General features: G+C 44.9%; 1 protein-coding gene across 8 annotated transcripts; it reads right to left on the bottom strand.

The window, feature by feature from the left end:
* Window positions 1–10261: 10261 nt before the first annotated feature.
* On the bottom strand, window positions 10262–115613 carry l(3)76BDm (trafficking protein particle complex subunit 8 homolog l(3)76BDm). Of its 8 annotated transcripts, none has more exons than XM_084588626.1 (27): window positions 115046–115613; window positions 112934–113140; window positions 110137–110226; window positions 109610–109775; window positions 105431–105581; window positions 100771–100849; window positions 99749–99882; window positions 99001–99159; window positions 98132–98238; window positions 95127–95277; window positions 84680–84783; window positions 77475–77751; window positions 74758–74943; window positions 68344–68569; window positions 61373–61506; window positions 58105–58179; window positions 56178–56420; window positions 51108–51478; window positions 48102–48246; window positions 47898–47994; window positions 38104–38172; window positions 37953–38005; window positions 37122–37283; window positions 33832–33933; window positions 27366–27493; window positions 16926–17006; window positions 10262–12139 (listed from the first exon to the last, which is right to left on the bottom strand). In XM_084588626.1, the coding sequence occupies exons 1-27, from the start codon at window positions 115200–115202 to the stop codon at window positions 11872–11874; spliced, it is 4122 nt and encodes a 1373-aa protein (XP_084444752.1). In that variant the 5' UTR covers window positions 115203–115613; the 3' UTR covers window positions 10262–11871. The 8 variants fall into 8 exon arrangements, with proteins under 8 accessions (XP_084444752.1, XP_084444756.1, XP_084444757.1 ...); XM_084588630.1 differs by having other exon boundaries at window positions 99749–99849; XM_084588631.1 differs by having other exon boundaries at window positions 99749–99846.
* Between the last annotated feature and the right edge of the window lie 3276 nt (window positions 115614–118889).

The raw sequence follows: 118889 nt of genomic DNA, 5'->3' as shown, positions 1-118889 counted from the left end.
GTGGTGCAAAATGTGGTGCAAATGGTGCAAAAGCTCGGCAGCGCAACAGTGACGAAAACCAGGAGCATGAGAAGGAAGGGCGTCCAGGACGGGACGCCCGGTCCTGGTTGCGTGGTCGTCGCGTTTCTTTTGTCGCTCTACTTTGTGAGTGTGTCTTAACCCTGACCGAAAAGCGTTAACGGCTTCATGGAACACACTTTGTGTTCTGGGATAGAAAAACTTCAGTTCCCACCCCCAATTTTGGCGCTTGTCTTTCTTTTTATTGTTTCTTTCTTACGCTTTTACCGGCCTCTCTTCTGTTCTGCGACCACATGTTGCTGTTTTCCCGACTGCGGCCTCTAGTTGTGGCGCTGCCGCTGCACCCAGAAATCTCCCGGTTCCCTCCTTTTGGGGTCTTTTTTAGTTAGCTGACCCTCGGTTTGCTGTGTACGATCCCTGTCATCCACCCTCCTTTTCTCCTCCTCCTCCCTTCCTTCCCGCTCATGCGCCCCCCCCCCCCCCCCCCTTCCCTCCTAAAACGACGACACGCCCGCTTTGGTTCTTTCCAACTCCACAGGGCTCGTTCAGGCATCCGACCGTATCGGCTGTCGCATAGGTTCCCGGCCTGCGCACCCTTCTTTAACTTGCGTTCGGACTCTTTTGCTTTTTTCAAACGATGTCCATATTAACGAGACACAAATACATGGGCCGAATAGGCTGTGCGCATTCATCCCATCTCCATTGTTCAGAAAGCGAGTTTCTATATTAATGAGACATAAATACATTGAAACATCTTCGCCCCTAGAAAAACTGTCCATAATTCGGGTCCTCCATATTACCGGATGTCATATTAACGGGGCACAAATTTTCCGTAAAAGCCACTCATGAAACGACTTGTGAAGACTAAGTCCCCAACAAAACAAACAAAAGAGGAAAAGACAGCAAAACACCAATTAATCATAAAACTCGGCCAACGCCGCATAAACCTTCAGAAAATTTCGAAGAGGAATGCTGTTTATCTTGTGAGGTCCCAACCGGCCAATCCTGGGCGTTAGTTTATAATTCTGCGATCCCGTGGCGTATTGCAAGATTTGGCGAAATTGCTTCTTCGAACACCACGCTTACATTAAAAAATTACAAGGGTCGGAACTGCTAGGAAAAAGGGTAAACGTGAACCACTTTGCTGTCGCGAACATCGGCTCGCCCGTCAAATTTCGCCGGAGAAAAATGTCGTACTCCCACCCGCCTAAAAAAAAAAAAAAAAAAAAAAAAAAAAAAAAAAAAAAAAAAACACGCACACAGACACACACGATATAAATACTTGTACGTCCGAACCGAATACTGGATGCCATTTCGCCAACAATTCTGAGACGAGCTTCTTTGTGGTATTCACTTGTTTTCCTTTGAAGAATGAACTAATAAATTGCACGGTGGTGTCTCCGAAGCTGCTTCGCCGCATGCACCGTAGGTGAATCTAGAGAAACCGTTTCCCCGTTACTGTCGTATAGTTACAGCACATAAACGTAAAATAAAGGCAAGAACAACAGAAAGGAGGCGAGCAAGCAGCCCGGAGGGACCGCGCCCCCCGCTGTGCACGCGCTCCTCCCTTCGCCGTCCGTCTGTAGCAGACATGGCAATAATTGAATTACAGTAATGAAATTACTGTAATTGAATTACTTTTCTCGGTAATTTGTAATTTAATGAATTTCTTTCCCGGGTTTGTAATTTAGTAATGTAATTAATTTTTGTCAGTAATTTCGCAGCAGAAGTAATTAATTCCTTTCGAAATCACTTTTACTAAAGTGCGCCACTACTCCTTCAATAGTCAACGAAGTAGAGTGCCGCGAATGCAAGAACGACGTGCGGCAAGCGAAGCCAGCGTAACGGATCGGCAAAGGGGGACAGATTAAGCATAACAGTGCGTCTGAGACCTCGTGTGTAGCAGGGGCAACCATTCTCCAAGTAGCAGGATACAAGGCGTCAAGGGAATCCCGAAGGGAGAAATGGTGCAAAAAGGCTGGAGCTGAAAACTAGTTGCGAGCGCAGTGCAGCGGCACTCCCTGCTGCGTCGGCTAGTGCGCAGTGGTGCCTGGTTACACTCAACACCACGGTGCAAGGGAGGATTGGGGCTGGGGGAGATAGGCGGAAGGGTCCATGACGTGAGGCACCGTGGCTTGAGCATTACTGAGCAGTGAGCACAAATGTGCCGACGTCGATTCTTGGGACTGCGGAAGCAATAAATAACCTAGCTTCTTCGGGCCCTTCAAATGGCAGAGACAGCTCCGTGCCAGCAAGACGCTGGGTTCGCCGGTCATTTCACGACTGTTCGACCACATGTTTTTTTTTTCTTTTTTTTTCTTTGTAATGGCCCGTGCTGTAGGAGAGAGGGAAGGAATAGCTCTCTGGGACAGAATTTGGCGGGAAGACGTAAGAATGTGTGTCCTTCGCGTCCGAAGAACAAGCTTTTGTTTTGTTTATTAGTTTTGATTAGTTTTTGCATGGATGCAAACTAGAAAGTAATTTAAAAATAATTTAATTTCTCAGTAGAAGTAATCTTAATGTAATTTCATTACTTTTTAGGAGCAGTAATGAGTAATGTAATTTAATTACTTTTCTTAGATTTTCAGCGAAGTAATTAGTAATGTAATTTAATTCCTTTTCAAAAGTAATTTTGCCATGCATGGTCTGTAGGCATCTGGTTTTGCTCATGCGGTGAATGCCCAACTGTCACCAATACACACCAAACGGCAATGGCGTATGTGTGCCAGCTCCGCTTTCAGAGACTAGATCGCGCTTTCCAATACTTGCAAAAGAAAAAGAAAAAAAAAAAACTAAATGACCGCGCGGGTAAGTGGAAAGGAGGGTTGGGCTATGGGCCTCTGAAAAAGAGCCTAATGTGAGGGAAGAAGCCTGTTCTCTTTTCGGCAGTGTACGAACTTAATTGACATACAAGAAAATATATATAAATAAATACCATGTTGACGAAAGTAATAACAAATATCGCACACTAAAAACAGAAGAGAACTGCGCTTCCCAGAGCTTATAGAAGGTTTGAGACATCGACTTAATACGGCATTCCTCAGTGCTAGCATGTAATTGGCTTCACATCACGTACAATAAAATTGATTTTTAAAGAAAAAAACAAATACCTGAAAAAAATATTCCGACATCTGGCCACAAAAATTTTCATCCGATTGATTTGTCCGTCTCGATCAGACGGGAGCACAAAACAGACACGTTCAGTTCGCCACACCAGTTCGTCCGTCTAGACACCAAAATGTCCAGCCGGAAACCATCTCAATACTTTCTAGCTCATAAAAACATGTAGGAGAACGCTGTTCTCTTTTTTTTTTTTTTTCTGCGCCTGAATAAGAGATTTCAAGAAAACCCTGATATTATTAAGTTAAGAATCCCTTACTCTCCTCCTTCCTCCTGCATTGCTTGATTTCAATAGAATTTGAGAGAGAAATAAAGGGCCTTAGCGGAGCGAAATAACTTTTTTTTTTTTCATTGCGCTTGACTGCATACAAGCCCCATATACTTTTTTGTCTGTTCTATCTCGGCAAATGGTTAACATGCGCATGCATTTTCCTGTATAGCAGTTGTGTCTTATAAGATGTGCCGTCCATTTCATCCCATTGCAGTTGTTCGGGGCCACCTGTGAATCTGTATAACAAACAAGCAGCACAAGACCAAAGAGAGTTTGTTCTGGAAAATACAAAATATAAATTTACAGGACCGAAATATAGAACGATGACGTACAATTCGAAAGGGAGGACTTCAATAAAATGCCCAGATGGTATTGTGCCGGTTTTTCTGGTTTGTTCATGTTTTTTTTAATCTGTCAGTATCACGTCCCCTAACAATTTCGCTGCACCATTTTCTGTTAAGTTTCCGTGTAATGTACAGCAGGGTCCTTTATCGAATGTAAGGCAGCAGCCGTTATAGCGCCTGGAAACGGGCATGCACAAGACACAGTTCTGCTCCGCGCCGTCTGCGCAAAGACAATTTGCTTCGCTTTTTAGTTTGCTGCTTTCTTTGCGGCCTCCGACAAAAGCACCGCAGGTTAACGTGAGTTATGTGCTTTGCGCGCTCCTGGGTGTTTGAGCCTGCCGCAAGCATCGGCACAAACAAGTCAGAGGAAACGGGGGTGGCTGGCGGGGGGCATGAGGAGTTCGTGAAGTAAAAAAAAGAAAAATATTTCCTTCCAAGTAGACCACAGGGAAGCGGTCTCGGGCTGCGGACATTACGGTGGAATGCCAAAAGCTGGGCAGGGGCTGCCGCATCCGGTCGTCCGATTGGGGGGTAACCAAACACCGATAGTTGGCGGGCACACCGCGGCAGTACGCTCGAGCTCCGCGTCAAAAGGGGCGCTCTTCGAAGAAAGCCGCGGCAACAGCAAAAAGCGTGGACCTCACAATTTTGACCTCACACAATGACGACCTCACTCAACCTCAAACTCACGCGTGAGGTTGAGGTCCAATTTCGTGACCTCACTCAAAAAATTTCGAGCTGTCACCGACCTCACCTCAACCTCACCTCACTCCGTGAGGTTGAGGTCATTTTGAGGTTGAGGTCGACCTCATGAGGTCGAAACCTCATGAGGTTGCCCACCTCTGATGACCAATATTTTCTTTTTCTTTTGCTTTGACTAGACTAAAGAAACGTGACCCACAATGCTTTCAACTCTTTAGTGGAAAAATGTGGAAGAAGTACAGGCCTTATGTCGATAACTGCGACAAGATGCGCACGTACAAAATACTGCTATGTCAACTCAAGACCAAACAGCATTGTTTTCTTTGAACACACTAGACCTCTCGGGTCTAGTGTGTTCAAAGAAAGGTAATCCCTGAATTCGCACTACGCAAATGAGGTTGGTCATTAATTTTGCCACCTTTTGAAGTGGCCAAATTTAAGGGGTTTCTGGGGCTACATTCTGAGGGAGGCCCACCGAAATTTGGACGTAACCAGTATATATTCAAATTAGGTAGGACATCAATTTTCGCCAGATTAGGATGAGGTCTAATTTCGAGGGTCTAAAGAGACAAAATTTTGATGTGCGGATATATATACACTATGTGGACAAGTTCTGCGAAAGAGTCCTCTACACTCTCCTGCGACATAAACCTATTAATAATTTAACAATCTCCTTCATTGCACGCGTTAGCGCTGAAAAGCGAGACCTTTAGTTCAGACATTAAAGCGGCTATTGTATGCGCATTGTATGCATCAGCTTTGGCTATTATATAGCACGTTGAGCAGAACCATGAAGTCAAAACAATAACGCGCATAACGGCGCAAAATGATCAGTGAATTAAGTGAGATTATCAGCTTTATGATGCGCTTGCAAGCAGTTTCATGTCGCTTGGAACAAATGCACAGTACGTCGCAGAAGCAGCAGAGGTGACTAGTCTTCGTCGGGGTGAAGTGCTTGCGGCCGATGTTGTTGAACCACTTTTTTATTCGAATGGTGGCCTTCTTTCCGCTCGGAATTGCGAAAAAAATGAAGCCTTTTTCACGACAGCTTGTGCAAATAAATATGCCGCAGCTCGGTATAGCGCTGCATTAAAACAGCGCGAATAGCGCGAAGTGCAAGCGCGGAATGCTAGGGAGCTCGCTCCTACAAAACAGCGGCTGCCTAAAAAATGGCGCCTGCTAAAAATGAAAACACAAAAAGAGCGAACTTTTCACGCGCTTTTCCCGGCGACGGCCCGCGGAGCCAATCACCGTTGAGAAGAGCGCCGATGGGAGAGTTGAGAGAGGAGGATCTGCGAGGGGGCGCGGAGCGGCGGCAAAGTTCACAGAAAGTCGCTACTTTCGTTTTATCAAGGGACTTTACGCCGTCCAAGCATGTAGTGCCATCTGGCACTGTCAAGGCAATCTGGGTGGTGGCAAAACTTTACATCTCCAACAGATGCAGGATAGCATCAACCTATCCGTCTGGGCATGCAAAGCTGTGGCCACTGCTATCGGCTCCGATAGCCTAGATGCATAATGCTAAGTACATACACGGGGACAACAAAGTGAAAAAAAAAAAGATTTTGAAAAATAAAAGACGCAGAAAATGCAGAAAGGAGAGGCGCAGTACATCTCACTTACGGTTGCCTGATTCGCATCGTGAGGGAAACAATAACAGTGAGTGAAAGAAGGAAGAGGCGTCGCAGAGAGCTTTGGAATATTTAACTGCCTGGAGTTCTTAAACACACCCTTAAACTGCACACTGCATGGGTGTTTTCTGCGTTTTTCCAATGAGGTGCAGCCTTTGCGTCCAGGATTCCATCCCGCGACCTAAGCAGTCAAACACTCTAAAGCACTTTCGTCAGTAGATATCAAGCTGAACTCTGCCCCCTTAGGGAAAAGTGGAGGACGGAGTGAAAAAGGGGAGGGCTCGCAAGTAACTCTACCACAAGTAACTGAACCAACAACATAACAGTGTATGGGCAAACTATGCAATTCTCTTCAGTCGAAACGTGGGTGCCGCGGTCGGGATTTAATCCTGCATCCTCAGCAGCTGACCGCTCGAAAGAACAGAGTCATCAGCGCACACCTGAACAGCGGTGCTGGGAAAGGTGGAGAAGTGAAAGAAAAAGTAGCAGAGGATTGCCGAATAACTTCGACCATCTGGGGTTCTTTAACGTGCACCGACGATAAAGCTCGCATGGGCGAGCTATGCAATTCTCTTCTATCAAAACGAGGGCGCCACTTCCGAGATTTGATTCAGCATCCTCAGCAGCCGAAAGCTCGGAGCAACTGAGTCACTTGCGAATACCTAACATTGCTACGTTACTGAAGGGTGGAGGAGGAAGTGAAACAAGAGAAGCTTTAGTGTATGGCTGTCGAGTAACTTGGCAACAAGGGATTCTTTAACATGCACCGACGACACAGCACAGTGCATAGGCGAGCTATGCTTTTCACTTCTATCGAAACGCATTCGCCGTGGCCGGGATTTGACCCCGCGTCATAAGCAGCCGACCGCGCGAAAGCACCGAGCCATCAGTGAGCACTTGAACAGCTCTGCATTATGGGAAGCTGCCGAAGAGAGAGAAACCGCAGTGGAAGGCTGCCAAATAATTTTGACCTTATGGGGCTCTTTAACGTGCACCAATAAAATTGCACAGTATATGCTGGCATGCTATATTTCTTTTCCCCTTAAAAGGCCGCCGTGACGTTCGCCAGACCACTAATTCCAGCCAGCCGCTATAGTTCTTTACACCTTCCCGATGCCCCAAAGCCTAATCATAACAGCGAAATCATAGCGCGTAATATTTTAATCCGCTTCAATAATCAGCATTTTGGCACCGATGTGAGCGGCACACGATGGCGAGGTTGGTTAACAGATATGATGTGTCCTTCTCTAGGGCACTGCTTCGCTGATTGGTTGGGCATGCACTTTAGATTTTCCATTCGAATGTTCTTCAAGTTACTATGCAGAAAACAAATAAATGGTGTTTTAATTCCACGTGTGTTCGTGCAGTGCTTGTAAAGATGGGGACTGTAAACTCAGATAAATGCGGTGTTGTCAACAAGCGCGATGGAGCGTCTGCTTGCTGTGATAATGGTGGCTTTGCCCTTCATAGCGGGTCACCGCTGCCTTCTGGTGCGGCGGAGCCAAATATTAAAAAAAAAAAATAACAGAGAAAGAGAAAAAGTCCGCCAATACGCTGTCCAGGCTCTACGGTACCACAAGCACAAAGGTCACTCCAACAGGCTCCTCAAATCCCAAGGCAGCTGACAGCGCTCGGATTTCGGAGGTCAGCAAAATCATTGGACAAGGCAAAATCACGAGGTTGAGTGTTTCTGCCGATGCCCCACAGATGGCGCTAGTTGTGTCAAAATCACTCTTGAAGCACATTCGCTTCTGGGTAGGATTCACCTTAGCTTGTGTATGCCATTCTCCAGTCTTTGCCTTTCGCACAATTAGCGCTCGAGTGATCCGTGACAGCAGCAGTGATTGACGCCGGCGGAACACCAAAACGGCGACGCAGATTTGCTGACTGTCGGGTCCACCTCGTCGACACCCCCCCAATTGGGTTGGAAAACATTATCAGTATTGAATCGTGAACAATATGTGGGCACTACACTTAGATGGCAAAGATGGTTTGGAGCAGCATTTGGTGGGCTAGGCTAACTTTGAGCAGACCAAGGGAGCAGGCAAAGAAGCCAGTCTTCAGAGCTGTGCTTCGCAGCGTCGTTACCATGATAACGACGTTGCCAAAAAGTGCGGCTGCAGGTTGGTTGGACAGGCAGCCATGGTGGATAGCTTCCGATACGTCAGCAGAAAGCTGCGTTTCTGACAGGTTCCGCCCAAGTCGAGTGCTGGGCGAGCGAAATGGCAGAGGGGCTCCCTCTTGCACCAGCTCAGACGCGCTGCTTTTCTCCTCTTGTATTTAGAGTTTTATAAACCAAATAATTCTCGTTTCCGAGCGCAGATTTTTGTAATTCTTTTTTTACTGACATCAGTACGGTGCAAAGAACCTAGAGGTTGGCTGGAATTAACGGCCTTACGCACGTCACTGTGCCCCTTTAAATGAAGCATTGTGGCCGGGATTTGATCCGGCGTCTTTGGAATCAAGCAGCCTTTGGCGGGGCACGTGCCAGGGCCCTAGGTGTGGGCTCAGGAAACAGCACAAAAACTGCACCGATGCCAAAATGCAGACTATTAAAGTTGCACGAAATTGTGAGAGACGCCAAGACCCCAAAGTGCAGGCTAAGGTGGCTGCAGACGCCCGACGTCACTGACAGAAATATGACGGCAGTGCTATGTAAGCTTTCTCAAGTTGCAACGCAAACGCAAATGCAAAAGCACCACAGCTGGCAATGAGCATCCACATTACCATCGGCATAACCGACTGGTTAAAGAGCGTGCGAATATTAATTTTCAAGACAGGCTCAAATACAAATTGAATATTTGACTCAACTTGTGGCGTGTGGTCAGCATATCTGCTCTACACAGAGTAGATGAGAGGGGGTGTGAGCTAAAAGCCATGGCCCCGGAGACCTTGCGTGACAGTATGACTAGTTAGGCCTGGCTGAGCCCTGCTACACTGGCCAATCTTGGAGGCCATGAGTGAGCAATAGGAATGCTGCCACACAAGTGGACAGCATCATGCCAATGAACCTTCCTCTTTGCACAGACTGTTCACAGCTGCATGCTGTGCAGTGTTTGATTGGGCCATTTGTTAACTATAAGCAAAGAAAACTATGCTGCTCTTCAATTACGCAAAAATATAGATCACTTTAAAGACATTCAAATAGTTTGGAATTTAGAACGTGCACTAATCCTAGCTATTCATCAGTCATTTTTCTTTTTTTAAGCACTGGTGGGGCTTTTCTGAGAAACTCTGTAACAAGCAGCAGATGTAGAATCAGGCCAACATGAAACACAGACATGCATATGCACTATTTTCCAATGAGGCAATGAGATAATCCTTCACATCTGGTTTATGAATATACACCTGAGTAGAGACTTTACCCATAAACATCAATCTAGGTAGTTGTACGCAGTAGCTGCAAGTACCTTCTTAGCCTACAGTAACAAGGCTGCATGGATGGTTTGCCTCTATTACACATAGTGGAGCCCTTAAGGCTTCCCTAAAGGTCAAAAGGTTATGAAAGGCAAGGACAAGGGTTATTCTTACATTAGAGAGATTTAGATTTTGTTTATGATTAGACTTATGACGTTTAACCTAATAAAGCAATTTGGGCTATGAAGGACAATATAGTAGAGGGCTCCAGATAATTCTGAACCCCTAGGGTCCTTTAAATGCATCTACACTGCACAATACAGAGCACCTGCATCTCCATCAAAACGAGGCCACCACAGCTAAGATTACACCAAAGTCCACCGGCTCTGTGGCTGAGCACAGTAACACAGAGCCACCGCAATGACACTACACAGGTTTATAGGTTCAGCGGAGTCACAAGTGGTTCATAATAGAACTTAGAAGCAAACCATACAGCCTAGTTACTTTTGCCAAAGACAGTACATAAATAAAACATTCCATTATTTTCACAGGCGCTACCTGTGCTTCATTCTAGCCTGACCGTACACCAAAGATTATAGTATATTAATGGCTTTTAAATTCTGGTAATGATGTCATCTTTCTTGCAGCTGCAGGTTATGCCTCTGGACATGGCAAGCTTTTAGGCTCATGCCAAATAATTTAATGGCACCAATGAACACACTGCATTCACTTGATCCAACTGCACTTTGCGCTTGACTATGAAAAACCATGCACGCCAAAACGACACCAGATACAAGGATCAGTGAAAGGGCCGCCACTCAAACAGCATTTAAACTTTATTCATGTAAAACAGACCTTCATTAGGCATTGCCAGTAAGAATCGGGCCTCCACATTCACTCTCAAACAACATGAAGTGTGGATTGCAACGTGTTACTTTATGCTATTTACGCATTCTGTGTTGCACACATGCATTCACTCATTCATTGCACACCACACAGATGTATTCGCCGAGCAGTTGTTCGAGAAACATTACATATACGGTACTGAACTAAACAAGGAAATGAACTACAAAACTTCTTAGATAGGAGTACCACGTTTTTTTTTTTTGTTTTTTTTTGTTTTTCAGATTTTTTTTTCAGGCAGCTTATAAACAACTGTGCACAATGCTTTTTTAGCAAGGGTAAAAGAAATGGTTAGAATCAGGATATTATTACAAGCCTGTCCCAAACGAATCCTAAAAGCTATGAAATTAATCATTTTAATAACTATGGATGGGTGCAGTGCACAAGCAGTAAAAATTATTAGGCCACCATTAAAAGCAGGTTTCAGGAAGCCTTGTAGGGGCACTGGATCATGGAACCTACTATAAGAACTTATGTGGTTACTTTTATGGCACTCGAAGTAGTGATTTTTTCTATGCAGAATAATTATCTATATATATACTTTCCCTGCTTCCAAACATGGAGTGACATACTTCAGGGCACTTTTATTAAAAAGCATATGACACCTGTACCAATTCCGACAAAAGCTATTATTTAATATTCCACTTGATCACAGCCCCCCAACATTTACACAAAACTTCATGACACCTATCAAGTTCTATGTTCCATTTAAATTGCATTTGTCATCCTTGACTCGTCCACACTGTTGCAACATCACATGCACATCTTTCAAGTAAGCATCTTCTCTGAAGACACATCGAAATCTCCAAAACAAAATCAGAGTATGGAAACACACAAAGCCAGGAATAAACGCACAGAGATTTTGCACTTTACCGCCTTTAAAAAGACATCTCCAATATATTTACTTGAGTGTGCGATGCAACTTGCGGAGCTCAGAGTGCCAAGCCTAAGCTGGCATGAGGACACACATGCTCTCTGTATTTCACATGTACTATAGCTTGACCATGTCCGACACCTCTTTAACCACGGCAAATACACCAACCACCCCACTGTTGTGAAACAGAGGGCACCAAGAGTTTCATGGCTTGAGAAATAAGGCTTCAACACACATGCACCTGATGAAGCCTCGCACACTGGCTTGACTTTAGGAGGCATGAAGTTTGCCTTTGCTTGCTGCTGGTCATAGAGTGGCCAGGGACAAACAAGTGCAATTCACTGGCTTGCTCTTCTCAGGGCTGAAAACCTACACCAAGGCACTGGCCCATGACACATCAATATAATTTCTCTGGAAGCAGTCTTGAATAAGCTTCCACATCGTCTCGGATAACGAAGCACGTGAACCTGAGCGACACAGCAGGCACTTGATGCCATTGCATGAGCCCATTTCAATTAGCTAGCCACTAAACGCTTCGAGGGCAAAGCATTTCAGAACACCATGCAGCAAGAATGCCTTTAGCATTCGAACCAAGGTCCACCTATAACTTCTGCCAATACAGTGAATGGCTTGTGGTGCAAAAACTAAAGCCTAGAGAGTCTGTGGCTGTAAAACCACCATAAGACTAGGACACAGCAGTTCATGTGAAAGACGTCCATCATCCGTGAGAACGCTCACTTGCAAGGCAGCCATGTTGTATGTGCCAGCTTTTGAGAAAGCCGCAGAAAGAGCTACTGTTGCTGTTGTATGCGACTTGATTGGTAAGTGACGCCTCACGGCTGTGGTCCAGCTGAAACCACCCACATCAGTGGCAAGCAAGTCGGGAGTAGTTGAAGGGCTTGTTGGAGCAGTAGATGCCCTACCAGAAAAAGACACACACAAAAAATTGCACAACTAAGCATGCAGCTAGAAGGATTTAACCTCTTTGAATTCACATCACAAATATGAAAGAACAACATTTTTTTAAGATAATTCCTTTAAAGCATGCAGATTATAAATACCAAAAAAATATCTGGAGATAAGCAGATTGTGATACAGTCGAACCCGGATATATCGAACTCGAAGGGGATCGCGAAATACAGTCGAGTCCACTTATAACGATACCGGTTTTAACAATATATCGGTTACAACAATGAAAAAGTGCTGTACCGTCCACTTTTGTATGTTTTCTATGGTAAAATAACCTGCTTACTACAATGCCCCCTTAACACATTATTGGTTATAACAATGAAGTCTTGCTCCTGAGTTCTCGTGCCAAAAGGTAGTTGAATGTGAAATCCTTGAAAAGAAAAAAAAAAGAAAAATTCCAGCTGCTGCACCCTCCTCGCCGCGCGCTCATACAATAGAACCTGTTTTCTGGCCTTCTCCGCATTGTAAGCCCGCGCGCCTTTCTTCCGCTGCCCTTCCACCCCTTGGAACACAAATGGACTGCACCCATAGCGCTGCACTGCGCCACCCTCCGAAACACATATGGACTTCGCCAACGCGCCGACAGTGCTGATCCGCTGATCTGCTCACTCACCCGCTCGCCCCTCATTTTGCGCAGTTCTGCAAACGGATTTGGTTGTTTGTGCAAGTTGATTGTGTCGAAGTTGTTCCTGGCCACGCGGTATCTTCGTCTCGTTTGAATCGCTGCCGAAACGTGATGGCTGATCCATCCGCTGATTATCGGACAACGTTGCCGGTGAAAAGAAAGCACACAGCACGGCTATCGATTTGGAGACGACAAGTGCAGTATCGCGAAGGAGTACGCACTGTCGCAACCGATGGTGTCGACGATCATCCGCTCCTCTGAAAAGTCCTCGCTTGACAGTAGGCGCAAACGCGTTCAACAAAGAGCCTGACAACGACAGTGACGACGAAGACAGTGACGACGACGACAGCGACGATGACGACAGCGACGATGACGACAGCGACGACGACGACGACAGCGACGACGACGACAGCGACGACGACGACAGTGAGGGCGACGACAGCGACAATGGCGCGGTAGGGCAGGCTGCCTTAACGTTGTTCTCGTAAGAGGCCCTGCAGTTGATGCAGTCCCTCTGGAGCTTTGTTTTCGCGAGGGACCTTCCGCTGCACTACGTGGTGTACCTAGATGCCATGGAGAAGGACGTCGACACGCTTCGCGTGAGGCAAGCAAGGTTAACGAACATGGGGTTTTCTCGTGCAAGCCAGTGAGATGTACATGTGAGATGCCTGCGGCGATTTCACCCCAGGGGCCTGCGTGCTCCAATCTCCTCTGCTTTTAAATAAAAGTTTCGTATTTCTCTCTCTCTCTCTTCACCCCAGCGTTACTTCGAAATTTCTCAAGCTGAGGGGCAGCCGCGATAACCTTCTCGTATTTTTTACAAGACTCCTTTCGGGGCCACCAAAACGATGTCTCGGCGGAGCTCGCATGTCACTTGCCATCCGTGACCCCTCTCTGCAATTGTTATGCTTTTTTCGTGCAAACCGTTTATAACGATTATCGGTTATAACAATAGAAATTTTGTGGCACTTGAATATTGTTATAAGTGGACTCGACTGTAGTTCGATATATCGATAATTCAATATACTAAAAGCGGCTTATGACGGCACTTACGATGCGAAAAAAACGATACCGTATTTGTCGCGTAATCAAATCACTCGTATAATGAACCCACCCTCCACTTTTGCACCCGAGAATTTGGAAAAAAAAAAGCGCTCAGGCCAGCTCACTCATATGCAAGCGATTGAGCGATCTCAGCGACGAGTGGCAGTGACAGAGCGAAAAATTTTCAACTTGGTGGAACTGCGTTCCTCTCGCCGCTCAAGCCACCGCGGCAGCTCAAAACAAGGTTTCTGTGTTGCTGCGGCAGAAATCGCGAGCGTTTTTGCTTGCATGTCCATGATGCACGCCTCTCCGTTTCGGTTGTCTCATCCACAGCTCATTTCTTGGCAGTGTGCCAAGATACTGCGCAGCGATAACGTCACGGCGTGTTTATCTTTTGATAGCTCCTGCGGTGGCGGGGAGCGAACTTGGCAGAGTGCCCGTGATGGCTTGATTGCACCAGCCTGGCTCTATTTATCATGCCGCACTTGGGGCGGGCGTAGTCCACTGCCATAAAATCACTGGAAAGCGTAATACAGTAAAAGCTCGTTAATTCGAACCGCAAGGGGACGCCATCTCAGTTCGAATTAAACGAAGTTCGAACTAACGAAAGCAATGAAGAAAAACAGGACACCGCGACCAGGAAGCAGCAGGGCATGGCGCCAGTTCAATTTAATGTTTGAAAAAATCCGTAATTGTGGTCTGCATTTTTTCTTTGAAGGCAACAGCAAGCACTTTTTGCTCTAAAGAGCGAATGTTGCGGAAGGCTTCCTCTTCGCTTTCTTGAAAACTGAAGAACAGGCGGGTGGCATTAAGTCCGGCCATGACTTCCGCAGCGGAGGGCCGCACCGGTGCCTCGTCGTCTTCCTCGTCGTCGTCACTGGCAGCGACAGGCTCTATGTTTTTAACTTGGGAAATGATGTCCTCGTCTGTGGTCACACCACAGACAACTGCGCTCGCATCCATGTCTACGTAGTCGGCAAAGGAAACGTCTTTCAGAACGTCCGACATGGGAGCGGTGACGCTAGTGACGCAGTCTCCGTGCGCAGGTGGCTCGTCCACGTGCTCGCCTTGCGTGGTGAAGCCACAGTGGCGATAGCAATTGGCTATTGTAGCCCCTTTCACTTGTCCCCAAGCACGCACAAGCATATGCAGTGCACTCAAGAGCGTCACTTCGTAATTCTGGCATAGAATAATTCTTTCTAGTATGTGGCGCCGATAAAATGTCTTCAAATTTTTTATAATGCCCTGGTCCATGGGCTGCAGCACTGCCGTTGTGTTGACTGGAAGAAAGGCCAACTCAACGGCATTCGTTTAAACTTCAATCTTGTGCGCAGAGCAGTTATCGACAAGAAGAAGGATTTTGCGGCCACAGCGCTCGAACTTCTAGTCTACCTTCATGAGCCACTGCTTAAACAACTCTCCAGTCATCCAAGCCTTCCTGTTTGCCGCGTAGTCTGTTGGGAGAGACCTGATGTTCTTGAAGCAGCGAGGATTGCTCGACTTTCCTACCACGAACAGCGGTAGCTTTTCACTTCCGGTCATATTTGCCGCAACCATCACCGTTACCCGCTCTTTGCTTCGTTTACCCCCCGTACACTTGTCATCTTTGTACGTGATCGTTTTGGCGGGCAGTAACTTGAAAAATAAGCTTGTCTCGTCAGCATTAAAAATGTCCTGCGGAGAGTACTTCCGTAGGTAGCCTTGTAGGACCTCGGAGCGCCAACTTTCACATGTTTCCAAGTTAACAGCCTTCATCTCCCCTGACACCGCACGAAACACAAGGTCGTACCTTTCACGGAAGCGGTGCAGCCACCCATCTGAAGCTGCGAAGTCGTCGTAGCCCAGCCGCAGGGCGAAGTCTGCTGCCTTCGCCAATATGCCGGGGCCACTCAGCGGTATGTCCTGAGCACGTATCTCCTTAATCCAGAGGAGAAGCGCTTTTTCGAGGTCGGGGTACTTTGCCAGCCGCATCCTCTTCGTTTCGCTGGCAACTTCTGCCTCTAAGGCGTCTTCAATCGCCCTCTTATTTTTTATGTAAGTGGACAGCGTGCTCTTCGGCATTCCATGCTTCTTGGCGATTTCTTGTTTCGACAAGACTCCGGCGTCCACTTCCCGTAAGATGTCGCATTTATCCTTCAGTGTTTTGCCGCGGTATTTACCGCGGGCGCACGCCATTCTGAAACCGCACGTCAGCACAGTGAAGCACACCACCGAGGCCTAACTTTTCAAGCGATCCGCACAACAAAGGTCGTAAGCGCGCCGAAAACCAGAAAACTCGAGGTTGTCGAAAGCGGCCGAGACCACCGCGAGTTCAGGACAAAGACGTTGACGAAGGCTCCTCCTATTCGTTCAATTCTCGAGTGCTAGCGGAGCTGCGAAGTACTGGATTCGCTGTATTTTTGTGCTGGTTGCGCCATCCATCGGTTAACAACTGCAGCTATAAGACAAGATTCTTAGGCCTCTGAGGTCGGCGGCTCAAAACCGGAAACCGCAGTTCTCGGAGGTAGAGAGAGGGCGTAACTGTTGCCACAGCTGCCACCCCTTGCCCTCCAGCCTCTGCGCCGGGTGCTGGCACCAGTTTTACCCGCTTTTACCTTCTCTCCCCATTTTGGAGGCAACTCAGCCGCTGCAGCCTCGCGACAAGGCTTGCTCTGGCCATGTGCCAGGCGGCACGCCGCCCAGGCGCGGCGGCGCGTAGTTCGAATTAACCGTGGCAGAACCAACTCATGTTCGAATTAACGGGCTTTTTTATACATGGACTTCTATGGAGCTAGGCCGGACCAAGTAGTACGGTTCGAATTATCCCGAAATTCGAATTACTGAAGTTCGAATTAACGAGCTTTTACTGTAGCTGCAAATGCCGATATAATCAAAATTCTATATACCCGGGTTCGACTGTAAACCAAATTATGCAAAGTTAGGAAAGTAAAAACTTTGAGCATCCAAAAAACTAGTCACTGACTACAGTCATTTGGTAAGCTATAAAAGTGCACTTGTATGATGTAGCTAATTCTTCACCCATGACACAAAAATGCAATTAGCAAAGAAGCAATGTACTATTTCCTACCTGTTGCCTGGCTCCACAGTGACAGTGACTGGCCTAAAGCTGGGGTTGTGCACTAAAAGGCTCACCGGTATTACCAAAAGCCTGCAGCAAAGAAAGAGCGCACTTACTAAATAAACTGTAAACAAGCCCCTACAAACACATTTACAGACATTGTGCTGATGAAACTAAAAGTCCAATTATATAACTTTACAACAACGCCATAATGAGGTTGACCATCAACATCCTTGAAAAAAAAATTGTTAACAAATCTATACAGTAAGCTCGAGCATGCCTTGGAGTCAATCTTCCCAACAGCTAAAGAGCCAGACATTTTTTTTTTTTTTCTAGGGTGTGCAAATATTCAAAGCTGTAAATAAGCGGACTCCCTTTAAGATGAACATTAAAGGACCATGAAGATGTATTCGTCTAATCAGAAGTTAATCATGACAGAAGTGCCTCAAATTAAGACACATAAAAATGCTGAGTGTGCCCAGATATACGTTACATGAAAACAATTAATGAAGTGGCCCTTCAGCAAGCCGATAATTGCAAACAGAGCGTTTATATAAAACTGTACATGAAGCAGAGTGAGGACATAAAACAAGCTCACATTGCCAAACTTGAAAATGGCATCTGTCTAGCTTTCATTTCATCTCTTCTTTCCGCAGCAACATATCTGCGTTCCTTTTTATGGTTTTTGCTTTCCCTCCTGCTGTAAACACATTAAAGGTGCTCAGTTTGGTAGCTGTGTACATCTCCCTCGTGCCATTCACAGCACAGCTGTCTATTCTACCCGCTGGTGCACCCCGCTCCTTTCTGCCTGCCACCATATGCATGCAGAGAAGATGTCAACTGAACTATACACTGAACAGTGCCAACTGAATACTGAACACTAGAGCAGGAGCACTTCGTGGCTAAGTGAAGCCTAAATGTCAGCTGGATTCAGTGTGTGGCATGTGATATGCTCGCAATTTTGAGGTCTGACTTGTCTTTATTTCCTCAACAGTACCTCACGAATGCCCCTGTGTGCCTTTAGAAGAGTCTCCATTGTTCAAGGTTGCTGCAAATGTTCCTCTTGACCGAAGTATAAGCGAAACAATTCACCTTCTGTGTTGATTTTTTTTTCAACGGATCCTAAGCGCGCGCTGACCAGACGGTCTCACATGGTTAACATTATCCAAGAATTAGTCTCAACGAGAATCTACTGTAGTGTGTGAACAGTAATCACTATTTAACTCGCCCCACACTTTCATTATTCAAGCTAGTCGAACCTTTTAAACCTAACGAATTTCTTTGCAACTCACAGCAAAGCACAGTGAGAAGCGGCAGTATCCTGCACTTGTTACGTGAGGTAACTCGCTCTTCCTCGATAGAATCGCCTGGTAGCAAGCACGACAAATCTCTGCCAGTGGTAACGAAACCTGGTATAAAATAAATGTGCTGATGGCAAACTGAATGCATGTGAGACTATTCTGTGCCTTCTGTGCAACAAAAGCAACCGTGCAACCTCAGTGATTCACACACTCACACTAGTCAGTCACACCAGTAAACCAATGAGTGTGCTTTTTGGCCACACCCTGTTTCGACTTTAATGTATGAGATTTGCCACATCTCAGCATTGGCCACATCATCCATCACTCAAACCGCAAAAGCTAAGTCACGGCCGGTTTAGAGGGAGAGCACGTTTCTCTCTCCCTAAAAATAACAGTCGTAAAGTTAACTAAGGGAAAACGCAGTCATAAAACAGTCGAAAATGTTCAAAAGTCGATTTTGAGACAAACTCACTTTCGGAGCGTTTATCCTTTCGAGCACTTGCACTCAAATTATTAACGCTGATTTTGGTCAGGAAATGCGATAAAAGCGGCTTTAAAAACGTCAAAGCATCCACGAAATGCCTCCCGAAAAGAGAAATTTGTTCGAAATTCCTGCACGTACCGCGGGCGTTGCAGCCGGCCGATCGCCGCCATCTGGGGCTTGGTTTAAAGCCATTTTCTTTGTGCGCAATTTATGCTATCTCAAAATGGCTTCACTCAAGCGGACTGACTGCATGCGCTGGTTTTCCGAAGGTCGTTTATGGTCTGATTAGCTATCACGGGCGCCATTCCGCGTCTCCCATTGGCTGCCGTAATCGGCGCGTCATTTTTTTTTTCTTGCTGTATTGCTTTCACCGCCGTAGCTGCCGCTTCATGCGCGTCTCCGTATGAGCTCTCGTGTTTCTCGATGCGCCGCTTTCTGCAGAGTTTTTCCTTGCGATCGAGGTGCCGGAAAACAGTAGATTAGTAGTAGACTAGTAGCGAAAACGATTCATATTGGAATTAACAAGATGTGTTTTATAGATGCATCAATGGAGCCTGGACAGACCAAGTCACACAGTTTGAATTATTCAGAAATTTGAACTAATGACATTTGAATCAACGAGTTTTCAGCAGCCACGGTACAGTTACAATTAGCGAGAATTCCTAACAAGCAAGCATTCATAATAAGAAACAATTCATTACAAATCCGGCTGTTAAAACTGGGCTCAGCTTGTACTACCCGTGTTATAAGCCATTGCGGGGAGCAATCTCCCAACGTCCCCTTTAAAGTCGGCTTTCCCCGTGGTAGTTACTCTAGCTATCGCAAAATGACGTCAGCATTGGTGGTTACCATCAACTATCGAGAAATGGCACCAGCGTCGCGGTAGCTTGGGAGTCACGGAGCCTTCCCCCCTGCGCACGCGGGAAAGCCGGTTCTCTTTGGCATCAGGAACTGGACGCAAGCGGACGTCTCCTCACGACACTCCGCTGTCGCAAGCGAGGTGAAGCCTTGCGAAACTTTTGCTGCTTGCCCGTCTTGTCCGGCCTCGGAGTTTATCCCCTGCCCTAGCGCGGGCAAACATACGCCTGTAACCTTGCTGGTGAGTCAGACGACCTGTATTAAGTAGTGTGTTTTATTGCTAGCTGGCATTGTTATTGCAGCAATAAATGCCTGTTTGTTGTCAGCACGTGTTGTTCCTTTGTTCCCAAGAGCACGGCCCACAGTGGTCGGAGTGCGCTCGGTAGAGCACGCGATCACTGGGTGGGGTCGGCGGTTGGGACTGTCAGCCGTGGCTAAGCGGGGAAAATGTATTTATCCCCCTATTAAAACCCCACATCTGGCGCCTGAACGTGGGGCGAAGTAGGCAATTGAGCAGGTAACTTTGTTCGAACGGACGGCTATCGACGTTCCAACAAAGTATGGCATCGGGTAGGCCTGACTTGCAGGCTTTGTTCACGCCATCACAGCTAGTGGCACATGGTCAGAGCTCTCTTCTTGACGCGCTGTTGCAGCCTTCATTAGGGTTTGAGGATGTAGAGCTAGGGCGTCCCACGCGAAATAGCCGAGCGATATTTCCTGGCGCGTTGAGAGAAGATAGGCTTGGCACGGAGGGTTCCACATCGGGCACCTCGCCACTTCGCAGCTTGGACAATGAGGCACTGCAGCCTAATTGTTCGACACCGGCAGCGACTGCGTGCAATTCCGTGGGCGTCAGTCTATCGCCAACTGAGATGCTCTTGCCTCGCCTGCACCCAGAGACCCTGGACGGATAACCTTGACCCTCCCTACCAGTGGACGACTACGACCCGGTGAGCCCCCCGAACTCCTATGTTATCGGATAGAACTTTCTTCCGCAGTGTGTGTTGTTGCTTTGCATTAGGGTTAATAAATTGTTACCTAGCGTGCGTAGTTGTGACCCCATATCTGGCGCCCAACGTGGGGCCGCTCTTGGAACACTGGACGACTGTTTGTTTCATGGCAAGGGACGTTCTCTGTCCGGACATGACAAGTGCTAGGCCTAGAGTGAATGTTGATCGCTAGGCTCTGCGGCATGCTTTCTTGAGTGCGAGGTGAATTCCGCTGCAGCATGTTCGAACTTTTCGACATGCTCAGTGCATTTTTTTTTGTGCCCTTCGGAGAAGTTTCTTCAGTTTGAAAACATCGAGGGAGCACGAGGCCTAGCACCCGCATAGTCGCCAAGCCTGTAGCGAGTGAGTACGGAAGCCGCGTGGGTGGTCCGAGTTTTCTGTACATAATTTCTCATCTGTCTCTTTTGCAACTCCGAGAGTCGCGGGCTCAGGGAGCCGAGTGGCCTGGGGCAACGGGTGCCATGATGAACTTGCTGGTATTGCAGCTCGGCACCGGGCGCTCCGACACCGTCCCTGACGTTGGGCGCCGATTGCAAATCCGCTTCGTGCAGTGAGTGAAGTAGGATCAACCCACTGTGCTGATGTCTCCTTGTGGCTGTGTGCGCGTAGCCCTTTTCTGGGTTTTTTTTTTTTTTTTGAAGACTGTCATAGTGGTCGTTAGGCCTAAGGCTTCCGTAGCTGCCTGCACCGCACCAGAAGAAAGGACCGCCAGAACCGTGGTGTTGTAAAACGGCAGTATATTGTTGCCCACTTGTGTTTTTTTTTGTTTTTTTTTTTTGGTATCCTCGCACCAACTGAGCAGTCTCGTTCAACTCAAGAAAGGGCTTTGTTCACTTGAACTTTGCATTTTACAGATGCATGACACATTTTGTTAGCGAGCTTTGTACGGAGCCACGAGGCCCGTGTGGACGCCGGTGCTCCCTCCCATGACTTTCTTTAAAGGCACGTGGAGAGCGTTCTGGTTATGCAGGTTCACCGGAGTCACCCAGGCTTACTGGCCTCTGCACATCGTCTTGCAGCCGCCTGCTGCGACGGAGCTGCCTGTATCCTGGTCGGCACATCCACCCTGGGCAGCCGTGGCGAGACCAGTCAGCAATCACATCTGGCTGCGGCTATCCTGGCCTGCAGCTTTCAGCCAGACTCGCGGGCCCTGTGGACACGTGGTCCACTTCCCGCGATCCCTGGTGTTGCGCCGTACCAGCACCTGACTCGGTACTCTCTCTGGCGCCGCCTCTGCAGATACTGCGGCCGGGTCCTGCTGCGTATCGAGCTACAGACACTGCAGCCCACGTGACATGCCAGCCATCCTGCGGAGACCTTCATGCTACCGTCGGCGCACCACGGAAGTCTGCGAGGACGTCATTGGTGCTACCTCTGCTGAATGCTCCTGCCTCAAGTGCAAGTATATGAAGGCATCTCCATAGCATGTACTTATGGGCGCGTGGGTCAATTTAAGGTTGGGGGAATGTGGGGAACGATCTCCCAACATCCCCTTGAAAGTCGGCTTTCCCCGCGGTAGTTACTCTAGCCATCGCAGAATGACGTCAGCATTGGTGGTTACCATTAACTATCGAGAGATGGCGCCAGCGTCGCTGTAGTTGGGGAGTCACAGAGCCTTCCCCCCTGCGCATGCGGGAAAGCCGGTTCTCTTTGGCATCGGGAACTGGACGCGAGCGGACGTCTCCTCGCGACATCCCGCTGTCGCCGGCGAGGTGAAGCCTCGCGGAACTTTTTCTGCTTGCCCGTCTTGTCCGGCCTCGGAGTTTATCCCCTGCCCTAGCGCGGGCAAACATTCGCCTGTAGCCTTGCTGGTGAGTCAGACGACCTGTATTCATTAGTGTTTTATTGCTAGCTGGCGTTGTTATTGCAGCAATAAATGCCTGTTTGTTGTCAGCACGTGTTGTTCCTTTGTTCTTAAAGGGCCACTGTCCAGGGAAGGCCCTTTTAAGAAAAAGAGCCCAGTGTTTCGATCAGGTACCGGAGATAGTCTGTGCAAAATTCTACAGCGACACGCGTGCCGCAAAGCATCGAAAATACAATTCAAAGCTCCCTCATGCTCTCCTTTGAGAAGCCAGCTTCACCGCTCCCTGCGCTGGCCCGACGGGCCCCGATAATGACGTACGTATCGGGAACGACGTCCATTGGTCCGTCTAGCTGACTGAAGGGAGAAGGATGGGTGTCTACCGCTCGCAGCGCGCTTTTCCCTCGCCACGGCCAGACTGAATCCAGCGGCGCGCGCTTCCTCGACCGTTTTTTTTTTTTCGCGCTCGCGGAGAGCCACGCCCCACCTCCCGCCAAACGCGGAGGAGGAAGGGGAATTTGTATTGCGGAGGCTAGACGACCTCGGGCAGGAGAGTGAAAAACCTTTGCGAGGGAACGGAAGGAGAGAGGCAGGATAGAATCGGGTGATTGCGGTGGCTGTAACTGCGTTATTAGTTACTCTTTTCAAAAACATTTTGCGGCCTTGCGTTCCAGGGGCGAAGTCTCACAGTCACCGGGGAAGAAAATATTTTCGACCGGAGGGTGGACAGTGGGCCTTTAAGGGGGGACGAGGGTCTTAAAACTAACTTTCTTAGTTATGGCTAGAATCTCATGAAACTTTGCACACAGATGTGGTTTCTCTGCTGATTTCAAAAATGTAATCATAATTGAGCTGATGGTCTTAGATCAAAAGTTATCTAACAAAGTCCAGAGCATAATTAGTGAATTCCTTACGCAACTTTAATGAACTTTCTCATTGCATTTCGTTGCTTTTAATTACATAGATTGATAGCCAAAGTCTTCCCATACCCGATGACATTCTTCATTTTCCTCAAAAAGGCACATCATCCTCACATATTATGCTAAGAGTAAAAGGCTGCATTATTTGACACGAACTCATCAAGCTAATCTCAAATTGACATTTATCCATTGCCTAAACTAAAAAATTAAAAACGTCATCAGGTACTTCATTTCTCCCTGAAGAAAATGGTACCAAAGTTATTTGTGTGAACTAAAAAGAAGTTATCAAAACCCTGTGTGAGACTGTAGAGATCGACAAAAAATATGAAACTGAGAAAACGGCATTTGAAGTTTGACCACATATTATAACTTGAACATTCAGTAGCCTCACTGTGTTATTTCTCACCAAAAATGTCATGCTCTTCCCATTTCCAAAACTGTCTTTGGATTTTGAATGTGTCAACTAAAACTGAAGCTATCACCCTTACCCATGGCCAAGGTAGTGTATGCCATTAGGAAATCAGCAAAATTTTTTGACATGCGATATTATTTTAATGGCAATTTGCAAAAATCTCGATAGAGTGATGTAAGTGTTGGATCACCCCCAGATCTTTTCAATATGACTGCAGTGATGCTAAATTTGTCATTGTCACTTGGTGACAATGTAGAGAAAAAGCACAGTATGGCTGGGTGCAGTCTCCAGAAACAGCACCGAGAAAAACGTATTTGCATTTTGAGACAGCCTTTAACTTTTGCTACACTGCAGCTATGGTAATATAAATGGAATTGTTGTGAGGCTTTGTCCTTTATGAGAAAGGCTATATATACTGAACATATAACGGTACTCTCCCCAAATACTGATAAAAGCTTCCCACAAAGTCTAAATATACCGCCACTAGAACCAGCGTGAAAAGCTTCATTTACCACTTCATATGCCTGTGGCAGTGCCCTTCAAGGCAAACAAATACTCAAAATTCCGATAAAACGGTCTTGCAATATTAATAAACTTGCACAAAGTTTAAGGCTAAAACACAGCGGCATACTAGAATGACCTAAGAAATTGGCTAATGTTCCAGAACGAAACTTTGCTACTTTGTTGTACAGCGCAAGCAGGGCCGCACGTGGAGTCCCTTGCTGGAGCTAAAGCTCGAACTTTCACACCCCTTGAGTGCAGCGACGCGATTACTTAGGCAATCTGCAAAAAAAAAAAAAAAAAAAAAAAAAAAAAACGAAACCGTTTGCGGCATTCGCGGGTGAGGAACGCGGGCAACGGTGCAATGTCAGGCTCGCCTGTCGTCTGAAGCGACGCGATAAAAAAGCAACAAAGTGGTAGCGTCGGTGGGGACCACGAGTATCAGCTGAACAGTGCAATCTATCGATGCTATCTTGGATGCCTCTGAACCGCTCGCAAACGATTATATGCCGCCGGACGTGCTGCAGCTAGGTCGAGAACACGCCGCGCGACCCTGGCAGCGCACCCGCCGTACTCGTTCTTCGATGCGCACTCGCTAGGCGCTTTCGTTTTCAATACACTCCTGATAGGGGACCGCAGCTTCGCAGGGGGGCGCTGCAAGCGCCGGTGAAAAGCGCCGGTGAAAAGCGCCCTCTTCGGCGGCGTCCCGATAATTGATCGGGAAGGCCGGTTCCCCCTCCCATTGAACAGCTGAGCGAGTGGCTCTTGAAAGTGGTCAGTTCTGCACGTGCTGGGCTTCTACAGATCTGTTTGTGCAGTCGCGTGCTTTCTCCTTGATGCTTGAACGCTTACGCATGCGCATTCTTCAGAGAATTAGGAAAATCTTTCAGCGCAAACGTGAAAAAAAAACTTATGGATAATGTCCCCTCCGTGAGGCAAATTGACGAAAACGGCAATATGTTAACGGCGCTTTTAGAGCCGCAAGTAATTAAATGGCAAAACAGTTTACAACGTGGAAAGTAAATCTCTTTTTACATAGTCATCTTCACAATGCAAAATTTATTCGATGGCTCAGTGTGGTGCACGAAACTTCGCTGACTTAATAGATTGGATTTTGGTATTTTTTTTTTTGTGCTAATAATATTAAAATTACCATTATTTTAACTCAAATTAAGAGTCCTGAAGGCGATATACGAGGCTGAAGAGAAAGACAAGACCATTCACCGAATATGCCTACCAACTGCTCGCTTATGGTTAAAAGAAAAATGTCGTAAGCTTGATTAATAAGTACCATAGAGAAAAGCGGTTGCTTATTTATTTCATGCTATCACAGCGCACGCGTACCCTCAAGACAACCTATCTGCAGAGCCATCGATCATAAGCGAATGCTCACTGATGTGGATGACAAACGTTTTGACTCCAAAATTCTTTTTTCGAAACTGCACTCGGCCGCATGAACATTCGTAAGTAAATAACAATAATGGAGAAATACTTAACTAAATGCTACGATTCCACGCAAAAGTGTGGTAAATAAATGTTTCTGCAATAAATAATGTCATACTTTTTCAATTGGATAGAAGTCTGGTCTAGTTGGAGGCCGTTCATGGCCAAAGAAGTTTCACCGCGAATATTTTTTTTTACAATTCATGGCTATGCTCTCCAAAGCAGCAGTTTACAAGCAATGGCAAATGCACTTGCACGGCTAGCATTTGTGGCACTGCAAGCATGGTGCTGTTGTGTGCTTTTAATAAAAAGAACCAAGAGGGGCCATTCCGCACCCCTGGACACAATAACCTTTTTTTTCCCTCTCTGAACGCTGTGGAATGCCAGCCAGACTCGCAGCGACCAGCAACATCTCTTTTGTGCACCTACGAGTGAGACGGCGCGTGCATACAATGAAAGAGAGGGTGCCAACGCCGCGAGCAGCGTGCATACCAGTCGGGACGTGGATGGTTCAATGTGCTCCCCTGGCGACGTCCCCGACCAGTCGTTCAGGAATGAACGCCAGAGGAGGAGGCGGCGCTGGTGTAGTGGGAGCAAACTTCAGGTGCGCTCCCCTATACGGCTACGTCCACCAAACTATGTCTAAAGACCAGCACCGGCTGCGGGAACAACTGATACGATCGTGAAAGCGCATCATAAACGAGCGAAGCAGCAGCCACGACAACGAACGTAAAAAAAAAAGAGAAAAAGAAAACAAACTGACATGTCAGTCGCGCTGGCCAATGGGAAGCGCAAGACGAGGGGCTCGCTTCGCAAGCGCGCGCTCCAGCCAATTAGCGGACCGAAAACGGCTTTCGGAAAACCCGCGACGGTGGTCGTTCTGTTTGAGCGACGTCATTTGGAGATGCCACAAAATGCGCACAAAGAAACAGGCTTCAAAACAAGTCCAAGATGGCGGCGGCCAGCCGGCTGCTTCACCCGCAGCGCGCGCGGGAAGTTCGAACAATTTTCACCCCTTTTTTGGCCATTTCGAGGGCTCTCGTGGCGTTTTAAAAGTCAATTTTACCGTATTTCCCGACCGAATTCAGTGTTGATATTTTGCACGCTAGTGCTCAAAGGTACAAACATTCCGAAAATGCATTCTTCTCAAAATCCATTTTTCGCCCATTTCTGACCAGTTTAAGACCCGCGTCCCCCCCCTTAAGAGCACGGCCCGCAGTGGTCAGCGTGCGCTCGGCAGCGCACGCGATCAATGGGTGGGGTTGGCGGTTGGGACTGTCAGCCGCGACTAAGCGGGGAAAACGTATTTATCCCCCTATTACAACCGCACACCATGCAACGGCCGACCACAGCTAACATGAACTTAACACAAGTGATGCATTATTTGCATGCAGTGAATATCCGCTGTATGCTACAAAATTTATATTCAAATTATAGTGGCTAAGGCACTAGGCTGGATAAGTCAAGTAAGTGCACTGCATGAACTGTGTGCTAAAACGAGCAGATGACAGAGCCATTTCAATATTACTATCCATAACTTGATTTGAATGTTGTCACAGCACAAACTAGATTGCAAGTACAGGTTTTCCTTGACATAATAAATGCTTGTCAATGAAATCCCATCACTCTGTTATGTCATGCCTAGAGTATGATGCCTGTGTGAAAAGTAATACATATATGCCACAGTGTTCAAGCACAGCCAACCTGCGAGGCACTTACCTGTTGGTGATAAAGTCATGCTTAACTTGAACTGGGTGCACTAAAGCACAACGCACATACTGGAACGTTGGTGCCACTAGTCCAATAGTTGGGTAGGCTGGTGGGATTGCAGGCTTCACGTCAGTTGGCTGATGGAAGCAAAGAGAGATATTTGTAAAAGCAGCCCCACACTCTCCAAATGCATCTTTTGACCAGAATCAAAAGTTCTAAATAAGACATTTTAAAACGTACGCTTCCTGGTTCTTACACCCTACAACTTCATTCTTGCTGTCATACTTCATTATATTTCATTCCGATCACACATCTACATATGCCTACGAACACCCATTTGAAACCCCTAGTCCACTATGACTCCAAGAAAAATTGCGAATTTTAGAATTATTCTTTGTGGAATTGAGTACTAGTGGAAACACTTTTCTTTTAGATAATACTGCACTTCTGGACTTCATCAAAATACAGAAAGTACTAGAAGAAGAACAAAGTTCTGCTTTGACACACTCATCTGCTCAAGCAAGCTAGTGTGTCAAGTGCTGTGGCTCTGGTAGCAATGTGCCCATGCACTCTGAGGGGGCAAGTCAAGATACTGGCGCGTGTCTAAAGCAACATTACCATATTTGTAAAGCAAAATATGAGCTTTTTCCTTTCTCAATAATCGCTGTAAAAAAGCACCTCACATCATATTGGAAACCCAACTAGAATAACAGAGCATATTGTGAGCACTGTGTGGCGCTTCATCTTCCCCACGGCTGAACGTGCTGCTTCATCTTCATCCTGCTCTCTATTGTAGATACCCATCGTCATCGCGGAGTGTGGTTGGCTACAGTGTATGACCAGGGCTTCAGGTCTCAAAAGCCTGATCCGCCAAGTCCGACCTTCGCGTTACCTTACACGTGGTGGTGGTGAGCCTTGCTTTCCCCGCCGCTTCGTAACCTGCGTCCACCTGGAGCTCCGTTCTGGCCGCCGTTTAACCCCGACCCCCATCGTCATGACCCAAGAGGGCCACTCCGCTGTTCTGGCTTCTACCAACTCTACCCCAGCTCCCCTTGCCATTTGGACAGTCAGCAGCCGTCAGCACGACCAGCAGATGTTCGCCGGTCTCCGCGGCAACGACGCTGATGACTGGCTCGACAGCTACGACCGGGTCAGTGCTTTCAACCGGTGGGACGATTCTCTTAAACTAATTAATGTGTCCTTTTATTTGATGGATGTGGCCAAAACGTGGTTAATAAACCATGAATCGACGATTCCGGACTGGGCTACCTTTAAACAAAAGTTACACCAGATTTTCTGCGCTCCTGTTCTCACGGAGTCCGCCAAGAAGAAGCTAGAAGCCCGACTTCAGCGGTCCAATGGGACCTATACCTCTTATATAGATGACGTTCTTGCACTTTGCCAGAGCATAAATGACACCATGCCAGAGGCCGAGCGGGTTCGGCACGTCCTTAAAGGTATTGGGCCACTCGCCTTTAACGCCCTGGCCGTGCAGAACCCTACAACCATCGACGCCATCATATAGACTTGTCAACGCCTTGACGAACTACAGTCAATACGCCTGCAGCCTGATCCCACTTCCTTTGGTTTCACTGCCAACACTGACCTCCGTGCGCTTATTCGTGGATTAATTCATGAAGAGCTGTGGACTCAAGGTAATTTGTGCCGCCCTGCATCTGGGCCAGATTCTTCAAGTGCCGGCCTGCGTAGCATTGTCAAAGAAGAGCTGGCCATAATGACTTCTTCCCCCACAACACGGTCGCTCCTACCATCTGTCATGTGCCAACGTACGTCCAGGTCACGTCCTTGTCGTCTGCGGTTGGAGCGCCTACGCCCCTGGCGCTTACCACTGCTCATATCGCTGCATCATTGGCACCACCTGCCGCGGCGCCGACATTCTACCCCACCTGGCGCCCAGCCCGCCCTGTTTGTTATTACTGCGGGTAAAGGGGCCATATTTCCCGTTTCTGTTGTTGCAGGCTCCAAAATGAATGCCGCGGCTATGACGCATTTGAAGCAGACTACCCTCCTCGCTTCTCCAGCTCTAACCACCGTTCATTCCATGATTATCCCCGACATTCATCACCCCCGCCAGAAAGTCCCGCTCCGCCTGGTGGTTACAGGCCTTCAAGACGCCGTTCTCCTTCGCTTTTTCGCCGCTCAACCTCGCCGCTCCGCCAAGCTTGTCTGATGAACCCCCTCCTATCGGAAAACAGACCACTGCAGTTTTAGGAGGGAAAACTGCAGTCTTCGGCCATCCCAAAAATCCTCTGGAACGTCCCTCGAATATGATTTTAGCTTGGGTTAAAGGTTTATCTGTTGAGGTTTTGGTCGCTGTTTTTGTGATACACACCGACTTGTGCTCCCGCTTGCGAAAAATTAAAACACCTTACGATGGACCTGAACTCTGTGGAGCCAATGGTGCAATAATTCGGCCTTTTGCTAAGTGTACTGTGTGAGTTTTTGTTGACGGTGTCCGCCACCATGTACAATTTGCCGTGATGTCACCATGCGTTCACCCAATTATTTTAGGCTGGGATTTTCTGTCTGCTACATCAGCCAGCATTTCGTGTCGTGACAAGGTCATTTACATGAACGAGAGCGATCAGTCTTCTGAACCTCTAGAGCCCCATCATCGCCTGCTTGCTGCTACTGACTAAGTGTTGTCCCCTGGATGCGAACAACATGTCGCGCTTACTTCTACTGATATTGATAACGGAGATGTGCTAATCGTGCCTTCTGATCGCCATCTAACCCGTGGAATCGCGTTACCACCAAGTCTTGTTCGGTTTGAGCATGGCACAGCACTTGTCGCTGCTTCGAACACTTCCTCAGAGCCCATTGTGCTGACTAAAGAGACATGTTTTCCTTATGCCCTGGACATTCACCCGGTGTCCCTCACCACCCTTACCGCCCCCTTTTCCTCACCAGCAGCTTCTTCCGATGCCTCTCTCTGTGTTCTCTTTGGCACCATCAATCCTGACCTTCCTGCGACTCACAGCCAAGCTTTGCAGGAATTACTTCGAAAACACCAAGCCTCCTTTGATGTCACTTCTCTGACCTTGGGCCGAACTTCTTCTGCACAGCACCGCATTATTACAGAAGGTACTTCTATTATTAGCCGCCACCCTTACAGTGTTTCCTTATCAGAACGTAAAATCATAGAAGATAATGTGAATGATATGCTCTGACGAGACATTATTCGCCCCTCAGCTAGCCCTAGTCATCTCCGGTCCTCTTGGTCAAAAAAAAGAATGGGTCTGTGCGTTTTTGCATTGATTACCGCGCACTTAACAAAGTCACTCGCAAAGACGTTTGCCCTATGCCACGAATTGACGACTCCCTAGACTGTCTTCAGGGTGCCAAATATTTCTCTGCTTTGGATTTGTGTTACTGGCAGACTCCGATGCACGAAGCCGACAATAAAAAAACCGCATTCGCTACTCCCGCCTGGCTTTAAGAATTCAATGTCATGCCTTTTGGACTTTGTAATGCCCCCGCTACGTTTGAGCGCATGATTGTTACTGTTCTTAGAGGACTTACGTGGAAAACATGCTTGTGCTACCAGGAATACATAGTTATTTTCTCTGCGACTTTTACTGATCATTTATGCCGCCCTGATCAAGTATTACCGTGCCTGGCGTCCGCCGGTCTCCAGCTGAACACAAAAAAAGTGTAATTTCGCCAAGAAAGAAATCAAAATCCTCGGCCACCTCGTCAGCCGCGATGGCATTCGACCCGACCCTGACAAGCTTGCTGCAGTGTTGAACTTTGCACGCCCTCAGCGGACTATGGATCTACGCAGTTCCCTAAGCCTATCTTCATACTTTCACCGTTTTATTCGCAATTTCGCTACCATTGCTGCACCGCTCCACCACCTTCTCACCGACCGTACTACTTTCAATTGGTCCAAAGAATGCGAAAAAGCTTTTCAAACCCTGAAGAATGCCCTCACTTCGGACCCTATTCTCGCTCACTTTGACGATACTGCTGCCTCCATTCTCCACACCGATGCCAGCAGCCTCGGTATCGGCGCCATACTTCTGTAACGTGATACCGCTTCTCGGGAAAAGGTAATTGCATTTGCCAGTCAAACTCTAACACCAGCGGAACGTAACTACACCATCACTGAGCAAGAGTGCCTCGCCGTCGTTTGTGCGGTCCAGAAATTCCACCCCTACCTCTACGGCCGCCATTTCACGATCGTTACCGATCACCACGCTCTGTGTTGGTTATCAACCCTCAAATATTTGACTGGACACCTGGGACATTGGATTCTGCGTTTGCAGGAATATCACTTCGATGTCACATACAAATCGGGTCGCAAACATCGAGATGCCGATGCTCTTTCCCGATGCCCGCTCCCAGAATCACCACCTAGTGCTTCTTCGCGCCTTCTGCGTGCACCCTCGACGTCCCAATTTCGTCCAGAGCTCAAAACATCACCTGCGCTACTCCTGCCGCTGCTCCAGATCGCTATGCCATTATTTCAAACCAGCGAGCAGATCCCTACTGCAGCTCCCTAATCGATCTTCTCACCGGTGCTTCTCACCCTCCTACCGCTAGGATGCGCAGACAACTCCAAAAGTTCAAACTTGACAACGGCGTGCTCTCCCGTTATATTTATTGCTCTGAAGGCACCCGTTGGGTCCCCGTTATCCCGAGAACGCTTCGCACCTGTATCCTGGCGGCTCTCCACGATGATGCTACAGCCGTTCACTTAGGCTTTCATAACACTTACCACCGCGTGAAAATCCGTTTCTTTTGGCCAGGCGTCGCCTCAAGCGTGGCAAAATATGTCGCCTCTTGTCCGCCATGCCAGCGCTGCAAACAGCAGACTTCTCCTCCTGCTGGCCTACTACAGCCGCTACCTTGCCCTGCTACTCCTTTCGCCGTTGTTGGCATAGACTTATACGGGCCACTTCCATTGTCCGCACAAGGTAATCACTGGATCGTCACTGCCGTCGACCCCCTAACACGCTACACTGAGACTGCTGCACTGCCTAATGGCTCAGCACCTGAGGTCGTGACCTTCTTTTTGGAATCGCTCATCTGCGCCATGGGGCCCCTCAAGCGCTTCTCAGCGACCGTGGTCGGACATTTCTGTCGACGATTGTAGCCGAAGTTCTTGAGGCTTCAACCACACATCACAAACTGACCTCCAGCTATCCCCCGCAGACCAATGGGTTGACTGAGCGGTTCCACCGCACGCTTTCTAACATGTCTATATACGTCGACCAGGACCACCGAAATTGGGACCTAATATTTCCTTTTGTTACGTTCGCCCACAATATGGCTGTACAGCGGACCACAGATTACACCCCGTTTTTCCTAGTTTACAGCCGTTCTCCCGCTACCCTTCTTGATGCCTCTTTCCTTTCTACACATGCCAGTTCCTCATCCTCTCTTCCCGACCAGTTCCTTTCCCGAGTGGCCAAATCTCGCCGGCTTGCTCGCGTCAACACGGAAGCTAGCCAGGAAGACCGCAAGTGCCGCTATGATGCAACCCACCGCCAAGTTGCATTCCGTCCCGGCGATGAGGTGTTACTTTGGACACCATTACGCACTCCTGGCCTTTGTGACAAGTTCCAGCGCCATTATATTGGTCCTTACACAGTTCTTGCAAAAACCTCCCCGGTAAACTATCGCGTCTCCCGTTTACCCTCCTCCAGACAGTCGTAACCGTGGCACTGAAGTTGTTCACGTTTCACGCATGAAGCCTTTTATTCGGCGCAATCCCGCGGACTAATTGCGGCCAGGCTGGCCGCTTCAACTGCGCGGGCAATAGTATGAGCACTGTGTGGCGCTTCATCTTCATCCTGCTCTCTCTTGTAGATACCCATCGTCATCGCGAAGTGTGGTTGGCTACAGTGTGCGACCAGGGCTTCAGGTCTCAATTAAGCCTGATCCGCCAAGTCTGAACTTCGCGTTACCTTACAATATTTTTTCACAGCAACCTCATCCGCTGGGATTGTTAGATGCAAAGAAAAAAGCCAACTTCCAATCAACCTTGGGCCATTGAGGCTAAGCGTGCAGCACCTCCTGCACAAAAAGTCAAATGCATAAACACCTGGGAAGCTTCCCACAAAATTTGTAGACTTTTTTGTCACTTCGCATAATTCAAAATTTTCCGCCACCTAAAATGACAGGCTTTAAGCTTTAATGAAGCAAGTCTTCTTAAAAGATAACATGCTGACGACCAGTATACTGTATTCCTGCATTATCTGCATTAAATTTTCAAGTGGATATTTCAGCAGGTGAAATCAGCTGTTAGAAATATCAAAATTTTTGCAATTTGTCCCACAATATGCCGAGAGTCAGGCTGATGTGATGACCTCGAAGCACCATACTTTGAAAACCCCTTACCTTCTCCGCATTACACTAAAAAGAAAAGAAAATCTCTTTAAACTATATTGCATAAGACACTCATTCTTAGCCCTGGCAAAAACTGAGTAACATATAAATGCTGCCATACCTCTTGGCCTGGTAATGAAGAATACACTGTATAAAATTCCCGTAGCGCCACATGGTGCTGGCCTCTGACCACACGCACAGATCCATCCTGGTCCACTGCCGCCTGCAGAGAGGTTCAGCCTAAAATATCCCAGCAGCATACACCTCACAACCTCGAGCTCTTTTGTGAAATTTTACATTTGTTGTCATTGTCCGCAAAATAATATTTGCCTTATTTCTGGTTTTTGCGTGGAGACAACAATATCACATAAGCGCAAATTCCGATAAAATAATATAACTAAGCATGTACATAAATGCATCAGCACCCTCTCTGCTGCAATTATTCGGGCAAGTTCCCAAATTTTGTTGGCTCTTCCACAAACACAATGCAATACATAAAAACATTATGATCCTAACACAGAAGCTTGCTCCTGTTGACTCCTGTGTACAGTTTGTACAGTGCCCATGCCATGCAGTAATGTGCTTCCAGAATATTCTGTTAAAAGTTCAGGCTTCCCTTGAAGACTTCCACTTTCACCTCCTCCTTAATGCCTTTACAAGGAACAGGCACAGGTTGTAACCATGACAGTACAGCCAGTCCTTGTGCCCAAATTATAGAAAACCAGTGCTACAATGCATTTGCCAGGATGGCAAGAACACTTAGTCATGAGAAACATAAGCAGTACTCTGACAGTACTGTGGAACCTCAAAAGAAGAAGGCATTAAATATCCCGTGCGTAATGTACTAAGACATTGCACAAGCACCAACACAACAGAACAAATGGAAGCTTAATACTACCAACAAGGCACTTTCATAAAGGTGGAAAAGTGATGTAGGTAGTGTCTAACAAGAGCTTCTGCCAGAATGCAGTAGGACACAATTCTCGCCATCTTTAAGAGCAGAGCAAACTACGTAACAATAAGTCAAGTCAATGTCTGTCATTTGCAGGCATGAAATTTGGGGCATATATATCCTTCTGCTGGACACAACTACTTGAGCTGCTTAATAAGGGTATTTCAGGGCAGCCCCACAGTATTCCTCCACCTAACTAATCAATAAACAATAGAAGGCTGCTATGCCTCTTCCCTAAACTGTGACAGATGTCCTTAAAGGGACACTAAAGAGAGAAAGGAAGTGGGTTTGCATTGATAGAATGCCAGTTCCTGATTACAAAAAGACCACTCTTACTGAAAACAGAGCTGTTATAAGGAAGTAAAGAAGAATAACAGAAATACAGGTATCGCCACCACAGCCAAACGGCCGAGGCTCGCAACTACAAATCACGTGACGCGTTAGGGATCCCGGAGGCCGACAAATGCGAATTGCGCTGCATGTTTGAATGCGGTAGTACGTTTTTTCTCAAACATGATAACACGCTTTTATCATACGTAAACAACGGCGAAAAGACAAAGTAAACGTTGCAAGGCAAATACAAAAATATACTTGGAGGCGCCACAGGTGCCCACTTCAGTTTTGGTTATGTTTCGGCTCAGGCATTTCGTGTGCACTCGGATAGTTTGTTTGAACCTGCAGCGCCTGAATTACGAGCTTGGAGCAGCAGATGCGCCTTGATGGTTCCCATTTGAGCATTCGGAGGCACGAGCGAGCGAAATCCGCTACCGCTGACACGCTCCTTCGTTCACACTTCTGCGCCAACATATCGCCGCCGTTGCCGCTTCGACTGCGACCTGACCGCTTGACTGCAGCTACGTACGCCACGAAAAGCATACATATGCTAAGTACCGAAGGAAAAACGCATTATCATTCAATTGTTCACTAAATCATGGCACATCTGACCAACATATACTGCGTCAACAAGACCTTCAACGTGCTATTTGCAGGCGTCGTAAACAAAAGGGGCATACTTGCCGCTCATACCAAGGAGAGCGTCGATATATTGCGCTCGTCGCCCGGCGAAAAAAAGGGCTTCGGGTAAAAAGTAAAAACTAAAAATAACGAAGCACCAGAAATACGTTACAAAAGGTTAAAAAAAATCGATTTGTAAAAAAAAAAAAAAAAAAAAAAAACGCCAGTAGCGGGGTAAGACTCGAACTCGCTACTGCTTGCTCCGGAACGTTCGGCGCTAACCGCTCGGCTACACCGCGCCACAGGAACCTTGGAAATATTTCTAGTTTTTATGTCATGGCCCCATTTACGATAAAGTGTTTCTGCTGCCGGTCTAAAAATTACAACTTCTTGATCATCGGCGCATGCTGCCTGCTCTCACGTCTTGCAACTAATGTTCTGGATGCCTATGCGCACTATATTGTGCACTGGATCCATTTTAACATGTGGAATTTCACAGCGCTGGCAAATGTAGTGGCGCCGGCACTTCAGTCATGTTCTGCTACCGTGGACGTAATTTTCGCTGAACACGGAGCTGTAGCACAAACCTTGAAGGAAAAAAGTGCGACGAAGCTTCAAAACTGACAAGCGCAGCAGCGAGGACACTATTTTGCTGGTAACTAAATCTTATTTGTATGTAAACATGTCAGGAAGCGCTGCGATGACAGAGGGCTCGGTTTGTTTGTACACAGTGCAAGAAGGAGCGCAAAAGCTTGAGAAACATGTAAAGTATTGTGCATTACAAGCGCTCTATGTTTTTTTTTTCTTCCTTTATGGGCCCATCGCTCGGTAAATAGACCTCTTTCATAAATGTTAAGTTAGCTTCACCTCTATGCTGCATTCCCCACTAATGGCAGAACTGCAATGTATTGAAACATTGTATTATGGCCATAATTCATATGATTTATGCATCAGAACATATTCGCATAACTACCCTATTACCACTAAATGTATCTGTGCAGAAGCAATATGCGATTTCAGGTCTATATCGCCGTTTTTCTGGCAGCCAGTGACGCCATGTTAGGGGAAAGAAGTAGCGTGGGAAAGCCTACTTAACGATTTTTGCAAGGGGTCCATTACTCCATCGTTTTATTTATTTCGGCTGAGGCCGTCATTGCGAGTACGCTGCTGCCATGTTGACCCTTGAGGGATGCGACGCCGCGGACCGCGCCGGCTCGCCAGCTATCACGGAGTCTCCGCTTACGTCATAGTGTGCGTCACTCAACTCCGACTACGTAGTCGGAGGCCACAGTTTGAATTCGACCGGCGGGAACAAGAAAAAACCTCAACTTCTTATCGCAATATCTCAGCAATTATTCGATTTTTTGCTGCCGCATATGCGGCGACAGTGTCACCAAATGTAGTTTATTAGATTTTCATACCATCTTTGGCTGTCTTTAGTGTCCCTTTAAGCTGCTCCTAAAGCTTGAAGCTGCCCAATTTCAACAGGCAGGTTGACTACCCACCTTCCAGATAACAGCAAGTGTGACATCAATCAGTGGTGCAGTAGGACCTGTCTCAGATGCGGAACCTCCACCTTGGGGGACAAATGCATCAACTCCAGGCAAGGGCAGCTCCTGGCCCCACCAGCTGCAGAACTCCAAGCATGGACTCCGCCCACTTTCCACCTGTGAAAGGCAGCACACAACACAATCAAAGACGAATAAGCACAATGTACTGCCACCTTCCATTTTCCAAAAAGCAGTGCATTATTATCCCTCTTTTCCTGCAACTGTGAAATGCAACCTTGTATTCTTACTTCAAGCCGTGAAAGTAAATATCGCCCCGACAATATTTGCCAGTGCAATACTTAAGGTTTGTGGGGTTTAACGTCCCAAAGCGACTCAGGCTATGAGAGACATCATAGTGGAGGACTCTGGAAATTCGACCACCTGGGGTTCTTTAATGTGCACTGACATCGCATAGCACACGGGCGCCTAGCGGCTTTTCACATTAATCGAACAGCGGCCGCCGAGGCCGGGATGCAATCCCGCATCCTTGGGGACAGTAGTCGAGCACCTTGGGAACAGTAGTCAAGTTAGGAGGCACTTATTGGTGCAAGCCACGTGGAAACAAGTATGGCGTTGCTCTTTGTTGGAGCATCCTAACACTACTGCGGACAATAGAAATTTACTCCCATGTTACGGAGTAAAATCGTCCGCAAGTACCTTTTTTTAAACACTTTTGGCCCCGTAATAATTATTAATGACACAACCAAGCTAACAATTTTGTTTTTGTCTATGATTATATGGTAAAAATTTGCAACACAAAAAAATTACTCAACTAGTCTTACATACCTGAACTCGAGTCAAGGGAAGCTGCGAGACAACCGTTGCGTTGTCCTGGCTTACTAAAAAAAAAAAGTTTAAACAAGGAGTAAGTAACGTAGACAAAGGGAAGAGGCCGCGAGAGGAAATTTTGAAGAAAATAAAAGGAAGTGACACTCACATTTAGAACTAAAGGGTGTGACCCGCAAGACTAGGTTTTTTGTTTCCTGAGGTTTCAAGACTGATGACCCTGAAAGAAACAATAGAAAAGATTAAAATATCAATACACAGCAAAAAAAAAAAATGTTAATGATCACGAATAAAATGCAATGCTGGAAGAACAAAGCCTAACAACTTATAAGCAATGTCACACCTGTGAGGGTTAGATAAAAAGCTTGAAGCCTACGAGTCGAGATAGCACCCTTGAACTTCCATGCCCTTATTTCATCCCCTATTCAATCCAAGTTTGATAAGCCTTCTAGAAAGAAAAAAAACTACAGAGGTTTACTGTAGCTAAACACCTAGTACTATAATGTACAAAAACACTTGTCTGGCACAGTTTATCTTTGTAGATGGCAGATGTAGATGAGGTCACTGTCATCTTGCCTACTGCTCTTCACGCTGCTTGGCGTGGCATATCTTAATCTGCGACAATTGCCATGAAGGACCATGCTCGCTACCCATTTTGAAGCAGACTAAATTCACCTGTCTCATCACATGAGTTTATGGCACATACGTCCCTGCTGACCTCACACACACACACACATTTAATGATGATGATGTTGGATTTTAATGGTGCAAGGGCGACTCAGGCCAAAGAGCGCCAAACTCAAGGTTAACGGTGTACTCAAGTTTGCATAATGTGATAGTTTTGACGTTTCATGAAGGGATAAAAAACAGTGGTGTATAGGGCCTAAAAATGCATTCGCTCTGTAATATCACTAAAGCGCACACATTTAATGAAAGCAAACACAAAGGCAAGAGTTGAGTTTCCCCTTCATGTGGCAATGTTGGGAAAACACTTGTTGATAAGGATATCGATGTTCTTGATATAATGATGGTTCGGACTCACATTCACATTACTTGACGGCAGGAAGAGAAGGTTAACTATTAATTTACACATAAATAAAACAAGAAGAACCAAGCAAGGAGAAAACTATTTACATGACTGAACCATTGATTAAACTAAATCAGCCCTGGTTTAACCCAGAGCGCTTAGATTTAAGTGCTCTGTCTCCACCATTGGCAGGAATGGCAGCCAATAAAAAATTAGGCGACACTTCCCACCAATCGATGGTTAGGGAAAGGAAAATAAAGTTTCAGTCAGCTAATTAAAGATTGGGGAAAGGATATCGGCTAATCAAATACTTGGGAAAGGAGAGGTCCCAAGCAAACATACAAACAGCACTGAAGTAACTGCAATCCGAACCTCTGCCTTCCCCTACGTTTTCCTCTTCCGCACATGTGCATACGGGACAAATGCTGTGGGGAAAATAGCTAAGGTTTTTATTTTTAAAAAAAGAAGAAAGCTGTAGCTGAGGGTCAAATTCTTGGTGGAAACTCCAGCTTAACTAGGCGCCTCTTCTCAGCACCTAAAGCTCCAACGACCCATTGGCACCTCATCATGCACTGGTCAGCCACCATACACCTTCTTCCTCACAATAGGCTATATGCACAAGAGCAGAAGGCTTGACCCGCACGTAGCGAAATGAGAAAGCATAAAAAACGTCCACTGGCCACAGAAATGACCTTCAACACTATGAACACTGTACGAAGCTGCGCTCTGAAACGATACCTATGGTAAGAAGGCAAGACTGGGGCGGAACGAGCGCTCTGCAGTGGCGGGTGCCGCCGGCAACTATAGAGCAGCCACCGAGCCTCCATCGTGTGTCTGCGGTTCCACCAATTTGGTAATCGCTGTGACCGGGGAAAGGTACACACAGAGCAGCTACTTCGCGTCATACACTCTGTGCAGGAGACCGAATACCGCATTAGAAGGTTCAGCGAACTTCACAGCAAGTGACTGTAAGACCGGCGATGTCACAGAAACTGCCGACCAATCAGTGCCCGGCCATGACACCTGCAACTACCACTTGCCAGAAGCATCTTCAAAGGTCATTGCTTGAGGTCAAAGGTTGACGCTTTCCACATACCTCCAGTTTTTCTGACATAGCCCGTGAAGCAGCGCCTAACCACTAAAAGTAAAAGTGTGATAACTTCATCACACGCTTGAAAATGCTTTGCTTTCAGACTTTTCTTCACAACAAAAACAAGTAAAAGTCTATGGGTGTGATGTCAGGTGAACAATGCATATAGTACATGCTAACGCAGAAAGAGCATTCAACAAGAGTAACAAAACTTGAGTCACTTAAAAAGCAAACCCCAGACAGGGCTTATATTAAAATGTAATGAATAACTAGTTCTGATAACTTTTCAGTTCAGTTTAGTCGTTCAGTCGTGTCCGACTCTTCGTGACCCTATGGACCATGTCACGCCACGCTTTCCGGTCTCTCACTATCTTCCTAACATCACATAACTTCATCTACAGTGCCTCGAGGATGCCATCTAACCAACGCGTTCGCTGCCTACCCCTTCTCCGGCGACCCTCAACCTTTCCCAACATCAAATCTTTCTCCAGCGACTCCTCTCTTCTCATCAGATGACCAAAGTAGCTGAGCTTTAACTTTAAAATTTGACCCTCCAATGAGCAGTCAGGGTTTATGGTCGACAATATCGACTGATTTGATCTTCTGGCAGTCCAAGGAACTCTCAAGAGTCTTCGCCAGCACCACAATTCAAACGCGTCAATTCTTCGGCGGTCAGCCTTTTTCACAGTCCAACTCTCGCATCCATACATCACAACTGGAAAGACCATAGCACGGGTTATACGGATCTTGGTTGGCAGACTAATTTCTCTGCTCTTTATTAGGCGGTCAAGGCTAACCATTGCTCTCTTTCCCAGAAGCAGGCGTCTCCTAATTTCATGGCTGCAGTCTCCTTCCGAGGTAATCTTGGAGCCCAAGAACAGAAAATCTGTCACAGCTTCCACTTCTTGTCCATTGATGCTCCAGGACTTGATAGGGCAAGACGCCATGATCTTTGTCTTTTTAATGTTCAGTTTAAGCCCAAACTTCTCACTCTCTTCTTGTACGCGGATCAGAAGTCTCTTGAGTTCCACTTCACTTTCTGCCATTAAAGTGGTATCATCCGCATATCTAAGGTTGTTGATACGTTTTCCAGCAATCTTCACTCCAGCTGAAGACTCGTCCAGACCGGCCTTCCTCATGATGCACTCTGCATATAGGTTAAATAGGCAGGGCGACAGTATGCAGCCTTGCCTCACTCCTTTCTCGATCGGAAACCAATCAGTAAGACCATGCCCAGTTCTGACTGTGGCCTCTTGCCCTTCATACAGGTTCCTGAGGAGACAAATGAGGTGAATTGGAACTCCCATCTCTTGGAGAGCTTGCCACAATCTGCTGTGATCTACGCAGTCAAATGCTTTCGCATAATCAATAAAGCAGAAGTAGATGGGTTTCTGGAACTCTCTTGCTTTTTCCATGATCCAGCGAAGGTTAGCAATTTGGTCTCTAGTTCCTCTGCCCTTGCGAAACCCAGCTTGCACGTCCGGAAGCTCCCGATCCACATACTGCTGCAGCCTACCTTGGAGGATTTTCAACATCACCTTGCTAGCATGCGAAATAAGCGCGATCGTGCGGTAGTTGGAACAATCTTTGGCACTGCCTTTCTTTGGAATGGGGATATAAACTGACCTCCTCCAATCCTGTGGCCACTGCAGGGTTGTCCAAATCTTCTGACATAATGTATGCAGAATGTTAACAGCGTCATGGTTGAGGTTTTGAAGCAACTCAGCTGGAATACCATCAATTCCGCTAGCTTTGTTCTTAGCAAGGCTGGCTAAGGCCCATTCAACTTCACTCTTCAGGATGCCCGGCTCGAGATCAGTAATCACAACCGTCTTATGTTGGGTTTGCACATTCGGGTACAGACACAAAATTTACAAGCGCCCCACCACGGTGGCACAGTGGCTAGGGCGCTCGACTGCTGTACCCAAGGATGCGGGATCAAATCCTGGCTACGGTGGCTGCCTTTCGATGGAGGCCAAAAACAAGGCGCCCATGTGCTCTGTCATGTCAGTGCACGTTAAAGAACCCCGGGTGGTCAAAATTTCTGAAGCCCTTCACTACAGCGTCTCTCATAGCCTAAGTCGCTTTGGAAAGTTAAGCCCCATAAACCAAACCACACATAAAAACACATGCAACAAATAGAGTAAACATAACACTGACATGTACCACAACAAAACATATGCACAAAAAAAGAACAGCATTATATGGTTCAAACATAAGCAACAAATTTTTCTAATAGCACGGTAATTAAGAGCTCTTTGAAAAAAATAAACAAAGGTAATGACTGACACAGAATGAAACTGTAATGACAATCGTAAATGCAGCAAATAATCACTAATAAACATACAAAAAGTTGTAGAAATTGTAATGCGTTTTCAGGAATGAACGCAAGTTATACGAACGAAAATGTGACGTCACTGCCGCCAATAACATTTACGCCCATTTCGGAAGTTCTGGAAGAGTTTTTTTGCACGAGCGCCACCACTGGAGCGAACTGCGCTGGCGTCGACCTAAGGGAGCAAGTGGAATCACTCGAGTCCTCTTACTACTGCTGGAGCAGACACTCAATTGAATCTGTGTGCTTTAAAAGCTAAATGTCGCTTTTATTTCTGTAGCTTTGCTTAATAGCAAGTGCCAGCAGTGCACTTTGGTTGCTGAAGCTTGTTTAATACCGGTTTCCATTGGGCGAACAGGAGCACTTTTAGCTGCACTAAAAGTGCTCTCTCGAGTTTCAGTGCCTACCAGTGGTCGAACAGGAGCAGTAGCGTTGTGTTCTATTGGCAGAGGAGGCGTGCTTTTGGGGTCCCGGGAGCAGCCGAGAGCAGTCCTCGGTGCTCCGTCGCCAGCAGCGGAGTACAGGGAGAACGGAGGAAGTCACGTGCGGGACCTTTTTGATGTCACTTCTGGCACGGCCGGTCTCGAGGGAGAGCGCGCTCTCTCCCTCGAGACCGGCCATGCTTCTGGTTATTTGCCCGGAGCCCGGGCAGGACGGTAGAGAAAAATGGCAGAAGACGGCAGCGGTGGCATTCGGCCAGCAGATACGGGCAACGCAAGCGTGGGAAAAGTTTGATCACATGACGCCTGACGTCACGCGCTCCACCTCAGTATGCTGCTCGGAGAGCAGCGTGAATGTTTCGTTGAGGAGACGAGAAGGCGCGTCCCCAGTGTTCTCGTGCGCTGCTCTGACTGCTCGTTGCTCTTGCTCCTGTTCGCCCAATGGAAACCGGTATAAGTTGCTGCCACAGTCTGTTACTGCTCTGTACTCGGACGTAAGCAGCGAAACCTAGTGCAAGCTCCCATTGCTACCTGAAAAATTAGCTCACAGAATCTTCCTTTTCAAGATTTGAATGGGCAAAGAAGTGAGTGGTCCTTCTCATGTGTGCAGCAGACATTTCAGTGAGCAAGATTTCGTCCATGGAGTTGGCGCTAAACAGGTCGATGAATAGAAGCAGAAGGAATGGCGCGCGCATTTTAATTTGCACTTATCAGTTGTAAAGCTAACGAAAACCTATAGCTGGCAGGATGGAAAAGATGCTGGCTTCCTCACAGAGCACTACGCTCTAAGAGCAAGGAAGGAGCATGCAAAAGCCAGAAGGGCTCATTCTTCTGAATGAAGGCGCTGACAGAAGTTTCACTGAAGTGAACTAGTAGATTCTGCCGCTATGGGCAGCGGTATGCATGGTGAGTTGTCTCAGGCAGTATCTACAGTGCTGAAGTAATTTCAAATGACAGAGTACGTGAATAAACGAGAGATAAAGCATTACATGTTGTGATATGCTGGGGTATGCGTCAACAAAACTACTTGGTGCGGGGAAAACAAATGTCCACCCGAACCAAGAGTGTCAATGACGGTAGTCAAAGCGCAAGTATTAGCAGTGTGGAAAGTACTTCTTCACACTTGCTATAAAAATTAATCCACGTCTCCCCCACAGTCCAATTTATCTGCTCTACTACATTCAAGGGAGCAGGTGGATGGAACTGCTTCCACCAGTGCTATTCAAAGGCTGTCAGCATCTGTCAGGCACCTGACAGCTGCCCTGCTCTTGCAGAAGAAACTCGTTACCTGATTTCAGAGACCACTCACCTCATACTGGTTGTGTGGCCACTTTAGTTTTTTTCCATACCAGCAACAGCAATGGTGCAGCCAGTGTGCGCCATCACCACAGTAGTTAAAGCTCGTCAACTTCGACCACTGGCTGATTTGGTAAAGTGCTTTCTTGCCAAATGAGTTTAATACCTCCAATTAAGCTTGTACAGGCCCAGACTGCGGTGTATATTGCGACGCCAAGATTGAGACGAAGACGAGAAAGGGACGATTGTGAAAAAGGGAAGAGGACAAACAGTCGGCTCGTGCTGGGGCTCTAGCAAGCGGACTCAAGCTTCCGACGCTTCTCATAGGGACAATAAAATCTCGCTCGTAACCAATATTAAATAAATAAATGAACGTAATACTAACGCACAGCTAGAATGTCTAGGAAAGCATCCCACAGCAGCAATTCAGCATTTGTTACCCCTCTTAGTGCGTCCTGCGGGTGCTTCCGAGAGGTGGCGCCATGGTATGTCCTTGCACCCAATACTGAATGTGGAAGTCATTACTGTTTTAATAATTTAATCGCTTGAAACTTTATTGTCTGTCTTCTGTAAATAGTTCTTAAAGTTAGAATTCTCTGGTTCAGTTTATGTTTTATGCATGAAGCACAAATGTCAACAGGTGTGGTGTGCAGCCTGTTTTTATAAATCCACTGGAGAAAATTGATGTAATCAGCCTTAATCATGTTATATTTTATAACTTAAGTTGGGAGCTGCAGACACAGACAGCTTCTGGGGGAAAATGTTCTGTGCCCTGGAAGCGCTGACCTGGAGGAAAACGATGCCATACTCCAGCTCCCAAGAGGTTTCTTTCCAACAATGGCCTTGAACTCTCTCCAAAAGTTAGAGTAACGCTAAGCATTTTCTGGCTTTTTTTAAAGCTAATCAACTCGCAGAATTCCTTCAATCACAGAAGCCATTTGACATCTCCAAGAGATACAGATGCTGCCATGACTTTCGTAACTTTCTGAGGGAGAAGAGCAAAAATTTTCTAAGATTTTTTACTGTAGCTTTGTTTCAAGGTCACACACAACCTTACCCCAAAACAGAAAAATTTACTTATATTGCCTCCATCACAGCGAATTTAAAAGTTTTCATCGAAACATTGTAATGTAATAAAAGGAAGTGACGATATTACCAAAAAGTGCTACCAAAACTTCGACAAGCATTAGTGACATCAAACAAATTATTGCAGAGAGAATGAATGTTATAAAAAATGATGCAGAACAAGCAAAAGTACCAACGTACCAAATTTGTTCATGGTGTCATAAGAAAGCATCCTCACCAAGTATGTACTATTAAGTTGTTTTTAAAAAACAAATTTAAAAAACAAAGCACTAAACAATTTACAACAGGGATTCTCAAAATGGATTCAATGGAACACAGCGGTTCCTTGGAGCGCTGTACCCCAGCACCTAAATTTATGCATGCCTCAAGAGTTTCCATTACCCCAATTTATTGTGGGAATAATACAACTATGATTGAGCACTAGATCACATGCGAGAGGTGCGGGTTCGATCCCCAGTGCAGCTGGATACCCGCCAGTGATACAATGCGTGCAAGCTTTCCCCTAGCCCGGTGCTCAGCTTATCTGGGGTAAACTGCTTGGCAAATGGGTGTTTGACCCCCACCCTGTAACTCTTTTGAAAGCTGTTGCAGTTCCCTGAAGCTAAAAATTGTGGGGGTATAAGCATGCTTTAAGGGGTATGAATTAGGGGGACGCTCAAGCTACGCCTTGAGATTAGTCACGATAGACCCCGTAACATCGCCTTTTCAATGCACGATTTTTTTTTTTCATATTATTTTTCTTTAAGTTAGGTTTCTGGGAAAGGAAGCCACAGTATACATTTGGGTGAACACCTTAAAATGATGGACACCTACACTTAATCAGGTCAAGGTCATACCACCTTTTTGAAGGTCAAGCAGCTGAACAGGTTGACATTGGCTGATACATGGCGTAGTGAAACTTTCACTTCAAAAGATTCAGAATATTTGTGTGAACCCCGTGTTTAGTCATTTTCCTGCTCTCTCCCTCACACACAAACATATGCACTGTTGCGCCGGTGGGTTATCACACAGTAGCCCACCGTCAACAGGGTTGTGCCAAGGAGTTGGTAACGCAGCGCTCATCACCCGTTTCGTGAACGAGGGCTGTCAGCTCCCTGGGCGGTAGCGATGAATCCGAGTCGGCATTGGTGAGATGAAGAAAAAGCTTTATACACTATTTACAGGCATTTAAACGAGTTCGGCTCTGGGGCCGAAAGCTAACATAGCCGTACGCGACTGTTCTCGCGCAGCGACGGCCGGGGAGATCCGCCGCGTCCGCACTGTCAGGGGGCGAACTGCTCCCGATGGACGCTAGTGACGAACTCACACTCTGAGTCTCGAACGGAAGCACTTGAGATTCCGTCGCCGAGAACCGTTGATGCTCAAAATGGTCCAATCCGACGGCAGCACTTTCGCAGGGCCAATGGGAGAGCTTGCTGCGCTCTCGCCTCAAATATGCCACGGGGCAAGAAGGGGTTCACCGTCAGGGCCACAGCGCCGTGCTGTCTGGACGCTCAGCTCATGTTGAAACACGTCGCTTCTCTCCTTTTGGCACGGCTCGCCTCCAGTGTACTAGTGCTTTGCAGAGAAGTATCCGTATTTTGTGAAGGAGGCGTTAGCCGAAGAAGTTTGGCGTCCGGCTGAATTTCTGGGAGGCTTTGGCCGGGCACAACAGCACACATACAAGCACAATGAAAAAAGATGCAAGAGGCAGGCAGTGTTCTCCATTCGTATAACTGGCTAGGATTTAGTTAGGAGGTTTAAAATAAGACAAGCTCATGTTAAAACACTTTTACTAATTTGCGGGGAGTCTGGCATGAAGTCTACAAAGGCCCTATGGTGAAGAACCCATAAAAATATTTCGAAAAAAAGTTCAATACCATATTTTCGAGACTGCAGATTGTACAAAAGCTCTAAAGGGCATCTATTTGATGCCAAAATATAGCAACTGCTAACAGTAACAACACAGACAACTATATCGCAAATGTTTGCTGCGCCACCACTGGCAATTTGTGTAGAGCGGCAAAGCCTGCCATTAAAGCGGGCACCGCTTGGCACCGGAGAATTCAAAATATAGACATTTATTTTGCTTAGTCATTTCCAGCAGAAAAAGTGCATAATGTTCATTTGGACCTTCTTTCAACATTACCAAGTAGTAATTATAGAACAGCAAAATTACCAGGTGACTGCTGGCAGGTTCCCAGTGGTTTGCCTGTTCATATCATCTACTACAATTTGAGAAACTGTTCACAATCATACTGAATTGTAACATATTCTATATAACGCATTCTGCACAGAACATTTTTAAAATTCAGGTCATAGAAACATTTGGATCAACCATAATTGTAAATGAGATTCTCCTGCAATGAATTCTGATTTGACCACAAAAATATACTTGAAATTGTAAGGTTCAACGTCCCAAAGTGACATGTGGGTTACGAAGGACATCATATCAAGAGAGCTGCAGATCACTTTCAATGACCTGAGGTTATTTATTGCCTGCTGGCATTGTACAGCACATGGAAGTTTTTGCATTTCGCCTCCATCGAAATATGGTCACCGCAGCCAGGACAGAAACTGCAACCTCAGGATCAGCAGCAAACGCCAAAGCCACTGGGCCACCGAAGTGGCTGCATCCCCACAATGTACCATATAAAAAAACCTTGCCTGGAAAATGTAGCACTCAGCTTACCAAATTTTGGAGGTGCTGTGAGGGGAACCAAGCTCCAAACGCGGCTGACACATGTCACCTGGAGCAAGCTCAAGTCGATACCATCCAGGCCCTCTGTCTGCACCACAAACATGAATCAACACGACACTCAGCAGAGAACTGAAAAGCGTTAGTCCCTCCTAACATTCTCTGTTGCTTTTTTTTTTTTTTTTTCACTTAGCTTACCTCACAAGCATTGGACACCTGAAGAGAAAGCAAAGCTCCATCAGGAGAGCCTGCTAAGCCAAGGGAGATGCTCTGGCGAGCAGATGCCTGCAGTGTTAATGATGGCAGCGTGGCAAAGCTGATTTGGTGCCACAGAACACGGTGCCTGCAAGACACAGTAAGGTGAGAAGGGCTAAAAATGTCTAGACTATCGAAGTCAACACATTCAATTAGCACTACCATGCTTCCCTAAATTGTACAAGAAAGAAAAACTACATCAATAGCTGTAGGCAGAATAGGAACTAATACCTCAGTTTCGTTTTCCGTTTCATTTTGCCACCATGTGATGAGATTTAAAACCACCCACTGGGGCCGGGACGGGTGACATGCGTGCGTTGTTTACATCATGGCGGCAGCGCTGCACCATGGAGTAAGCAACGCATTTGTTCACCAACTACGCAGTAAGTATGATCACAAGCAACCCTCCTGATTGACTATTGTTGTTACAATTTTTACGTCGGTGAAATGCTTCCTGTAGTTTGTAAGCAGAATGGATCAGGGTGCATTCCACCCAAATAAAGTCTGCTGCCTTCCAGATATACCTGTCCATAGCGAATGCACACATAATTTTGACGAAAACACACCAGCCGATTGAATATTTTTCTCACGGAAAATCATGTCATGCGTGACAAAGCCTCACATAGCGCATACTGATGACCTACGCTAGGAAAGTTTTCTTTAATAAGCCAAACAAGAGGTCATGATACATGTGCATGGTAGTTCTCAAATATTCTGCAGCATATTTGAAAACATATTCATCTCTTCGCTACACAGAATTATGGGGAAGACCACAAGTTCACATCACGCTTCGCATGTTGGCGACGTGCATGCATGTGCGTTTACAAAGCACCTACTAAACAAAGACAAAAAAAAAACACGGAAATGAGCCCTTTGCAATTCAACGTGTCCACAGCCTGCAAAAAGTAGCGGGTAGAAGGACGGAGGTTACAGCGAAACTGCTCAACCAGCCACCTAACATCTAGCCTTACTGTCCATCCTCTGTTTAGTACTGTTGTAAATACGGAATTTCACATTCTTTATTTCAACCATAGTTGCCTATTGAGACAGCAACAGCGTTCTTTCGGAGCCCTCACATTATATCACTCATGACAGCTGTGGAAGTTCACTACCAATGGCGCCACGCATATTTACTTTTACACAATTTTCTAGGTTATAGAAGCATTGTTGACAGTAAAAATAACATATTTGCTGTCACGTGACACTAACCTGCCTGTTTAACTTAACTTATCGTTTCCAATCACTGCCCCTTGTTATTACAAAGTTGCTGACAAGTTCTCAAAAAAAAAAAAAATAGACAAGAGTTGGAACTGCTATTTGATACCTTTCTTTTTGCTCTAGAGTTTGAATGCAGTTGAACCCAGATATATCAAACCCGGATAATTCGAATTTTGGATATATCGAACTCACAGAATATCCCAGAATATCCCATGTAAAAGTATAGAAAAGCTGCGCCATATATCAAACTCCATTTCACTCCACACCACACACTGGATGGTGCACCTTCCCTACAGATGATCGCATCACCCTCAGCTGTTCGCCACGCGACGTTTTCAAGCCACGCGCGGAAGGAATGAGAGAACAGTTCAGCAACGGCTGGTCTAGAGCAGCACCGCGCCCTTTCCCCAAAGGCGCGCACATCTGCGGTGATCGTTTTCCACGCGCCAAAACGTGACGTTTGCAAGCCATGTGCATGAAGGCCGATACAGCCAATACAGAGCAGAAGCAGCCAATGCATCCGTGGTGTTCGGGAAAGGGGATACAACGCGATAGAGAGAAGCGCAAGGGTGTGCCCATTCTTCTGCCGAGCTTTCTCTCTCCCCTTCCTCTTTCTTTCCTGGTCTTTATTCGCAGCAGCATGCACTACACGTGCCGATAAGCCAGCTCAGTCCGTGGCAGACAGAACGCCGGATGCTTCTCCAGTGCGTGTTGTGAACCCTCTAAGCGAGGCGGGTGACATGCGATGCGCGTCTTGTGTCATTGAGCTGAACGTGCATTGCAGTGTAAGCTATGGCGGCTGCGGACTCAAGAAATGGCAGATTTTTTTTTTTTCTTTTTTTGAGAGTCAACCATACTTGCGGTCATGCTGAACGTGTTATATGGTGGCTGCGGACGTTAAAAGCGGCAGATTTGTTTTCTTTTATTTTTTGCAAGAGTCGTCCATCCTTACATCTATGAATCAACGAAAGCATGTGGTCAGCTGTGATCATGACCCGGCTTTTAGCATTGTTCACTTCAAACAGCATCTGCAGCTATCACACTTTGCAATGTCATGTTTAACAGTCTTAGAAGGGAACAGCAGTTTAAGATAGGTAGCTAGACAATAAAAAAGGTAAGCAAATACACCTACTTAGGACAGAGAGTGACCCCTGACGCAATCCACAAAGTTGAAATAATCAGAAGAATAAGAACGGGGAACCAAACAGCAGCAAAGGGAAAGACATTCACAAATAGGTATTAACACCACAGTTGAACAAAGCAGTTTTTGGCGCAGCATTCCTTGTGCGAAGCAGGCTGCCACAAATTATTTCAAGTGCAAATTAGTGTTTTGTTGATCGATTCACTGGTCACTGACCATGGTCAATTTTAAAACAAATGACGTTTCGGGAGCGCTACGGCTCCCTTGTTCACAATGAACAACCGGCCGGACGTCCCGGGCTTTTTGTAGCAGTTAGTACTGTTCTTAGAGATTTCGCATAGATAGGATGCAGTGTGCCATCATTCTTGTTTATTGTAAATTAGTGTGCTGTAACATAAATTAGTGTGCTGGTGTGCAGCATGGTGCCAAACAAAAGTGGTGCAGCGACTTCACAAATTTTCACACAGCAAATTTTCAAACAACACAGCTGCATAAATGATCTGCCAAGGGATCGATTGTGTACCAACTCGCAATATTTCAGTTCACTGCAGTGTCACCAGCAGATTTACATAGCCCGCTAGAATACTCACGAAAGCTGCCCTTGAGGACCTTGGTAATAGAACAGCAGGTGCAGCACATGCCGGCCGGGCTTCTCGGCACCCCGCAGCCAGAAGGGCAGCGCCACAGCTTGGCCACCTTCCATGCATGCACCAACCGCAGGCGCCTGCACCCAGGCCAAGGGGGGTGCTTGTGCCAGCAAAGGGGGGCTTGGCCGCAGCGGTTCCTCGTGATATGCCTCATCCTCTTCCTCAGAGGCAGAGCACAGGCAGAACAGCTGTGGCTGTGCACAGGCCAGCCGTAGAGAGTGCAGCGCTGGGCATCCCTCTGCATTCTGGAGCTTCAGTGTTGCCTTCCGCACCTCCCCACAAAGTAGCTGGCTGGGAAGCTCTGAGAAGGTCACCTAGATGAAAACATAACCGGGAAATTCAACCGAGCAGCAAGATTAACAAAGGAGTAACACACACGAAAGCAGTAGCACACTCATGACTTTAAGCACAGCAGCTGACATCTAGGGAAGGGTGCGATACCCTAAGCTAAGTATAAAAGCCTTGGCTATGAGCATTAATACCTGTTACCTGCATTCTACAGATGGTTCTCCAGACATCCTTTACACATCAGTCTATCTTGTTCCATGAGAATGAAGTTATACGTCAAATATGTATGTCCAGAGCGAAGGTGACACAGGATCACTTCGATGAGGCACTCTGGGTGTCTTACAGATGGTCCTCCAGACATCCTTCACACATCAGTCTATCTTGTTCTATGAAAATGAAGTTATACATCAAATACATATGTCCAGAGCGAAGGTGACACAGGATCACTTCGATGAGGCACTCTGAGTGTCTACTCAACTTGCATTCCGTTAGGATCAGCTTAACCAGGTGGAGTTTGTCATTTACTCTGTTAACTGTAAAGCCTGACATTTTGCTCTCAGTTCGTCGTGTACAAACTTTAAGCAATGATTATTATGTATGTTTTTTTTTTGTTTTTTTTCACCAATAGTGGCCTGTGTGTGACACACATAGCAACTCTCTCATTCCCACCAATTCCCACATGGTGGAGTACCTGTGGTATAGCTAAATTACACGTACAAGTGTTTCACATATTATTACGTTACCTACAGTCTCCTATTAATGGTTGAACTGCATTTCTGGAGTGCAAAGCTGCGATTACAGTGATGAAGTAAGTGTAGATAATATTGCTTTCAATGTTTCCCTCATTATTTCTTTTGTCATAAAATTCAGAAGCGAGAACAAATGTACACTGAGGCAACCTATTTTCTCACATTTCTTTTGTATTATCTCACTCCCAATGTAGAGGGCTACATTAGAATAACAGTAAAATCTCACCGACGCTCAAAATTGCGGGCAGTAAATATGTCCAATAGAGTTACGCTATTCTTCTCCTAATTAATATGTTCATGGAGAACGAGTTCCCAGATGCTACATTCAAGTTTTGGCAAAATGTGGTGATGTTTAGCGATCAACTGCACATGCGTGATATTGTATGGGCAGGCCGAACAACATGAAGAGCCGGGAAGCAGCGACACTTACCCACCGTGGTGGTGGCATGCTTACAATTTGATAAGAGCTCTGGGGGGGTGACACACTTGGCGACTTTGGGGCGCCATTCACTACCACAAAATCATCAGATCACACTATGCATGAACAGCAAACACCTTCTGAAGTGAAGAATGCTAAAAACTACTGACACAGTCGTGGCTGAAAGCATGCTTTTGTTGACTGATGGATGGAGGACGGATAGACGTATAATATGAAATCTGGAATCTCGGAAAAAAAAATCAGTCATAGCATTTCTTTTTCCCTGTGTTCCCTGCCTACACTGAACACTTCCTTCCAAAACTGATGCCAACTTTTTTTTTCTTTAGGTGGGTTCCTTGCGTGTATACCATACATACGGTATGCACTTACATACGAATTGCTAGCCTCGCCTGGGGAATGTAGCATGAAAAGCAAAAAAACATGGTGACAGACAGCCATTTTCTCCACAGTGTAGTGGTGTAAGGGGAGAAGCAGCAGGAAACAACGAGGAAGCAATGTCGGCTGGCCATTGCCGATAATGGACCACACGTGCTGTGATATCGCTGCAATGTCGCTCTAAAGCTGTGCTGAACTCTGTAAGCACTAAAGAAGTAGCTGCTCATACCTTATGCCAAGAAATGCTAATTGAAATTTTTATGAAGTGAAGGTGTCAATAAATGCCTCAGTATCTTATTTATCAGTTGCATTTTTAAAAATCAGGTGGCCTTAACCATCTGTTTTCCCTGACAATTCAGATAATGTGTTCTTTTCTTCACCAAATTTTCAAAAAAAAAAAAAAGGTACCAATAAAGTTTAACTGTACCTGTGCAAAAATATGTGCATAACTCTAGTAATTTTCATTTAGTGCACAAAGCTCTTGCAGTATATAATCCTCTGGGGGTTTGCTTTTTGTGAATTTATGAACGTGTCCTCAAAGTTTCATGGCAATGGCAACAATTCAAGGACTTCATAGGGATAACACCGCTCCAGGAGGTGCAAGTCCAGGGAGGACACCAGCAGAATCCATGTAGAGCAAAACTTCAAAAGCTATTCAGTGCACCTTAAGTTCTTTTGCTCCCGTTGCACGTTTGGTATACAAGGCATTTCAGGACAATGCTGCAAGATGGTCACCTGATCTCAAGATTTTTCACAGAACTGAGAAAGAGGCGTTCCAGGGCCACTTTTAGAACTGAAAAATAAATTTGTGTGCTGGGGAATTCCCACGAGGATGAAAGAAAAACAAGACTATCACCACTTAACACACATACTACACAGTTGTAACTAGCAAAACCCTCTCAATTAGCCCAGTTTACAACTCTTCTAATGTCCGGGGATAGTGGATAAGCACTAGGCAGTAATATGCAAATATACAGTTGAACCCTGTTATAAGGGAAACTTCCGTAAAAAACAAATAAGAATAAAAGTCAGTTTTCGTACTCTGGGATGGCTGCCCTCTCTCTCTCTCTCTTCCAATAAGCGGGCCTTGTTTGGTTTGGCTTGGTTTATATAATGTTTAAAATCCTTAAAACAACTCAGGCTTTTCTAATGGGCATCCGACACACGGATATTCATTCATAGAGATGTTTGGTTTAGCCCAACCACTTACTGCTACCATCTACCGCTACTGCACGCCATCAGCAGTGCCCGCTTTGTTTGGCTCCAAGTGCTGAGTCTGGCAACATTTGATGAGAACATGGTGCCATCTGTCGCCCTCAGGGTGATCTGCACATGCGTACTGATGCTAGCACGGTATCTGTAAGTGGTAGTGCTAACTAAAAGTCCTTAATAAAGAAGTTCTGAAATTTCCTCAAAAATGATATTGCTTGTACAGTAAAATCTCATTAATTCTGCCTCCATGAAACTAGGAAAAACGTTCCGCGTTATTCGAAGCTTTAAATTAATTATGAATGACTACAAAAAAACTGTTGAAAACTGTTTGCATCGTAGTAATTTTACCTAATAAACACCAGGAATGTAGCTGTCTACATGTCCGAGATCAAAACTAAGCAGCAATGACAATTGCTCATGGTTTCGTCAAGTGCTTTGTGTTGAGCACACTGTCAGGAATGTCGAAGAGCTGCTCCAAAATTGCAAATGCCTCCACAGCTGTTTTTGCAGAGTGGTGCAGTAGCAGTGGTGCCTCACCACATACAGTCCCACCGCATATTTGGGATGTTTCATCACACAAACTATGCAACAAGACAGGGAGAAATATGCGTAAGCATTAGAATGACTTGACACCAGCCCAAAATAAAGACAAGTGATGCACAAAACAGTTTCTGAAAAAGCACAACAGGCCGATGTGTGCACCCGATGGCAGCTGTGGGATGACATGAATTTAAGTATAGTGATACTGAAATTATGCTGCTCATTTGAATTTGGGTAATGGGGGTTTTCCAATCTTTGCTGCACCTGCCACAAGCATGCATGCCTGAGGTACGCGGGCACCACTGCTACATGCAATTCAGATTTGTTGAGGTCTATTTGGCTGATAGCTGGCTTTGCGGGTCATACTTCAACGTGACCCCCCTCGCCCCCATTTTCTTCCCTGAATGAACCGGCTCAAGTCTGCCCGTGCCTGAATTAACCTGCATCTAACACCATAAACTTACATTTACATGGGCATCGGCCCGTACCATGCTTATAGTTCGAATAATCTAAATTTCCAAACTAACAGGGGTCGGATTAATGAAATTTTATTGTAATAGGTATCTTAACTTATGGGGGTTTAGCCCCCACTCATAAATCATGCTTGTGTCCATGCAAGACAGCATGCCGTAGTGTCCATATAGTGTTCAGCTAACACATTTCCATTCTGAAACACCATATATGAAGCAACAACTACTTTTGCCGCTAATGAACTGGTGCAACAAGTTACATGGTCTGTGGTCTCAGCCTGTGGTCACCACAGACTGAAACCACTAAGGCACATGTAACCAACCTGGTTGCAGGCATCAAAAGGAAGAGACAGTTGTGGGCACTGTAACAAACCATGCCCTCTCCTAGTAAGGGAAGAACGGTTCAAGGACATGAAATCCAGAACGATAACATGGCTATCTGCACCTCAAAGTTCACCACTGCTGTTAAAATAGAATAACTATGGCCACACCTAGGTTAAAAACGTATTCAGCATACTTCACTCACCAGCACCATGACTTTTAATGAACTGCAGACAGGAATTAAGGTGAACCACATTCCTTCTGGCAATCGTGTCTTGATTTAATAAAAGTGAAAGCCCCCCCCCCCCCCCCCCTTTTGACCCTGTGTCGAAGTCGTCCATGGAAGTTACTTTGAAGTGCGGACATCCAATGAAATTATGCATTACATCTTTCAACGAAAAGTATTGATACAGCAATGTCTACAGAATGACAAGTGCCTTTGCCCACCAACTTAACGAACACTGTTTTGGTCTTCACCACATTGTTCTACAAAACTAGAAACTAGCTTACCCATCTCCATGCCTAAGACAAGGTTTCCTAAGGCCTTTGTAAAGTACGACCACCTCAACTCCTAATTTAGAGGATTACTTAATGCTGAAACTGCTGGAAATGGTCTTACCGTGAGTCTAGGCATGGCTGCCACAACAGTGGGTTGGAGACGCCAGTCAGGGCGGGCCCCCTTCAGAGGTAGGGCAGGGGCTGCCTTGGAAGGCAGGGTTAGTGGTTGATAACCATGGACAGGACTTGGAAGTGGCCCCAGAGGTGCAGCAGCTTCGCGCTGCACTGCCGACAGCCCCAGGCAGTATGCCAGGCCACCAAGCTGCAGCTGGCCTCGCTGCTGTGGGCACACCTTCAGCTGCACCTGCACGCCAGTAACACGTGTCCCAGTTAGGATGCCAGGTAACTGTCACAAAAGTCACAAAAGCATGGCAGGAAACTGCACTGACAGAAATGGCGCAGAAATTCTAGTGTAAAGCTAATTTATCAGCATCAGTCACAACAACACCTCCACAGAAATTAATAATAGATATGATTAGTTAAATTAGTCCTGGATTAATGCATGAGATCATTTCTTCAGCCAAAGAGCTGACTTGTGAAAAGACTGTATGAATTCCTAAAAAGGTACGAGTTTGAGATTAAATGGGCTAATAACAGCGAGCAAAACCTCACCATAGCCTAGGACTGCAATATTTGCTTTGTAGTGTGCAGCAAATGCATGTTTTCTGCAACATTTCAGAAGGGAATATGAATCACTAAATAAATGACGAAGCAGCTTGTGTTTCCTGACAAAAGTTAGCAAATAAATATAGGAAAAATGAGGGGCTTAATATGAGGTCCATGCAAATGGAGCCAGCAACCACTGACACCAAGGAAACCATAACGCGTGCGTGCGTGCGTGTGTGCGTGTGAACGCTGGAATGCGCGGTATTGCGCCCTATCGAGCGCGGCGATGGAGCGCCTGGCGTTGTGAGGCGGAGCATAGGTACGTGCAAAGCAAGCAAAAAGAAAAAGTAAGGAACGGAGCAGGGCAGTACTGGTGTCCCCACTTGTCACCCCGTGTATTGCAGAGAAGTCTGAATGCTGAAATAGTTTCATTGAGCGATTACGTCGTGGATTTAAACGCTATCGCAAAATGGCTTGGCATGATTTAACCTTAGCCTTCACACATTCGACTCATTTCATTTAGTTCAATTCTAAACTCTCTTCCGTTTCCCTTTAACTTCACTTCCCATTACGCATAGCAGTCTTGCTTGTTGGTATGACACCTGATCTTAGGGTTAGGCATTCCTGTTTTGTGTGTGTGTGTGTGTGTGTGTGTGTGTGTGTGTGTGTGTGTGTGTGTGTGTGTGTGTGTGTGTGTGTGTGTGTGTGTGTGTGTGTGTGTGTGTGTGTGTGTGTGTGTGTGTGTGTGTGTGTGTGTGTGTGTGTGTGTGTGTGTGTGCGCGTGCGTGCGTGCGTGCGTGCGCGTGCGTGCGTGCGTGCGTGCGTGCGTGCGTGCGTGCGTGCGTGCGTGCGTGCGTGCGTGCGTGCGTGCGTGCGTGCGTGCGCGCGTGTATTATCATAGAGATAACCAGTTAAAGAAGACAAAAAACAACATGTCACTAATGGGATCAAAACCCACATTCTCCGAATTGCACGTGCACTGCTCTACCAGCCAAGTTATGGCAACTGGAAAATTCCTTACTGGAAAAGTTTAGTTTTGTTTGGTTCATGAGGTTTAGCATCCCAAAGTGATTCAGAATGTGCGAGAGCCTGATGAAAAAATTTTAAGAAACTCAGGTAAGCATTTTAGACCTAATGTTGCTACCATGAGGGCAAACAATGCCAGCTACAATCTTCCTCCAAGTGAAATACTTATACACCCTTTCTTACCTATTTAATCACAATCACAAGTAAAAGCAGAAGCTAGCTAGGTCTTTCCATCAAATTTCATCCCCAGCTAAACCAGGTCAGAAAAATAGTTTCATGCTGTTTTGTGCAGCGCTATAACCATATGGCATAATGTCAGAGTTCATGGCTTAGCATGCCTTTCATATGTCACTCACCTTTTGCATTTGTTCAGGTTCAAGAAGGACCTCACTGAGAATGTCTGTTCTTATAACTCCATCCAGGTCAATATCCTAAAGGGAAGGCAAGAAAAAGAAAGTGGTAGGTCTCTTGAAAGGAGCTCATGACCAGACCATTCACTCAGTACATTCATTAATACCAAATCACTTAAATACATCATCAGTTAAATACATCATCAGTTAATTTCCCTTTTCCTTTAGTCCAATTCATTCTGTCCCAACAGGTGTCTCTCCTTTACAATGAAGTAAAAAGTATATAATTTCAACATGCTATGTCAAACTAAAGAAATTTTAAACTATTTAACCATACAGCATTGATAACAGGGAGATTACAAGCCTAGTCATTAAACAGTTGCCAACAGAAGTTGTAAACATCAGATTTTTTGGACGTGCTTCATTATTCAGACTTCTCCATGGCACCATGTCATGGCCCATACAGCTAATGGATAAAAGCAATTGAAACTTCAGGGGTGTCATAACTGATCGCTTGATTTTTCGGACTTTTCAGATCTTTAGAGCCGATATTCTCCATAGGTTGACAGACTTCACACATGTTGCAAGCTCGTATTGTTCTCGGACATCGTCTGCTGCACAAACTTAAATTTAAAGCAGTCACAGTTCGTGGAACTCATCTTTGCCGTGTCTCTTCGTCCCGAATAAACGAAACAGCAGCAACAAAGAGCATGGAAGGTGTAAAGTTTCATGGAAACAGTGAGCGATAGATGCCAGGACTCCATACCCGCAACAAAACACATCGCAGCCCAAACTCTTCTATTGTGAACCATCAAAACTGGCGTTTTCATGACAGGTAAACATTTCTCATTATATGCTAGCTAGTGCAGAGCTCACACGACAAAGCATCACCAGTACCAAAGCTGGCTTACAGCCATGGTCATTAAGCCTAGTTACGAAGATCAATGCTGAAAATTTGCTTGCGTGAATCATTGTCGCTTTTTTATCTATCCCACCAACTTTGCTTTCTTTTCATTCTGGGCCCTCAATGCAATGGGCGCAGCCCAGTTCCAGCAGTGGCAGGTTCAATTTCACCTCTGGACTTCGCCCCTTTCTGCGTTTTCATCTGCAATGTAATGATGGCGGTACAACCATCGAATGCTATGCTCATAACAATGGTCACTGCTAGTCATCTGTGCACATGATGCGCTGTAATATTTTGAGTCATACAGCTCCAAATGTGCAAACTATTGACCCCTTCCTCTACAATTTATAGAGTCGCCAACCGTTTTTCGGACTCGGCAGGACCCGCAAAATGGTCTGAATAATCGAACACTCCAAAAAATCCATGAAATTTTTAAAAAATCATTTTCTGCAAATTATCAGCTTTACAAGTCATGAACTTCACCGCCCCATGGTTCGTTTATAAGCCAATAATAGGGAGTTATAGTTGTTATAGCATGGCGTGATCTGCTACAGTAACCTGCTTCCACGCGCCGCACATGCGCATGCACTAGCACGATTCAATACGGCGGGGGCAGCCACCAGCGTGCGAGCACTGACTGGTGCCAATGCGGCAGGCGTGCGCACCGTCGGGAAGCATGCGACCCACTTGAGGCAGTCACCACACGCATTGTGGTACCCCGAAGAAGTGGATTGTGCTAAGCTGTAGCTACTACAACGCTCTAGTTAGAACATATTGGCCAGTGATGCTTTCGTCATGTCCATGCCACTTCACGATATACTGCGATACAACTACAGGTCATGCTCATGCTACGAATGCACGCACCATGCGAAGCAATAACATTCAGTTTCCATGGTCCACGATGGTAGCAATAAGAGCAAGGTGGAATTTGCAGGAAAAAAAAACTAGTGGAACGAGAGCCTCTGTGAATGCATCGACCACCTCCCCTTTTGCTTTTCCCCATGGGCGGCAGCGGCGTTAGAGCGAGCTGCGGCAGACGGTGCTCACATTCCATTTTCAGTCCAATTGCATGCTCTTTGTAGGCTGCCGCGATGTTAATGATGAGCAGTCCCTTACTGCCACTGCTTGAAATATCAACGATGAACACAGCGCCAAGCTAGTCTGTCCGAATGACTGCTTCGTCTAGCTTTCATAGCCATGCAAAGCTATGCAAAGCCAATTGTTTGCAACAAATATGCCTACTTTTGTCTTTGTCATGAAAAAAAAAGGAAAAAAAAAAAAGAAAACGAGCCTTCGGCCAAAAAAATTTCCACAGTATTACTGGTGCCAAATTTGGTCTGAAAAATCAAACCTTTGGACACTACAGAGTATGAAATATTGGTCGTGAAAAATGTACATGTTCCTATGGGGCACATAATGGTTCCTGAAAGAAGACTGAAATACCGTGTAAGTCAGCATTATCCGCATTATTGGAGTCTGAAAAATCAGTCTGCTACTGTATTGAGATTACTCTAAAGTAATGTTTTCAGTAACATTTGATTTTTCATATTGCCTGATTTTTCAGATGTTTTGAAGTCCTCTGATAGTCTGAAAGATAGGTCAGTAATTGTACTCACACAAAAGGTTTCTGCTCACACTGTTCCAAAGGACAAAGGCCCTTAGAAATATATGCACTCTATGCATGCGTTTGAAGAAACGTGTGTGCTCGAAAGGAACTTACAAAATCACACCAGTACAGGAATGGAACCCAGGTGTTCGCTGAAGTGCTCTTTGGAGTTCCCCAAGCACCTCGACCTATGCATGTCCTCACCTTTTGCCACCTTTCTTTTCCTGGCTTCATTGTGGGACTAATCACGCTGTACACGGTCATAACATACTGTTTTTCTGTACAGCCAGTCACTATTATTCAAATTTAGGCCTTTATTAGCAGCCATGCCTCAACACACTCTTTTTGTACGCAAGTTAGGCTGGAAAGGATAAACACCAGCGCATGTGAGGTTCCTTAGCACGTTCTGCTAGGATCCCCTGGGACTAAAAGAGCTGAGGTCCCCTGCTCTGAAGAGCCAAATTCAGGATAATGAAACCAGAAAGAGCAAAAGACATGACATTAATGCTAGCAGGAAATGCCTGGCGAGAACTACTGGCTCCTTTATACATAGTGTCACACAATGCATCAGGCGGACATTTCAAGAATGGACCAAGAGCCAAAATGTTTGCGTGAAGCTTGATTTGACTTTGGATACTGCCACTGCTGTGGATCAGGCTTCAAGTGAACTCAATCCTTATTAACATCAAAATGTACAAAACATTTCACGACCTGACCAATGGAAGCAGCTAGTCATTAACAAGACAGCATGACTTAACACTCACTTGCATTATATCGCTGTCATTGCTGATGACACCACTGTCATCTGAAGGTGTGAAGGTCCACAGAAGATGCATGTTGGTTAGTTGCAGAGCTATCTGCAGAGGATTGTGCAGCTCCATCTCAACCGTGATCGGCTCTGAAACCATATTAAGTTAAAAATAACTAACAGTGACAACTGCAAGGTGACCTTCTCCCCAGTCAGAGACATAACGCTGAGCACAGATGTATCCCAACAGCAGCAACTCCGGCGCAGCATCCCCATTTGTGCACGTGACCTGAATAGTATTACCACATCTCACCTACACAAGACGCAATTATGTGCCAACACCTGAACAATACTTTGTAGAGAGATATTGAGTCAGGCATGAGAAGTGCACACAAGAATTCATTTTATTGAACGAATTGATCAGCATTTTACAGCAGTTCTGGTATGGCTCCAGAGAGAGTCAATTTTCGTTCACATTATAATTTATTATAATTTTTTTTGCAAGCATGAGTGCATTTAAAATGTCTAAAATATGTCAGCTTGTTTACTTAATGGCTTTGAAAATAATGAGGACTCATAATATAGATATACTATAAGGACCCAAATGAATTAGCATAACAGAGATAAGGGGCCTTGGAACAGTTTTCTTTATTTTTAGGATCTATGCAATGAAAATGCAGTCTTGATCAGATTTAAGACCGATTTCAATTATGTACAGTAAAATCTCGGTGATATGAATCCGGTTGATACGAATTTCGGGATGATACAAATCCGCGAAACTCCCCGGCCAGAGTGCATTGTGTACAATGTGCAAAATTCTAGATGGTCCGAACACTCTTTCACGTCACTATGGATGATACGAATGCGCAAACTGCGACCGCAACCTTGAGCACTATGCACTGCCCGCACATTGTTGACTCCGCGATTGTCAGCCGCGCTTTATGTACGCACCCCTTCGACGTCGCGATTTTCTGTCAGGTTCATGCCGCGAAAAGCTTCCAGCAGCGCATGGCCCACAAACCACAGACGTCGCAACCGCCGTAGCTGGCGGCGGCGTATGTGGCAGGTGCACACGGACCAGACATCGCTGGCTCCGCGATCGCGACCCGCGAGCAGTTTGCGGCACTGCACGACCCGCATGTCGCCATACCCATTCAGGGCGGACCGCACATCGCCGGCATCGCGATCGTTTTCTATGCCGCGATAGGTTTACAATGGCGCGCAGCCGTGAGTGGTCAGCGGCGGGCGCTCACGGGCCGCACATTCATAGTCTTCGCGACCACCAATCGCGCTGTACACATCGCGAGCAGTCTGCGGCGTCACTCGGCTGGCACGTTATCGTGTCTTGTCGTGCTGTACACACTGCAAGAAGTCCGCGGAAGCGTGTGGCCCGTGCGTCGAAACCGTCGCGATTGCCTGTCGCGCTGTTTGCACCGCGAGTGGCAAGCTGTGACCGCGTGACCGTAATAAATCTTCTCGGATGTAAGCAGATAAGCGCAACTGCCTTTCTTATGTTTCTGCATATTTATTTTCTTTCATTTTGATGAAACGAATGTTCGGATACGAATTTTTTCACGACCCCATGAGATTCGTATGACCGAGGTTCTACCATTTTTCCGATGTGCCATTTAGTTTTCAATATATTTCATGCTTTCGCTCCTTTGCTTATAGCAATAATAAAGAAAAAAACGCTAATCAGAAACATATTGCTAGATAGTATACAGTATACCGAACACAATGTAGGAAGTACCTTTCTGATCAAGGCAATATTTGTCATTTTACAATTTGTTGAAGTTCGATGCGGGGAAATGTGGTTGATGAACAATTTTACTTGAGCACACAAAGAAATTAGCAAGCAGAAAATGAGAAGCCTGTTGCCAACATTGTATAGTTTAGTCCCTTAAAAGCATGGTGAAATAAAAATTACTCCTTTATCTGCTCTATATGCGAAGATATCCTCCTTGTATACTAGTAAACCATTCAAAATTTGTGTTCTGAAGAAACAAGAAAAAACAAACAGAGATGGGATTTATTCAACTTGTTTGCACCTTATAAAGTGGAATGAATGACCCAGGGAGTGAATAAATTAGTAGGCATGTAGGAGATGAGCCGTAGATTTCCAAAATGTCATTTTCAAAAAGTTGGTTCTTGCACGATTTTTAGCCCAAGGGCCCCGTCCTCCCTTAATCAGTGGGGAAAGTTAATTTTCTTTTTGTGTGCGTCTAACCCTGGCCTGCTCTTTACAAAAATCTGAAGTTTTGAAAGTTGTCAGCCCACAGGATCTCAGTTTGTCCCAGAAGGGAATATGTTTCTAAGTACACTAAATGATTGTCTCTCAGTATCCTAAGCAATAAACTGGGCAGTTACAAGTAGTTGCCTTGCATTACACACTGCTTGGATTACTGACTAGAATATCAGACCACAAGCTTGCTGCGTCTTGTCTCAATTAACTGTGCCAAAACCAAAGACCCTGTCATGTGTGATCATCAAGGGGTCCCTACATTTTGTGTATCATGTGCAAAGAAATCTATGAAAGGCATTACTTTCAGCATGGCCCGCTGCAGCAAGACAAGCCCAAAAATTACTACTTTGTTTTGTTCCGGAACCTAGTCATGCTACAACTTATACCTCTGTCACACGAGCAGATTTAATGTCATCCGATGCATCGAATGTCATTCGGTTTTTTTCGGTGCTACACGGTAAAATATAATGTCATTCGCAAATGGTATCAATTACGATCAGCTATAATTAAATACTGCTCTTAAGGAACATCAGTGCGCATAAAAGGCATTTGAAATCACTGTGTAACATTTTAAAGCTTATTAAAACATTTCTATACGATAATCCAGGCGAAAAACATTACTTTTGGCTGTGCTGTAGCACTTTAGCCATAAAAATCTAAGCCAAGTATCGAGTCACCCACAAATTCGATAAATGTAAACAAACAATATGGCTGAATACAGCGGAGCGTGGATACACAGTGCGGAGACGCACGGAGACGCACAGAGACACGTAGAGCATGTAATGGGCGTCCAAACTGTGAGAAGCTCAGTCACAACTTTAGAAGTTCCGAGACAAAATATGAGGAAATGCGGCCACCAAGGAACAAAGAGCCCAAAATGATTGTGAGTCACTGCCATGACTGGACCACTGCTGTGACTGAGAGTAATGCCGTTCTACAAGAGCCTGCAGTGCGAATAATGTTACACCTAAATTAACAGGTTTTAAAACAAAGCTCTAGAAATACAATTTTTTTTAATTTCACTGTGCGCAAAATATGTTGCTGCGTTACTTGTTTCTGCTGCGTATCTGGTGTCAAGAGTACACATTCGGTTCGCAATCGAATGCGAATGAGTTCCCCAAACTCAATCGATGAAGAATGTCATTCAAACCTAATGACATTAAATTTTCTCGTGTAGCAGAGAAATAATGATATTAGATGCTAATGTCATTCGATACGAATGACATTAAATTTGCTCGTGTGACAGAGGTATTACAAGTTCAGAATTTCTTAGCATTAAGTTTTGAATTCCGTATTTCACAAGGAGAACACATATTAAATGTGCGAGCGCTGCTGCTATATGCTTCATCTCAACAAACAAACAAACTCCAACATCTAACACCCCAAGGAAGGCAAGCGATGGCAACAGCTACGCCACAGTTGACTACAAGGCCTCGAGACCATTCCTTATACAGATAATGCAGTGAAATAGGAGCTCCCACTGAAAGTACCATATATTGGCACAAGTAAGTAGACTCCAAATAAATTAAAAGTTGACCACAGAACTCACAACCCTTGCTGGACAAAAAAGAAAGCAGACTCCAAATATGAGCAGATACATACACTCCCCATCACCGCGCTATTTGTTATGCAGCCTCCTGCAAAAAGGCATCACTGCATGCACACAGCTCAAAGCAATAAACACGTAACAATGTAATCACAAGGCCAGCAGTCAAAAAAAAAAGAAAGTCAAAGGAGATAATACAGTGCTCCATCCTGCTTTCTATGCTCAAGTGCGGCTAGCTGCCTAGCAGTGCGCCAAAATGCCACTTAGCCTGTAGTTTTTGGTGCCAGCCCTTTCTCCATACTGCTCACCCAGAAAAATGGCTGTAAGCACAGGTGTGCCAAGTAAATCAATAGCACGCAGTTCATATTTTTGTTACTAAAACTCCACTGATGTATGAGCATTTGGATGTGTGATGACATCACGTCTACATCACAACCCTTCGACCTGCCACAGCACCTGCCAACTCGGCCATGTCACTTGGTCTCTTGACGTCATACACCCTACTGATAAATCAGTGCTCGGACATGCCACCTGGCGCAACACAAGCCAACTCGGCCATGAAGCTCCGCCTGATCAACAAATTGATGACGTCACATAATCTCGTGACGTCACACACCCAACCAACTAATCAGATCACGTGGTCTTGTACCCTGATCCTTGAGTGCGGACTGGTCGAGAGGTTGATGAGATCACAATATCACGTGACCTCTCAGGCAGTACTATGGCAGGCAGCAACTCTTTGTTGGAACATGGACTCTAATACTATACCATTAAAATGAACTAATTCTATCGCATCAGTGTCCAGTATCATGCATGAAAACAATGCATGGTTTACTTAAAGTATGACTACAGGGACCTGTATCCTTTTATCAGTAAGAAGTTATGTGTAAGAGGTGTGTGGTTCTGAGGTGAAGACTGCACAAAATTACTTTCATGAAGAATATCTGATGCTGCTCTTTATGGTAATTATAATGGGTTACTAGGAAGTGCAGTTTGCATCATACCATAATTTCTGCCATTTATCCTTCAATGAGGAATGGTCCCTTTCTTTGTACCACCCCTGTCAGCGTGTGCAGCACATGTGTCTGCTCACTTTGTTAGCCAAAGTGACTCAGCACCCAGCTGAACATTACCGTATGCCCTTGTGCTACGACTTTTTCTGTTGTCTGGTTTGGTTTATGGGGTTTAAAGTCCCAAAGCGACTCAGTCTGTGAGAGACTCCACAGTGGAGGGCTCCAGAAATTTCGACCACCTGGGGTTCCTTAACGTCCACTGACATTGCACATTACACGGGCACCTTGTTTTTCCCCTCCATTGAAAAGCAGCTGCTGTGACCAGGATTCAATCCTGTACTCTTGGGCACAGTAGTTGAGTGCTGTAACCTTTGCACCACCACAGTGGGGCTTTTTCTATGTTGTTAATGATGCTGTAAACTAAGAGTTCAATGGCGCTTCTCAATGCTGCGCAAATATTCAATAATTTCGGATGTTCAAGCGAATATTACGCATTCAATTTCTGATCTGATCTGAATGTTTGGTATTCGAAATCTCGAAGTACCTGTCCTGAGCAACTAATATTCCTGGAATACTTGCTTTGCACAGTTTCAAATTAGGTGCCCCTCCTCAGAGATAGCACTGCAGCACTTGCACAGCCAAAGCCTAGACTCCGTGGATATTTTAGGTGTATGCACCATGTGCCTGTGTGCCTGCATGAATATCGAAGCCAGTCTGCGCATGCACATGACACCGCACTGGAGAAGGTGCAAATGACGTGCCCAGATCAGCACCTGCGAGGTGTCTGCATCTACGTTACCTACATTGCGCATGTGCTGGGACAGGCATCTTGGTGCGCATCAACTGGAAAACACGACTTCCTCGAATTCCACGTGACAAGCCTGAGCATCTGCCGCAGCCGCTCTCTTCCTTGTTAAAATCGCCAAGTAAGCAGGAGCGATTGCATGAGCACGAGGAGAAGCTAGCTTGATTCAAATGGGAATGGTTGCCGCCTTTCACACGTCTGACACGAGGTGATGCTGGGTGTGAAGACATGCGGTAAGTACGACTAGGAGGTGTCCATAGAGCCATTGCATAAAAGCAACAGATGTGCAACAACGCAACCGCTAATAACTTGGCAGTATTAAAGGTTCCATTCTCACGAAAATTTGTCCATCCTGTCACGAAAAACCTCCACTGGCCGAGAGTTCATGTGACTTCGTGACGTCACACCGCGACCAATCAGCACTCGGTCACGTCATGCAACCTTGTGACATCATCAACATCTCGACCAATCAAGGTCTTTCACAGCCAAGTCCGCAGGCTTTAGCAGGTGGCAGGTGACATGGCCGAGCACTGTTTTGCTGGTGGCATGTGTGATGTCACAAGACCACATGATCTTGCCGAGTTGCAGCAACACGGCAGGTGCTTTGATTGTAGCAACACAGCAGGTGCATAGACAGTGGGTCCTGCAGGTTTGTAACATCAGGGTTGCAACCTCGGCCAAACAGCATAACAAAGTGCCTCTGAAAAAAAAAAGGCAGTCAAAAGGAATAGAACTGCTCCCTTTGGATTGTGAATCAGCCACTCTAAATCTGCAGCACAGAAGACCATTCATTCAGTGCCATGGCTCAAAAGCCTTATGCAACCATCTCATTTCATACAGTTAGCAACAACCACATATTAGATTACAGCAACACCTAGTTAAAATTAGAAACAATAATTAGCATTCCGAAGGCAACAAGTAGCCCTCCTAAGTAGCACTACTACTTAGCCCTGGTACTTATTACTACTGATTAGCACTAACAATTAGCAACTAATTCACCACTATTTAGTAACAATGCAGAACGTCCACGTGACAATTCTATCAATCTTAAGGATACTTAAGCATCCCCTAGGCTTTATTAAGACCAGCAGTCGGAATCTTCAGTAATGACTCAAATGCAGTTCCAGATGTTCAAAAGTGCTCCAATGGCATGGTGCATTGTATGAAATATGCGACAATATCTTATGAAAACGTTGCAACCACGGTTTTTCTGAAAACTAAGCTCAATTAGTCCCCTTCGTCTCAGATGGAGCTCACTGTAATTTTTTAACCAATAAAAATTCACGCCACAAGAGGTTAAGCAGTTTGTCAGGAACGCAATTCACATTTATTCACTGAAAAAGTTAGCAGTGACCATAAAAAAGTAGTTTTGTTCACATACCGAATATGACAGCCAGGGGCCGCGCACTGTTATCAGTGGCAGAGCTGAGGCAGCTGAGCTGTGGTCGAAAGGTCAGGGGCAGAGTGCCCCCATGGGCTGCCCGCGCAGCCGCTTCCTCAAGCCACGGTTCCCCTGGTGAAGACCCCTCTGCACCTAGCACTACCCGTATGGTGCCTTCACATACTCGTGGTACTGGCAACTCGACTCGATCAGAGCCAGCTTGGGTCTGAAAAACCAGCACACCCATGCTATTACCGGATACACCACACTCAAAGGAAAGTGCAAAATAAAGCAATACTATGACACACAAACAGGAGTCTGACATCTCACATTCCTTGAAAATCCAACCAGGTTTTTTCGGAGGTTACCGTATTTACTCGCACAATGCTCGCACCCGCATAATGCTCGAACCCCCAATATTGGGCATCAAAAATTGGGATTTTTTTTTTTTCCTCACATAATCATCGCAAAACCAATATTACCACCGCGAGAGTCGTCTGCTAGTGGTAACAAGCACTATCTTTGGAGCGCTACTGAACCTAGCTGGCCTCGTTGTGTGCACGCGCTACCAGGTGGCGATAGCGTGCTCATCTTTTTCTTTTTTTCTTACCTCCATGATGCTCGTAGTCGTCGCCATTTTGAGAGGTGTCTCCGTGTCTAGTTGTCATTGTTCCTTCGTTCCATCCGTGTTCCTTGCTTTGTTCCACCGTCTACCGTGTTCTTGATGCCGCATCGCGATGGGGCAGTACGGAAGTTATACAGCTGCTTTTAAGCTGAAAGCTTTTGAGTACGCATTGCAGCATAGCAACTGTGTTACCAGCAGGCACTTCAGCGTCAAGTTCTGCGCAGTGCGCTCTGGAGACGGCGATCGAGACGGACTCGAGTCAAGTCTCTGATCAAGAGTAGAACTGTATGGAGGGGAGTGATGAGGCTGCGTGCGGCAAATAAAGTGATTTAGCAATTTGTGCTTTTAGAGACCTTGTACTTTTATAACAAGGGTAAGTTCTGCTTGAAAATAATGTTTTGGTTATATTTACAATAGCTAGCCTAAGAATCCCAATTCACACCGGTTTAAATTTGCTTTTAGCGCTCCAAAACATTTGCTCAAAAATTTTCCTCACATAATTATCGCACCCCCCAACTTAGCATCAATTTTCCGCGAAAAAAAGTGTGAGCATTATGAGAGTAAATACGGTATTCAAGAACACAAGTTCAGTTTTTTTTTTTGCACTGAATACAATTTTTGGTGGATGAACTAATACTGACTTTCTTCAAAAATACAATGCGGCAATACTGTGCAGTCAGAAGTAACTTCGGGCCTATCTCAGCATTTTTTTCCTCACGGACAGTTTATTTACCAGTAGCTCATATACAAATGATCATACTTGAAGTTGTGCTTGTGGAAGGAATTGCTATTACCACAAAAAAGTAACTTATTAAATGAAACAACCGGCAGATAAAAATGCAAGTAGAAGATTACTTCTAAGAACTAAGTTGTCATTTTATCATTGGGTTGTGACACACTGGGTTCAGCAAGAGTGCACGGCATCACTTGGCATGCATGCTGATGACAGTGTTGGAATGGAACTGCAGCTAAAACTGCCGCTAAACAGGTTTGGCAGCCAGAACATGACACTCTTCCACGGCGCCCACCCACATTTTCCTGCCAGCGTCTTACATGCAGTTGATGAACTATAAATCGACTAACTGCTTCAAGTGAATGATAATATTGAACAAACATATCTTAGCTATCAGACGGAGAGGAGGTGGTGCTTACAAGAATACAGAGCAATAGTACTTGCGAGTGGGCTAGTTGGCTAGACGACTCTGAAGGCTAAGGGAACATAGGAATTCGTGTGCCGCATTGTCGGCATCACGAAACCTGGCGACCCATTGCTCTCATTGTAAAACAGAAGACAATCAACACGACTGGAGAGGCACCTATTGTGTACCAAGGTGCCGGCTGGCACAAAAGACAGTTTTAAAAGAGAGATTATCGAAGCATTCAAGATGATTTCGGGGGAAGAAAGGAAATGCGTGAGTGCCTCGTCGGTGGCGCTCCACAGGAAGGAGGTGATACTGCTTCTTCAAATTTGTCATTATTTTCGTTTTATTTTCGCATTTTTTCTTAATCTTTTGTTCTGATTGTAGCCCTATGTTTCTTTGTGATGCATTCTTCTTCTTTGTATCACAAATAAAAGCCAGTTTGTAACAAGCGCATCATCGGTGTGAATGTCTTGCTTTGATCTCTTATGTGTGTGTTGTGTTTGTGTATAACTATGCAGCACCAGAGGTCTTCGGAGCAGAGCAATACTTCAAATCGAGCAACTGCACCGCTTAACCAACAACACTGCTTTTGTATCATGACCCTGGATTCCCTACTTAGTTAACTTCCAACTCCGACCAAGTGTAGCTCACGCTCAACAGCCAGTTAGTTATGACTCACATACAATACTGACCCTTTTGGCTTAAAGCCTAATTTTGAAAATCGGATTCAGCGTGCCTTTGTTGAGATCTTTCTATTTAAACAGAGGAGTGCGACCCCTGCACAAACTATGCCAGAGATAGCCTTATCAAAAACCTTAACATGTCACTAACCGTTTGTGTCCCTGGCTCTGGTAATCACGCAACACGGCACCATATGTACCATGCCACACTAGCCATAAGAGAGCCAGTAGTGACTAGCACAAGCCAGTGCAGCCCGCCAGCCGCAAGCAAAGACCAATCACCACCGTTGCTTCTCACACCTAGTTACATACCACATTTCTCTCCTCGCAGTTTTACACAGACTATGCATGGCTACTGCTGCCAACAGATTCCCAAAGCTGTGCAGCCAACTACCTGCGCTTCTTCCTCTCTGAGGCAGCGCAAATGATGCGGCTGCCCGTGTCAAAGATTATAACAACAGTATCATCAGAAGAAAAACTCACTGCTAGGACATGGCAGGCCATTGGCCATTTCATACAGTGACTGTTCTGGTGAATGGAAGTTCGATGCATGCATACAATACTTTTGCATAATATCAAGAGGATGCTTAAACTGTTCATTATTAGCAATTTGGTGTATATCCAGATTCAATACACTTGTGATCAACGGTAGACTACCACTGATTGCAACTCTAAATGTAGGATCCTATATACTAAATATTTAACTTTTTTTATGCCTGCAGAGTATACATGTAACAACAAAACTTCCACCCTCAGGTTACAAGCAGTATTATGAACATCCATACAAATATTTGGCCCACAAAAGCCAGTTTGATGGCCACTAAACAGGGGAGCTTAATCATAAGCATCTAGCTGTAAAGGGAGTTGGTTATACAGCAAAACAGAATCTGTTACCAAGCGACCACAGCTGCTACCCACTGCAGTGGCTCAGTGGTCAGAGCGCTCAGCTACTGAGCCTGAGGACTCAGGTGCAATCCTGGCTATGACAGCCCTGTTTCAATGGAGGCGAAACACCAAATAGTACACCCATGTGCTGGGCAATGTCAGTGCACCTCGGAGGTCCCCAGGTCGTCAAAATTATTCTGAAGCCTTCCACTACAGTGCTCCTTTTTCTGCTCATTCTTTCCCTGCTTTCTTTATCCTTTTCCTCCGCACAGCTGAGGTGTACACTGTGTGGTGAGATAATTACTGTGCCTGTCCTCCCTTCAAAACCAATTATCGTTATTATCAAGCACCATTTCCTACCGTAAATATTTTGTCAAAGTGTGTTTGGTTTTAACTGGGGAAACTGAGAACATGCTAGGAGCACAGGGGAAACTTTTATGTTTTATGCAAAATTAGAAACTCAAAAACAAGATATATGTTCTGAAGTCAGAGTCCAACAGTTTCGACAGCGCAAACGCTTGTCTGCCATGTGCGTCTTATCTGAAATCCTCATTCCTACATGCATGTCGAGTGTGAACGATGGGGACACAATGCCACGAATGTTCAAAATGGTAATGACAATGCTCTGCAGTAGAACATGGCTGCACAGGCATAACAGCTCATATGTGTGTCCTTGTTTTCCCTGTCCCACTACACAGATCACTCTCTATGCATGTATGATGCTCTATTTGCCAATTAAGATTTTCTCATTTCACACACGTCACTTGCTCACGTAAGGGGTGTTCCAAACAAGGAAGAAAAAGAATAGAAGGTGGGAGTACAGTTTGCTGTAAAAAAAACGACGATTGATACATTGCCACAGAAGAAAAAAAAACAAAAACAGCAGTCAACACAGTGACAAGCTGCTAGAAGGCAAAGGCAAAGCCTACATAAACATATATTTGCAGGTTACATCACAAGCACCAAGAATACTGAAATGCAGAAATCATTCCACGAGTAATTTAAAAGGCTATTGAGAGATTATTTTGGACAGCCGTGATTTCATATGCAAAGCAGACACAAAAATAAAACTTATGCACTAATAATAGTGGTGCCCTAACAGTTGTAACAGTTACTGATGCATACTGGCTGTACCTGGAAACCTGAGACTAACATTTTCGTCTAGAGAATGAGAGAGAGAATTATCGTATAAAGGTTTCAAAGAGCCAATTTCTGAAATATTGTTACGTTAGGTGATGCATGCGCTGATATGCGCATAAGAAGGAAAAAGACGAATCTGAGTAGTTTGGGCGAAGACGACGACGTTCGAGCAGTGTCGAATGGTGACTGCAGAAAGGCCTGTTCTGTGAAAGCCTTGTCTCCCGTCTCCGCTCTCTGAACCCTCAAGCTGAACTACCCCCGGTCCTCTGAATATTATTTATTGCATTATTAGATTTTGAAGACAGTAATGAGACATTTTGAAGACAGTAATGAGACATTTTCCGCTTATAAAAAGACCTCAAGACTGATCGAATTCAATCTCGCGCTCCACGGCAACGGTACAGCGGAGCGCAGCCATTTTGGTATCATTCGAAAGCTGCACTCTCCTACTTTCTGCTTCTCGCGGGAAACGGTTCTCAGTCTGTTAATGAAGCTAGACTACTGTAAAAATATACTAAAATCTCACACGTCATTGGTGTTTTCGCACCACATGCAGAAAATCCTGCCTCCTGACTGGACACCAGGAAACATCGTCTGTCATTTTGCCCTGCTACTGCATTTCACCACCACGACGATGTCTGGTTGAAAACCAAAGTTTCGAATGGTTCATGCCTTCGGTAAAAGTGAAAACAGCGAGCCTCAGACGCGCAAAGAGCCACCGAACCCACCAACACCGGTGACGATTAGCCCAACGAGCCAGTGCAGTGCGCGTACGGAAGGATCGGGGGCACGTGCTGTGCCGGCACCCATCCCGGCGCCGAAGAGTGCGCGTCAACACGCCACTTCTTTCCGAAGTCAAAAAATATTATCATTCATCTCCGTACGCAAGATCAGTGCAGGCTTTCTTTGATATCTGCTACCTGCTGCAAGCAATCTCTGTTGGGGAGACTTCGAAGAAGCGCTGGGAAGCGAGACGCCGTTCACCATGCTAAGCCTCCCAGCCGTGAATGAGCTGTTCAAACGTGTGCTACAGATTCTGAAAACTTTGAGCGAGCGATTGAAAAGAAAATGATGGAAACAGATTGATTGTGATTATGTGCATGGAGGCTTCTAGCATAAGATCCAATAAAATCTAAGCTTCAATTTACATTCATTACATTCATTACATTCTGAGCTTGTTTTGAAACTTATTATTTTGTTTCTCAAAATGTAATTTTTGACTACTGCATGTACTGCTGCCCGAGAAATCTCCAGATGTAGCGCTCACATATGAACAATTATTGTTGCATTTCAAAGCTCATAAATTTCTCTGTGCAATAAGATCTAAACAATTTAAGATTTCCTCTAACAAATTTAATTTACTATTAACGTTTCGCACTGATTTCTTCTTACAAATTTAATTTACTATTAACGTTTCGCACTGAAATTTTTCACACTCTAACGAGTGTATTTGACGAGTCTAACTTCTATACCAAGGATGCAAAAATTAAAAGAATGGTACAGAATCACTCCCAGGCTCTTGTAGAACTCGTAGGCATCAAATTTTAACAATGTTTGGTAAGGAAGTTATTAAAAACTTGGGCAGAATGATCAGTCATAAATTATTTATTATTTCAAAATTGGCATATGATAGGTAAAAATAGACTGCATATTTGTGTTCAGCACACAAAAACGCATTAGGTGTGCTGTTTTCATCCAAGTACAATAAAATTTGGCAAAATTAGTTTAAACCGCAGGGTCTCCCCTTAGCTTCGTGGTGCATACATACATGGCAAAAAGTGGCAGGCAAATGGTTTTCGACACCTAGCTAGTTTATAATGCTGAAATAAACCATGAAGGATGTTTCACACAAATGCTTTTGGCACACATAATAAAGAACCCCTTCCCCCAGATCAGCCAGGAACCTATAGCAAGATGCACAGTTTGTCATGCTTTTTCTTACCCTAAGCACAAGAAGAAACTCCCGTAGAAAGAGCAATTGCTGAGAGGGGCTTTGTGCACTTCGCTGTGCCAGTAGTCGATGAAATGCTTCCCTGGCTCGAACCAACTGCTTCAGCTGTGCAGACTGTCGGCCAATCGTGAACTGCATATGACCCTCAGCAAGGCTCCAGCCACGGCCCTGATAAACCTAAAGCCAAAGGAGATGCAACGTTTATAAGCTGATTTAGTATGTGCTCGCAGCACTCGAGATTTCAAATCGTAAAATGCCCCGACTAATCATATTTCATTTCAAAATCAGACACCAAAGGGTACTGTATCATAATATCAATCTAGGGCCAGCCATTGCATGTTAAAAAGAGGTTCTTCCCAATTTTGTTTAATCGTAGTGTCGTTAAATACACATGCCAAGTTTTAAAGAAATATAGAAAGCCTTTAAGGCATGGTTATATAATTGAAGCAAATATCAGAATGCACTTGAAAGCAGCATTAAAATTTTCTTCAGCCTTTTCAGCAACTACTCATAGGTATGAATAAGAGCACACTGCTGAAAACAACAGCAACTTAGGCTGAATATGTGGGTACTGAATCAACCACCACTGAAGGAGCTATTCACTTAACATATTCCACAAAGGGCGCTAGCAGCCAGCGCAGTATTAGCCATGTCAGTAGTCATGTGCACGGGCGTCACAACCAGCCCTAGTATTCAACTCCTTGTAATCCATCAAGTGCACGAGTCTTTCATGTCTAGACATTGATAATTTTCTGTCAGATCTGCAAAAGCATGCGAGTGGGTGGATGCACCCGTAAACTGTGTGGAACAAGAAAAAGAGTAAACACAGTTTTTAAAAAGGCTCGACTTTCTCAAAAAATCAGCTCATACAAATGTGATAGTTTTGTTGCTGTGCATAGCATACAGGACCCCTGCCACGCATTAAATTTACTGATATCATGCCCTGCCTTGTGACTGGCCTAAGTTTGTGACAAGTGAGGAAACTGTAGCGTACAAAGTTATTAAAATGCTTAATTTTTTGGCACGCAGGCAAGCCAGCTATGCCTAAGGGTGTCCACAGCCGGCATGCTGTATTTATATGCGAGTAACTTACGATGCGTCTATTTGCTTAGCTAGCTCAAATTGTTGCCCCTGTCAAATTGTAAGTGGCATGTTACAACTAAATCTTCACGGGACTTCACGGGACCGGGAAAAAAGTTCGCATTATCCGATGTTCGAATTATCGAATGGCCTCGAAAAAACTGACCAAAACCGTTTGTACTACGGTAAATGTACCGTATTTAGTCGCGTAACGAACTCGCTTGCATAATGAACCCACCCAGCCCCTTATTTGTGCCTACGAATCTGAAAAAAAAAATAATAATAATAATAATAATAAGGGCGTCAGTCGTTAGCGCGTCCCTCTGTTTCGCGCCTTCACGGTCCACAACACATTTCTTGGCAGTGCGCCAAGATGCTGCGCGGCGGCGCACCGTGTTTATCTTTTGACTTTAGCTCGGGCAGGGGGAGGAAAGCGAACTTGGCAAAGTGCCAGCGCTTATCCAGTTGTGCAAGCCTCCTTTTCAGTATGTTCACTTTATCATGCTATGCTATGAGCGACTTGGGCGGGCGGCGCTGTCTCCAAGCAACTCCAATCATCGGAGCGAATGGTGCTAAAGGCCGGCCTCATGATCGCGGCTTACTCGCGTGCTTCCGTTGATGACTGATGGGTGGAAGGATGGATGGCTATCGCAAAAAAAAAAAAAGTTTAACCCATAGTGCCCGTCCGAGATCATAGCGTTTTATGGGCATTGGCTGGGACCGCGCCGACAGTACTTATCCCTATTTCCAAATTAACAAGGTTGGAATTAACGAGTATTTAGTTGCGAGCTACGGAGGTTGCGCAGAAGAGAGAGCAGGCAGCCGCCGCCACGCGGCCATGCACTGACCTTGCCGTGGCCGCGTCCCCTCCCTTCAACGCCGCCGGCCGCCAACGCCGGTCATGGCTCCATTTAAGTTTTACCCACTCTTCCATGGTTTTACCTGGTTCCTTATTCTGTCCCCGTTTTGGACGTGCGCAGCCGCGAATTATGCCTACCGGTCGCGGAGGTGTTTCTTTACCTTTTTTTTTTTTTTTTTTTTGCCGCGTGATGTGCGCCAAGCCACCCAGACGCGGCGGCGCGTAGTTCGAATTATCTGTAGCGGAACTGACTCGCGTTCGAATTAACGGGCTTTTTTTATACACAGATCTCTATGGAGCTTGGCCGGACCAAGTAGTGTAGTTCGAATTATTCGAAAATTCGAATTATCGAGGTTCGAATTAACGAGCTTTCACTGTAATAACTTTACACATAGCTCAACACTGAGCGGTTACCTGAAAGCGAACTTGATACTGCACGAGCTGCCATCGACAATCACGAACATGGCGCACTAGCCATGTAAGATGCTCATGCAGTCTCGCAGCGTGACCTCACTGAATAGCTCCTACAAGTATGAAGGTAAACAGTTAAAGTTAAGTGTAGTACTTTTCAAATCAGTCCTCTCGCAAAACCAGTCTTCCAGCCTCTTTTTCCAAACTCAATTAAAAATAGTAAAAATCACAAAGAAAACACTATTTCTTTTGCTCAATTGATGAGCTAAATTTCGATTCAAATGAAATACGCAGAGATGCCATTGAACTATGCCTCCAAGATAGGCAGATCTAATGCAGAAAAAAAAGGGGCCTTCACCTGGAGTGCCTGTGAGTAGGCGTGCAGTGCATGGCGCCGGTGGGCTGCCTTTGCAAAGCGGTGCCCAGCCAGCACTAGGTGGAACGCAAACTTCCGTGGGCAGGTGGGTGTGGCACGCAGAAAGCACAACGCTGCTTGTTCCAGCAGCAAGGCGCTGCGCAAGTCTGAGCCTTCACTTGTCAGCCGTATCAGCTGGCCAGCCGCCACTGATGCCTGGCCGACCTGCCACAAACACTCCGCACTCAGCAGTGCTGCTCGTGTTGCCAGGTGGGGAACCCTGCGCGAAAAGTAAGACAAGCTCCATTAAGCAAAGTCATATATATATTTTTTTTATGCAAAATTTCTGTCTCACACAGGCTGCACCAATTTATTAAATCTTTTTAAATGTCAGAGCAGTACATTTCTACTTTGAAAATATATTTTGCACCTCTATGAGCACAGCTATTTTAACCAGACCTACAGTTAGAACCAGCCAGTCTGGTGGCATTACCGTACATATATGCACATCCCAGGCCGAAAAACAAAAGGTTCCTATGTTTCACGACCTGGCGTTGGTCGAGCACACGAATGAGAACGTTGGTCTTGTGAAAGTAGTTTTCTGCATTCTTGTTTTTAATTAAGAGGTTCCAGCATGAGTGAGAGGCGGGAAAGACAAAGATTTACAAAAAAAAAACTAAATGAGAGAAAAAAAAAACAGAGGATCCATGCACAAGTGATGCCTGACATCAACGCTTGTGATAACTAAATGCGACAAAAGGGGGGTCCTTGGAACACACACTAACAACCGTCAGGGTTTCTTGCGGCAAAAAGAAAAGGTTTGAGAACCCCTGGCCTAAATAAAGAGTATGGATATGCATCCCAACCTTGGTGTCATATCCAACCAACTTAAATTTAAGAAATTTTGCAAATATAACCCAGTCGCATGCTGATGTACATCAACTACAGCGAAATATGCTTGCTATAAATTGAACTTTTTTTTTCATTTTAACGCCTCGCAAAAATGAAAAAGGCATTCACGTATCATACATGCAAATAAATGAGAAAGATCCAGCAATACATACACTTCTGTCAGTCAGTTAACCTTTTGAGTGTCGAACATTTTCAAAAAAATCTACCCAAACTGTCAAACTTTTTATTGCTGATTTTGAACAAACAAAATTTTGAAAGTCCAGATAAATAGGTGAAAAACACATAAGGGGAGTATTACAGTCATAGCATCAACGAAACTAACTAAATTGGAGAACAATAACGCTCCATGAGTGTCGATAAGCTGAGAGAGCACCAAAGACAAAAATCAGTGATTGCGGCTAGCAGTGCTTTGCACTAAAAAACAGCCTTTACGGGCCTCAGCTGGCATCCCAAAAAAGATTAGGGATCAAATTTCGCATTTCCTTTGCGATCGTGCGAAAAATTGAAACCACGAGAGAGAGTCGCAGCATACCGCAAACAGCACAGAAGATTACTCTTTTTTTTTTTTTTTTGCTGCAAGACAATAGAATAAAGAATTTTGAAACACTTCTTGTAAATCCTAGAAGGTCATCATGGGCCTTCACGAGCATCCCAACAAAGACAGAGGTCAAATTTCACACGTATGTTGCGACCATGCGGAGGAAGCAAAATCGCTAGGACATGTGCCGCCGCAAACAGCACACAACACGACGGTTTCAGTCACTTTTCTTTTCCTCCACTAGATGGTAGCATAAACATTTTAGTACTTCTTTTACGTTCGATAAGATGACAGTACCTCTCAGTAAGCGCATCTCTTCAAAACGGCGTGAAATTTCAAACGCACACTCGGCGCAGTACACGTACGGCAAAAACCCCATGGGACGCATTTCGGCCACTGGACCCGTATGGCAAAAAAACACTCAAAGGGTTGAACACGCTGTTGATGTTGCTTGGGCATAGTGCGACAGGTAAAACACGACCAAACAAAATAACGCTCAGCCACAAAGCATATTTCACACGCAACAGATGCTGCGAAGTGCTTTCCCACCAAGCTGCATTGGGTGCGTGGCATCTGACGGCATTGTTATTACATAACTGCCTGCAGTCTGGTCGCCACATGGCCACTATTCACCGAGCTGAAAATGTATTAGAACTTTTTGCTTAGCTTCCAGCAGCCCATTTCCTTATGACAGCCATACTATTACACTGACGGCTTTGATGGGCGGTTGTACGTGAAAAGCGTTGTTAAGGAACCTGCTTTCAAGTGCCTTTTTATTTATTTACCCTCAAGGCTCCAACGTGACAAAAGGGGAGTGGGTGTACAAAGCATCAGCGCCCAATTTAAAACGTTTAAATAAAAAATAAAAAATTTTGAAAGCAGCCTTAGCGAGTCCAAAGCCTCTCTTCCCATACATGCAGTTTTCATAATCTGGAATAAAATGTTCCAAGCACACGCGGACTTGTCGCTTGAAGACCAGCTGACCTGGCACATAGCTTTTACACACCTGTTGTGAAGGCCCTTGTCGCTTGGGAATTTATGGTAGGTCATGTCCCTTGTCACCGTTAAGAAATTTGTACATCCCAAAGCATGGTGCAAGTTCCCGTGACTGACCCACCACTCTGGCATATACATCACACCAAGCTGAAAGTGGCAAGCTAAACTGGTGCGAGCACACTCAGGTGCTGTGAAATTGCTTGCAAACCCTCGGCTTGAATGCTTGACCAACCTGTGATGCCTGCACCACTGGGTGGCCAGCAGAAATCGCTTGATTATAGAGCATGATTCGTATCGAGAGGTGCTTATCTTTAAAATTCGATTGCGGAAAGACTATGCCTCGTTCAGGCATCAAATTGAATATCCAAAATTGGAACACTATGAAGAATACAGACTCAAAATTTCTTTTTGATCTGTAAACTTAACAAAAAAATTGACGGAGTTGCCCTTTAATGTGCACTGACATCACACAGTACACATGCATCTTGAATTCCACCTCTATCCAAATGCAGCCACCATGATTGGAACTGAGCCCGTCTCTCGGCTCCACTTAACAACCACAGCAGGGGTGATTTCACATGTGTCAGGAAAGATTACCTATTGTGTAATCTCAACACAATTTGCTTTTTACTGACAAAGACTCAGATGTAGATTTATGGAGTATGTTTTCTTATTTTCTGAAATCTATTTGTCTGAATTTGCAAGCTTCCTTTTAGCTGCTGCCTTTCTTGTTCTGCCATCAATATTTTGTGAATATACAATATATTCATCAACAGAAAGTCCTGTTACAGATGGCAGGCCATTGCCACGAAATATGGCTCCTCGCTGCGGCAACTTGAAGCAACGTAAGCGTTTCGCTAAGGCGCATAGCCGCAGCATAGCAAACAAACCAACGACTACTACCACAATAATATATACTAATATGGCAGAGAAAATACTTCCCACAACTAATGCCAATAACAGCGACACTGATGTTCCCAAGTATATCCGGACGGTGGTGTAGGTCGATGTCACCCATCGTGCGGTGAATACATTAACACTGCCCATCGTCGATAACGTCAACACTGTGGAAGTAGAGCTTGCAGCCCTTTTAAAGCCAGCAGAGTGAGTTCTACAAACCTTTCCAAAATACGATTGCTATATCTCTTCACGGACACATCTCGCGCGTATGAAGTGTGCTGACGAGTGACCTCGAGTCCGTCAACATACTCTAAAATTACCGGTGATTTATTAGAGACATTTTGATGACCTCAATCTCAAGCTAAACATTAGAGCGACGATTTCTTGGATGCCTACACACGCAGGCATTGAAGGCAATCAGTGGGCCAACAGCGAGGAGCCAACAGCGAGGAGCCAACAGCGAGGAGCCAACAGCGAGGCGCGAGCAGCAGCACGCAAAATATCAACCACGCAAAACGCACTTTCCACCATAGCGGGTACCAAAACCTGCCCGTTGGAGCCCTCGACCTTCAAAGCAATTGCGAGGAAGCGACAGCGCAAGGCCCTTGAGCACCTCCACAATGGAAGAGAGGAACACACCGAGAAACAGGCGCGTTCCTCTGGGTGCCTACACACGCAGGCATTGAAGGCAATGAGTGGGCCAACAGCGAGGGGCCAACAGCGAGGGGCGAGCAGCGGCACGCAAAATATCAACCACGCCAAACGCACTTTCCACCATAGCGGGTACCAAAACCTGCCCGTTGGAACACTCGACCTTCAAAGCAATTGCGAGGAAGCGACAGCGCAAGGCCCTTGAGCACCTCCACAATGGAAGAGAGGAACGCACCGAGGAACAGGCGAGCCCCATTCCCCCTATGCCGGAGGTGTTATCGAGGGCCATACAGACATTAGTCCGCCGCCTCGCAACTAACATTTCGTTAACATCGTGATTGAGAAAAATTATTTCACAACGACCCCGACGAAAGGATGTGCCATCACTGCCGAAGTGCAGCGACCACTGCCCATATAGTATGGAACTGCAAAGACTATTCCGACATTAGAATCGGCTCTTGCCGATATTCCAACTGCCATCCGCCCGGCCAGCTACATCGACTGGGTCCTTCCGCTGTCTCTCGACAACAAGGCCATCGCTATGCTCTGGGAAAAGCTTGGAGAGTTTGTTGGCTTAGGCCCCAGAGCCAAGCTTTATGGTAAATGTCACAGACTATCAAACCAGCACCCTCCTCGGCAGTCGTGATTGTGGTGGGGCCAGATGCCCGCACAGATGGTAAATGTCACAGACTATCAAACCAGCACCCTCCTCGGCAGTCGTGATTGTGGTGGGGCCAGATGCCCGCACAGATGCCAGCAGCAAAAGTGCATGGCAAGGCTATCAATAAATGTGTTTCAATCAATCAGCTTTGGGCTCTGGAACATTCTTCTGCATCCTTATATATTTATGCATTGCCTACCTTAGTTGATAAGCACTCTTTTTATTTTGGTGTTTGTTTTCCAACCCCTTTTTAATACATTTTTTTTCTTTTTTGTGCGGAGATATTTGTTCCACTGCATAAAAAAGGTGTCACAAAGAACATATTAAGCAGCTGCAAATTAAAGGGGGTAGGAAACAGCTAGAAAGGTCACTGATAAACGTTTTCAATGTGTAGAACAAATGCTTCTGAGCATTCGTCCAAAGTAAAACTCCTCGGAAAAAATCCAGCGATTTATTATTAATTTTTAAAATCAGCGTTTTTTTTTTTCATTTGCGGGCTGCGCCGTGTCTGCGTGGCAGCGAAATTTGGAACTATTCTGCTGTGATTACCTACGTCACAAGTGCCGAGAGTGACAGGCCACGATAGGCTGCCATTGGCTGCAGCCGCGACGGCCACTACGTCACGGACACACTTCCGGTAGCTGCAAAAGTCGTTTGCTCGAGTGCTGCATCCATGCACTGAATGCGTGAACCCGAGCTTGGCGCTTCGGTTCGCGATGTTAACCGAAAAGGTGGTGGCATCCGACAGAAAGTACGCGTCGGTGCAGGAGTGCGAAAAGAGCACCAGCTGGTCAGATTCAACACCGTACCAATTAAATAGGCAGCATCAACCTCCATGTACCGACCGAAGGCGCAGCAGCGTACTGTAGTCCAATGTTCCATCTCGTCTTTGCCGCATCGACCATTTGTGCAGCGTGTTGATAATTAAAAGTAACGTGCATCAAAAAAGGCCTTCCCTCAGCTTTATCGCGAAAGTACACAAATTCGCACCACTTAAGTGCAGCACTGGATGCCGCCAGGTTACCGCAGAGATGCCGTCCGCGGGCGCTGCGGCCGACGGCACTCCGATCATGCGCCGCTCTCTGGTCATCGCTAGGCCTTGTTTATTTGCGTTGAAGCCACGGCGGACAGCGTTTTGGAATCACCCGCTTCTCTGAGTCTCTAGCATAGCCGCTCGCATGCTCCTGTGTGCGATTGTTGCGTGTAGCTGCGAAATTCAGTGACAACCTGCGCTGCCGAACTGAATGTGCTGAGCGCTGCTTTGCTGATGTTTTGCGCCGTCGATTCTGGCGCGGACGATGCATACACATGAGATAAAACACGCGTGCACGTTACACATTGGCACTTCCTAAACGATGTGTGAAAGGACTTTAAGAAAAAGAAAAAAAACACTACACTATCCTTATTGTTAATCTCAATTCTTAAGATTCGCGGACGAATAATTCGTGCTCACCTGTCACCCGATATCCAAACTCTGTAGCTATCATCAGTCCGTGCTCTCGTCAGTGATACGCGCATACATTCCATTCGCTATGCACAAGAGATGCCTCTCGCCGACCATAATAAAAGCGCTGAAAACGATATGTTTGCCCGCGGGCAACTCGCACGCTCGATCGTCTGCCAGCATCCATGCAAATATCGCGTCAACTTCGCAAAGGTTCCCCAGCCACCGTTGGTCAAACCGCAGAAGACGGTACCAAAGCTACCAAAGCTATAGACACTGGAGACAGACCGCGGCAGCGCGAGAGAAGAAAGCGGTCTTGTAGAAAGCCGTGCTCGGCAGAAGTGCACGCTAATTTGCGCTGAATGGGACAGGAAAGGGCTCCTCCGCGGCGGCCGCTGGTGTGTGTGGACAGCAGCCTATCCACCTGCAGGTATGCTCTCGCGAACGAGCCGAGTCGTTCGGGCTGCTGTCGCACACAATTCCGAGAGGTCAAGAAACTGAAGAAACCGGTGGCCGAGGAAGACAGTAGACAAGGTTGAAAGCTATGCAGACGCAGATGAGACGGGAAAGGCAGAGACCGTGAATGCGTAGGCGAGGCTCAGGAAAACCGGCGCGGCAACCGGAAGTTTGAGAACCAAGCATCATCTGATGACGCTTCGTGGGCGGGGCTAGCGGGGCGGAGTTTTCGAGCTGTTTTCTTCGTTTTTTTTTCTAGTGTCTCCGAGTGTTGAGTTGAGAGAAGGAGTGCCATTTTTAATCACCGATATCTCCGGTGTCACTGAAGCTACCTGAAAAATTTTCGCGGTGAACTGACTTGTGAGGGAGTACCTATCTCTCGATCGATTTGCTTTACCTCATTTTAGGCACTGCATTGACCCCTTTAATACATCATTTCAGAATATCAATTCAGATCCTATTAATAAAGTAGCACATGCAAAGGTGTTCAACCGCCTAACTTCAATATCAGCCTCATTATTTACAACTTGTCAACAACCCTTAAAATTTAAAAGCGAAGTGGAAAGTAAAAAGGAAAAGGCTTTCTTTCTCTTTAATGCACACAAATGCTAAAATTTAGCTCCTCTTAAATAGCGAAACTTCTAACTTACTTGCATGTATTGAGATACAAGTCAATGGCAGAATCCATATAGCGCACAGGGAAGGGCCGCTGAGCATTAACACCAGCCATGAACACGGCCAGGGCAGCCATCTCCTGCAATTTACAAAAAGCGGAGCTACTTTAAAACGTTCATGAGTAATCAAATAACTCACTTTAAATGACAAAATAGTCTCCACATTTTCACCCTGAGAACGAAAATTGAAAAAGGAAAGACGACAGTCAATGATGACAATACAGGTGTGTTAAAGACACCAAACACACAAAGCGCTAAGTTTGCACATGAACACTTCATGTAGACTATACACACACATATACAGCATGCTGTCTGAAACTTTGTTTCAACTCGTGCATTTTACCTGCACCACTAAAGAGGTTCTGACCCCTCAACCACTTAAACACTGGCCACATATTGTACCACCAATAGAACATCCCTCTCTTCTTTGAGGGGTTCATTGTAGGAAACTCATTTAAAGCATTTCAGAGGCTTTTCTTACCAGATCTGAAAGCATTGCGAAATGGAGCCTGTATTCCTGAGTACAAGGCTAACAAAGTGCTGGCCCTTTTAATGGTACAAGAACCACACTGATAATGATTAGGTGACAAGGTGAAGTAAGACAAGCTACTTTGGAATATATTGCACACCACAAACAAAACTGAAGAAAAAAAAAAAGAGCTTGGGTGCCGGTTAAAATAATTTACTAAGACTGAATTCATGTTCCAATCAGCAACTTCTAATGCATGCAGGACTACAACAAAACAGATGTCATCCTAGTAAAGCATGGGCTACCAGCAAGCAATGAACATAGCGTTAGTAAATATACTAAACATGCCATTCAAGTACCTTTGCCACACATCAACAAACAATAAGCTTGTGCACCAGCAACCGTCAAAGCTGGAAAGTTACAGGGTACTGCAATGAATTACTGAGAAAAAGAAATGCCTGAGATGAAAAAAGTGGCGCACTTAGTTACTGCACAGTGGTAAAATGTAAATGGTGGAACACATCATAAGATGCTTGAGTAAAGGCCAACCAAAGCTTTAAGAAAAACATGACATTACCCAGGATGTCTTTTTGGTCACAGTTGTGTTGCGGATGTGTGGCCGCCACAATAACACATAGAATGTTAGATTCTAGATTAATAAATTGAAATCCTGAAATTAACTTCCGAACTATTCCGATTTAGGGTAGCTACTGCATATGCGGAATTTAAATGCATCCTTGATATACCCTAACGGCACTGTTAAATATAACAAGAAAAAATAGTCTTTCACTTCACTGACTCCGCCTTGTGTTTCATCAAGCAACTAACGCCAGCAACTTGCGGTAGCATTCAGCTAGCGTGGCTATCCCTACCAACTACACGTGCCTCGCTCAGCGAGTGAAGAGTTCGTTCTTTGGGCCAGCGCAAAATGAAAATGTGCAATGTCACTGCCTGGGTGATGCGTGGGTAGGATGCGGAGGAGCCGCCATCTGCTGAATTTATAAAAGCAGTTGCACGCAGATCTCAGCCTGACATGACGGCACTCAATGCTCAATGCTCCGGCATGCAGTTTAAGTCAGCTGTGTCGCAAAACGAAAGGCAGAGTCAGTGAGTCAACAGAGGCGCTCTTTGCTTGTTCAGTTTTGGTTTGGAGATGAGCAGACATGCGAAATTCAGCAACACGCTGCAGGCGCCATTATTTTTTCCTTGCAATATTTAACAGTGCCATCAGGCTATACGGAGGGCATGCTTCAGTTCTGCACATGCAATAGCCACCCCTAAACCCTAAAGAAAAGGTTAATTTAAGCATTCAATTAAATTAATTTAGAAATTAGTTCATTACGCAATATTATGGCAGCTGCCCACGTCCACAAAAGAATTTTGATAAATCTCCTGCCTGATATCATGTTTTTATAATGATGTTTCCCCTTTGCTGAAACATCAGATATGCAGGACGTAACGCCCCAACACAACGCGAGCTAGGGGGATGCCTACAAGATGTCAAAAATATAAAAATCCCACGTTGCCCAAACTAACTTCTGGGCACTCGCCTTAGTTGCTCTGCAGTTATGGCATTCTGCTGCCGAGAACAATTTCACAGGTTTGAATTTTGGAGTCTGTGGCTACATCCTGATGAAGGTGAAATGTGGAATGCATCCATGTGCTGTGAAATTTCAGTGCACACAATACAGCCTCAGCATGTTAGCAGTAATGAAATCCCTCTATGGTGACACTTCCTCTACCTCCTTTCCCCCTTTTCTTCATCCCTTCCCTCAAGGCATAGTTCGAGTGTTCAGCCTGAATGAGATAGTTATGGCACATTTCCTTTCCTCACACCCAAATATAATTATTAACTTGTGGGCCCTGAAAGCCGAACGCCCAAGAAACACAAGACAGCCTTTTGCTCTCCAGTTACAACCTTTTCAGAGCTAGAATTTATTCTCATGATTATATACAGGGTTGTCCACTCTTAGAGCAAACACGTGAGCAGGTGGCCGCTCTCTTCAAATCGCCATTGCGTCCAACTGAGCAGCACATTTAACCAAAGTGGCAAGTCAAGCAAAGCCTCGCCTGCAGCTCTCTCTGTCCCTGCGACACTTGGTGTCTATGCACGGCCAAGCTCAAACGCAGTGGCATTTTAAACAAAGCGACCCCCTGCTCGCACGTTTGCGCAAATAGTGGATCACCCTGTACCTACCTTGCAGAGAATTTTACCTCTCAGTGGGCATGTCCAAGGTTCTGACCTTTATTGTCAGAAGACAGCCTAGGAAATTGGTAAAACTGATATTCAGAAGTTCATGCCTCTTTGGTACAGATGTTTGAAATGCTGGTTTGTCAATCAGACGAAACATCTCAGAAATGGTAGCGTGCCACACTACTTCAGAAGTGATGTCCTGAACAAATTTTTTACAACCAGCAAACAAGGGGCAATAAATTAAAGCTATTATGTTAACCTTTTGCCACTTACCTCAACTTCGATATTATCATAAAGGTCCATAAATTTGAAAGCAACTCTCCACCTACTATAATATTCATATGCGGTATGTTTCATTTAATGTCACAAAGCACTCCGTGAGCAATGAGGGCATGTTAAGTGGAAGGCCCTTGATTAATTTAGACTGAACAGGGTTCTTTACTGTGTGCTGACATAGCACAGCAAAAGGGCACTTTTGTATTTCGCCTCCATCAAAATGCAGCCGCTGCATCCGGGATCACACCTGTAGCCTTAATCAGCAACAAAGCTCCAAAGCAACTAAGCCACCATAGAGGATCCGCCTACTACAGTCAAACCTCGTTATAACGAAGTCTCATTTTGCGCGGAAATTTGTTCGTTATATCAGATATTCGTTGTAAAAGTACACACAAATTCCTACAAAAAAAAATTCTGTTCACAAACCTAAGTAAAGGCTACCCTAAAATGGAAAGCACAGAGCTGAAAAAAAAGCATTTTTTTTCTTTAAAGCGTGGTATAAGCACGCGAACCCTTACCTTTTATTTTGCACTGCCAAGCAAAAATGAGCACACAAATCGGGATTTAGGCCACGCAGAACTGATTTATTTAAAAAACGACGTAATCTTCATTTGGCGGCACTTCACACTATTTGATAGAATAAATTTCTCAACGAAATTGACACTGTGCAGCGCTTTCCCAATGTCAGCTGATTTGGCCACAGGTAGGTTCTCAAGGTACCTTCTCAATTTCCTCGCCATATCGGCGGCCTCGGTGCTGCTGAGAGCTCGCTCTTCGCCTTCTTCTTCACTCTCATCGCTGCTCGTAGCATCATCTGTAGGAAGCAGCTGATCAACAATTTCTTGGTCGGTCAATTCGGGCGCCACCGCCAAGTTGTCATCGGCAGCAATAAAGTCCTCGAACGTAACATTCGGAACCGCCAGTTGACGCCATGTCGTCTCGTCGAAATTGTCCGCTTCACCTTCAGAATCGTGGGCGTCGTTGGGCTCAGTCTCGCTGGTGGATGGGGCTAGGCCAGCATCAACAAAGCAATTTCTTATTGTCGACTGTGCCACTTCGTTCCATGCACCGTACGGCATGTCCAGCGTAGTTTTGAGGTTTATGACCGTTGATATGCCCCTGTCTATGTCAAATACGAGCTGCGTAACCAATCGCTTTCGGTAGCAGCATTTTAGTGAGCAAATGATGCCCCTGTCTAATGGCTGCAGCACTGAGGTCGAGTTTGGTGGCAAAAAAACTAGGCGGACCGCTTCAAGTGGTACAGACACCTTATGGGCAGAGCAGTTGTCCAATATAAGGAGCACTTTCCTGCACTGCTCTGCCATGTCTTTGTCGAAGGCCTTCAGCCATGCTTCAAAGAGTGACGACGTCATCCACGCCTTTTTGTTCGAGCGATAGTCCGCTTGGACATTCCGGGCGTTGCGCAGGCACCTGAAGCGAGCAGATTTACCAATAACAGTTAGCCGCCTTTTATCTGACCCATTCATGTTGGCACAAACAACAACGGTGATGCGGTCTTTGCTTTTCTTGCCTCCTCGGCACAGTTCGTTCTCCGCAACGAGTGACCTTTCCGGAGCAGCTTAAAAAAAAGCGCAGTCTCGTCCACGTTGTAGACATCGCGCATCTCGTAGCCATCCAGTTGCATGCGGAAGCTTTCTGCCCACTTCTCGCAGTTCTCTACATCGACGGCTGCTTCTTCACCCGACAAGGTGTGGCAAACAATCTAGTGGCGGTCTTTAAATCGCTGCAGCCAGCCACTGATTGCATAGAAGTCATCGTGGCCTAAGACGCAAGCGAGACTTCTTGCCTTCATTTGAAGCACGGCACCAGACACAGGCAGGTTGCGCGCTCTAAAGTCCTTGAACCACGCGAACAGGGCATCTTCAACATCCTGGTGGTGACAATACCTGACGCGCTTCCTGTCGTTCTTCCCGGCGCCTGCAGAGTGCACGTTTTCTATCTTCTGCCTTGCGCTCAGTATGGTTGACAGAGTGCAGGCGCAACGCCGAAGTCTGCGGCAATCTCTTTCTTCTTGCGCCCGCTGTCGACCGCCCTGAATATTTTTATCTTTGTTTCAAGAGAAACTGCTTTGCATTTCGGCGCCGCCATGCTGCAAGACGACGGCACGACCTCGAGGAAAGTGAGCACGCGCGCGGGTCGGTAAAAAGTAGGGGCAGGGGCACGCGGGCGGTGGTTCGATCACGTGCAGGTCACATGCCAGGCAGCCGTTGCACGGCCGGTCTCGAGGGAGAGAGCGCTTCTCTTCTCTTATGGCCTCCCCAATGGGGTCTGTGTCCACCGCCCGCCGCGCCTCGGTGGGGTCGCCACCGCCCCACTGCTGCTCCTCCGCTACAGCCGTTCACGCGCAAGGGAAACGCGCGCTCGCTTTTAGCTTCGCCCGCGTCAGTTGCAACCGGCAGGTCCTGATATTTCGCCTCTTATGGTTTATACAAAGTCCGTCATCAACATCGAACATTTATCGTGTACGAGGAATAAAATACAGTCAACAATCCGCTCACGCGCGCGCTCCTTCGTCAGTGCGGCCGTGCACGGTCGAATGAAGCTTTGGGTACACTTCAACATTTTTTACCCCTAAGTTTTGTACAAAACTAAATTTACCAGGCTATGCAATCTGCCTTTGAATGTTTTAAGCAGGTGTAGCGCGACCTGACGTGAGTGCATGGTGAACTGTTGGGTGGAGATTCTGTCAACCGCTACCGTTTTCGTTTAGATCAGAAGAGGCACCGGCAAAAATTCATGGCGTGTCTCAGATTCAGGGTAAAGAACAAAAATTTACTCATATAGTAAAAATTTCACTTGTCTAGTGGCGTGGGTTGTTCTAGCTTCGTTCAAAACATATCAGTCGGTTGAAAGACCGAAGATGTATATGTAGTCTCGCGACTACTTTTAATCGAGGAAATGGGAATAAACAGTTAAGCAGAATCGAAAAGAGCGGCAAACAATAAAAAAATTGTCCTTCAAGGTTACACATTGCACAATATACTCATCAATTCATCAAAATGCGACCTGCGTCTAGAAAATTCAGGCTCAAAATCTTCCTGCACGGCTTGTGCACAACGCCTCTCGGTCTTCTCCGTCACTTTGCTGGAATAATTGATAAATTCAAATATCAAAGAAGCGGACCTAATAACATAGCTGTTGTCAATTCCTTTCGGGCAACTCAGTGTTGAGTTCTGAAATGCTGACTGAATCAGGATCTTAAGTACTTCGAGTACATTTGTGTGTAGTAGGTGCACGGCAGCTTTTTCGGAAAAAAAAAAAAAAACTTGTCCAATAGGGCAACAAGCTCTGGTTTCGGATAATGCAGTCCACCAGAACATTGTCCTCATAGAAGAGCGTACTACTTGGGGCTGCTTCTTTCGCTAGTTTCAAGAATAGCGCAAGCGTCACACCCGAAGTTGATTAACTAAACGATATATCCAGCGACGTAAGGTGAACCAAAATATGTGACAGTGGGAAATGGGATGGTAGGAGATGCCATCACTTCCTTCAGTGCCTTGATTTTGCTCTCAGATGAAACGCCAGTCTTGACAATGTAGTCATGTGCCGCTAGCTGTTACGGCCCTCGCATCTAGCATATGTAATTCCCTTCCGCATATTAACCTTATTTTCCTGAAGAGATCAATGGGTCGCTATATAAGGCTCGAAATGAGTCTTCAGTGAGAGTGTACTTCTTTAACGCTTTAGAAGTTTCTTGCATACTTTCGATATAGCAGGTGAACTCATTTGTAAGTCACTGCATTGAGTATCACCTTCATCATTTATTGGCCTTTTTTTTACCACTTCGAGCACAAGTGGTGCCATGAATATCAAAACATTTTTTGTTTTCATAATAGGCATAATATCATGTAAAAATTTCATTAAAACAATGTTTATTTGCAAAATTAAAATAATGTTTATAATACCACACATTGCCTAATATATGAATTGTAATAACATTTAAAACTCAACCCTATAACGTTTACTTTGACTGTTATAATAATACTTTATATCATGCAAGCATTTTGCAATTTACATTACATTTTTATGAAATTATTTTCGTCTTAGGTGCTACATGAATGGTTTCGCATCTAGCGCTGAAAGACGGTTTTGCTGTTGCAGACGATTTGCTGTCATGTTAGCCATGAAGAAGCTTCAATGTGATCACTGCTCATTCAGTTTTCTTTTTGTTCCTATTCTTGTACAGGCTTGGGGAAAATGCAGATTAAAATGGACAAAAGTAGCTACTGTGCCGCAGTGTATGCCATGCTTGTCGAACGTTTGCTGAACGACAGTGTTTTTTATATCTGTTCACGTGTGGTATGTTGACGACATGCCGCTGCAGCATCTACCTTTTGTGCTCTTTAATTTCGGGGCTACACTCACCACGAAACTCGCGAGCGACAGCGCGAAACCAGGCAAAAGCCGCCCGCCGCCGCTGAAGCAGATGCGGAGCGAACAGTGAGCAGGTCGCGCCCCTTGCGGTGGCGGAGAACGTAACTCAAGGAGAAAAGTTCCCATTGTTCCCGCGGCAATTGAGAAGGGCGTAAGAAAGAGCGCGCACTCTCTCCCTCGAGACCGGCCGTGGCCGTTGATGCTAGATTCACTCGCGGTCCCTAGATGGCGTGACGTGCGAAAGCGCGGGTGATTCAAACAATTTTAGGTGGAGGCGACACGGGCGGTGGTTCGATCACGTGCCGGTCACATGCCAGGCAGCCGTTGATGCTAGATTCATTCGCGGTCCCTAGATGGCGTGGCGTGCGAAAGCGCGGGTGATTCAAACACATTTTAGGTGGAGGCGATTGATAAAACCGAAATTTAGCATTTTGAATTTTTTTTTTTTTGCTTCTTTGCGGATTTTGAGTCGTGTGAATACGAAATATGCTTCGTTATAACCGATTTGGTGTCAAATTTTCAGTTTTTCATTTCGTTATACAGATAGAACTCCCATAGAAATAAAGCACTGCCAACCAAACTTTGCTTTTACTTCGTTATATCCGATAATTCGCTGTATCCGTGTTCGTTATAACGAGGTTCGACTGTATGCTTGCTTATATTGTCCATAAAAATCCTGCTACCAAATCACACTTGTTTTTTAGGTGCAAAACAACCAATAGTAAATTTAACGTTCTGAAGCTGCAATAGTTACTGGATGCTCAGTGGTAGTGTTTGGTGCATATGCAAAACCTATGCACAGTATTGAAAAATACAGTTGCCGACCGATCTTCGGGAAACTGGTCAAACTGTTTCTGCGGGAAAACCGCGCATCAGTTGGAGCCACACAATGTTCAAACAAAGCAGTGCTGGACACCGGCAAACAAGTTCGGGCACAGTCTCGCTGCTCCCACATGACACTACTTCAGCCCCCCCCCCCCCCCCCCCCCCTTATTTTCTCCCACCTCCCGCGTGAACAAAAAAAAAAGATATAGCGGCATTGGCTTGAGCGCATTGGATTAAAAAAAGAAAGAAAGAAAGAAACGATGCTATCTTGCAAGCTCCAGCAACCACCTGGAGTTAGAATGAAAGTCGGAATACAAAGCTCTCTTCGGAAGTCGTGTGTTCGGAAGTCGTCATTTTGCAATACACCAGGACACCTGGTGTATTGCAAAATGAAGTAAAATCAGCCTCTGTTGTCACCTGGCAGTGGGTGCTTTTTGAGGCACTAGACAGGCGTGCAATTTTATTAATTCTTCCATGCTTGCGCGCCGGCATCTGCAAGCGGACTCGTGCCACAACCACCCATACCACTGGCTCTCTCGCTCACAGCTACGCGCAAGGCGTGACGTATAGTCATGTGATAGAGGCACGCTTCGAGCTGATTGGCTTGTCCTTCGAGGCGACCTCTGTCGCCACCAGTTGACGGAAGTGTGTGCAGCTAGCAGTACCTGCTATCGAGAGAAATACAGCTATGCAGGATGTATGCAACGCGTGTTCGAGGTTGCAGAAAAACCAAATGGCAGCATTTATGCAGCAATTTTTCATAGCCTTTGACCTGATATCGAGAGAAAAAGTCGGAAAACTCGAACGAGAAAACTTTCAAACGTCCGAAATTTCGGTAAGTGTCATATTTTGACTTAATGCAGCGTGTGACGATGCCATGGCAGAGTCCGAATAATCGGTCAGGTCCGGAAAATCTGTCGGCGACTGTACAGTAAACCAACCTCTGTTAATTTGGAAATCCCACCTGGTCTCACAAAACATATGCACATTCTAAGGTGTGAACCCTGGTTAGTACAGAGGAATTTTGCCGCACTTCAGTTAATTGAGGCAGGCAGCAGAGCTAACGTGTGCACAGGTCACCAGAGATGAGGTGATGACAATGGTAAATGAACGACTCAGTATTATGAGCTGTGCTGGTGCACAACTGAAACGTTAAAGTTCCATACTCATTTCTGTGATTATCAATCAAGAAGGTACGGTAGGAAACACTCTTGTTTTGCAGCATGCTCCACTATTTTCTTGGTTTTTACAGCATGCATGATGCAAACTGTGCTCTCAGCATTGTAGTGCCACTGAAGAGCCATTAATCATTTTGCATTATGTCGTGTGCATATATTCAGAAGATGACTTTTTCATATTGTGTGCAGAGGGAGGGAGGCATACACACTGCATGATTAGGCAGAAGTGGGAAAATATTGATTGCCATGTAAATTTCTCAAGCAAAAGCAACCAGACAACTTATTTATATATATTAAGGTTCTTTTTCCGGACCACCAAACAAACCGATATTTGGTGAATTTCAGCCTTCTCTCTTATCCCATTAGCATCCAATTAATAAGGTTTGACTGTAGAAGTCAAACCTTATTAATTGCTACCTTGCTACTATGCTACATGCAAGGTAGCTGGTGAAGGTATCACGGAGAGCTATCCACAGTAACAAAATAAAAGAACATAGTTGAAATGATCGCTTCAGATATTCCAAGCCCTTCCTGCAATGTAGGAACTTTCATATATGCACAGCTCTGCATTCTCTACACACTCCGCACACCAAAAATGCATTTCGTTCCTAGCTACGTAATGCTCCTATTGATACCGTCTTAAAGGCTTGTTGTGCCAGATCCTTTACCCCTCTTAAAAGCATTATCATAGTCTACTCCAGCTGCACAAGCTCATAAAAACATCTCAATAAAACTTGCCCTGCTGAAGTGCAATTTGACCGTTATAGCTGAAACTACCCAGTCAGGGGCATAAGCAAAGTGCAAAGCAGAGAAGAAAAAAGTGCAGTGCTATTGCAATTATTTGTGCTTTAGTCAAAGGAACGAGCTATGGCCAGATTTAAACAACAAACATGAGCTTCTTGGCCACAGTCCCGCACTGATTTCCCAGGATACACCAAAACCTCTTCTGTGCCCTGTTACAAGCTCGCAAACAAGAAACACACAAGAATTTACACATCTCAACAACCTGCTGCAAGTGCTTCACAATACGCTGCACAAAAGTTTCAAAATATTCTGTTGCAACAGCAGTGTGCAGCTAAATCCTACCTGAGCTCCTGCCAAGTGCAGCCAGGCACTGTCACCACTGAAGTCCCTCTTTGCACTATGGTATGCCTGGTAAGCAAACTCATACAACTGGAAGAGAAAAGCCAAGTCTCCGAGGCGGCGCACCTGCAGTTCTGGCGCATCCTGACCATACCTGCAGTAGAGGCAAGTGGGTGACGGGTTGAAATGAAGCCACAGGCATCTTATGCTGTTAGGTGTACAGGCGTAACTGTCTGGCGCCTTCAAAAACAGCAGGAAAAAATTATTTTGCAGCTTACAAAGCTCATGCCTCTAAGAAATTTGACACTCTTCATTTTACAGCAGTATATACTACGGTTAGTATTGTGCAAGAGGGCACTGGAATGGTGAGCCAATATCGACATAGCAAAAGTCTGCATCGTAAAGTAAAAATTACGTTGGACAAATTTATGCACAAGATCTTCAATGAATTCATGAAATTTTTGTTTTATAGAGTTTAAAATCCGAAAGTGACTCAGACTATGAGGGAAGCTGTAGTGGACAGCTTCAGGTATTTTCTACTGCTTGGGATTCTTCAACATGCCCTGACATCACACTGTACACGAGCGTCTTGCGTTGCACCCATAAAAACGCAGCCACCATAGCTGGGATCGAACCCAAGTCGCTTCGCTCAGCAGCCAAGAGTCCGAACCACAGTGCCACTGTGGCCAGCTAAACGAAATAAATGAGGTACACTTTAGTTATGTATGCTTCTCTTAACAGGCAAATTTAAGTGTCCACACTAAAAATGATTGGCCCTCTGAAAGCATTTTGAAAACCCAACAAAGTGCCAAAAAACTCGGGGCACTACACCAAGTTTCTACTGCAACTGATTACTTTCATCTTCAGTGTCGTGTCTCAAAGGTATGGCAGAAAGATGGTTTTGTTTGGTTTGTGGGGTTTAACTTCCCAAAGCAACTCAGGCTATGAGAGACGTTGTAGTGGAGGAATCCGGAAATTTCAACCACCTGGAGATCTTTAACGTGCACCGACATCGCACAGCACACGGACACCTTGCTTTTTGTCTCCACCGAAAAGCGTCACCACCAAAAAGTAGCCGCCGAAGCCGGGATTCGATCCCGCATCCTTGAGAACAGTAGTTGAGCGCCGTAACCACTGAGTCACCCCGGCAGGGGTGTATGGCAGAAAGATGGTGGCCTGGTGTGTATGAGGGTAAAAGCATTAAATATGTAACAAAATCTACACGCCTGATCGGTTCATAAACAAAAAACTGCGGGGGCTTAAGCATGGCTTGAACCTAGTGCTAGAGTGAAAGCTGTGTGTTGCAGTGATAGCCTCTGTAACACCCACTTTTCAATCTGTGGTTTTGTGATAATTTTTATTCAAATTAGGTTTTGGGGAAAGGAAGGAGCCTTATACTTTTGAGTGGACGCCACGAATTGTGGACACCTACAACTAACCAGGTCAAGATCTTGTTTTCATATTTGTTTTCTTTTATATTGTACATTGGCTTATAAGAAAGAAAAGGCGCAGTATCTGTCAGACTTGAGAGAAGGAAGGGAGCTTGACCTTCAAGGCTGTTCAAGGTGAAAACCTCTGTGACGCTGACAGCTCGAAAAGCTGGTGTAGTGAAGCTTTCATTTAAAGAAAAAGAGCCTTCTGTATCTTTCACATGCCAGTTACTTCAGCATGGTCAACATCACGGTTTTACAGTTAGGCTGCTAGACAGATTAGTAAAGCCAAGGATTTACATGAAAAACCACTACAAATGTACAGTCAAATCTTGATATATTGTACACGGATATATTGAATTACTGCATATATTGAACACTTTCTATATCCCGTAGAAAATCGCATGCAATTTAATTCTTTATTTCGAACAGGGCCGGATGTAAAATGGATATATCGAACACCGCCACCCCAGACCACGTGCGCACTGCTGACAAGAGGCGAGCTTTCCCGCAACACCCTCAAAGATAGCGGCGGCGCGGTGGGCATTCTTGATTGCTGCGCACGATAGCTACACACAAGGACGGCAGCGAGGGCGTCCTTTGGAAAGCGCGCAAAGCTGCCTTTGAAGACGTTGAGAAGGTGCTGTACGAATGGTTCATCGACGAAAGGGCCCGAAATATTTCTTTATCACGACCGATACTACAACAGAAGGCCAAGAGCTTTGTATTCATTTTTGGTGTCGAGAACTTCAATGCCAGAGCGGTTGGCTGCATAATTTTAAGGACTGCTTTAACATTGTCAGGGAGGCAGTCTTGGGGAAAAATGCCAGCAGCCAAATGAAGACGCTGCCAAGGTTGATCCTGCAAACGCTGATGTTGCTCCGCTCCTGACTGCAACTGCGGCTGTAGCTTCTTTGGCCTTTGTACGTACTACGACGCAATAAAAGGCACCAGACTATCACTTGTGGATCGTTTAGACTATGTTTAGGATGCCGTGGTTAAGCACATGATTGCCAATATGAAGCAAGCTATGCTGCTACAGTACTTTCAGCCAAATAAATAAATACTTTGTTTAAAGCTTCAAGTATCTATTGTGCCACAATTGGTTCACTGACTGAGTTGTACTAGTTTCTGACGTGTTTTCTACGTGAATTTTATATAACAAATTCTGGCTATATTGAACTATTTTGTGATCACCGTGCTGTTCAATATATCAAGATTCGACTGTAGTAAAGTGGCTAAGATGTTCTGCAGCCAAGGGCAAGGTCACAGAGTGAAATCCTGGCCATGGCAGCCAGATTTTGATGGACCCAAAATGCTGGAAACCTGTATGCTCTGAAATATAAGCCCACATTAAGGAACTCCAGGTCATTAAAATTACCTCAAAGCCTTTCATCTTCCACTATATGGCATTCTTAATTATATCGGTGCTGCTTCAGGACGTTAAATGCCATATACCACATGAACAATCCATCCAACAATTTTTTTTTGTGCCCTTGCATCCCATGAGACTCATTCTGGTCAGACATAAGGGCTTAAAAAAGAATGAAAGATAAAAAAAAAAAAAAGAGTACTTACACAACTGAGTTGACTGAAGCATGAGGCCCTTGGGGACTTGTCTTGCTTCCAGCAAATAACTTCTTCATGCTCAACAGAGACCTATGGATACCTTTCTTGTTCGTTACCTGAAAAAAATAAACGAAATACATCATATTCTCACCACAGTAACCTAATGAAGCGAAATGTACAAGCCAAAATTCTCTGAAGCCAACCTATGACAAAACAAGCAGGAAACTGAATATGAACATACCAATGGACCAAGTATAGCCACTGGCAACACTGGCAATACACACGTAGCACTGGAAGCTGCTGATGCATCACGAAATCAACATGTGGCCCTCTTCCACTAAACCGTGCATGAAATTCAAGGAAACAAAATAACCAATAAAGACTAAACAAACACAGCACCTGCCTAAAGAAGAATGCCAGACATAAGGTAAGTTTACATTTGTTTTAGATTGCTGCAATTGCCAAGTGCCAGTGCATTCCTCCCATGAAATTCACATTTCTGTAGCCTTTCTGGGCCATAAGACTGCACAAGACATAAGCCAATAGAATTTTTAGGTTCAGGTGCTTTACAATGCTCTCTAGAAGTTTCTTTGCAGAATTGTTTTCAACTAGTCAAATAGACAACTGAAAAAAAAAAAAAAAAAAAAAAAGCAGATTAGGATGTACCGCCAAAAAATAGCAAACGGCAATCTCGCAAAGCCTTCTGCCATTTTTGTAATCCATGTCCACATTCAGTTGGAACAAGACAGAGTTTTCAGTTCTGGTAGCAGGAGCTGCAAGAATGCCATGGAGAGCATATTACAATTATTACTACTGCTTTAAAAAAAAAAAAAAAAGTTTAATGGGTGTAAACAGCATTGGTTGAAAGTGGCAGGCACCTGGTCATTGAGAATCCGCATCTGCTCTTCAACATAGGGGACCAGGGCTTGGCCGCAAAATTCTTGGACAAAGACACGGAGGCGAGTCTGATCACTCTGTGTTAGGCAGCCGCCCAGTCGACTTCCAGGCTTTCTCTGCCAACCCTTTTCTTCCGCCAGCTGAGCATGGGAAAGAAAACACCTGTTTCTGAAATTATGAATACATCTTCCAGTTCTATACATTCACACAGCCTTGTACAGTAGCCCATGAGACAAAACTAAAGCACAAGATTAACAAGACATTATTTGGCTGGATGTTTTTGGTTACAATATTTTCAAAAACTGCACTGACTGAGGAAAATTAAATTCGTGCGCCTGAGTACCTCACTCTGTCCCGACACATTATTTTCATTAGTAGAGCAGCCACTGGAAATGAAACTATGAAGATTCACAATTCCTTTTGCACAGACATAAGCTAAGCTCTCTGGAAGACAGTACCTATGACTGGTGCAGCAGCTAGCCATATCACTCCACTGATGTTTCTGCCCAGTCACACACAAGTGGGCGCTTGCACGGTATTTTGCAGCACACATCACTAGTCATAAAACAAGCAATATGTACATCAATTCCAGCCAAACTAGTCCTGTCCTTGAGGTGACTAAAAGCTGTCATCATTGATGGGTACTTTCAAGTGACTCATCACTGAGCGACAAAGAAACTAAACATTGCGATAAAAACTTGAAATGACACCCCCCCAAGTGTGGCTCACCGGTGGCTCTATGGTAGGAGGCGAGGAGTCGCCACTGCTCAGCAAGGGATGATGCACGCCGCCCTTTTCCTTAGCTGCCTGCTCAGGTGGTATGGCTTCTTCTCCTCCAAGAGAAAGCACAGAATGATGATGCCCTCAGGTTAGGTGAAAGAGGTTCGGGCAAAGCAAAAAGCCATACTGTCATGCTCATACAAACAAATACACATCTGACATGACAACAGTTGCTCTGCTCAAAATCAACCCTTACTTGTATATGAGACTGACAGCCAAATGCTAATTTCTTTCATTCTGCATAGCCAATTCACATTCCCACAAATGAATGGCAGCAGAATTTATTGAACTATGCCCACAGCACATTCAATGCATGCCTGACACACTTTAGTCAAAGCTATATACCTAAAGAAAAAGAAAACTTAGACACTATTACTTGTGTGACACGAAAAAAGGAGCAGACACTCCGAACTTCTTCAAGTGGTGGGAAACCAATACACACACCAATACGCTCAGGGTCTGCAGCCATTTCAGGTGTATACATGCTATAGGAGACAGAAGCCTGTAGGATGCGCATCTGGCCATTTTGCCTATAAGCAGGTAAAAAATCTATATGCTTCGGTTGCCGTTTGCACGTCCTAGGGACTTTTGCTCACAGTAACACATACGTACGCATGAAACACCTTTCACTATTTCAAACAGTATTTTCATTCCTGTGTCACCAAGAACACCACCAGGAACAAAAATCAGGCACGGAGGTCTATTCAGTTTTGTTCGGAGGCATTACCTTCAGCACTTAAAAATGTAATAGGTTGCCCTTTTCATGGAGACGAAAAGTGAAAACATTGAAGCTTCATCAAATCGCCCCTTCCAGAACATAAACCACGACAGGGCCATTTTTATTCAGATCTAGATGTAAATATTTTTGCCAAACCTATACTAAGATTTTTAAACCTCACAAGTTTATTCTTTGCCATATATTCACCAAATCAAACATACTATAAGTATATTAACATGGATATTATAATTACCTTGCTGAAAAACACTTTCATCAAGAGAGGAGTTGCTTTCCCGAAGTGCGGCAGGGCCCTCCAGATTTCCAATCCCCTGCTAAAGATGCGACATTAAGGACAGAACCGGAGAAAAGAAGAAAGGTGCACTAGCATCAGTTAAAAAAAAATCGCTGTTGAGCAGGTCAAGACAAGAAACTAAGACAAGAAAATAAATAAAATAAAATAAATCTAACATTGTTTTTTGTTAAGACAGTTGGCAGGTTAACATCCATCCAAAATGGTTGTGACAGGCAAGCACGGCACGTACATTCAATGCTCATAGGCCTGCTGTGATATCTGTCATAAACAGCAAAAGGCATAGAAGAATGAGTAAATGACAGAGCTCATGGATTTGCAGTCTGCTACTGCAATTTCACTGGCCAGCTGCTGGATGTGCCTACCACTGTGTCATCAATCCGTACCGCCGATTCTGTGCCACAAGCAAAGGAGTACCTGAAGTGATCATAACTTCTGGTCTCCCTGTTCTTTATGGCAGCCTGTTATACTTTGTGGCACTTTTTCATTCCTTTCCCAAAGTCTCACAATACTATATGTCCTTTAGTGCAACTTTCTCCACTCTGAGCTTCTCTGTGCAGCTTTGAAAACATTTGCTCAATTGTAGCCATGGCATAAAGGGGTAAAGCAAAAATTTTGCTAATACACAACTACTCAGTTCTCTGTGCAGGCACTGAACACGTGACGTGCACACATAAGCCATCATGTAAAAAACACAGAAGTGCTTCCACAAGTCTCCATTAATTAAACCAGAGAACTTCCTAGAACATCTGCAAGCCCAAGTGACAGGAGTCTTTGGCAGAGGTCTCTGTCCAGTAATCTAAATTAGCCTGGACAGATGATCACCCAATGATGTTCTCACAAGGTAACAACAAATTGCAACACAATACTAATTCACTGGAGTAGTTAGGCCTGCTGCTTGGCACATACAGGATGAAAATTTAAAAACATGCTTTTTCCTAAGCAAACATACAGGAACAGTCTTTTGCCAAAAAGATCATTTAGTGTCTTAAACATAAGCATGACAGACAGTCAAACAAAACAAAAAAAGTTTGTCCCTTGTGAATGTGGAGAAAAAAAAAAAGCTGCTTCTTTGATAAAAACACAGGAAGGAAAGCCTTGGCCAGAAAGGCTTTGTCCTGTCTTGATAACTACAGGAAAACATGGCAAAGGTCCCAAAGGCTTTGTTTATTGCAACAGGAACAAGTGGGACTGAGAAGTGTTATGATAAAACTAGAAAATTAATGCATAGGATGGAGATGAAACAAAATTCATATCAGAATCCTTTCTCCAAGATCTGGCAGAAAACTGGGACAAACACTTTCAGCAAAAGAAGCGTCTAGTCCGGAACAAGCACCACCAGGATGATGTGCAGGTCAACCTTTAGTCAGACACAGTTTGCTTATCATCATGGCAGCGCCAAGAAATTCAATCAAACAAGCATGGTCCTGAGAGAAAAAAAAAAAAGACAACAAAGGCCTTCTGTAAAAACAATTGCGTCCATAACCAGACAAGCATCTACCCAATATACAGGCTTCCAATAAAGACTCAAAGCTGTCTTGAGTAGACTAAACAAAGACCAGCCCTCTAAGCTTTAGAAAAGTTTAGAGAGAAATTTAGAAAAGCATGTGAAAAAAGCAGCTACAGCTAGCGAGAGGAATCTCACCTATTTTAATAATAAGTATAACGAATATTTAAAGATCTACTCTTTACAATGCTACCTTGATTTATTAAAATGAATTATATTGAGAGCATGCACAAAGAATTCAGATTAGAAAAGCTTCATTCATTTCTGTGCAGAAAGCTAGCACAAGAACTTCCATGAGTAATACTTTGAAAGACTTAGTCCATTTGTTATGACAACACGAAATGTGTCCTGCTGCAAAAAAATGTTCTCATCTTTGCAAAGTGCTTCATCAAAGATATTCGGTCAAAAAGGCTGCGCCTGCTGAACTAAGGATATTTAGTTCTGTTTACAAAGTTTAGTTTACAGGATTGAGGACATACAGATGACTTCTGCCTAGAAAGCCTTTTCACATCCAATGTGGGCAGCTAGAACAAAACTCAGAGAGCCTTTGTCGATTGCAAAGAAGGATAGTGGGACTGAGACAACTAAACTAAGAAAGGAGAACAGTGAAAAATGGGGATATAAGGACACACTAAGAGCATGAATGAGCACTGTGTGTGTGTGTGTGTTATTCTTTTATCTTAGCCATTTCCACCGGGCTCGTTTAATAGTTTAAGCATGACAAAAATTAGATATCAAATACAAGCAGGTTAAATAAGTGACAAAGAAAGTGTGAAAAAGCCTGGAATTAAAAACTTTATTTCAGCCAAACGCACTAATAAAAGGCAATGAAGCAGTGTTCTCAAACTGCTGACTAACCATTCACGTTTCAATGGACTGTCAAAAGCAAAAGCATTTTTAAAGAAGTTAGAAAATGCATAAAAGAAAAAAAGAAGAGAGAGGACTAATATAACCAGCTGCAGAAAAATGGCCTGAAGAAGAGTAGTGAAATCTAAAAAGCACTGGCTTACATTGTAGTAGATACTGGGCACAAGAAAGTGTAATCATCCAGCTGTCACCACCAGATGCACATGACTACTGCACACAGAAGTCGCAATTTGGCAGTTTCACCACTTGTTCGATACTGGATGCCAAGTACACAGAGGGTGATGCCAGTGTTTTAGTGACACCCGCTTACAACGCAACAGCCTAGCAGTTGCCACAGAAGTGGCTACAGCTGTACTGCAATGCCTATGCCTGCAAAGCATATGCGATGCTACACAGCATAGGAATGGAACGGACACCGGAAGAGATAGACAACACAAGTGCTTACTACAAACTAAAGGTGCTAATGCCATAATAAATATGTAGGGAAAGGTAAAAAAGCAAACCGAACAATGCAGAGAAAATGAAGGATGGAATAAAATCCCCAGTTACCGAATAGACCCATGTGAAGGCCGAATTTCTTTTTTTTTTTTTTCAAGATATTGATGGGGTGCAGCCCTTATGTGAAAATGACATTTTACCGCTCAATTTTTTCACATACAGCACAAAGCACGTGTGACAGCATATACTTCATAAAAAATTAGCACAACACTGTCGAATTCTCCATAGTAATGATGAAGTCTCCATGTTTGGTTTGGATTATAGGATTTAATGTCCCAAAGCAATTTGAGCTAATAAGTGATGCCACAGTGGAGGGTTCTGAAAATTTTGACCACCACCGACATCGAACAGTACACGGGCGTCCTTCTCTTCACATCCACTGAAAAGCAGCCTCTGTGGCCAGAATTTTATCCCACATCCTTGGTTTCGGCAGCCCAGTGCCCTAACCACTGAGCCACCGTGGCAGGACGAAGCCTCCATGTGATAACGGTTTTAAGCAGAATATTAACGTAATAACCCATCATCACACCATGGAGCAGACACGTGTCGCCATCGTCTAGCTCCTCGTGGAATGCTTATACAGTATATATATCGAAAATTGGAAATGCAACTGCTCTTAGCCAGCTTTCTATATTATCAGCAACCAAGTTGGGGGAAGCAACCCTTACATGAGAGTATACATTGCTTATTGCAAGACCTACAGCCAAGGCATTAAAAGCTGAAATTAGCAGGCAGCAATCTTGTGTACTTCTCACATTACTCATTAGAAGTTCAACAATAGAATACAAGATAACTGACAGTCTTTAAGCATATGGTCACAGTTATTTTACCTGGTATATGCACTATTTAGAGGCCTTATGTATTTGCATATTGTATTGACTAGTACAACAGATTGTCATACTAAGTATATGGCAGTAAGCTGCTTATTAGGGCATACTTGTGTTCCCCAAGAAAACAGAACAATTCTGAAGCAGCGCATACTCCCTCGTGCCCCGCCACGGTGATGCAGTGGTTAAGATGCCTGACTACGTACTGTGCCAGAGCACCTGGGTTCAATTCTGACCACCGGTGGCTATGTTTCGATGGAGGCGAAACAACAGAGAGCCATCCGTGTGCCGTGCAATGTCAGTGCACATTAAAGATCCTCAGGTGGTCAGAATTACTCCGTAGTCCTCCACTACAGCTCCTCCTTTTCTCTAACCACTTTCACTCTCCCTTCCCTTATGACGCGGCTCAGGTGTCCACAGAACAAGTGTGATGAACAAGTGTGAAAGATACTGCGCCTTTCCTTTCCTGTGAACCAATTATTATTATTATACTCCCTCGACAGTTGCCATTATCTGAACGACCATCATCACTCTTGGCCATACCCCATTTAAAGATGACTTGGAATGTTTCAGGTAAAGCACCTAAAACACTAAAAATAATCCCAAGCCCTGTAGGAGTTGTTGCACATGATCATGATCATTCCAGGGCAATTTAGTTACATCTTCCATAGCAAACCAAAGGCAATAAGACTACATGCTGGTACTGATTAATAAAGAACATTGGAAGACAAACATAATAATATTTACTGGCAATATAGTATCTACTTCTACTGCACAAACTAAAAAAAGAGTAGTGCGTCATGATTTACAATAACCCACCGTCTCACAAGCTGTGTTTGTTAACATAAAAATTCAGTTAGGTTTTTAAGAGCTCAAAATGTAGGTAACCAGCAAAAGACCCCACCTTGTCTGGAGCGTCCAAATGTAAGAAAGGTGACCATACATCTGGCAGGCTTGCTACGCTAGGGTCATTTGCCAAAGCAGAGTTCATCTGCAGCAAATGGCATGAGCTGGCACCAAAGTTCCTCTTCAATACCTGGAAGCTGGCCTCTGCCCTGGAACAGATAAAATAGCTACAGTAACCCTCAAAAGTCAAGTCTATGCTTACCATAAAAAAAGAACTATAGACAACAAAGACTGATTAGAACAATAGTGACATCACAGTGCAAACAGCTGAAGTTTTTGATACAATTGTTGATACTGATAACTGAAACGCATGAGTCAGCTTGGCCCAATCCGTCAAACAGTCAACTTAAAAAGCAAAAACAGACTACAGTATATCAGCTTCAAGTTGCATGCTAAAGGCGTTCAATTAAAGGGAAATGAGGGTGCTCGTTTTAATACATGAAGGAAAGAAGCCAACAGTCGGCAAGGCCAAGGAAAGCGTTGGGGATGATACTTTGTCTTTTTTTTTTAATGTTTACTTGAATAATCACAGAAATTAGTAATGTAATCTGTTTAGGGGAAAGATAATTAAGCACAAAGTAGAAGAAAAAACAACGTGCCGATGGTGGGAACCGAACCCACGACCTCCGAATATCGCATCCGGTGCTCTTCCAACTGAGCTACATCGGCCGCTGTCCCCCCTGCTACTTGCTTGGGTATTTATGTTGTCTGTATACGAACCTTGAGAGTGTTCACCAGCGCCACCCTCAGCCAAAGCGGCGGACGTGGAACGTCCTTTGTTACCGCCAGCGTCACGTAGAACGTGATCAAGAGCGAGGGCGAAAGCTTTGCTAGAACCCTCTTACGCTACCTATGGCTTCAAGACTGCCAGAACTGAGACCCCCGTAAGCTACAAGCAGATCAATTAAGGGGAAATGAGGGTGCTCGTTTTAATACATGAAGGAAAGAAGCCAACAGTCGGCAAGGCCAAGGAAAGCGTTGGGGATGGTACTTTATGTCTTTTTTTTTAATGTTTACTTGGATAATCACAGAAATTAGTAATGTAATCTGTTTAGCGGAAAGATAATTAAGCACAAAGTAGAAGAAAAAACACCGTGCCGATGGTAGGAACCGAACTCACGACCTCCGAATATTGCGTCCGGTGCTCTTCCAACTGAGCTACGTCGGCCGCTGTCCCCCCTGCTACTTGCTTGGGTATTTATGTTGTCTGTATACGAACCTTGAGAGTGTTCACCAGCGCCACCCTCAGCTAAAGCGGCGGACGTGGAACGTCCTTTGTTACCGCACAGCTTTCGCCCTCGCTCTTGATCACGTTCTACGTGACGCTGGCGGTAACAAAGGACGTTCCACGTCCGCCGCTTCCACGTCCACAGCGAGTGCCAGAAAAGTAAAACAAATATTCTTTGTGCTTACTACCCTATCCTTTCTCCCTGTCCCTCACCTCTTTGATTTCCTCTACCACTTCCTTACTATCCTTTTATTTCCGCCGCCCCAGTTCTGGTGCTTCAGATATCGGACAGCAGATACTGGGGCTGGCAAACATCTTTTCCTTCCTTTTGGACATATAATAAAATAACCACATACTACTCCTTTGCACTTTTTATAAATGCCGACTGCTTCCCGGGGTCTCATTAGAATTAGCTCCTGAAAGGCCGAGCCAAAAAAAAAAAAGGAGAATGTAGTAAAATGACTCACTTATTTTATGATGTGAAATACTTCAATATCCTGTTTAAAACAAAAATATATACGAAAACATTTCATGGGCCACAGTAATGTTCTATTCATTATTATCTATTGCCCACTCTTGGAACTCTGAAAAGACAGAGTTGCTTTCGAATAGCACTAAGCAAAATGCACTATTTGTCCATTGATTCCCTCCAAACTACTCGAGATTACCAACGATGTGAATAGACCAGAACCAGTGTAGTTCAGATTGATTTGAAATCATTCACGGGAGCTGGCGATTGTCTCGTCGATGCTCTCTTTGTCTTGCCAAAACTATCTTCTATCTTCTTTACTTAAAGACTAAAGCATGAAGTCAGCATTCTCATCCCTTCTGCTAAGCATTCGACAGATAACAATATTCCGCACTATAACGTCACACGGATGATGCCAAGCTTGTTTGAAAGCATGCAAAAATCTCGGGCTAATTAGAGTCTGCCCCAACACAGAAAGAATGCCTTTAGCCATCTACAAGGTGTTGCACAATTAGACGCGCGCTGTAGAATGCTTCTCCCAGCTAAACCGCGGAATCCTTGCAGTTCAGATTTCGCACAGAAATCACATTTTGTCGCTAGTATTTTTTAATACTAAATTTGTTTGGGGTACTTGCTTCATTCGATCAGAAGAAGTCAGATGTTCCCATCGCCTGCGGCGGCGGCGACGCCAGACGAACCGCTGCCCCAGCGATGGGACTGGTGGCGCCACCTCATGCTGCTAACAACAACTCAAACCTTCTGCCAGAAACGCTCGCCCCCTATTTTCCTGCTACAGAGTTGTTGTTAGCAGCATGAGGTGGCGCCACCAGTCCCATCGCTGGGGCAGCGGTTCGTCTGGCGTCGCCGCCGCCGCAGGCGATGGGAACATCTGACTTCTTCTGATCGAATCAGGCAAGTACCCCAAACAAATTTAGTATTAAAAAATACTAGCGACAAAATGTGATTTCTGTGCGAAATATGAACTGCAAGGATTCCGCGGTTTAGCTGGGAGAAGCATTCTACAGCACGCGTCTAATTGTGCAACACCCTTTAGAGTGAAAACTCTCATTCAGAAAAGTGCAGGTGGCAGAATGGGTGCTGCAATCTGTTTCAAAAGCGAGACAACATTTGTCATCAAAAGCCTTTATAAAGCGGCAAAATTGCCATACTGAGGCGAGCTCATATAAGTGAAAAAGTAGCAACGGCTCGTGACAACCAGAGGGCATTGTGAAACCTTAAGGGATTAAAAATCTACTGGCCATCTGCAGACAGCACTTGCAGCAGGTCATGTGTTCAACTTCAGATAAAGCACTTTAAAGGGACACTAAGAATAGCTCTATTAAATTTTTATCCTCAGTGAAGTCAATTCTAATAACCTTTCTGTTCATGCTGACATTGGTCTGGTAGCTAAAGAAGCATTTCTTGCCAAGAAAATTGCATTTTAAAATTTTACGCCCAACCAATTCAAAGCTATGACATCTATTCTGAAAATGGCTCTATGATCATTGTTTTGACATGGAGAATCCATCTTTCTCACACAACCGTTCTGCACATGCACTCCTCCCCCCTGATTGAAAACAAACCACCAGACCCCGCTGCGCAAGCGCAGTTCTTGGCTTCCACGATTGGCACAGCCGGAGCTGATCTTCGGGGCCATGCGCGTTTCATATTCGTGACAGGTGTAAGCGACAGGTGGCGGTGGCTGTCAAGCGCACACATCGCAATTTCACAGGCGGCTTCGTCTCCCAAAGATGTTTTCAACCAGTAGCAAACGAATTTTCAACCACTCCCCAGAGGGCGCCACATTCTGTGAAAAGGCGCATTGTGCAGCCTAGCTTCTGGGATCCATGCCGAAAAAACTGTCAATGCACCACACTTTACCTGTGACGCGGGCCAGCGATAGAAACCGCTATATTCCATTTGTTGGTCTTTTCTTGCTTATTAAACTACGCTTTCAGGGAACACAGAGTCTTTGTAGCTATAATCAAGCATCCTATCAATGCCTCAGTTCGTCCTCCTCAGTGAGTCTCTAACCATTACATCATATTAGAAAAATTAAACTTGGTTATGGTTGGTTATGAGAAACCATTATACCAGACGAACTCTGCAACCTATTTAAAAAAGGGATGTTTCTCTCCTTGAAATGCTAAAGATAAATACAAGAAGTTAAAACAGTGAAATGAGTACATTTCAATAAGTTTTTGGCAAGTTCCTCCCCTTTTCATAAATGCCATACAGCCCAGCAAACCACCAAGCAGAGTAAGCACAACACAAGGGCAGCATTGGAAAGAGGTAATCACCTGCATTACACAATGTAGTTCGCCAGCCGCAGCACATAAACACTACCATGCACACTACTACTAACCTAAAGCATAAAGTGGAAAAGTGATGGAAAGATGTGGTTAAGGCACATTGCAATAACATTAAAAGAACAAAAGTGACTGAATTTCCGCCGGTGTACTGTTCCTTAAATAGCTTACTTTGCTTGATTGCCGAGTGACGTATCATGAAGGAGTAGATAGTACTTGAGGCACTGTGGAAAGAACCACCGCTGGCCCCCCTCAGACTGGCCTGTCTGGTGACCCTGGCCCATTCTCTCCAGTTCCTCTTCAGGACAGACATGCTCTGAAGACACCACAAAAATGCCTGTGGAAATAGTTAACTGAAATAACAGCATGGTTTCCAGGAAGCTAATGGTTCGTTCTGTAGTCAACGAAATGTAAATAAAAAACGAAATCGTATGACACTTCCTTTGCAGCTGAAATATAACTTATTCAATATATCTCACAAAACTGAAACTATTTTTGTGGCAATCTTGACATGCGCTTCCTCATTTGCATTAGTTCACAAGCTCACAAACTGTAAAGTTTTTGAAAATAATTTGACTTACGTATAAGCATCTACAAATATTACAGCTAGCTCTTTGCCACTGTTGAAAACGGGAAGCCTTTAACAATAACCTGCCTGAAGTGCGCAGATTTAGAAGTTGCCATTTGTTAAAGGATACAGGCCAGAAAATGCCGTGTAAAATCATGCTCCAATGGTGGTAGAACCCGGAAGAATGCATCTCTGTAGGAGTAAAACCATGGTGTGGACGCTGAAATATACAACAAACAAAACACACCTTGGGATAAAATTTTTTATAGGTAAGTAGCCAAGTAAAAAGATGACCACTGAACTTGGCAACCTGATGATTGTCAGTTCCTCAAGCATAATCAGTCTGGTCAAAATGGCCTACCTTCAACTCCAGAACACAAACGGCAAATGATAATAAAAATTTCATTGAATGCAATGGGCCTAAAATATATATTCGCTGACAAGACATGCCTTGCAGCTTAAAAGGACACAAATAACTCTACATCCAATTTTTGTTTTGGGTAGAAATTGATTTTTTTGCCCCTCTGAATGGTAGTATGGATTAGCCTCAGAGATCTAGGGTTATTATGTCACAGAAGTTACGTTGAGATAATGGCTAGTGGCAATGTAACTGTACTCATGTTTCTTTTTTTGCCTTTTCTAACTTCCAGCCCCCCTACGGTGGTTCAGTGTTCAGGGTGCTTGACTATTGGGCCAAGAAAGAACTAGTTCAATCCTGGCCGCGGCGGCTACATTTCGGTGGAGGCAAAACGCAAAGCATTTATGCACTGCGCAATGCCAGTGCACCTAAAAAAACCCTAGGTGGTTGAAATAATCTGCAGCCCTCCATTACGGTGCCCCCCGTAGCCTGAGTCGCTTCAGAACACCGAATCCCAAAAACCAAACCTTTTCTAGCTTACAAAACCTCCACTTTCAATGAAAGTAGCCACTTCATCATTATAACATGGTAATCTTTTGACACAGACAAATATCAATTTTAACTCATTTCTTTAAGACCACTATGCTAGATGATAACTTCATCCTCTTGTTATATGCTTCTCAGAAATTTTGCTTTCCGTTAGTTTTATAGCTCTTTGGCAACAGGAAATTACAGTGTGAAATGGCAAATTTCACATCAGCAATATAAAAAGACCACTAAGAAACTTCTTTTATACTACCATTGGCACTGCTTTCCATCTTCTAATAGAACAAATTTAGTTTCCACCCTCCAATGGACCAAGTTTAGTTTCGGTTTGGTTTATAGAGGGTTGCACGTCCCAATGTGACTTGGGCTATGAGGGGTGCTGTAGTGGAGGGCACCGGATTAAAAATTTTGACCACTGTAACGTGCCCCGACATTGCACAGTACACGGGTGTTTTGCTTTCTGCCTCCATCAAAAAGCAGACACCGTGGTCATGATCAAAACCCCGTCATTGGGGTCAGCAGCTGAGCACCTTATAACAGACCAAGATAATATGTGCAAAAAAAAACAAAAAAAAAAAAAAACAAATTGAGATGGTAAAAATGCTCCCGAAAAATTACCAACATGAGTTGTGGTTTGCCATGTTTAATTAGCAAACAATATACCATGGCAGCTTAAGTGCAATAAAATAATTTCTACATGCATTCACAGGGTAAAAAAACAAATATTACAGGAATGTACCTCTAAAGTTCGCACTTTTTTTTTCAGCACTAGGGGATGTCTGAAGTAACAGATTTTTTAAGCAATGCCATCACAAAAAATTTTTTCCAAAGTACTATAATCAGATACAACAGTAACCGATACACACCATTCTTCCAAGGCAGAAAGGAGTCCATAGTTAATGCTTTTCTGGTTACCTAAATAGAAAGCTAACCACAAGAGAAAATTAAATGTGCAAGAAGTTCTATGCCTCTGGCTTGTTTGGCATTGCCATACAATAAAGACTGATTCTGTTCACTGTTCAGCGGAGTAATACACATGCTTCATACCATTGCCCACACTTAGCAACTGCTGTTTTTTAAAGTTGTATCTTACTATAAGTATGGTGCCATGCAGATATTTTCCCGCCCTTATTCTGAATTCAAACTCTCAGCACAACCATGAAGTGATGGGGCACTAAATGGAACTGCCCCATTTGTTTATCTACCTTGTTTAATAGGTGTTTCAGGTTACATTCTACAATACAAACCTTTTGACCACTCTTACAATGCCCTAAATAAAAATTTCTTAATAGAGCCAAAGGCAAATTCTGCTATAAAAAAGCATCATCAAGAGAAGCGTGCAACCAAAAGAATTTTCAAAAATTGACCTTCTACCACACAAGTCATTTTTGTTGTTATTGTTCAGATGCAGACCATTTGTAAGGCCTCCAGGTCATGTTCTCTGCATGGGCAGAACTCATGTCATGGTAGTGCAGCCTATTCTTTGGAAAAAAAAACTCAATGTAATACTGACATCTCCTAGTGTCGGGAACCACAAGCACTCATCACACAAACACACCAGTCAGCCATTTGTCAGTGCTGCACTTAATCCCCTGCTATATCTGCATATATCTAGGGTCAGAAAAAAAGCTTCCAAAATACATGAGCACAACAGAAGTGGAGAGCTCTGTTATCTGGTGGTTGGAGACCAGACTAACGGAGGTAAAAGTTGCACTCACATAGTGCAGTGTGTGTTAGTGAAATGCAGAAATCCCTGATCAACATGGCATGTATGTGTCAAGATCACTGTGCATTTTAAAAACCTCTGCATGAGAGCACATGCAAAGAACAATCATGAGCAGTCTTGCTGACAGTGAACACCAGTTTTGCATCTAATTTTTCTCCTAAAGGCAGAATGCATATTTGCAAGAATGAAATTTTTGCCACGCAAAAAAGATAGCTTGGAGGCCTTACAAAAGAGTCTGCAGGATCTGGGAGAAGTAAATTAGCACTTGCTTTTTTGAGTCAACAAGAGGCCACATACTTGATACAAGCAGGTTGTAGCTGCCAGCCTTTATCTTGGTAAGAGAAACAGCATTTTCTGTAAGAGGAGGCTGGACATTGGCAACTGAGTCGTTGAGCAATTTCTTGGCAGCTGCCAGCTGTGGCACAGGACTATTCAGGTCTCGAATGTTAAGATGCAACCTGGCAGCTATGGTCCCTTGCAGCAGGTTTGGTGGCCGCACTGATACTGAAAGGAAAAAAAGGAAACATTTAAACCGCAATAATTAATGATGGCCAGCAAACCGACCAACTCCACTACAATGATACCTGCAATATCAAAAACGCAAGCACTAAAGTCAATCTTCCCTGCTATGTAAAGCAATCGACATTTATGAAAAGGAACCTACAGTTTTTTCACAAGTTCATTTTATTTTTAAGAAATGATGTTGACTGACACACTGGCCAATAAAAATGTAAGCTCTTCGCAATCCAAGAGCCTCCTAAAACTTCCGAGTTGCTGTAACACATACAGCTGTTTACACTAATCTATGGCACAAAAACACTAGTAACAGTTGGAAGGGTTTTTTTTTTTTCTTTTTAAGTGTTTATACAAGCCTCTGCCTTCAGTAGCGCTTGCATTTAAAATACACTTAAATACATACTGGAAATAAAGGAGAGAAAAAGACTTTAAAAGGACCCCTAAGCAATCCTTCATACGCCGGTTTAAATCCTCACCACGTTTTGAGGTCATTGCACGACAGCCTATATTACGTCACAAACTTTGCAATAAATGCACTGTTGTCCCGCGTTCTTGCCAAACAGGAAACAGCAGCATATTCAATAGTACATTATAAACACATTCTGAAGAAGAAGATGTAGCACTATGCAATGTGTTCAGCCCAGCATATGACACGCATCACAAAGCTGCCCCAGCATACACTGTATTACATGAGCCATGGCACCTTCCAACATGGCAGCAACACCAAGAACACAATGCTTCAAAAACAAAGAAAAGTGCAGGGCTGTTTAAGTTAAAAAAAGAAAGGGTAATCAGAGGTCAGCCAAAGTAGCATGCCTTCTGTCTGCCACTCCAAATTAAGGGAAGGGGTATGACAGGACAAGAGATAGTGAAGATACAGGGTGAGGCAACAATACAATGAAGTGTATATGTGGAAACCAAAAGAAACAGTGTTGTGACTACATGCAGTAAGGGTATATACACACAAATGCATGAACATGACATGTACACCTAAGAGCATGAAACACAGAAGCTCTAAAGATGCATTAAATTTAGTGATCACACAAGAAGACAGACTTAAGTGAACAGTCCATATTCAAGCTTGTAAAAGTAAATTAATGAAACACTGTTTGCAACTGCTAGTTTATACAGAAGCATCTGTCAAGCTAATTTTAAGCTGAGGATGACTGCAATATTTCTTTGCCTAAAAGGTAATCTTTACTGGATAAAGCTGCAGCAATACACAGTGTGTCTGCACACCACAAGCAGGATTTCAAGCAATAGGCATCAGCTCTTTTGAAACTATAGTAATTTGAGCATTTGTGGTGTCACTAGTCGCAGTCACCTCTACTGCATTTTTCTTAAGTTCCTGCAGCCAGCCTTACAAAAATAATTGCACTGATACCTTATCCTGAACGTCCTTGTCTACAGAAACAACAAATTTCCCTGAAATGACAGTCGAGCACAAGTTTAAACACCACCATAAAAACAAAGGTGCAGATCACAATTACGAAAAGGCAAAATACGAAATATGCCATTGACTCCGAAAGTCATTTAATATGACAGGGGCAGTTACAGCGCAGAGGACAGTTATGATGCCACTGCCCTTATGTTTGGCGACCCAAAAAGGCGTTGTACCATCCTACTTAACATCAAACGCATGAATTTTCTTGTAGACAGCACCAACATGGTTGGTTATACAGTACAGGTATGCAACTGCTGAGCAAGACAAGAAACAGACTATGAAGCTAACAACTTCGTAACCACAAAGAATAATAATGCCTTTTGCAAGCTGTATCATTACGTACAGAAATGTAGCACGAAACACAAGCCAGGCGTGATTACGTTTACCTCAGATTCATTAGGTTCAAAGCATACGTAGTTGCGATACACAGGGAGAATCTGCAAACATACCTTCCACCTGCTGACAGAAAGGCTGCAACAGTTCAGCGAAGGAGAGGTTGTTTCTCCTGCACACATCCTCGGCGTCAGAACTGCACTGCACTGTTACCGTGGGAGCGAAAACGCCTTGGATAAAATCCTCTGCAGTCCGCTTGTTGGCATTCATCATAGTGATACACCGCTACTCCCCCAAGTACGGCCCCTCGAAATCATGTAGAGTGCCGTTTCATTACGGACTTGATCGGTGCGCGGTATTCACATGCTGACGTTAAAAGAGAACAGCCGATTTTCCGTTTGCTAAACCTCTCTGTGGTTTCCGTACTACTTCAAGGCAGCGAAGCATCAACCGCCGCCACAACACAGGCAGTCATCCTCATGCGCCGGAAGTTGTCCTGCCCCTTGATCGAAAGCCAAGTCACCGCCAAGTGGCCAACTAGAAAGGTAGCCAAGTCGCCAAGTGGCCAAGTAGTCGCAAACCTGTGTGCCACCACCCACCCATAGCGAATAATCGAGCAAGAGCTTCTGAGGCAGAAATAGTTTGCTTCGCTTTTTCAGTAGCTAGAAAAATAGAACACTGACTGTAGACAGCGTTCCGACTATAATTGCTATAACTGCTATAACACTGAACAGCGCTGTGCAGCGCGGCGGAGTCGGCAGCATAGCCTGGCATAGCTCCTGCGCCGACTGCACTATGACCACTATGACTTGTAGAGCACTTCTGCAATGGCTGCAGTCTAAATAAAAATTACGTGGACATCACGACCCAATACCGCACTTGCGTTCGCGGTTTGCCTGATTCACTGTTTAGGGATTTCAAATAATGTAAAGCACCGCATACGCATAGTGTCAGACCACTTGTGTTCGTTTTCACCGAATTCTGTTACCAAAATAATTATTGTCCTATCTGCCTCAATTATGTTCTACTTCGAACTGATTTGAACAAACCCTGAAGGCAGTGAGTCAGTGAAAACTTCAATGTCAGCTTTACTGGGTGGCCGGGATGTGGATGGTAAGGTCCATGATATGTGGCGAGGACACAACACAGACACTATTACGAACGAAGATTGAAAGCGTTAACATAAACTGGTTTTCCAGTTCTAGCAACAACCAGTTTCTCCAGGGTGAAGGGGGTGGCCTGGGCGACAACATGAAGCCGAGCAGCTAAGCAGGTGTAATTATCGGGGGTTCTACCGGAGATGGATCTAGGTCCGGGCAGTGCCAGAATATGGTGTGACCTAACTTGGCGGGAGCGGGGTTTCCACATACAGTATGTGACAGACGGATTAATTAGTTATCGAAAGGCATTCGCATATCCCTACTGTTTGGGTTGCTACTTAATCATTGCATGTAGTTTCCAAAATACCGAGTCATGCAGAGGGGCATGCAGGCAGGCTCTTTAAGTTTTGTAAAGCGCCCAGCTGAAAGAACCGTCTCGCTTCTAGGGGCTTCGTTCTACCTGCTCGGCTGTTTGCTTATATTGTGGATGCCTCGGCGGGCGTGCGGCCATTCATGTGAAAACTGCCAACAAAGCAATTAAGCCGAACCGTGGCATGAGACAAACATTACATTCGAAGAGTATGTGATGTAATTACTATTAAATTACTTGGTTTTCATGCATATAAAACCATAGTAAATGATAGCAACCTTTCCAAACTTGCACGCATTCGTCTCGCCATAATTCCATATCCCAGAAAACTATGGCCCATTCCCTGTAGCAGCTAGTATACCAGCAGCTTCTAGTCCCCGCAGGATACTGTGGGTACTGGTCCCAGAAGTGACAGTTTCCAATAGCTGCTCAGAATGAACTGCCCTAGCTGGTAGCACAAACATTTCTTTGGCTAAATCGTTCGTGTCCTACAGGCACTATAGTTTGTGCAGTGTTGAGATGTTTTCTAAACTTTCTGAAAAGTCATAACGTGAACAGATTTTTAATGTTCCTGCATTTCTAAAATTTAGGAAAGCACATATGCAAGCTATGCTAAGATGTGTCATCCTGCAGATCTAACTATAACCACAAAGCTTTAAAATTAGCAAGAGTGCCAATGAGAACAAACCACTGCAATACATGCAACTTATATGATGAAGCTTACACTCACATTCAAACTATTAACATAAGTTAATGCTTATATATACTCCTTCATAAAGGGTGCCCCAAGGGTGTTGGTGGGGAAAGTTTCAAAGCAAAGTTTCCTCATTAAATTTCAGCACTATTTATGCACTTTACGGTAGGCTAAATCCAGTAGTAGTAGAAATTCTGTCAGTTAAAAATATACCATTACACACAAAAGGAGGAAACAAAAAAAAAGCTCTTAACTTCAAAAAAGTTCTCAGCTGAAACCAGAAAGCTTCCTTCTGGGACCAGATGACATCATTAAATTTTCATCTGGGAACTGCACTCTAGACACGAAACGCCTTGCTGCCCAAAGCTGCGTCTTCCCCGTTTGAAACCTCCGAGGCAGCTTCGATAGTCGTTGCATTGACCTCGGTAGCTTACTCTGGATAATGTTCTCACTATACGGGCATTCCCACCTGTCCCCCCATTCCCATCACCCTGCGATGACAAATGTAACCAGGCACAATTTTCTGCGCATCATCCCTGCTTTTGAGGTGCCCTACTGGCTGTACATATTTTTGCCTGTACAACGCAGTGTTGCATATTACTGAAAGTAATTTTGAATTAAGGAACTTAATTACTGTTGCTATTAAATTACTGCTGTAAAGTAATTCATTATGCAACTAATTAAATTACAAAAACAGAAAAGTAGTTAATTGCATAAAAATTACCAAATTAATTGCAATAACTTCATTACAGCAATTGATTTACTGCTATGTCCGATTCATTATGCCAGTAAATGTGTTTTGTGCTGTTTTTATTTAAGATTTTTTTTTTTCATAAGTTCAGCTTCGTTAAAACTGCCTGGGATGGTGCTAAGGAGAAAGCAGTCTACAAGTAGATATGTCATTTTTGTAATAATTTGGCAGTTCTTTTAAACTGCGGCATGCATATCATGTCACAAAGAAGGCTGAATTACCACTGATTGGGTGGTTCTGATCAACATAAAATGAGTGGTGACAGAAAAGCTCCAATATAAGAGTAAATGGAAACAGACAATGGTGCAGCCTCGAAGCGTCCTTGTATCCTTATTGCTTCAAAAGTGCCTTGGAATCTGCTAAAAGGCTTATCTTCTGGCCTTGCTATTCAATAATATACCAGCTGCAGCCACAGCTGCCATACATTACAAATGTTCAGGAGAAACTGCTGTTTTGTTTTGATGACCTTGGCCAATATATATATATATATATATATATATATATATGTGTGTGTGTGTGAAAAACTGAACATGGTCACATTATCACTTTTTAAATGTAAAACTGTTTAATTTACAAATTTCACTTGGACGAATGACACTGTGGTTTACACTCACAGCTTCCTTTTCTGTTAGTAAAACTTTTTAATCAGCATACTTAGTTTTGTACACACATCTCAGTGTGCAGAGAGGGATGAGAATGTATTGCTTGGGGCTGTGGAGCATGCCATGCATTATCTTAAGCCCTTTGCATTCTCATGTAAGGTGATAACAGATGTAGGGTCACACTTACATATATGTATCAATTCATTGACGGTGGTGACTGCAGGTTAGTTAGGCTCTTGCATTTCTGTCTGCAATTCTATAGTGCGACTGTCATCTACCATGGCATAGCTGGCTCCGGCTTTGTTAAAAAGAACCTATGCTCCAGAGGACAGCAGCAACCTGGGGAGAGGGTCATCACCTCAAGGGAGTTGAAGACAAAATATGTTTTTAGTGACACTGATCTGGGCATTGTCATCCCTCCTCTTCAGCACCATGTTGTACAA

Source organism: Amblyomma maculatum, chromosome 1 (assembly GCF_055883805.1).
Source record: "Amblyomma maculatum isolate TAMU_Amacu chromosome 1, ASM5588380v1, whole genome shotgun sequence".
NCBI lineage: Eukaryota > Metazoa > Arthropoda > Arachnida > Ixodida > Ixodidae > Amblyomma > Amblyomma maculatum.
This window is presented reverse-complemented; position numbering and strand designations above follow the sequence as displayed.